The 128,545-nt window shown below is 42.1% G+C and overlaps 11 protein-coding genes across 13 annotated transcripts in view; 8 read left to right on the forward strand and 3 right to left on the reverse strand.

Annotated features, from left to right (window-relative positions):
- Positions 1–4,722: 4,722 nt before the first annotated feature.
- foxn4 (forkhead box N4) lies at positions 4,723–10,965 on the forward strand. The gene is made up of 9 exons (XM_073466730.1): positions 4,723–4,951; positions 7,307–7,473; positions 8,792–8,904; positions 8,999–9,109; positions 9,499–9,626; positions 9,724–9,820; positions 9,918–10,125; positions 10,234–10,626; positions 10,715–10,965. The coding sequence occupies exons 1-9, from the start codon at positions 4,809–4,811 to the stop codon at positions 10,963–10,965; spliced, it is 1,611 nt and encodes a 536-aa protein (XP_073322831.1). The 5' UTR covers positions 4,723–4,808.
- A 697-nt stretch (positions 10,966–11,662) lies between these two features.
- Positions 11,663–34,659, reverse strand: acacb (acetyl-CoA carboxylase beta). 2 transcript variants are annotated; one of them, XM_073466437.1, is made up of 54 exons: positions 34,413–34,659; positions 32,527–33,082; positions 29,365–29,497; positions 29,130–29,268; positions 28,631–28,740; positions 28,456–28,537; positions 28,264–28,362; positions 26,991–27,100; positions 26,775–26,885; positions 26,473–26,682; positions 26,212–26,382; positions 25,934–26,095; positions 25,687–25,850; positions 25,435–25,585; positions 25,222–25,325; positions 24,158–24,239; positions 23,923–24,068; positions 23,688–23,838; positions 23,469–23,603; positions 23,146–23,292; positions 22,878–23,066; positions 22,698–22,798; positions 22,515–22,603; positions 21,881–22,005; positions 21,672–21,785; positions 21,479–21,592; positions 21,299–21,388; positions 20,827–20,945; positions 20,438–20,461; positions 19,754–19,894; positions 19,559–19,655; positions 19,371–19,478; positions 19,194–19,250; positions 18,879–18,920; positions 18,577–18,792; positions 18,277–18,432; positions 17,974–18,177; positions 17,722–17,877; positions 17,418–17,540; positions 17,072–17,341; positions 16,855–16,952; positions 16,587–16,707; positions 16,386–16,496; positions 15,683–15,826; positions 15,472–15,592; positions 15,283–15,379; positions 15,101–15,197; positions 14,877–15,012; positions 14,613–14,790; positions 14,391–14,503; positions 14,126–14,280; positions 13,814–13,984; positions 13,471–13,607; positions 11,663–12,830 (listed from the first exon to the last, which is right to left on the reverse strand). In XM_073466437.1, the coding sequence occupies exons 2-54, from the start codon at positions 33,060–33,062 to the stop codon at positions 12,704–12,706; spliced, it is 7,284 nt and encodes a 2,427-aa protein (XP_073322538.1). In that variant the 5' UTR covers positions 33,063–33,082; positions 34,413–34,659; the 3' UTR covers positions 11,663–12,703. The 2 variants fall into 2 exon arrangements, with proteins under 2 accessions (XP_073322538.1, XP_073322539.1); XM_073466438.1 differs by lacking the exon at positions 20,438–20,461.
- An 818-nt stretch (positions 34,660–35,477) lies between these two features.
- Positions 35,478–50,482, forward strand: pole (polymerase (DNA directed), epsilon). Its single transcript, XM_073467271.1, has 48 exons — positions 35,478–35,714; positions 35,819–35,954; positions 36,046–36,126; positions 36,222–36,266; positions 36,348–36,440; positions 36,835–36,989; positions 37,079–37,223; positions 37,316–37,396; positions 37,483–37,590; positions 37,674–37,784; positions 37,902–37,987; positions 38,159–38,278; positions 38,410–38,542; positions 38,640–38,753; positions 38,859–39,071; positions 39,151–39,258; positions 39,349–39,477; positions 39,556–39,658; positions 39,742–39,888; positions 39,970–40,115; positions 40,210–40,358; positions 40,480–40,572; positions 41,175–41,477; positions 41,570–41,765; positions 41,898–42,112; positions 42,595–42,697; positions 42,784–42,864; positions 42,956–43,078; positions 43,175–43,384; positions 43,505–43,717; positions 43,811–43,954; positions 44,037–44,177; positions 44,282–44,435; positions 44,580–44,686; positions 45,007–45,183; positions 45,273–45,496; positions 45,633–45,853; positions 45,961–46,165; positions 46,275–46,448; positions 46,626–46,751; positions 47,473–47,605; positions 47,914–48,115; positions 48,205–48,336; positions 48,533–48,726; positions 48,862–49,062; positions 49,624–49,749; positions 49,914–50,003; positions 50,104–50,482. Exons 1-48 carry the CDS (start codon positions 35,647–35,649, stop codon positions 50,224–50,226), a joined length of 6,882 nt encoding a protein of 2,293 aa, XP_073323372.1. The 5' UTR covers positions 35,478–35,646; the 3' UTR covers positions 50,227–50,482.
- Positions 50,483–52,753: 2,271 nt separating this feature from the next.
- p2rx2 (purinergic receptor P2X, ligand-gated ion channel, 2) lies at positions 52,754–57,815 on the reverse strand. Its single transcript, XM_073467008.1, has 12 exons — positions 57,652–57,815; positions 56,871–57,006; positions 56,683–56,754; positions 56,526–56,601; positions 56,343–56,439; positions 55,256–55,336; positions 54,995–55,148; positions 54,755–54,885; positions 54,558–54,648; positions 54,407–54,472; positions 54,222–54,299; positions 52,754–52,852 (listed from the first exon to the last, which is right to left on the reverse strand). The coding sequence occupies exons 1-12, from the start codon at positions 57,813–57,815 to the stop codon at positions 52,754–52,756; spliced, it is 1,245 nt and encodes a 414-aa protein (XP_073323109.1).
- A 1,114-nt stretch (positions 57,816–58,929) lies between these two features.
- pes (pescadillo) lies at positions 58,930–66,225 on the forward strand. The gene is made up of 15 exons (XM_073466898.1): positions 58,930–59,082; positions 59,289–59,368; positions 60,136–60,289; positions 60,465–60,574; positions 60,776–60,947; positions 61,064–61,153; positions 61,447–61,563; positions 61,846–61,923; positions 63,147–63,236; positions 63,982–64,112; positions 64,211–64,336; positions 64,763–64,947; positions 65,148–65,314; positions 65,402–65,569; positions 65,823–66,225. The coding sequence occupies exons 1-15, from the start codon at positions 59,059–59,061 to the stop codon at positions 65,892–65,894; spliced, it is 1,764 nt and encodes a 587-aa protein (XP_073322999.1). The 5' UTR covers positions 58,930–59,058; the 3' UTR covers positions 65,895–66,225.
- Positions 66,226–68,354: 2,129 nt separating this feature from the next.
- On the forward strand, positions 68,355–73,105 carry gal3st1a (galactose-3-O-sulfotransferase 1a). Its single transcript, XM_073466774.1, has 3 exons — positions 68,355–68,527; positions 70,849–70,999; positions 71,588–73,105. Exons 2-3 carry the CDS (start codon positions 70,872–70,874, stop codon positions 72,732–72,734), a joined length of 1,275 nt encoding a protein of 424 aa, XP_073322875.1. The 5' UTR covers positions 68,355–68,527; positions 70,849–70,871; the 3' UTR covers positions 72,735–73,105.
- A 2,386-nt stretch (positions 73,106–75,491) lies between these two features.
- On the forward strand, positions 75,492–83,936 carry lztr1 (leucine zipper like post translational regulator 1). Its single transcript, XM_073466361.1, has 19 exons — positions 75,492–76,139; positions 76,236–76,298; positions 76,376–76,432; positions 76,519–76,598; positions 76,698–76,806; positions 77,141–77,224; positions 77,893–77,950; positions 78,064–78,203; positions 78,306–78,507; positions 78,627–78,737; positions 78,873–78,965; positions 79,072–79,167; positions 79,329–79,518; positions 79,607–79,776; positions 79,992–80,275; positions 80,419–80,568; positions 81,242–81,347; positions 81,484–81,564; positions 83,084–83,936. The coding sequence occupies exons 1-19, from the start codon at positions 75,988–75,990 to the stop codon at positions 83,198–83,200; spliced, it is 2,343 nt and encodes a 780-aa protein (XP_073322462.1). The 5' UTR covers positions 75,492–75,987; the 3' UTR covers positions 83,201–83,936.
- Positions 83,937–86,101: 2,165 nt separating this feature from the next.
- Positions 86,102–86,758, forward strand: cldn26 (claudin 26). Its single transcript, XM_073465524.1, has one exon. The coding sequence runs from the start codon at positions 86,102–86,104 to the stop codon at positions 86,756–86,758; it is 657 nt and encodes a 218-aa protein (XP_073321625.1).
- Positions 86,759–94,157: 7,399 nt separating this feature from the next.
- aifm3 (AIF family member 3) lies at positions 94,158–107,170 on the forward strand. The gene is made up of 19 exons (XM_073466866.1): positions 94,158–94,188; positions 97,715–97,928; positions 98,615–98,724; positions 98,814–98,923; positions 99,031–99,075; positions 99,160–99,256; positions 99,767–99,879; positions 100,162–100,248; positions 100,335–100,426; positions 100,527–100,657; positions 102,448–102,563; positions 102,772–102,843; positions 103,225–103,288; positions 103,393–103,469; positions 103,655–103,772; positions 103,868–103,966; positions 104,206–104,281; positions 104,420–104,524; positions 105,987–107,170. The coding sequence occupies exons 1-19, from the start codon at positions 94,158–94,160 to the stop codon at positions 106,027–106,029; spliced, it is 1,800 nt and encodes a 599-aa protein (XP_073322967.1). The 3' UTR covers positions 106,030–107,170.
- Positions 107,171–107,771: 601 nt separating this feature from the next.
- On the reverse strand, positions 107,772–119,677 carry LOC140995345 (uncharacterized). 2 transcript variants are annotated; one of them, XM_073465311.1, is made up of 13 exons: positions 119,503–119,633; positions 118,277–118,388; positions 116,255–116,348; positions 115,411–115,465; positions 112,543–112,683; positions 112,299–112,459; positions 111,865–111,963; positions 110,807–110,952; positions 110,453–110,624; positions 110,230–110,342; positions 109,957–110,044; positions 108,951–109,011; positions 108,803–108,862 (listed from the first exon to the last, which is right to left on the reverse strand). In XM_073465311.1, the coding sequence occupies exons 1-12, from the start codon at positions 119,612–119,614 to the stop codon at positions 108,958–108,960; spliced, it is 1,347 nt and encodes a 448-aa protein (XP_073321412.1). In that variant the 5' UTR covers positions 119,615–119,633; the 3' UTR covers positions 108,803–108,862; positions 108,951–108,957. The 2 variants fall into 2 exon arrangements, with proteins under 2 accessions (XP_073321411.1, XP_073321412.1); XM_073465310.1 differs by having other exon boundaries at positions 107,772–109,011; positions 119,503–119,677.
- Positions 119,678–124,869: 5,192 nt separating this feature from the next.
- Positions 124,870–128,545, forward strand: part of slc2a11b (solute carrier family 2 member 11b) — a 4,945-nt gene continuing 1,269 nt past the window's right edge. Inside the window, exons 1-8 of the mRNA XM_073466663.1 lie at positions 124,870–124,941; positions 125,052–125,150; positions 125,947–126,107; positions 126,188–126,312; positions 126,428–126,557; positions 126,645–126,793; positions 127,098–127,282; positions 127,413–127,523. Of these exons, the coding sequence (XP_073322764.1) occupies positions 124,870–124,941; positions 125,052–125,150; positions 125,947–126,107; positions 126,188–126,312; positions 126,428–126,557; positions 126,645–126,793; positions 127,098–127,282; positions 127,413–127,523 (1,032 nt within the window). The remainder of the gene's footprint in view (positions 124,942–125,051; positions 125,151–125,946; positions 126,108–126,187; positions 126,313–126,427; positions 126,558–126,644; positions 126,794–127,097; positions 127,283–127,412; positions 127,524–128,545) is intronic.

The following is a 128,545-nucleotide window of genomic DNA, read 5'->3' on the forward strand; positions in this document are numbered from 1 at the left end:
CCCCTGTGACTGTTATACTGTTATAAATATACATATTGTGACTATTTCTTATATATGTGGATAGTATAATCTATAAAACAATTAGGTCTATATTGGGCGCCACATGTCCTCTATTGTACTGAGTAGAAATGGCGTGGCTCAAGTGTGAGCTGTACTGCAATCAGTACCAAAAGTCTTTCAAAATAAAACTAAAGCTCTCTACAGAACTATGTATGGTTTGGGTGTTTAGTTCTCTGTGTGTGATTTGGGTGAACAGACCCTTTAATACAGCTGCCTGTTTCTATTGTCACACTATTAAACTACTGTATAGGAAACACATAAGCGAGAGCACGATGTAACCTTAAACGAACACCTCACTGCTGATGTTGTGAAATGTAATCGTCGTTTTGTCACGACTTCCCTCTGCGGAGCTGTAACTACACTGAGACCTGCCGTCAGTCGTCTCTGACTGACTGACTGACCTTTGACAGGGCAACCTGAGGCCTGACAGTCTGGACACTCTGCTCCGTCCGGGTTGAAGCTTCAGTGAGAAAACAAAGTCTTTGGCAGGACACCGATGCTGCGCCTCGGCTAAGCGCGGCTGACAGCAGCTTCCTCTGTGTGGCCGGAGGGTCACTCTGGGTGACGCGTTGTTCTGGGGGGACACTGTGTCTCTGCCTGCAGAGGAGATTAGAGGGGTGAGCTGACCTCGTTCTCAGAGGGGCTGATGTGTTTTGAGTAAACACTTGGTGCAAGACAAAAACACAGGCAACAAACACAGGCCAACCCTCCGGCGGTGATCCCATTGTTTCCCCATTACTCGTGAACAGGCATGAGAAGGAGAGAGCCGTCCCCTCTGTGTTCCTGAACTGCAGGGAGTCCTCGTGCTCTCCCCTGAATGCATCACACAGCCAGGTCGGGCTCCCAGAGCCGCCAACAGGTCATCGCCATTAACTTTGAGACTGAACATGTCACTACCTGGACATAAATGATTTCTCCATATGTGTATGTGGGGCGGCGGTAGAGCGGGTTGTCCTCTAATCACAGGGTTGGTCGTCCTCCTAACCACATGTCAAAGTGTCATAGAGCAAGACACTGACCCCAAACTCGTAATGTTCAGGCCATCAGTGTGTGAGTGTGTGAATGAGAAGGAAATTATACAAAAGCACTGCACCCATTTACCCTTTAATATTCCCATTATGCAGGTATTCATCCGAAGCATGTGCAAATGCACAGGGACAGAATCAATCAGATTAAATACCACTCAGAAGCTCATCATTTTGCTTTCCATCACAAATTATACAAGGTAGCAAAGAGAAAACTCAAGAAAGCTTCCCTGGCAAAGAGAAACAGTAAAATCCTCATCAACATTAACTAACGAAACCTTTAACTGAACATTTGCTCGCAGACATCTCAAACTGCAGCCGCTAAAATGACCTCACACGACTCCACAACTTTTTACTAAAAAAGGCCTGAAAACATTATTTATTTCTGCAAACTGAAATCTATTCTGTCAAGTCAAACAACAATTAAAGAAATAAAACATAATATGGCTCCACACAGCTCGCCTGGTGTTAAAGTCTCCAGCTTGCAGGGGTGCAAATAATGTCCTTTCATAAGTCCCCATCTACATCAGCTGTTCGGGACTATCCTGCAACCTGTTTTGCTGTGAAGCTCCAGAAATGTTTTGTGTATTACCAAACTTTCCATCAGCCTGAGGGTGAACAGCAGTAAGTGTACCGTGACATGACTTGCAGAGGTTGCTGACTGAACTAACTGGTGCATCAGTCGCAGAAAGTTTTTTAATGTGCTGCGTAATCGTATCTACATACTGCAACAAGACAAATCAAGCTGAATAGAAATCCACTAAAAGTCTAAACAAAAACTCACAATAATGTGTTTCCTCGAGGGCTGCAACTAATAATTCTTTTGATTATTGATCAATCTTCTGGTGACTTTCTCCATTAATCACTTAATCATGCATCACCAAAATGCTTGTTTTTTCTAAACAAGTGGTGGAAGAAGAATCAATTACTTAAACTATAACAAGGAACTTTTACTGCAACAGGTTATGAAACAGTCTCAGTTTAATAATGGTGCCTCTGTATGACCTCCTGTACACACACAAGACCATCAGTAAGAACAATGGCTATTTCTGAATGATCATTATCGTTAGCAGAAAACATTTAATATCAGATACTTTAACTGCTTTTAACTTTAACCAAATACTATTTTAACATAATATCTTTACTGTTAAGTTACATATGACATTTGGGTACTTTTTTTTTACTGCATTGCTACAGGGAATGTTTGAATATCAAAATAGTTGCAGAACATTTTTGTGTCAGTCTGCTAATCAGCTCTGGGGAGATGTTTCTGTTTTTTTGTCCAGCCCCTGCAGCTGGACCTCATCCAGATTAATGTATGAATGAACTGTGGATGATGTTAGACTGTGGCATTTAAATGCAGTGGTCATCCTGCTACTTAGATCAGCATCATCATCATCATCATCATCATCACCAGCCTGCTTCCAGATCATAACCCTGCGGGCTTTAGGACCTTCAGGACGTGCTCTCTGAGGATGCTCTTGTTTTTGTCCGTTACGTTCATGCATGTAATCATTGATTGTGCCTATTGTGACAGGCCGATTTACCATCTGTAGGGTCCCATGGGGCTGATACTGCTGTCACTGCAGCCTCCCAACAGACTTGAAGGAATTCCCCTTTAATTTCCGGCTGCAAATTTTTTTAATCTCCAGCACATTTTAAAGTCTGCTATTAAAAAAAAAAAAAGACCACACCTGCTCGTCTCCTTATCTCCTCCAGCACAGACGTTTTCACTCATATCAAGACTCGTTTTTGTTATTCTTGACGTCCCCATTGAAATGTCAGACAGTTTAAAGTGACATACAGGCATATAATTGGGAAGACAATGCAGTTAAATTCAAAATATGGAAATGTTTGGGCTCTGGGTGGATGTAAATGCAAATATTTATTCTTTGAAATTGTGGGGAAAGTCATTAAACAATCAAGTTTTACGCACTCTTCGTCTTTTTTTTCCATGAAAATGTAAATATGAAACACATTTTAGATGCTCACACGTGAGAATAAGTAATTATAAATTCCTTTAATCACATCAAAATGTCAATAAAGAGCCAAGAGAGGCTGTTTCTTTCTTCTTTTCTTAAGATTACTTGAGTGAATTGCGCATATCTCAAGAAAATCTGCAGCTGGAGGTGTTTTGGTTTGTTTTTTTACAACTGACACCGTCATTTCTTATTTCTTTGACTGGTGCACAGTAATGCGTTAAGAACCAGTTCTCCGGGATCGAGTTTGAGCCTTTTTGCCGCCTCCTGCTGCAGCCCACCCGGCCCCCTCCCTGCACCTCCCTACGCGCCTCCCCGGCTCTTTTTCCCACTGCTGAGAGGGAGCAGGACGCGGCCACAGCGGCGGGAAGCAAATTATCTACAAGCACTTCCCTTAAAAAAAAAAAAAAAAAAAAAAAGTTCACACTCACATACACAGATGCCACCACAAGTACCGACTCACACCGTCTTAGACCTGATCGAGGCAGCTTACTGGGAATAACCTGACAGAGAGGATAAAGTGGAGCACACTGGATATTTAATGTTCTTCCTTTTTGGTGTTTTTTTTTCTATCATTCAATTATTTTTTTAACATTTCTAGTCTAAATAACCCTAAACAGGATTCAGGCCCGAACTCTTGAACTCATTTTTTATTAAGACGCACCTGCCTCAGGAGGAAACAAGCGCACAGGACGCGGGGGGAGCTTTCCTTTAAAAAAAAAAACTATCAGCTCATCTATTTCATAATCATCCAGTGAGAGGACTACAGTGTGTGAGTGGAGTATGACCTAACTTTGTTTTTTTTTTATTTAACGCGACAAACTTTGTGTTTGGACGCAGTTGGAGAGGAGCGCACCGTGACGCGTAAAACTGAGAGAAAAGTAATAATCTCGCCATCATCATCATCATCATCATCATCGCTGCTGCTGCTCTCGCCTGTGAGGGGAAGTGTGGCCGCTGTCCGGACTGTTAACAGGCGCTGCGTTAACAGCAGCTGTCAAACTCATGAGACCCTCCTGCCCCTCGGGCGACTGGGAGCTGCTCCGCTGAGGTCTCCACTGCGCATGTCAGGAGCGCTGGACAGCTCCAGAGAGGGAAATTTAAAAACGGTTTTCTGGGGAGAGAAACAAGTGCAACACAGTGAAATACAGTAGAGGGGCTCTCGACCTGCAGACAACACACTTCAATATCATCCAAAACAGGTGAGATATGAATGATTTCTCTGCTTCTGCTTCATTATTGTGTCGGATTGTTGTTTTTTTATGAGAATATTGAGATATTCATGATTTTTCATTTAGACTTTAACCATCATTTCTGTGTGTGCCATGCTCACAGATAAGTCTGGGGGTAGTGAGAGCAAACTGTTATGTAAACATGTGAACTGACTGCTGAAAGAAAACAAGTTTTATTATTACATTTTTGTACATTATTTGTATTCTTATGGAATTAAAGCAGTGAGATATAAAGGGAATTAAAAACAAAGTGAAAGTAATATATTTTTATCTACAACAAAGGCATTCAGATGTTGAATATAATGTCTTAAATGTTTATTCTCACATTGTTTATTCGTGTTTATATAGTTTTCCATGGTGTCTAATGTTCACTGAACCTTACATTTAAGTTTTATGGAGCATTTTTCAGAAATAGCACATGTTGTCCCACCATGTTTATTCGCTACATAAGATGAAGCAATATTATTAATATTGAAGTAACTTCTTTTATCCAGCTTGTTAATTTCAGTTTGATGACAGAAGGAGGTGTTAATTTCATTTATTTTTACTACAAAAGGTACCACATATCCCAGGAAATGATAGAAGGTGGAATTACATCCAGGATGTCAGGAATAATTGAGAATGCTGGGCATCATCCGTCCCCACAGGACTACAGGTAAGACTTGTGATTTAATAAATATATCAGGTGGGACGGTTACAGAAATCTAAAAGCGCTAAACAAACGTGTTAGTTTTTGTTGCACGTTGTCAAAAACGCTCACGATCAAAATCTGAGACGCCTCAATAGATAAAAGGCATATTTTTCTATTAATCAAACCCTTTAAGGTGTTTCCCAAATGGGCCATGGGACAAACTGTCTAAGCCCACTATGTTTAATCTGAAGGTAGATGGACAGCTCTTTTTGTGCATGGGGGGTTTCACGATAAAGGAGAGAAGAAAAAAAAAATCCTGAAGAATAAATGATTTTCAGTCTGAATGGATCTGTCAGAAACCATCAGCTCTGTTTACACTCCCGCTGTCGGCACACGGAGAGCCTGAGCCTCTTGGCCTGCCGGCTCAGGGGGAGACGGGGCGCTCTGGGTCACCAGTATGCACAAGTGGCTCCCAATTAGGAAAGGAGGAAGGGAGAGGGAGGGAGGGAGGTGGGGGAGACAGAGGGGGAGGGTGGAGGAGGTGCAATATTTAGTGTTGTTGAACCTCTGGGAAGGCTTGGAAGATACACGGAGACACCAGCTCAACATGTTTTGCATCAGTGAACAATTTCTATGCTGCCTGGTGGGGCGGGAGGAGGGGAGGTGGTGGGGGGGGACACCACCCAGTGTCTCATCCAGTCTGCAGTTTCCATCAGTGTGAATTGAGTGTGTGGTCAAGCTTGAGTAGATCTGCGAATCAAAAGTGTAAAAGCAAATACTGCACAGCATCACTTCTGAGTGTGTGCACAGCTACTTCATTATACAAAACACAAAGGAGAAAAAAAAAAAAAGTATCTGCAGTTTTAGCTGTGTGGTTCTCTCCTGCAGTGGATTGTTATGCTTGAACGTTATTTTTCTTCATGTTGTCAGAAAAATAAAGAGGTACAGCAAACGTCAAAGCTCCTGCTGAGACATTGTGACTAAAAAAAAAAGGATGATCACTCCAAATCATTTACTGGAGCATGCAAGGCGTTGGAGGACGTGTGCTGCTGATTCCTGGCTGCGATGATGTCACTTATTCAGACGGCAGACACACAACCCTGACCTCAAACTACATTTGCACCCCCTCTGGCCCTGAGGCTCCGTCGATTTCCAACCATTTCGGGGAAGGACGGGAGGGGAAGAGGGGGTGATGGTGGCGGGGGAGGAGGGAGGAGGTTGGGATGGAGGCTGGAAAGGGACAGGGGAAGCAGATGGCATCCTATTTGTCCCTCTTATGTGAGGGCTGTCATTCCAACAGATTAATGCAAGGGTCGGGCAAAGAAAAGAAACGACAGAGACAATCAAGGAAGGGTCTGGGGAAGACAATGGAGCCACGTGCCACTGGGCAGATTTGTCGTTTGGGACACAATAGGTGATCATTTTTCAATAGACAGGGCCAACTGTTGCAGGCAACATGTGCTGCTGTCCCATGTTTCAAACGATCTCATGCGTTGTTTACTTATGATTCAGCCAATGGTTACGGCGAGAGCGTGGTCACCTGACGCAGGGTTGATTTTTTTATTAGTGTGTGTATGAGGAGTAGGAGGAGGAGGAGGGGTGGTGGTGTTCACTCCTACACTGTCCACAGACACACAAAGTAACTGAATAGTGTGTGTTGTCATAGCGACCCCAATTACTAAACCCCTTGCACAGAAAGCATGTGTGTGTGTGTGTGTGTGTGTGTGTGTGTGTGCAGAGAAGACTGGAGAGGATTCAAGAGGATTCCTCCCTTTTCTTTCTTTTCTCTCTTTGAGGCTCGCCACATAAAAGACGTAAATGACTGAAAGCTGATTGGTGCTGACGGTTCGCTGGTTAAACACGAATCCTGCTTCATTTTTTGGGTCGAAACATTTTTTTCCATTCTTTATCTATTAGCATAATATTACATTTTTATTTTTCAAATTTCTATTAATCATCAAAAAAAAAAGCAGACAACTATATAAACTATAAGGAAACAAAGATCACTCCCAGGAGAAGAAACAAAAATCTGAGCAGATGATTTACTCTGAATGGAAAGCTTCTTCATTGTTGATTAAAACCGCCGCTGCTAAATAACACTTGTAGTTAATCTGCTTATGGTAAATCCTGGATGGCACGGCTAATACGCGGCTTCACTGAGCAGCTTTCATCTCTGTGTCCAAACACTCAGACTCATTACAGCCGTGTTGACTTTGAGGGACAAAATGTCCCATCGAGTGTTTACATTTAAATTCCACTTCTGGTCTTCGTGCGTCTGAGCTGACGGCCCTGTTAACCCCCCCTGCCTCCCCACACTCCCCTCCTAACCTCCCCACACTCCCCTCCTAACCTCCCCCATCCTCTTTCTCCCCTCGAAAGGCTTCTGACCACGGACCCCTCCCAGCTGAGGGAGGAGGACCTCCCTGGGGACCTGCAGTCTCTGTCATGGCTCACCTCTGTGGATGTGCCCCGGCTACAGCAGATGGCTGATAGCCGAGGCCACAGCAACGGGCCCTCCCAGGGCAGCCTGTTGGAGCAACAGACAGGTGAGGTGACGGGGAGGGGGACGGAGCAACGTTCAAAAACTGCAGCATCTCTCTGATTGGATGAATCAGCAGTGTAGCACGAAATGAACACAGTTTTATAAGACTATCCTGAAAATTAAAGACCAGTGACAGTACAAGACTGCCGGTTTTTGTCATTGGATATTATTTTTTTTACGGTAAACCTCAGAGATTAATTCAATTTGATAGTTTTGAAGGGGTCAATATTGTGATAGACAGATTAATCAATATATTATAGACATTATAAAATGGTTCTCAAAAGATAAGCCCTCAGATCTTATATTGAAAAGTTTCATTGTTAAAAGAAGAAGATTTAAAGTCTGGATATGGTTATACTTCGCTCTATCATTCTATTTTTAATCCTCAAAGACTCAGACAGCCGGCGGCAGATAAAATGTTTAATAACTTTTGAACTGCTAATCCATATGAAAACTCATGTAACGTGGAGTTTTTCAGCGGTATCACATTCAACTGAATACCTCAAAATTACCAAGTGATGTAGACAAACAGTTTTAAGTTGTTAAAAACCTTTTAGCTCGTACAATTTAAATTCAATAGACACTTTACTTGGTAATTCTGAGGTAATCAGTGTCCTGACTTTTTAAAAGTAAAGTCAACTTTTAAAATTTGCAGTGTAGTGAACGTGATTATGCCAACACGTTCTGCAGCAACAGGCATGGTTGCTGCTTTTGTTGTTCGTGTTCACTGGATGATATATTTGTCTTTCTATTTAAGACTCTTACTTCTTATTTGGACACAACTACATGGTCAGCAAATACACCTATTTGTCACTGAAAAACACCTGAGATGATATTATAATAAATGGTTGTAACTTGCTTAGGAAAGATCAGATGTAAACGAAAAATTCAAATAAAGAAAAAACCTAAGCATCATGAGTTTCTGTCTGAGTTCACAGTAAAAAAACAAACAAACAAAAAAAAACCCTGCTGAATCTTTGACAGCCGTTTTTTTTTTAAAATTCTGGTAAATTCATCCATTCTTCAACAAAGCACATGCAAGCTTGAGACTTTAAATGAGCCAGGCTGAAACTTAAAGTTGTCCTGAATCAAACGATGTATGGCACTTGATGCCGACTGCTAGAACAGAGTAAAAACAACAAAATAAATACAGGAGTCGGGCGCTACGAGCGTCACAAACCAACCACCAGTCAGCCCCATTCTATAGCTTAATTAATAACTATTAATAACTATCTGAACGAGTGGAGAAGAAGATCTGATGCAGAGTTTTGGTAAACTTTCCTTCAATCTAACATCAGTTATCCGGCTGTTCCTCCTCACAGCTCAGCTGAACAACATGACGATGTCGGCTGGTCAAGGCTCCATGCTTCACCTCCAGAGCAACATGCAGCACAGCCCTCTGGGCATCAGCATCGTCAACACCCACAGTGGGAGTGTGAGTCTCAACAGCAATGCAAGAAGAAAAAAACTTCCTGTGTTATGTTTTATGATGCTTATATGAACTGAATATCCATGTATGTGTTTCCCAGATGTCTCCATTCTCCATGAATGGGATGCCCTCTCCAGGATACCAGTGTCCTACCTCAGTCTACCAGCCTGCACCCCAGCAGGTGTACTCACTAACCCAAACTGGACAACAGGTACTAAACTCCAAATTATTAATTAATCAATTAAAATTATAAACAGATTGGAAAGAAAATAGTTTTGACGTTTATGTGTCATGTTGCAGAGTTATCTACTGAAGTTAGCTAGAAAATACCACCCAAAATTGTGGTCTTTTGACCATATTTATCTTGATGGTGTAACGCTCAGAGGCTTTAGTGACGTACTCAGTAAACACCTAGAGTCATGATCTCTCTGGTAATGGAGTAATGTGGGTCATTTCTTCATGATTGAGATTGTTTTTTTTCTTTGGTCCTTTACTATAATTTTCTGTTGTTGCTGATTTGTTGGTTTCCTGTTGCTTCTTGTGTGGATTGCTTACAAGGTCCTCTGCAGTCAATGACATTATTCTTTTAATTTCCTGCAGTGTTCAACCGGTGGGCTTTATAGCAATGTCTCCTTCAACAACCAAAGTCTATTCACACAACCTCGCCTGGCTCCACAAGACCAAGAGCTGCAGCCCAAGTCTTTCCCCAAGCCAATCTATTCCTACAGGTAAGACCTCACCTGTTAAGCTAAAATATAATAATATCTGTCATTTCTTTTGAACTACAGTCAGTTAATGTGTTTTTTCCTGGTGATTTTTTTTTAGCTGTTTGATTGCCATGGCTCTGAAGAACAGCAAAACTGGCAGCCTTCCAGTCAGCGAGATCTATAGCTTTATGAAGGAACACTTTCCTTATTTCAAGGTGCAGTATCTTGTTAATATTACAGAAAAAGGATTTAAAGAGCAGGTGCATGTAGATAAAGAATATGACTGACTGAACTCTACTCCTCTCCCTGCAGACTGCACCTGATGGATGGAAGAACTCAGTCAGACACAACCTGTCCTTAAACAAATGCTTTGAGAAAGTGGAGAACAAGACGAGCAGCTCGTCCCGTAAGGGCTGTCTGTGGGCACTGAACCCTGCGAAAATTGACAAGATGGAGGAAGAGATGCAGAAATGGAAACGCAAGGACCTCCCGGCCATCCGTCGCAGCATGGCTAACCCTGGTCAGAAATGTATTCTGTTAAATGTAAAATGTCTACTGCACAACTAGGCAGTGTATAATCAAAAACTGGCAATGTCTTGAGTCTGATAATCTGTCTTTTCCTCCGCAGATGAGTTGGACAAGCTGATCACAGATCGCCCAGAGAACTGCAGACGTAAGCCTCTAGAGCCCGGGATGACCCGGCTGCCCGGCTGTCCGACTGGCCTCCCGCTGCCCGTTCCAGCTCAGATGCAGCCTCAGCCTATAGTCACGCTGTCCCTGCCCTGTTTGCCCATGCACCAGCACCACCAGCTCCAGGCACAGCTCCAGGCTCAGGCCCGTCTGGCTCCCATGTCCCCTGCCCCGGCACAGACGCCTCCCCTCCACACAGTTCCTGACCTTTCTCACAGTCCACTCACCCAGCACTCTGGCAAGCCACCTGATGATTTCTACAGTGTGCACGGTGACACACACACAGAGGTGGACGCGCTGGACCCTAGCATCATGGACTTTGCCCTTCAAGGTAAATATATATATTTTTAAGGGTCATTTCTGTTTTTGTTTGCTTGATAATTAGGATCAGAGCATTAATCCCTCGATTTTCTGCTTAGGTAATCTGTGGGAGGAAATGAAGGACGACAGCTTTAACCTGGATGCTTTGGGCACCTTCAGTAACTCCCCCCTCCGACTATCAGACTGTGACTTGGGAACAGCCAACCTCCCTCCCGTCTCCGCCGGAGGAAACCTGCCACTGTCGGACGTGCAAGTAACGGGCCTCTACACCTCCTACGCCTCCCAGGATCACCTGTCCTCCCAGTACATGGTCACACAGGCCAACAGCAAGCCCATCGCCCTGTTATAAAGCAGCTGAACCGCCTCTAACAGAGTCAACCTGATTTATTCGACTGTGTGCGTGGACATCTGTGGGCACCGTCTGGGGTCACAGTCTGAATTTCTCGTGTGAGAGTACAAATCACACTGCTTTCCGTCAGCCAGCTGGGAGCTACTTGGAGATTTCAAAATCATTTCAGTCCGCAAGAAAAACTGCTCATTAAGAACTAAAACTGCTGAAAGAAAAAAAGTATGTAAGACTTAAAAATATCTAGCTTTGCCAAGCAAAGACTCAAAGCCTGTATGAGGACAAAGACTCTATGTGGAGATGTAAGAAGTTAGCGTCCGTCCAGTTTTTTCTACTGTTCACTCTGCGTTTTAAAGCCTACCATACTGTAGCTCCCCCGTCTCTTGTCTGTTGTATTGTGCTAGACATTATTGCTGTGATGTTTTATTTATATTTATAAAAAGGCAGCTGGAGAAGGTGATGACTCTATCAATCCTTTGCTGTATATATTTGAATGTTCGCCACAGAAAAGCTTTCTTTCGACTGTATTTACCCACTTCATCCCAAAATGCCGACGTGTGCCAACACTTCCAGATTTTACACATTATTCTTTTACACACTGTGATTAACGTGTCTCAACGTCAGATGTATATTATGTTCATTAACTTGATCATAATAAAAATCAAAAGGGTAAATAAAAGAAGTTTCTTTTGCCAAAAAAAATATCTCAATGACATTTATTCACAGGCAGTCCTTAGGTGGAAGACAAACAAAGGAGTTTTTTATACATTCAAATGATATTTCGTATCTGGTGGTAAGGCAAATTAGGCAATCACTTTGGGGTCCACTTTGGCAATTAATGTCCAACCTGAGTTTAAGAATTACTGCATTATATTGAAGACATACCAACAAACAAGAAAAGAAAAAAATTCAGAAGTATCTCATACAGTGTCACAGTCTCTCCTATCATTCACAACATTGTCTTTGCTCACAAAACAGCACAACATGAACAGAGTGAGGATGAAACGATGGACGACTGAGTCCAGTGTCGACAGTGAAATGACAAAACTGCACTCATATTAGAAAAAAAGCTAAATCTGCTTATGTGCATTTCTGCGTTACAATACTGGTAAACATTTCATAATATTCATCAATGCAGAAATGAAAAATAATTGACTGATTTCACTATTTTTTTGGCTTCGAAATGTCATTATGTTTTTCGTTTTACTTGAAAACTGATCAAAGAATTGATCAGTCGTCTGAGCTACATTCAAAGATGAACACACATTCTTTACTTAATACACTCAACTGAAAATGACAACCAGCACCTGAATGTGAAGCCTTTGACTTCACGAACCTTGCACATCTCTGGCCTCAGTAGACTGCACAGAGCCTGTTAAAGGCTAATTTAACACTGATACACCTTTATGTACATAAATACAGTCAAGTGAAATGTGCACCGTCATTGTTTGTGAACAGGAAAGTTCCCAAACTAAGCAGCTAAAGACAAACTCTGCCTGTGAGTCGACAGTGGGACGGATTATCGCAGCATTTGATGCCAGTGAGTGCAACAGACGGAGCCCTGTAGTGGTGATAACTGAGGCACGACTCACTCTGTGTGTGCTTTAATACAAAGAATTGTCCCAACATTAATTATATAAAAAATAATCATACCATTTTGTTTCTTTAGTACTTAGGTCTTTTGTACAATCAACAAGAACAGAGGTTTTTTGTTTGTTATAATTATATAAACCCCTTCAGCTTAACTTGTGCTGGTGTCGTCCATAGTCGCGAGCAGATGCGAGAGTTTGGACCTCTGGGACGGAGTAATATTCTGGCTCATGTGGATGATGCAGTCCATGGCTAGGTCAGGGTTGGCCTGCACCAGGCTAGAACACAAGAGGATAATTACTATACAAGCTCAGCTATTAAACATACAGGAATAACTTGTTTTAACACATTAAAGACCAGATGCAACATTTGTGTGTTTCTCCCTTTAGAACCTGATGCAACGTGAGCATGTTTTGGATGATGTCAAGACATGTGACTGAAGAAAATTAATTGTGATTTGTTAACGAACACGAGAGCAAATGCAATAATTTCCAATTAAAGCCAAAAGTTTAAGCTCTTAAACGGCTTTCAAGTTTCTATCTGCTCCAGAAGCTGAGAAATAAAGGTTTTAGGGAGCACTGACAAGAAAACTTCAGGCTTTAGGAGGTGTTTTCAAACAACGCCTTAAGTTTGAGAATGCAGTTTAATGTCTGGCCAAGGTCTTAATGGGTTAACTGGGAAAATGCAGTTATAGTTACAGAATGGACTCAACAGCAAAGAATAAACTTGAGAACCTCGTTGAATTATTTGCTCTAAATGCTTCAAGATGGAGATAAATGTTATATGTCCTTTGGCTAATACTCAGGTTTATGTCTAAAACACAGCTCTGCTGATGTTTCAGTTGCTTGTCCTCAGCTAAATGACATGTAGCTTTTTGGCATCGGCAGGATTATGGCAATGAAAGTAAGCCTACATTACCTTCGGATGTGTTTCAAAGTGTTTTCTCTTTTCAAGTATTTGATGTTCTCTCGGATGGCTGATCGAGCGCCGTCCTCCTCAGACAAATGCTTCTCAAGCCACTCCACTACTGCCTGGTTATTATCCCAGAGATAAGCCTGAAGAAGAAGAAGACAAGCACCTTTAAAAATCTAAAAAAGTTGAAAATGCTCATTAAAAACAATCAGAACACTGGATTCATTAGACAAGCAACAACTAAACATTATCTTATATTGGCAAAGTTGGACACATCAGGTGCATCACTTCACAGACATCACTTGTAATGCATTAGCAGAGACATTAGTCCCTGACTGTCGTGACATACCTTGACCGTTCCCTCTGTTTCAACAAACCAGCGCCGCAGCATGGACTGCATGTGTCCGTCACTGAGGTCCTTGTTAGCCTGCAGAATCTCACACTTCACTACCTGCTCCAACAGCAGGCGACGCAGACGCCAGTAGAAGAAGGTCCGCACGTTCTTCCAATCCAAAATATCCTGTCGAGAGTGCCACATTTAATTTACAACAGTCACAAAATATCCTGTCGAGAGTGCCACATTTAATTTAATCAAATTTAATCACATTTTAAATACAGTCTCTACAGTTTGTTTGTGATTGTTTATGAAGTGCTCACTCACAGTGATGACACCCTTCTCCTGCATCCTGCCCGGGGTGTCATGGAGCTCTACAAACTGCACTGCCACCTGGTGGTAGATGGGCAACAGGAACTCTTCCCTTGCTTTTAGCTTTGACTCCAGCTCTCTGCTCTGTTTCTCAGACAGTTCTGGAGAAGCTGATGAAAACAGAAGACTTGCCAGTAAAGGTGTGAACATCCAGGAGTACTGCATTAAGAAATAAATAAATGGAAGTGGTTTCGTGTGTTAAATAAGTAATGGTCTTTACCAAGCTGCTCAACCAGACCAGCATAGACTGAATCCAGTCGTCTCATGGTCTTCAGCAGGTCCTTCCTCCTGAATTTGATCTCCACTGTACCCTCAGCCTCCAGCACACCACCTCTGAACACAGACACAACAACAACAGGGAGGGGGGACAGGCAGAAACATGTTATTCTCACACACGCCTGTTGCTTAGGGTATATCCGCACATGAAGCAATCATCATGTACCTGCTCTCCTTGTCCGCATAGAGCTCCATACACAACGGGTTGATGGTGGGGTCGATCACCACCCACGAGCCTCCTCTCAGCTCAGCGTGTGGTGGGATGTACACCAGCACCGGCTGATGGAAACCGCGCAGGGCGTCCACAATGTAGGCCCCAAACTTCAACACCTGGTCGTACATATCTGGGAGTGAAACGGTTAAATGATTAGAAACATGATTTTTGATTTTTAACGCAGTCTCTCTGCAAAGTTCAGTATTCATCCTATACCCTTCATTCCACCAGAGAAGCCCCTCCAGTTGGCAAACACCATGAGAGGCAGACGTTCACGGTTGAAGTCACAGATCGCCTGAGCGGTTTTAAAGGCTGAATCTGGAAACCACACCTGACCAGCCTGCTGCAGAACCTGACGTCAACACACAAAGTCATGAGAAGAGGTGAAATACTATGATATAATCTGTTTAAATCATAAACATGTGGTCAGATTTACTCACTTTAGATTCTGAATCCAGGTTTGCTGGATCGGCTGGGACCGTCAGCTCAACTGTGCGTGTTTCAACAGCGATGACACCGAGGGGAATTCCTCCCAACCTGTTTTCATACAATTGAATTATCAAATAAAATCACTTCACACACACATTTTCTGAACATGTAAATCAAGTGTAAACAGATTTACCGTGCTCTTCCCGTTACCACTGTCCGAGCCCATGACTCCATGATCTCCATGAAAGAGCCCTGGTCGAAGAATCCACTCTGCCAGGCACCTCTCACAGCTACGGACATAAACGCAGAAAAAAAGAAAATTAACCAAGCTGTATACTGAAATAAGGCACTTTCAGAGTTTAACCCTCCTCTTGGCACTCACTGGGGTGAGGTCTACCCGCCAGCATCCAGCGTGGGTCATATGGTGCTTTTGTTGGAGTATAATCGATCTCTCTGTCCACTGGATCTATAGTTGATATAACAGGCACAGGGGATTGTTTGTTCTGTGAGGAGAAGAAGAAGATGAACTGTAGTTAGTGATCTGATGTGTTGTTCACTTCAAACTACACAAACTCTCACACATTCAGCCAAACCTTTGGCATATAGGAGAGCCACTTGAGGATGGTGAAGACGCCCTCAAAGTCGTCCGGCACAGTGGTGTGCGTGACTCCATTATTGTGCATGATCTGGATCCCTCCCAGCTGGTTATTGGAGGTGTAGACCTCTCTGCCCAAAACCTTCACAGAAACAAAGACTTCAATGCACTGTATGTAATTTCCACCACAAGGGAAATGTACTTCGAGGCAAGTCTGACATAGCCAGGCTTCCTTTGGGTGAAGAAAGTCAAATGTTACAGCGAAAAGCAACACTGTTGTTGGAAATAAGGCAGGAAGGCTGCAGTACATTTTCTCACCACTTGGTGCACACTCGGTGTCTAAGGTTTATTTCTAAGGACACACCTGCACATTCACAGCTGCTTAACTCTAAACTTGAAACCACAAATTAAAATATAAAACTCAAGGACTGTATTTAGGTCAAACACTGTCACATATTGAAGGATAGGCCTTTTTTTAAATACTTTTCTTATTTCTGATTTTGTGCTTTAATATTGAATCAGGATTCCCGCTCTTTTCTAGAGATAATTTTCCAGGACTTTTTCAGTGACGATCTAGCCGGTACGACAGACAGAGATCGTGCCTATACACTAAAATGTTCCTTAATTAATTAATTGATAACCCCAATGCCTTTTTTTCTTGTGAATCTAAATGACTTTAATGCATCATTGAATCAACAAACCTTGTTCAAAGCGCCGGCTCCAGTCAGGATAATGTGAGAGTTCTCCACCTGAATCACCCTCTGACCCAAACGGACCAGGTAGGCTCCGATTCCAATAGCGCGACATGTCACCTGCAGGAGCATAAAGAGTGAATGAGGAAAAATGTCCAGGAGGTTCATGTGGGCTCCTCCTACTCAGAGAAATCAGCTCCACGTTCTCACCATACTGATTGTAATAATCTCCTCGTAGGCCTGAGAGGATTCTCCAGCAATCATGCCAGAACCTCGGAGGTTCTCAACCCCGATACCATCGTCCTTCCCAATGATGTCGGTGATGATGTACCTGAAACAGATGGACGCAGCAATGAAGACCAATAAATCCATACCTATCTAATCTATATCTAATCTTTTTTACCCCACAAACACAAGTTTAGGGTGTCACATATCTAAATTAGCTGAATTTACTTGACTGACTGATGACTGATTATACCTGGACTCTCCACCTTCCTCTACATGGTGACAGTGAACAGCACTGGTGGAGCTGATACGTGTGTAGTCCTGCGGTGTCAGGTAAAGGTACTTGAAACCCTACGGACAAAGAGAAATAACTTATAACATTAAATATCAAACCGCACATTCATATTGCTTCCCCATGGTCCTTTCCTCCACTCGTGTATGATGCAGACATTAGGAGAAGCAAATGTCACCTTGTAGGGGTCAGAGGGGTCGATCCAGGCCACCTGGAACATGTGTTTGATCTCTTCAGCGAGGCCGATGCGCGCTCCACTGTTGGCTGCGATGTAAATGCGGGGGATGCCCTCAGCGCGAGCCAACTCAGACGCCTTGAGGAACAGCTCGTCCTCTTGAGGACCAAAAGAGCCGATCATGTGAGTGATGTCATTACAGATGACGATGATATCTCTGCCCTCTGGGTACTCTGGAGTCTTCATCTTCATCTTGAAGGCAACCATTCCCACCTGGTGAAGAATGGTTATCAGTATCATCACAGTGAGAAAGAATGAAGTGACTTAAATGCTCTAAAAGGTCCCTTACATCATTGTCACCAGGCAGCCGGTTCATCTGCACGAGTCGACCTTGAGGGTCCAGAACCAGCTCGGTGCACATCAGCACGTCTTTAGGGTGTTTATCTCCTGGACCCCACTGCTTAAACAGAGCCTACAGGAAGATTTTCAGTATCAGAGTCAGATATCTTAGGAATCATTAAAAACAAAAAAAACAGAGATGCACCAATCGACTGGAGAGGGATCGGTTGCACCGTTTCTCTTTAAGGAAAGTAAAACAATGTGGTCGAGGGTTATAAATGAAATATAAAATTATCTGAGTGAGTTAGCAGTACCTGTCTAAACATCTCAGGAAAGTCATAGATGTACGTAGTCCCCAGGGTTTGAGCCTGAAAACGCTTGGCCTGCAGCAGGTCTTTGGTCACATACGGAGTGTTGATCAGCATGCCATGCAAGGGACCCTGCTTATCTCCATACGACAGGAACATGATCTGAAAAGGGAGGAATGATGAGCACACAGCATCTTTTGGTTTACATTTAATTGAACAAAATGCATAAATGAGGCGACCTCAGTGCACAGTCCCCACCTGTCCAGAACTTGGGTCAGTGACCTCCTTGTACAGGCTGATGTCCAAGTAATAGCCAGACTCATTAGTGAGAAACAAGCGGACAGGAATGGCGTTCCCATTTGGTGTGAGACGGATGTTGATCTTCAGCTCGGCCTGCAGGACCCTCAGCTTCCAAAGACGGCTGCCGTATCGCATCACCATGGAGCGAACAGACTCCTCTATCTGAAGGGAAGAGGACATAGATGTTAAAAAGACCACTGAGAAATAAGTATATATATTCAGTTCATTATGGACCACAGAAATAATGTGCTGGACACTGACTTTAGACGGGTCCATGATGACAGTGGGGACGAAGTTGAGGAAGATGTGGTTGCAGTCTGTGCGGACACTGGTGTTACTGAAGGCCACCTCCAACTCATCCATGGCCTCCAACAGAAGACGTTCTCCCTCATTTTGAAGATATTCAAAGGAGGCTTCCTGTTTGTGTAGAAAAAGGGATTTAATCACCTAATCAGGGAATCAATGCTTTGGTAAACAGGTAATCTAAAATCGTAACAACTACCAATGATGTCTATGTTTCTAAAGAATCAATAAGGTGTACTTTAACGTTGCTCCGCTTACCTTTGTAATGAGATCTGAGTGGCGGATGATAGCTCGTATGAAGAAGCGGTAGTCTGTGACTTCAGCCCCCTCCTGCACACGAGCAGCACCGAGGTAAAGTTGCATTTTGTGGTTGGCACAGGGGACGGCTGTCAGTTCGAAGTTCCTCATGCGGTTAAGCTCCAGCTGAAACGCTAAAGCCGGCTCCAGATTACGATAAATACGGTCCTCTTGGAACTGAGGAGAGGGACAGATCGGGTCATCTTCTCGACCCCGGAGCAGCACATTAACTAAATAGCAATATACAGTCTAGTAAAACTTACCCCATCTCGAGCTCTGAAAGTGAAGAACTTGGGAAATTCTCTCTGTTCAAAAGAAATATCAGAATAATAATAAGACACTGAGCAAATGTATTATGTACCTGCCAGAAGCACTCAAATTTGCAGCTTTACTGAACAAATTTGTGCAGATATCGTGAATACAATATGAGGATTTGATGGAGAATGAAGGAGGAGAGCTACGCTAAGATCATCTAAGAGTATCTACATTATTATAAGTTCTATTTTTATTAAAAGAGAAGCAAACATTAGTTATAAATGCACCACTTATACAAAATGTTAATTTTGTTGTTGATTTACCTTTTGTGCAATCAAAAATGTGATTCTCCTGATTCCATACTCAAAGAGGACAGCTTTCTGTAAAAAAACAAATAAATAAAACACCTTTTTTAGTTCCATCATGAAAACAGAGACAATATCTCACATTCACAAAAATCACAAGAGTCACGTGTTAAGGAACAAGGTCTGGAAGCTGACCTTCGACTGGGCAAAGGCAGTGAAAGCTGTAACCAAGGCATCGTCGTCTTCTGTGTCTGCTGTCTTTATGGACACGTTAATGATGTGGATTGGGTTCTCCCTCTTATTCTGTAGGAGATGGAAGAGAAATCAGCAGCTGCAAGGAAAAACGGATGACAACAGCCTTTTTCATTTTCAACAGCGCTCACCCTGAAGTTCTCCTCCTCGTAGAGACTGGAGGACTCTGAATACGGAGCCGTCTCCAAGAGCGGTTCTGCGAAGCTGGAGAGAACTTCATCGAAATTCCTGCAAAAGAAAACAGAAAAATATCAACAACTTTGTTCATATATCTTTATCAAAACGAAAACCAGAGGAAAGTCAATTATCAGCAAGTTCAAAGTGACCTTTTGAAGTTGTCAACACACTGGAAAGCCACCATGGCTCCCATACGCTGACAGGGAGGAGACAAGGATCCGTCCAGGAAGAGCTCACTGCTCTGCCGCCTCATTTTACACTGGCCTGATCCACCGACTGGCACAGGAAGCCTGAAAATGGGACAGACACACAGACCATGACAGCAAAGACAGGACCACAGAATGATCACAGAGAAAACACTGAACAGCACGAGTACGAGTACAGTACGACCACCTTAACATCCAATTACAATTACATCCAGTTGATAGGCACATTTCCAGTAACTTAATTGAAAGGGATTACGAATTGTTGTTGTCTGATTGAGAGTTGCAAATCGTGAATTAAGATCTGATGCTGGAGAATACAGGCTCCCCATTCGCTAGCAGTCAATAGAATTGCAGGCATAAAGTTTTTAAGAGGAACATGAATGAAATTAAAGATGAACCTCTTAAAAAAGCTAGGCATTGCTTTACAGGTTGAGAGAAGCAAAGACAAACGAACGTATGGAAAAGCTCGGCTAACAAGTGAATTAAGAAGGACTTGTTAGAGGAGTCCTTAAGCATGTTTCTGGTTTCACAGGACAGAGGAAAACACGATGCTTGTCGACATGCATTGTTGTGAGACATACACAAGATCAGGTGGTTTGGCTGGTTGGGGGAGGAGCTTTACTCTACCTGTTCAGAGTAGGGCTGCTCCCTCTGAAATAAGATGATTGACAGGTGAATATCAGCAGTGGATGATCAGAACTTACCTCTACTTCGAGGCATCACGATTAGAATGAAGCACTTTTAAAAGAAGCTGAGCAAAATTCACATCAATGTCTAGTCGGTAAAATCATTCTGCATTCAGAGTTAGCCTCAAGCATGTCACAGCAGCAGTTTATAGGCCCGCTCGCCACCTGCACCACTGGGTGAAGGTTTTGACGACTTATCTTTATTGATCTATCAAGCCAATATCATGTTTTGGAAGTGGTATTGATTCACCAGCAGCTCAATAAATAGATGTACTTCATCGGTGGCCTGAGAGTCTTTGCAGCACAGTTTAGTGGAAAAAAACACGTTACCTGTTCGGATGTGACGACGGCAGCATGAACTGGAAGTCTACAGCACACGTTCCATCCTGCAGCTGGTGATGCTGGATGCTATTTAGCTCATAGGCGATGTAAGCTCTGCGCACGTACACCTGTAAGTCGTGACAGAACGAGTCATTATCACTATTTAAGTAATAAAAATGCATACGAGAGAAACTACTTAAAGGGATATTATAAAGGATTATATACAGACTCATTCAAAAACAATCCCTCTCAGTCATCAGCTGAAGTGTGTGGTGGTCTCTGTATCTGCATCTCAGATACAATATCCTGAATGTCTGTGTGTATAAACACACCCAAGCAGAGCTACACACACACAGGAAGGGTGGAGTGAAACAGCTGACAGGGTGAAGCGTGCACCCACACCGCTCCCTCGTTCATTCACTCATCCACTCACTCACTCGCTTGTTGAACCAACTGGTGTGTTTACGAAACAGAAACTGACCTCCAAGGCAGCCATGCAGACGACTTGATTGGAGTGATAGAAGAAATTGGGCAAAACATCGAAAATGGACGTTTCGGAGAGAATGAGTTTCTGTGCCGAGAAACAAAAAACAAAAACACGTGTTATTCATTTGTTTTTTCAGCTGCTGATCACAATAAGATTTCTCCACGCGAGGCTGACCTTCAAGTTTTCTGGACAAAACTGGTGGCCGTACATGTCGATGGCCGACAGGAAGATGGACTCCACCTGGTTGTGCCTCAGTTCGTACGATGGTAAATGGGAGGCGATCAAGACCTAAGACACATTTAAACATATAATATTAAAACATTATATTCAGCGTTTTGATTGAGAAGCGGGCAGAATCTGATGTTACCTGTCTGGCTCTCAAGGCCACCTTCGAGTTCTCCATCTTGCTGAGCTGCGTGAGCTCGTTCAGAATGACCATCAGCTCATCTGCTAGCGTGGGATCCCTTCCACACAGCTGATCCTACACAGGGTACAAAGTGTCTTTCACTAAACTCAAGTGTTGGGAGGATTGTTTTTTTTATCCATGACAGTGTTCAGGTTGATTAAACGCCTTACTATGAGCATTGTGACGAGGACGTTCTTTTTGGAGACCTGGGCATGAGAGAAGATATACTCCAGCACAGGACTCATGTCAGGTTTGTGCTTTTCTCTCAGGTTGATTACACACTTGTCATAGTGAGCTGTTTGTGAGAACAAGAGTGAAGTGATGTTAGTTGTGACAAACAATAGTTCAGCAAGGAAGGAATCACACACTGAGAAAGTGAGAGACTCGGATTGGAGTCTGGATTTAAATGTTTCTAGTTTATACATTACAGACAGGCTGTTCAGAAACATTGGCACAAGTGCAGAGTACAAAAGTGCAAACAGTTCAGTCCATGTCGGACTTTCCTCAGTGCAAAAAGAGCACGGTGAAGTCCATCTTTCTTATCTTAATGAAAGATGCATTGCTGTGCACTTTCTGCACAGAGGAAAGTTCAACCTGGAAAAATAAGGCAAGTGCTGCAGCGGGTCAGAATCCTTTTTGCAAGTCTTTCCTGCATGATAACTTTTTCTCTGACAACCACACCAGAGAAGAAGACAAGTTTTAAGGCACAGCTCAACCCTTGCGAACCATAGCTATGAGAAACACCTCACAGCTCAGATTACAGATGATCGAGAGTTTTAATTCAATTTAGCGGATTAATGTCACCTTGTTGAAACTGCATCTCCACCTCCAGGTATCGTTTCAGCAGATCGAGAACGACAGACTTCATGTAACCACGGACTCCACTGCGGTACCTGGACAAGACATGTTCCAACCCGTGTCAATCAATGCAATACCGATATTGTTCTGTATGTTTTGCATTACTGCTGACCCAGACAGGACACTAACCTCTGTACCAGCTGAACAATACTCTGAGTGTTCATGAAGAACACCTCCCTGTCAGCCTTCCTCTGCAGGGTGGCTGCGTGGCTGTCTAGAACATTTGCAATCTGGAATAAAGAAAATCGTATTACACTGACCACAATAAATATCTGTATTCAAAGCAGTATGTCACCGTGCATCTCTCACCCTTTGGCTAGGGAACTGGCAGAGGACAGAGGTGATGTTGCTCGCGTACTGGGCCATGACTTTTCGAATATCCTTCTCGACACCAGGTGGAATCCGACCCGCCACGCTCGTCATGATCTCCTGGAGCTCCAACAGCGGCAGAGAAGGGTCCCGTAACGTCTTCATCAGGGTAGCCACCCACTGTTTCAGCTGCAGACATGAACATGCACGTATAATTAACTGATTATATCATTTAAGAATCTGTAGTGGCAGAAAGCCTGCGATGTACCTTGCTGCTGAAGTAGGGCTCTTCAAGGCAGTAGCCATCCATGACTTTACCCAAGTTTTCCAGCACGCTGTGAAACACCTGGTGAAGTTTTTCTCCAACAATGGGCAGAGGTTGCTGGGGTGGAAGTGTGGCTGTGTTCAGCTCCACCTATGACAGAAGAAAGACAAGAAAGTCTTGTTTTTTTGTATTATAAAACAAGTCCCCATCTACTTCAGTTGTTTAGGAGACTGCTGCAAAACTGTTTTGCTGTGAAGCTCCAGAAATGTTTTGTGGTCTACAAAACCTTCCCTTACTTTGCATTGGCAGAGCAGATAATGACTTACTAGATGTACACTGCTGTGATCATCCAGGTCTATACGTGCCACGACAGTACCAGGCTCCAGAACGGCTCCAGGTCTCTTGACAAAGTGGATACGACCATTCTGCTGCACAGTCAACGTCATCACCATCTTCATCACCTGAGACCGCAGCACAAACAGCCAGTTAATAAAAATCACAGGAAGGAAACGCATGCTTTCAGAGATCCGTTTCAGAACATTCACCTCGATCTCTGCATACGTCTCTCCTGCACAAACGTGATCTCCGTCCTCAATTATGTACTGCAGCAGTTTGCCAGCAGAGGGCGATCTCAGCACCGTGGGATCCGTCTCCTTCTCAAATACACAAGTCTTGTTGCCAACAGTGATGCGGTAGCTGTGGGGATGAAGTAATTCAGAAAGAATTAGTAAACACAAACAAACCAGATGAATCCAGATGTGCAGATTCAAGAGCTCTTGCCTGTCTATTTCCTCCTTCATGTAGGTGGTGTGGCTGCTGCCGTCATAGGACAGCAGGAGGCCGCCGTCATTCAGCCTGTGGACGTCTATCTCGATGTTCGAGCCGTTCATCATGATGACATAAGTCGTTGGGGATTGGCGAGCCACCTGCAGGCAGCAGCAGTGATTATTTATTGATTAGAAAAGGTAATAGGTTGAGTCAAACACTGAACTTGTGAAGGGAATGAAGCAGATACCTTGAGGCAGTACTTGACTCCTTCATAAATCAGGTCCACGTTGACAGAGTTGAGGAGGCTGGCTGCAGGAAGTACTTGGCCTCTAGAGATGCAGCAGATGTTTTTATTTGTCAGTGACTACATTATGGTTACATGTACAACATATTGCATTTGTTGCTTTTATTTAAAAAAAGACAATATTCCTACGAAGCTGTTAGTAAGTGATAAGAAATGTGGGCCTCTGTTTTGCGGCTCTACCCCGGCCTTACAAAGAGCACAGAGCTGACCGTTAACCACTGACAGGCACATTTTTCATTTTAACAAACTGTGGTAAAAACCCCCCACTGAAATGCATTTCCTGAATTAGAGCCAAACCATTTTTTTTGCAATGATCCCTCACAGGTTGTCATGAAATACAGAGACATGTTACTGAGGCAGGATATTTTACAGCTTAACAATACACTTGATTTTAATAATTATGAACTATCCCAGGCATCATTTTCTGCACTATAACCTCTAAAAATAAAAAGAGCTTTCATATTTTTGCATTTTGGGCAACATATACGCAGATACCAATATATCTGTGATATATATCGGGTCATAATAGCAGTAGTATCTATGCTGAATGGGCTGCATACATGTCCAAAGAATGCTCCTTAAACCTGAATAATATATCGGCATATCACACATATCTTAATGAGAAAATAACACATTTGGAATAATTTCTAATGTGGAATATCCAAACAGAATATGCTGTTTAAACGACCTGTATGAAAGTCTGAATGTTGTAATATTCAGTGGAATATAAGGCTATGTTCAGACGGCAGTCAAATCAGATTTGTTTATCAAATCAGACCTGAAAGAGAGAGTGTCTGCACTATAATATGCAAAGTGACCACACATCACCAACCTATCTGCATGGATTGCTGTGATAACGACGTAGGCGTCAGTAACTATGCATGCTCGTGTCGCAGCTTTTCAATATGGAAGCACGAGAAAGGGTGAGCCATAATCAATAATGCTGTCAAGTCGCAGAGCAGACAATTTACTGGTGACATTAATAAGAAGGGACTGTGTCTACTGACCTTTCCAGAGAATGTAGGAAGTCAGACATGCTCTTTCTGAAACTCGCATCAGCAACATGCAAAGCCCCACAAACGATACCCAGCATGGTGTCCGGTCTCTCCGCCTGGAGGGAAGTGCACATGGCGTCATGAATAAAGAAGCTACACACAAATTCAGTAGCCAAAATACCCGTCTGTGCAATGATTTATGTAGCATGGTCTTCAGTCTCCTACCTGCACTTTCTCCGCGATGAGATGATCCAGCCAGCCGGTGTCGATGTCATTGTTCCTGAAGCTTTCTGTCTCAAGTAACTTAATGAGGTATTCAACTGTGGTCCTGAAGTCGCCTCTGATGGACAGCTCCTTCATAGCCACCACCATGTTCCTGAAGCACAGGGAAAACATGACACCTGATAAACACAAATGTCTTCTAAGATGTAATTATTGGCAGGTCAGAGCATTTTAACTAAAAAAAAGAGGGCTTACGAGATGGCTTCTTCACGGTTCTCGCCCCAGGAGAAACAATGTCCAAACTGGGAGTCAGCAAATTCATGCAGGCCACCCGTCGCCCCCACGCTGAAATAACCCCAGACGTTTTTACTGCTGCGGAAGTTCAGCTCCTGCACGGTGCCCGAACTGGGCTTGAACCCCTGTTGAGTGAAGGAGAACGAGTCAGTGGTGCAGATTACAGGTACATCACAAAACTGTGAGCGTTGATGAAACTGAGCTCTACCTCATCAGGGTTCTCACTGGTGATCCGAGCAGCTATGACGTGCCCTCTTGGACTCGGCATGCACTCTGGAGTCTCAAAGTTAATGATGGTGTCACCCCATGGAGATTCTCCATAAAGCAGGCGGATGTCCTTAATTCTATGAAGGGGAATGCCCATCGCAATCTACCAGAGATGAAACAGTTAGTGGAAGGGTTGGATCTCTGGCTTTAGTCTCATTTGCAGGTGAATTACTGACTTGTTCTGTGGTATAATTATTGTTCTTGGTGACAGAAGTTTACCTGAAGCTGGGCAGCTGGCAGGTTCACATCTCCGATCATCTCTGTGCAGGGATGTTCCACCTGCAGGCGAGGATTCAGCTCCAGGAAATTAAAACTTCCGTCTTCAGAGAAGAGATACTCCACAGTACCTGCGCTCACGTAGCCCACCATCTTGGCCAGTCGCACAGCATACTGGGCCAGAAAGGAGGAGACCAAATGTCAAGATTCAACCAGAGTTTATCAGGGTGGGAAAATAAAATACATGCAGCGGCGTAAACTGACCTGTTCCATCTGCTCAAATGTTGAGGGAGCGGCTATGGTGGCGGGAGCCTCCTCTATGATCTTCTGGTGCCTCCTCTGGATGGAGCAGTCTCGTCCAAACAGAGAGATGGCATTTCCATATTCGTCAGCCAGAATCTGAACCTCGAGGTGTCTCGCATGCTGAGCCAGCTGCATGATGAAGATAGGCGAGCCGGGTACCTCGGCCTGAACCTGCACTCAAACAAACAATACAAACCAAGCTGTGAGAATAACATCACATTTCAACTGCATAAAGTCCAAATTAGAAAGAAATCAACACAAACCTGTCGAAAGAAACTTGTAAAATCTTCAGAACTTTCTACTTTACGGATTCCCTTTCCACCTCCACCCTCAGAGGCCTTGATAACAACCGGATAACCAATCCTCTCAGCACCCTGCAAAGGAACATCACATAAAATACAAGTTAGCTACAGATCCTTGCTTGCAGGGAATTATTTTAGGAACAAAGAAGTAACTGTGTAGATATCAAATATTCTTACTGCCAGCCCATCATCTACATCCTGAACGCAGCCCTTTGTGTAGACCTCCGGAGGAACGCTGATTACACGGCCCTGTCTTTGGTCCTCCTCTGCCCAGTCCACTCTCAGACCTGCAGCACCACGAGACACAACGATAGAGCATAAAATCTAGTGCTGCAACGATTAATCGATTAGTTGTCAACTATTAAATGAATCCCCAACTATTTCGATAATCCATTAGAATCATTTTTCAAGGTAAAAAAGGCCAAATTTACTGAATCCAGCTTCTTAAATGTGAATATTTTCCGGTTTCTTTCCTCCTCTATGAGAGTAAACTGAATTTCTTTGGGTTGTGGACAAAACAAGACATTTCATGTTTTGGCTTTGGGAAACACTGATCAACATAAAAAACTAATCAATTAGTCAATAACATAATTGACAGATTAATTGACAATGAAAATAATCATTATTTTGTATTGTTATTATTTCATTTTTAGATCACAATTTTCATGTTCACTGAAGAAACTATTAAAATCATGATGATGTGACCTTTGTTTGTGTCTGTACTGGGGAAGCACATTTTAAGAAATGTCTTTAATTGATAGTCAGCTACCTTAACAATTGATTATTGGTTAATCATTAATAATATATGAAATATGTTGGACTAGAAAACCTGTTTTATCCAGTGACATGTTTCATGCAAAATCAGATTAAGCTACATTAGAAGCTAAAAGCACAGATCAAGTAAACACTAAGTTACCTAAATGATCTCCGGTATGTTGCTAAACAAAAACCAACCCATACTGAGGTTGCTAAATGGCTTGAGTGTAATAATATCAGTTTGTGTAGAACGTCTTTTTGTCTTTCTTTATATAACAAATGACTTGTATTTTAATTAAACACATATTTTCATACCAGTATTTTGTATTTTATTTTTAAGCAGATTCTCAACAGTGATTAATTGATCAGTAATTAATCCTTAACATCCCAAGTGTGAACCAAACAATCATGTTTTCTTACATGTGGAGAACAAGATTTTGTATCTCTGCAGCACCTCTACACATCTTCATTATAACGCTGTTTTGTCACATTTGACTTTTATCTAAAAACAGGGCAGCTTCAGTGATTTGGATATTGCACTTGACCATATTGCAGTTTTGATAACATTCTGATTAAATGTGCACCCCTCATGCACAGATATGGACTTTAAACTGACTCATTCACAGCATCCACAGTACAGTTGGTGCCACTATACACAATGTGGACTGAGACAGTGTGGGATGTAAAGCATCACCTGATCCGCTCCACGGTAACGTGGGAATGTCGGCACTCTGAGCCACAATGGAAGAAGCCACCTTGTCCCCGAGAGCCCACATGGCCTTACACGACGGCCCTGAGAGAGAGAAGAGCAGCCAGTCAATGAGATCTGACACATAAATATATAAATAATAATGTGAATATTCTGCGGTTGCAATCTGGATTTTACCCAAGAAAGATATCTCCGCTTTGTTCAACAAGTCGGGCAGTTTGGGATTTTCTGAGGCATGACCCCATCCAGCCCATACAGCCTGTTAATGAAGGTACACACACATGTAATCATTAATCACAGTTTTCTTATTAACAGAAGGAGCACTGATGTTTAGATAAATGGTGAAGAGTACCTGCACTGGGATCCTTTTAGCAATGTCTACTATCAGCTCCACGTTGGCGTAGTTGTTATTGTTCGGCCCACCGGGTACAGGAACGTAATGGTCGGCCATTTTAATGTATTCTATAAAAGAAAAGAGCAACAAAAAACAGTCAAAAATGTGCAAAAATTTTTCCAATTCTTACATACTGCACCTTTAAAATTTTGTAATTTCCTGGTAAGACAAGCTAAATTAGAGCGAGGCCATATACCATTCTCTATTACTGAAAAAGAAATCGTACTCTACTAGTCTAAAAACCAGCATTTTCTACTTATTTCAAACCTTTTAACTCTTTAGCCGTCTTGTTTCTAGACTGGAACCAACTTATTTTAACTTTGATTTCTTGTTAAGTAAAATAATCCTGCTGAACAACACAGATATTTCACTAGTGTGAAGTCATTTTCCTCTCAAATTCAGTGTGTATTTTAGATTTCCTTTTTTGCAGTGTGGGGAGTAATAAGCTGACAATAACCTGCATTGGCTTTCAAGTCCTCAGGGGTTACCATGACCACGAAGCGGATGGTCCTTTCATTGCGAAACATTTCGTAGGACCAGCGACGGATAGAGCGCATACATTTGACTGCAGCGATACCATTGTTGGCTATCAGCACCTGTAACAGAAGCAGAAAAGCCTTAAGAAAGACAGTAACTGAAAAAAATGCTGCAGTGTCATTAAGAAGCAAAAGGAAGAGATTTCTCATTCTTACTTTTTCTATGACACGGTTGCCACCAAATCTCGTGACAAACTCGGCAGGAGAGGCCACCGTGAAGTCCCTCTGAAGATCCATCTTTCTGTGTTCACGTCCTTTTTTCACCAAGTGAAGACCAGACATGCTAGGCCTGCAGTGGGAAGCTCATGGTTAGCCTTCTTACCTCAATAACACAGCAAAACACGATTACCTGGGTGTGTTCTGTATAGCTGCACTGCAGGCTGTATTTCATCCCTCAAAACATCACAACCAGCAACAGGCTGCAGTGTTTCTCTACAGGCATGGTGGTAAAAACTTCATACAGTAGGGACAGCAGCACGGAAACTCAAAAACCCAAGTCAAAGTTCAGTCTCTTTCCCAAGACTATGGACCAACCCATTAGCGTCTGACCTTATCTTCAAGAATTGCACATAACCGTCGTTCTAGACAGAAAACAGTTCGCAGAAAACTGCAAACTCAACAAAGTACATAAATAAGGCCAAAGCTATCACTCTCTGCATTCCTCTCTATCGGACGTTCATCAGAGCAGAGATAATAAAAGGTAAATGTTGCGTCAGCACGATGCATTCACACAGACTATATGGCACCTTCGCCCAATCAGGCGACAGGGTCGTCTCCAATAACTGATAAAACACACTGTAAGTTCAAAAACATCCGAAATGCATCCGCAAGGCGAGTCAGAGTGAAACCTGGAGCTTCAATATAGCATCCATACACTTTATAACTTATACCGAGATGGAAGAAGTGCTCAGATCTGGTACTTAACCTGCCACAGTGTAGAAATACTCCGCTGCACAGTAACTTAATTTAAACGTAGTGAAGTAACAAGTAGAATATTAGTAGCAAAAAATGGAAATACTCAGCAAGTACCTCAAAATTTTACTGAAGTACAAGACTTGAAAAAATCTACTTAGTTACTTTCAACCACTTTTTAAATGTCAGAGTTTCTGTGATCAACACTGTGAAGTCCAAACTCATTATAATCTTTAATTTGACATTATTTTGAATGACGTGGAAAAAAATCAGAATTCACCTAAATCCTTGATGTTAACTGTGATTTTACACAGATAACTATGTACATGCAGTACTATCAGATTATTATACACAGTAGTCATTGATAAATATTCTTTCCTTACTTAAATGATAAATAATGAAGACCATGAGTGATCAAACGCGCCAAAGTCAACATAATAATCTGGTCACATGAAAGTTTGGTTTGAGACAAGCTCTATTTTTATGCTACAGAAGTGAATAATCTGAATAATCTCAGCTGGTTTTCTGTTCGATTACAGATTCTTGCAAAACCAAAAAAGGGAGGTTATAAATGTACAACTGAGCTTTCACCGACGTGGTAATCTTATTATTTAAATTCCTCTATAATCTAAATACCAGCAGTGTTACAACAATAACTGTGGAGTGTGAAACATTTGGAAACATTGCTGACATTAACAAAACGAACACAACGTGACTGCTTCACGTTTCACCATTTGACACCTTTTGAATAAAAGCTGGAACAACTTTAGATATCTGTACGTACCCTTATCATCAGCCGGCTCATATCACCGTGCTCATTCCAAAGTCCCGTTGCACCACAGCCCACTTCATATAGAAATGATGTCGCAGGCTAAGATATCTCTGAGAAACACCTGTGATATACACTGTGAAGCCGGAGTGCAACTCTGTCAGAGCCACAGACATGAACTTTAAACTTAAGTCGAGAAATCCAGATTGCACTCGACCATTGAGCCACTTTTTTGATAACCTTGCGTGTCATGCACTCTTGATCCACTTTTTGATCTTTTTCCAGGACACGAGGCACAACCGGGCAGGGTTTGATTTATCCAGTCACTGAACAAACAGTGAGTATCTATTCATAAACATGAGTTACGGACTCAGAGGCAAACAACTCATCAGCTTTTTTTTTTACTGCAAGGATAAAGTTATTCTGGTCTGTCTTACACACTTCCCGTCCTCGAGGGTAAACATTGTCGCAGTGTTTTTTTTTATTTCCTCAAACTAACATGTGCCAAGAAAAGCTCTGTTCAGTTACATAACTACAGTATGGCCACATGAGCGATCCTTCCTGTTCACAACCATGTCTGTACAAGTTGCGACCGGTCCAGTATTCATCTTACTTTCATCAAAATGCCTTTTCCCATTATTCCTGCATGTGATATCTGTCCACATAATAAACACTGCAGCAACAGGATCAAATTACAGAGAACGGCATCCAACTTTTAATGGCTCTTACCTTCGGAGATATGGGAACAAACCGTTTCCCTCCATTGTGCAGCCTATATTATTATCCTACGAGGCTGAGCAATGACGCTAAGATCTTAAAATCTAACCAAAACAAAATGTTCCCTTTCAGGACTCTTCCTCCTCTCTCCCCTCCCACACTTGCAGAAAAATAATGTAGGGATCCCTTGTGACAGATCACAGGCAGTTCCTCACAAATAAACGGTGCCAACAGCAGGACAAAAGTCTTCAGTCTCCTTCAGAAACTACTATCCAAGAGAAATCTGCACAGTTTTCAAAAGTGCCTCTTAAAAGATGCTTAAGATTAAGGAGAGGAAAATCTCTTACCTTCCCCCCCTTCATGATGCTTCCCACACGTAGCACAAACAGCTTAATGCATTTGGTCAATCCAGATAAGCATGACAAGTTGAACATGCAGCCGGCTGCACAGAACAACCCCTCTGACCCACGATCATACCATATACCATCGGCGGGTAGGAAAATAACTCTCACTGTGCAGGCTAAAAATAAAAATAAAAGTTAAAAGAGTTAAAAATATAAATGGCAAGTGTTTTTGTTCGCTGTGTTGTGACCTAGACTCTCACCACACAGTTCTCAAAGTCATTTGGTTCAGGCTCTTGTTCCAATAATAGAGCCGGGGTGTTTGGTATGCACAATAACCCAGGTCGACTCGATGCAGTCAGGTGATAACACGCCGCTTGTAAACACAGGACAAGTAGGAGCGTGACAATTTATCGCCAGCATGGCCACACAAAGCAACTAAGTTTATATCTCGAGTCATATTTGGCGTGTGTGGGATGCTTCCATGTCACATGCCGGAGTAACAACTTCCAGAAAAGGCTGGAGTGATGGGAAACATGCCCCGACCGTAGATTAACTGAGATACAAGCGAGGTCTTACTTGATGCCTGAGGAGCTGGACGGTGGCGCTGCAGAGGAGGCCTGCTGTTGAGACGATCTGCTGGTGGAGGTCTGTGGTTGAGATGCACCGCTCGGAGGTTTGCTGACCAGAGGTTCCTCATCTGAAGAGTTATCCTCTGATGCTCCCAGAATGAACTTGAGGCGTTCTCTCGCCTCGGGCCCTGAGCTGAGCATTGGCACTTTGGTTCTGGAGGGTTTCTGAGTGGTAGGCGGCAAAGATGGCTTTTCAGAATTTACCTCAGAGGACGCCTGCAGGGTCTCAGCGTCCACTGAGGCACCGCTGACCTGCAGGCTGTTGTCCTCATTGTGTTTCGAGGTAGTAGGAGCTGCTGACGAGGAATGTTCGCCCGGATGAGGGGATTGTGTAGAGGGAACCTCCTCCTCGGCTGGAGGAGGATCACCACAGCCAGACGGAGATTCCTCTCCTTTCACGGGCATCGCTACTGTCTTGGTATTAATCCTCCACAGCAGCAACAATATCCATAGGATTAATCCCAAACCTGCGAGTGGGAGCATTCACAGACATCCTCCTGGGACTGCAACAACAGAACACAGTGAGCATTATAATCCAGACAAGATGGACATGATGTATTTCCCCTCTGGGCATCAATACAGGATTATCTCACGCTTATGTTAAAAACTGAGTGCCAGTCTGGCAGTCAGCGCTCACATATCGATATCTGTCAACGGTCCATCAGTTGGACTAGAACGAAGAGACTTTTAAATAGAGAAACCTTTATGCTGTGTAGACCTGCTGTCTGTGTACTATTCTAGTCTGCAGACATTTCTCCTGAGCTGATCAGAGGTCAGAAAGCCCTCTCAGGACACAAGCATGCTGGGTAATTTGAGATAAGTCCAGTGGGTTCTCCTCAACTTCAAAAGACAGGAGAGAAAACATGTAGAAAGGTTTATTTTCATTACAGCTCAACCCTGACAGAGCAGAGCTGGTTTTGAATTACATCAAATCAATTAAAATCATATAATGAGCGATCATTTAAATTTACACCATCACACAAACTCTTCTTGACTTTAAGGTCCTTTAAATGATTTAATCTAGGTGTTATGCAGGTTAATATCCCAGCTGAGCTCGGCAGGCTGCGTTTCCCAGCCAGCGTCCAGCGAACAGACTGCCTGTGACAGCTGACACGACAGCCAAGTGTGGCCGCTTCATTTGGGCTAAAGGTCAACACAGAAGGAGTGAAGGCTGAGGAGGAGGAGGGGGCATAAACATCCACACAAACAGCATTAACGAGCACCTGAAGGCAACTGAGTTAACAAATAAAAAAATGACGTGAGACAAATATGGATTCTTCGTGTCAAATACAGAGGACATTAATGATGTTAATACCGAGTCTCATGAGAATACAGAGACATTTGTCCTCTGGAGCCACTTTGACTTTGACACAGAAAAAAGGATGAGGCATCACTTTTCAGACAATCTCTTAACACATTTAGTTTTTTAGATTTTTCTTACTTCATATGTCATTAATTGAAATGACTTTTAAAGTTTCTTTTGGAGGTCATTTGTAGTGTCAGCACTGACATTTCTAAATGAAAAGTTCCCCTAAAGAGCAGAAGTGTGATAAAGTGTGTTGACTCTAGCTTCATGTTGACTCATACAAACTGTCACAGACTGGACGTGTCTTGACAGCTGCGAACTGAACACATTCCTGCTTTCTCACAAAAAAAAACCTTCACACACATGTGACAATAAAAAGACTTTTAAGAGGAAAACTGATGTTCAATTCTTACAATCCTCCACCCCAGAAGCAGCTGTTAAGATCAGCATTAAGTCCACTTGTGTCAATGGTTAAAGTGAACTTGTAAAGTGGTTTCTAACTGTGAAAACATGTCATTTACACTCACCACAGCAGATAAAGGACATCACTGCTCAGTCGTTGTTGTTGCTGCTGCTGCTGCTGCAATACAAACACGAGGCTAACGAGCTAGCAAACAACCAGTCCTCTTATAATCCTTCATAATTTCACTAAACTCCCAGTAAACTTCTTCCTCCGCTGGCTGTTTATCTCTTCAAACTCCACCCAACCGTTTCTGGTCTTTATCTTTAATGATTTTAATGACAGCAGCAGAAAAATGCCAACGCGAGCCTCCCACCAGCTCAGTCCCTGCGCGTCCCCCCAGCAGCCGTCAGATAGTAAACATGTGTAGAGGGGGCGGGGCCACGACAAGCTCCGCCCAGGAAGGAGGGACGCGTCCGAAGATCGTGTATGTACAAGATGAGTCGGTCTGTGGTTAAAAAATCAATTGCATTTTTTTTTTTTTACACTTTCTACTTCAGCTTTATTAGTTACTTTACAAGTTCAGATTTTCTGATATGATTTTCAGGTTCATACTTTTATTTGGGGGTCCTGGTATAATAGGTATACATACTTTAATTTTTTAAATTTTTGATTTTTGCAGTTATTTTGTTTGTTTTGCTCTTGTTTTGGACAAATCTGTTGTCGTGTGATTTACTGAGATGGGTTCAATCATAAAGCCTATAGAGAAAGTATAAAAATAGACAAAGGGGGCAGGATTTAAACATGTTTTTTACTTTTTAAAAATATCTTTAATTTATGCCGTGTGCCAATTTAATTTACTTACTTATACTTACACACGTGAACAAATATTTCAAGTGTTCCCTTTATTATGATACGTTGATTATCCATATATAATAATGTAGTTGCAGAGACACAAAATGAAGGCTAGTTCTTAACAGGTTAATGCATTTTCCTTGCACAAGAGTGTATTTACTGTGTGGTATTAGTACTTATACTCAAGTACAGATGTGAACACTTCCTCCTGAACGCGGTTGTTAACTTCACCCAAACCATGAAGCAGTGAAGACTCTTGGGTTCATCTTGTCCAATCAACGATCTTTGTTGTCCTTCCTGTCAGCGCTGTTCTCGCGGGAACTGCAGCGACGCGCCAAAATAAGAAAACAGCAGCCGTGTGAGTGACAGTGACGGAGGAAACTACAGCACAAAACCGTGAAATAACCTCGAAATCCCTTTTTAAATGCGGCTTCAACGACGGACTCGTAAACACTGAGCGTGGATTCACTTCACTCCGTGTTGTAGCCGGCGGAAAACGATAGAAAATGGTTCTTCAGAACAGCGGAAGGTACCGATCGGACCGAGGACAAAGTGGAGGAGACCAGGACAACCAGTGAGTCACTGTTCCCTTTACTCCACTGGACTGTAGAGACACTTATTTAACAGGTTAGTGAACGACAGATGAATAATGTGGCTGTTATATGTGTTTGACCTCAGGGACGATGGATCCGCCATGTCCGCCCTCAAGCGGCTGGAGCGCAGCCAGTTCACCGACGAGATGGACGCGCGCTTCGGCTTCGACAGGGTGAAGGAGCCGGGGGAGAAGACAGGCTGGCTGATCAACATGCATCCTGTAAGTCCTGCACACTGTCATGAGTGAGGTTGTTTTGAAGGTCTCGGGGAGAAAAGGTGATGATGAGTATGTTGTTTTCTTCTAATTATAGACAGAAATCCTTGATGATGACAAGAGGATGATCAGCGCTGTGGACTATTACTTCATACAGGAGGATGGAAGCAGGTTCAAGGTGTGTTGGAGGAAAAAGTGCTGATTAAAGCTGTGGATAGTAACAACACACTTGGAAAAAATGTCTGTAAAGCCTCATGTGTCTTCTGTCTGCAGGTGGCCCTCCCCTTTAAGCCATATTTTTATATTGCCACTAAAAAGGTGAGTCTCCCACCTGGTTCACATGTCACATAAAACACATGTTTAAAATCTCTTTGCTTTAAAGACACCTTTATTCTCCAGAACTGCGAGAGAGAAGTTATCTCGTACTTGTCGAAGAAGTTTCAAGGAAAGGTGGCAAAGCTGGAAATTATACCGAAAGAGGACCTAGACCTGGTGAGAGCTTGTTTATTTTTAGTTATGTTTGACATAGGGGTGTAACGATACATCGATCGGGGTCGATATATATCGATTTAATGATCAACGATCCGATTGCATCGATGCAAAGTGAAAACATCGATTCTTATTGCCACTATTGTTAAGATACGCCTTTATTTTGAAATTCCCATGGCACATCTGTCGTCAAATATCATATCGTCATCCAAAGAATCGATATAATATCGTATCGTGATGCACTTGTGATTTACACTCCTGGTTTGGCAGCATTCAAGTGTTTCATATTGTGTAACGAGAAGATGAAAGATTTAAACACACCACATTTTTTAAGTTTCTACAACACTCATTGTTCACTCACACAACATGTTGAGCTGTGCTGCCTTGTTCTCCTCAGCCGAACCATCTAGTCGGACTGAAGAGGAGCTACATCAAGCTGTCGTTCAACACCGTGGACGACCTCATGAAGGTCAAGCGGGAGATCTCGCCGGCGGTACGCAAGAACAGAGAGAGGGAGCAGTCCAATGACGCCTACACCGCCATGTTATCAAGGTACCTCCCAAACAACAACGTCGGCCATTTCTGATGAGGTTTATTCAGTTATTTTTAGTTTGATCTGACACCTTTGTTGCTTCTTCCAGCGCCTTATCAGGTGGCAACGTGACCTCAGCAGATGAAGACACGATGTTAAAGAGCATTTCAGACCAGTTAGACAACATAGTGGACATGAGGGAGTATGATGTGCCCTATCATGTGCGGTTGTCCATCGACCTGAAGATCCACGTGGTAAACACAGATTCATGTTAATGATTTAGAAAGTTATTTAAGATACATGAGTGACACAAGCTTTTCTAATCTTCACTGTCTCTGTGTCTCAGGCTCACTGGTATAACGTTCGATACAGAGGCAGCGCTTACCCACCAGAGATCGTACGGAGAGATGATCTCGTGGAGCGACCGGTATGAGCGTTTTATTAATTATGTTACAACACGAGATCTGTCGTTTATCGTGACTCTAATAAAGCATTCGCTCTCGTTCTTTTTAGGACCCCGTTGTTTTGGCTTTTGACATAGAGACGACCAAACTGCCGCTGAAATTCCCAGACGCGGAGAGCGATCAGATTATGATGATGTCCTACATGATCGACGGACAGGTGAGTTGTATTTCCTTCATGTGTATCATTCTGTTTTTAATGTGTGTGTCAGTCTCACCAACTTCTTTGTTTCTGTTTTAAAGGGGTTTCTCATCACAAACAGAGAGATCGTCTCTGAGAACATTGAAGATTTTGAGTACACTCCCAAACCTGAATATGAAGGGCCGTTCACTGTTTTCAACGAGGATGATGAGGTACGTAACTGCACAGAAGATAAATACACTATTGGAGGTATCGTGGTGTATTTGAATGTAATGCTTTGTGGTTGCATCAGTGCTAATAACATGTGGTTAACTTGTCTTTGACTGCAGGCCGGGCTCATTAAGAGGTGGTTCGATCACGTTCAGGAAACCAAGCCGAACATCTTTGTGACCTACAATGGAGATTTCTTTGACTGGTGAGTGTGTCGCTGCTCCTATAACATCATTACATTAAAGGATAAGTCTACCACCTGACTTTCCATCTGCATTGGGAGTGAGAGGATAATGACTGATCTCTTCATTTTTCATTTAATAACTCTTAACTGTGATGTTTACCCATCATCTCTCTCCGTTTCCACTCCCTCAAGGCCTTTTGTGGAGACTCGTGCTGCCCTCCATGGACTCAGCATGCACAGGGAGATTGGTTTCCAGAAGGACAGCCAGGGAGAGTACAAGTCCAGTCAAGCCATCCACATGGACTGCTACAGGTGTGCACACTGCTGAGTGCTCGCATTGTTAAAATGTTTCCATTGTGTTTTACGTAAACGTGCACTCAGGGGGTTAGGGTTAATTCTAGATTAATTAATTTCTGACATCCAGCCGGTTTCTCCTGCGTCAGGTGGGTGAAGAGAGACAGCTACCTGCCGGTGGGAAGTCATAATCTGAAGGCAGCAGCGAAGGCTAAATTAGGCTACGACCCAGTGGAGCTGGACCCAGAGGAGATGTGCCGCATGGCAACCGAGGAGCCACAGGTACAGGAATGATTTTCAGTTTTTACAGCTCAGAAAATAAAGAATTGTTCTGAATGGGCATTTGCAATTTATTTTCCTTTCTCTGCTTTTCTGTTAGACTTTAGCCACCTACTCTGTGTCAGACGCTGTGGCCACATATTACCTGTACCTGAAATATGTTCACCCCTTCATCTTCGCCTTGTGCACCATCATCCCCATGGAGCCTGATGAGGTTTGTCTATTGTGTGTACTTATGAAAGAAAAATCCTTTTTAAAATAAATTACAGCCTTTTGATAATTACTTGTTTCCTTTCTTGCATGGTCCGTCTGTTACCAGGTTCTGCGTAAAGGTTCTGGGACTCTGTGTGAAGCTCTGCTCATGGTGCAGGCCTTCCACGCAAACATCATCTTCCCCAACAAGCAGGAGCAGGTGTTCAACAAACTGACAGACGACGGCCACGTCATGGACTCGGAGACCTACGTGGGCGGCCACGTGGAGGCGCTGGAGTCGGGAGTGTTCCGCAGCGACATCCCCTGCCGTTTCAAAATGGTACGACTTACTGCTGCTTCTTTGCGTCGCCACTTTTTGAATGTTTTAAGCGTGACAGTTTGGTCTGGTGTGTTGACAGAATCCTGCTGCGTTTGACTTCCTGATGCAAAGAGTTGAGAGAACGATGCGTCATGCCATCGAGGAAGAGGAGAAAATCCCTCTGGAGCAAGTCACCAACTTTAACGAGGTGTGTTTTTCCTCCTAATTTGCGTTGTTGTTGTTGTCATCTCAGCATTCTCGGCTTGAAGCCATAAAACGTAGCTTGGTATCTTCTCAGGTTTGCGATGAGATCAAAAATAAGCTGATGTCCCTGAAGGAGGTCCCAAACAGGATCGAATGCCCCCTCATCTACCATCTGGACGTGGGGGCGATGTACCCCAATATCATCCTCACTAACCGCCTGCAGGTAAAAACAAGAACAAAAGAAAAATGCTTGGGATAAAACATAGACAAACATGGAATTGAACACTTCCTTCTTTTACAGCCATCCGCGATGGTCGATGAGGCCACTTGTGCTGCCTGTGACTTTAACAAGCCCGGCGCCACCTGCCAGAGGAGGATGGCCTGGCAGTGGAGAGGGGAAATCAGTAAGTTAATGTTGTATAATTGTGTTCTGATTCTTCCTCATGTGGGGTCGAATACAGTATAAGTTTCTGTCTTTCGTCTGCAGTGCCGGCCAGCCGTAGTGAGTTCCACCGCATCCAGCAGCAACTCGAGTCTGAGAAGTTTCCACCATTTTTCCCCAACGGTCCGCCTCGGGCCTTCCACACTCTCAACAGGGAGGAGCAGGCCAAGCATGAGAAGAAACGTCTGGCAGGTACTCCTTAGATTTTGGTTTCAAGCATTCTGAATGACTGTTTGCCAAAGCATAGTTTCACCTGTCTGTTTTTTGTCTCAGACTACTGTAAGAAGGCCTATAAGAAGACACATGTCACCAGGCTGGAGGAGCGAGTCACCACCATCTGTCAGAGAGAAAACTCCTTCTACGTCGACACTGTGAGAGCGTTCAGAGATCGGCGTTACGAATTTAAAGGACTCCACAAGGTACGTTTTGGTATTCAATTAAATAACAATCATTTCTATATTTTACGCTATGTCCAGTTAGTTGAACTTGCTTTTCTTGCAACCTGTGCGCAAGGTGTGGAAGAAGAAACTGTCGGCAGCTCAGGACAGCGGGGACGCTGTCGAGGTGAAACGCTGCAAAAACATGGAGATCCTGTACGACTCTCTTCAGCTGGCTCACAAGTGTATTCTCAACTCTTTCTACGGCTACGTCATGAGGAAAGGGTACGAGTCATGTCTGGTTTTCACCATTCAAATCATCAGTTAGCATTATTCGTGCACTGTCACATGAGCATTCAAGCCCTTGCTGCTTGTTAAATCTGCTCTGTCTTTGTACCTCCATCAGGGCGCGCTGGTACTCCATGGAGATGGCTGGCATCGTGTGCTTCACCGGAGCCAACATCATCACTCAGGCCAGAGAGCTCATTGAACAAATAGGGTGAGTGTCATGTTGATAATGTGATACTGGATTACAGAAATTAGCTTCTGCTCAGCGCAAGGTTGGCTCCAGCTCAGGAAAAATGGAGCTGGAAGGTTTCCACTGCCTTGTTTAACATTATCAGCAGCAGCAGCAGATTCTTGCCAACATTTGGGCTCCAATCCAGCTCATGCAGTAATGTTTTCATCTTACTTTCTTTTTCTCCTTCAGCAAATAATGTTTTATTGCAGGTTAGAGTGATAGCTTAAGTAACTGAAGCATATTGATTATGAGCAGCTCAACAGCAACCTGTTCTCGCCTGCTGAAATTAGCCCTGTCACCATCACTACTTTTTGGATGATATACGAAATGGATTCAAATATTTAGAATCGATATGTATCGATGTATCGTGTATGTAACACTACTGCCAATCCAGTTTTTGCTGCTTTTTGTTAGGTGTTGTCTGTATATCGATAAGTCGATAATGTATTTATCCTGACATGGTTGAAATGTGCTTGTTCGGTCAGTTTAAGTTGCCCTGGAGAAAAAATGCAATAACCAGAATCCCTCATTTCACACCCATCACTTCTTTCTTCTTCACTCCTACTTGTCCTGGCCCACAGGAGACCTCTCGAGTTGGACACTGATGGCATCTGGTGTGTCCTCCCCAACACTTTTCCTGAGAACTTTGTGGTGAAAACCAGTAATGAGAAGAAGCCCAAGGTGACCATCTCTTACCCGGGGGCAATGCTGAACATCATGGTGAAGGAGGGATTCACCAACGATCAGTACCACGAGCTGGTCGACCCCACGTCCCTTACGTACGTCACCCGGGCAGAGAACAGCATCTTCTTCGAGGTGGACGGACCGTACCTGGCCATGATCCTGCCTGCCTCCAAAGAGGAAGGGAAGAAGCTGAAGAAGAGGTAAAGCAGTGGTGGATTTCAGACGTCTGATTTTTAAAGTGAAGCGTGATTATGATGATGATGACGATTTAAGGTTTCTATGTTCATTTTAGGTACGCTGTGTTTAATGAGGATGGCTCGCTGGCTGAGCTGAAGGGTTTTGAAGTGAAGAGAAGAGGAGAGCTCCAGCTCATTAAGATTTTCCAGTCGTCAGTGTTTGAGGCTTTCCTTAAAGGTACCACTCTGGAGGAGGTGTACGCCTCTGTGGCCAAAGTGGCTGACTACTGGCTGGACGTCCTGTACAGCAAGGTAAGAATCTGTGATGAAACGATGCAAAACAGCATTTTAGTATTACAAGATGTTATATTACAAGCAAAGTCAAAATATTAACTCCAGTCCTTATCACAACAAGCTGATTAATACATGTCCCTGGTTTTCCAGGCTGCCAACATGCCAGATGCGGAGCTGTTCGAGCTGATTTCAGAGAATCGTTCGATGTCCAGAAGGCTGGAGGACTACGGAGAGCAGAAGTCCACTTCCATCAGCACAGCTAAGAGACTGGCTGAGTTCCTGGGAGACCAAATGGTGAAAGATGCCGGTCTGAGCTGTCGCTACGTCATCTCCCGAAAACCTGAGGGTTCACCTGTCACAGAAAGGTGCGATGGCCTGCTGAAAATATACATTTATAACTGTGGGTCAGTGAAGGTGCCAGATCTAACCACTGTAGCTCCACTGACATCACTTCTAAATATTTTAATTAAAGTAAACATCCTTTAACATTGTGTCTATTTTAGGGCTGTAGCTTGTGAATATTTTCATTGATTAAACTGCCAATTATTTTCTGAATTCATCGATTATTGGTTGGTCTAAAAAATGTCCGAAAATATTGAAATATGCCCGTCCCAGTTTCATCCAAAACTGCTCCGTCATTTGTCCAAATGGGGCACAAAATGCACAAATAAACAGCTTGGTTGAGACCCACACTGCCATGATGATAGATGTGATAGATTTTCTGGATCAAATAAAATGATGTCAGAGTTGCTCACCCAATGTTAAATGTTTGTGGAGAGCAGGCACTTTGTGATATCACCAGAAGTAAAAGCCTTGACACTGACCGATTTGTGCTTCTCTCTATCAGAGCCATTCCTCTGGCCATCTTCCAGGCCGAGCCCAGTGTGAAGAAACATTTCCTTCGTAAGTGGCTGAAGATGCCCAGCCTGCATGAACTGGACATCCGCACTGTGAGTTATTAAACAAACACGTTTACACGCTTTGACACGAGCATCTGGTTTTCAGACATTAACACTTCTGTTGTGGGTGTTTTCAGATCCTTGATTGGAGTTATTACATCGAGAGATTGGGCAGCGCCATCCAGAAAATCATCACCATCCCTGCAGCTCTCCAACAGGTACAAATTAAAATTGTTTCATCGGTCTCTCGGTCTAATCTAGGTTGTTGCGGAGATACCAATTTAATTTTTTTAAATTTTTCATCATCAGGTGAAGAATCCAGTACCCAGAGTGAGGCATCCTGACTGGCTTCACAAGAAACTCCTGGAGAAAAATGACATCTACAAGCAGAAGAAGATCAGTGAGCTGTTCACCAGTGAGGGAAAGAAACAGGTTTGTTCATCTCGCAGCAACATTTCCTGTCAAACTATCGACACGGAAAGTTTCCTCTGACAACCACTGTTTCCTAAATGTCCTCTTCTCTCTCAGGTGGCCCGTCAGCCTCTTGAAGCGGGTCAAGCTGCAGACATAGAGGACTTTGGAATGCCACCCAGACCTCTTCAGCCTGCCATCCTCATCACTACCAAACGGAAACGGGCTTCTCAGGGAGAGGACAGCCAGGTGGAGTCTCAGGATGTGGAGCTCACTCAGTCCTGGAGGGAGATCCTGGGACCACCTCCACCTAGTGGAAAGACACGGGTAAGCAAGCAGCAACCAGCACAACGTCTTAACCTACGAATTCTTAGTCTTTGTAGAATATTTTTGAGGCAAAGAGGAGAGAAATAGCTTTCAAATGTATTTGGCTCTGTCTGTATACAGGAGGAGCGTCTTGTGTGGCTGCGCTACCACAAGAAGAAGTGGGAGCTGCAGCTGAGACAAAGGAAGGAGAGAAAGAAGAGGAGGAGGCTGCTGGACGGCGAAGCTCAACCTGTCGGGGGAGGAGTCATCAGAGATGGCCCCATCACCGGCCTGGGAAGCTTCCTCCGGAGAACAGCTCGCAGCATCCTGGACATGCCGTGGCAGATTGTGCAGGTGGGGCAAAATCATCATCATCACTGTCAAGTCAGCAACAAATTACAAAAATGTAAAGAAAATCGTCTCATGTTATGTCCTGTTCCCTCTCAGATTGCAGAGACTAGTCACCCTGGTCTGTACAAGTTGTGGGCTGTGATTGGGAATGACCTCCACTGCATGAAGCTCAACATCCCAAGAGTCTTCTACGTCAATCAGAAGGTCCCGAAGCAGGAGGAGGGAGCCACGTACAAAAAGGTAATGTATCACAGTCACTGTAAAGAGTTTGAACGAACGTGTTGTATTAATAAATTGTAATTACTAAATTGTTTGGCTGCAGGTGAACCGCATGCTGCCTCGCTCCAACATGGTGTACTACCTTTATGAGTACTGTGTACCAGAGGACATGTACCAGGAGCACATCAATGAGATCAACGCTGACCTCTCGGCCCCAGACATCGAAGGGGTCTATGAAACACAGGTATCATTTATATGTTTATAAACCTCACTCATGATGCTCTTTGTGTGTGTACAGTGTGTATGACTTCAGTTTGAATGCAACATTAATGTGACAATGTCTTTCAGGTGCCGTTGCTGTTTCGTGCACTAGTGCAGCTCGGGTGTGTGTGTATGGTCAACAAACATGTTGTGAGGGATCTGGCCGGCAGGGAGGCGGACACGTTTGACCTGGAGCATCTGGAGATGAGGTCTCTGGCCCAGTTCAGCTACCTGGAGCCTGGTAAGACCTGTCCCATACACTGGTCTTCTGAACTGATGTCTTTGTTTTGTTTTGATTAATTTCCTTTTTGCTTGAACCCAGCTTCAGCTTGCATGAACTTTGTTATATCGAACAAGTTTTACATCACGTTTCTCCTCTTTTCAGGGAGTGTTCGACACATGTACCTGTATCATCACAGCCAGGGTCACAAGGCTCTGTTTGGCCTGTTCATCCCCTCTCAGCGCAAAGCCAGCATCTTTGTCCTGGACACAGTAAGAACAATACAACTCTTTTTATTCCGCTGGTATCATGTTGGTGTTTTGACTCATATCTTGCTAAATGAGGCGGCTCTATTGAAAGCCTAACAGTAGAGTTCAAAAGTGCAATTTCACTGATTTGTGAGGGTGAGAACAAAGTGCTGAAAGTTTGGAAAGTGCTTAATTTTAACTGTTGTGTCTTCAAGGTTAGGAATATATTTGTTTGAAACGCTTGATTTTCCTCAATCTGGTGTTTCATCTCCACAGTCACTGATGCATGCCTTCCCAGCTGGCAGAGAACAATCTTTAATGCCGTCTTCATTTCCCCTCTTAAGGTCAGAAGCAACCAGATGCCCAACCTCGGTAACCTCTACACAGCTGAGCGCACTGCTCTCCTGGAGAAGACGACCGAGGAGCTCCTGCCTCCAGAGAAACACAACTTTGAGGTCCGAGCTGAAAACGATGTGAAGGCCATTTACCGCGCACTCCAACGCATACTGCTCAACTACAAGGTAAAACACAGCTGAGGCTACTTAAATGCCTAATTTTTTCTCACACGATTTTTACTAATTAAGTCTGCTTTGTCTGTTGCTGTTCACAGGAGGAGCGCCGCGGGCCCACCCTCATCGCGATGCAGTCCAACTGGGAGTTGCGGCGGTTGGCAGCAGGGATGCCGGTGCTTGAGGAGTTTCCTGTTGTTCCAGTACACGTAATTGATGAGATCAACTATAACGTGCTGGACTGGCAACGCCACGGTGCCAGGCGCATGATCCGCCACTACCTCAACCTGGACAGCTGCCTGTCACAGGCTTTCGACATGGCCAGGTACGACCTGCGCACCTTTAGACCTCTGCCAGCTCTCTGACTGGCTCAATTAGTTGCTGTGGTGTATTTTTGGTTAGTAGTTTTTGTTAACAGCCTTCAGATTTTGCACTGTTAAAACTCTGTCTCTGCCTTTCAGATATTACCACTTACCTGTGGGGAACTTACCTCAGGATGTGTCCATCTTCGGCTCAGACTTGTTCCTGGCAAGACATCTGCGGAAACACAACCACCTCCTGTGGCTTTCACCCACAGCCAGGCCCGACCTCGGAGGAAAAGAGGCTGATGACAGTCGTCTGGTCATGGAGAATGATGAGAGGGGCTCTGTGGAGATGAATGCTCAAGGATGCTATTCCACAGGTACCCAGTCTTAACCTGTGTCCGTTAAAGATCACAGGGCAAATGTACACTTGTGCATGTATTTTTGTATCTGTATTTATGGATGATCCTGCTTCTGTTTCTTTCAGTGTGTGTGGAGTTGGACCTGCAGAGCCTGGCGGTGAACACTATCCTCCAGTCACAGCATGTCAACGACATGGAGGGCGGAGCCAGTCTGGGGGTCAGTTTCGATGTGATCCAGCAGGCCTCGCTGGAAGACATGATGTCAGGAAACCAGGGAGCCAGCACTGTCGCCAGCTATGACGAGACCGCCCTCTGCTCCAATACCTTCAGGTGTGTGAACATCTGTAGTACTCGACTATTTACGCTTCCACAGTGTTTCAGGGAGCTTTTCATGTTTTATTTTTGTGTTTGGCTCACCTAAGTTCTGTTGTGTGAGCAGGATCTTGAAGAGCATGGTGGTCGGATGGGTCAGAGAGATCACACAGTACCACAACGTGTACGCAGACAACCAGGTGATGCACTTCTACCGATGGCTGCGCTCACCCAGCTCCCTGCTCTACGACCCTGCACTGCACCGCACCCTGCACAACATGATGAAGAAGGTGTTTCTACAGTGAGTGAGATGTCCTCCTCTACACTGCAAAAACCATCTGGCCGCTGCATTTAGTCACATATTTAGTCTAAATGATTAGTTTTGATATGCTAATGATGAAATCAGTTTTATTTATCTCACAGCGGTGACATGTGACAGTGTCATCTTTTATTAATCCTTCTCTCATTCTGCTGTCAGGTTGATCTCAGAGTTCAAACGTCTCGGCTCCACTGTGGTGTACGGAAACTTTAACAGGATCATCTTGTGTACGAAAAAGCGGAGGATAGAGGACGCCATCGGCTACGTGGAATACATCACCAACAGGTCAGACATCTTCTCCCTGTAAAGTTATCACCCGATTTATGCAATTTAATGTTAATGTTATTAATAAACACACAATTATGGACAAACATAAATTCATACCTACAGTCATACGTGAGAAATAAAGATGAAAAACAAATGTAAACATTTAAAAAGAAAAACAACTGTATGAACAGACTGCTGAGCCAATGAAAGAGTGTAAGTATCTATTTGTCTGTGGTGTTTTGAAGTTGGAGCCAGAACACTAAGATAATAAGAAAAAAACAACACGATGGCCCATTAGAGCAATTAGATGTTTGTCAGTGATGGCGCTGCGGCGAAAGCTCTAAAAGATAACAGCCAATTAAACTAATGTACTGAAAAAATGAATGTGAGGTTAGAGCCATATGTCAATATTTCTGCTGAGTTTGTGTTTGTATTGTTTTCTATGTATTTGTTGAGTTTTATGTATTTTAAAGGCCCATCTAGGGACTAGCATTGCAAATTAGCTTTGACCATAAATGCTGTGGTGTGCAGCATACGTAATACTACATACTTATACAGATAAACATTAAATAAATAGATAAACATCATGACTGGAAAGATTTAAATATATCAGTCTTTTTTCAAAGATTTTGCTGGTGTAAAAGAAAGGTCATTAGGGAGGAGAGGACACCCTCTGTTATCATATTGTAAGTGGATTCAAAACATAAAAAAATGACGTATCTAACTATTTCTCCTCCAGCATCCACTCCAGAGAGATCTTTCACTCGTTGTCCATCTCCTTCTCCCGATGCTGGGAGTTTCTGCTGTGGATGGATCCGGCCAACTGCGGCGGCGTGAAGGGCAAACTGCCCTCCAGCGTCTTGTACGGAGAGGTAAATCAAACTGCTCTGTGTTAAATTTCTGCCTTTGATAACATTCCCTTATGATTGACACTGTCACAGAGGTATTAATTTAGGTATTTATTTATTATGGAGGTCGTAGTTTGCAGTGGTGTCATATATATAATACACTCCAGCACACTAACACCCTTTAAAACCTCAATAATGAACTAATAAACTGGAATTATTACCTTGCTGGCAGTGAAATAAAAGATAAAATGTATGACAGACGCAAAGGTGTATTGACATTGATTAAAGAAGCAGAACACAGAACTCAAGACTCCTAAATGGTCTTTTTTTAGGAAACAGCCAAACAGAAGAAAAACAAACGAGGGGAGGGAGAAGAGGAGGGCAGTGAGGATGAAGAAGAGGAGGAAGCTGAGGAAGATGATGGTGACGGAGAGACGGACGAGGTGGAGGAGCTGATTGAGAGCAACTGGAACATCATGCAGTATCTGCCCCAAACTGCCTCCTGTCAGAAATACTTCCTCATGATCGTCTCCGGTAAATTCTAATAATCAATACACAGATTTTTTTTTTATCTTTGCTTTTTCTGTCAACCAACTTTCACACACACAAACTTTCCACGCCAGCCTACATTGCAGCGGTCTACCACAGCATGAAACAGGAGCTGAGACGTAACGCTCCTGGGGCAACGCCGGTCAAGAGACGTGGCGGCAGTCAGGCTTCCCAGCAGGCACTGGGGGACTTGAGTGCTCTTCCTGGTAAGATAGTGTTTTGGAAGCTGCTTCAGTTACTAACGACCTCCCTCGTGTGTGTGTTAGGAACTTCACATTGCAGTCATTAGAGTCGCCACAGGCTAGTGTCTGTTACACTTAAACCTATGATGGGGAGCAATTTAATCATATTTATATGGATTTCCTCTCAGATGTGATGTTCTTTTAAAATCCTCTCCCACAGGAATGATCTCCTTCTCCCAAGAATATGTGTCCAGCGAGCTGACGCAGAACTTTTTCACCATCACGCAAAAAATCCAGAAGAAGGTGACGGGTACCAGGAGTGTGACCCAGCCTTCAGAGATGTTCCCCGTCCTGCCTGGATCCCACCTGCCACTCAACAACCCAGCACTGGAGTTTATCAAATATGTCTGCCAGGTAACCACTTACAATGCTCACTCTCTGTATTGTAGGTAGTCATTTTCCTTTTACCACATTGTGCATTTTTGAGAGGTTTGCAGCGGATGCACCGGCAATTTCTCATCTTCACAATTCCATCTTTTGTCTGTTCAGGTCCTTTCGCTGGATGCCAACATAGTAAACCAGGTGAACAAGTTGAAAAGAGACCTCCTGCGTCTCGTGGACGTCGGAGAGTTTTCCGAGGATGCTCAGTTCCGTGACCCGTGTAACTCCTACATCCTGCCAGAGGTCATCTGCCATCACTGCAACTTCTGTCGTGACCTCGACCTCTGCAAGGACCCATCTGTGGCACAAGTGAGAGGAGGAGCATTGATCGGAATCACAACAAAGGCTCATTTATGCTCCGATACGTCCCTTACAAACTATATAATCGTCACTGCCCACATACTTCTAATGCGTCCTTTATGTTGGCTTGGATGTTAAGCAATGCCACCGACAGAGGGTGTGGTTCAAAGTCATATCGTCTCACAAGGACCTCTACTTTTCCTTCGCCACCATCCAACTCAGATTTAATTCCTGTCCTATTTCTTCCCAGCTGTTCGGTAGTATCTGTCTGTCTCTGTGCCCGAGCGAATTAACATCATACAGATGTTTAAAACTCTGACTAGACTATTGACTACACTGCCCCAATCACTACTGGAGGTACTGCTGTGTTGGTCCGTATCAGTAAGCTTTCAGAAAACATGCCAAAATACAGACGAAATGAACGTCGAGCACGTACAGTCAACGCCGCCTCTATCCATATCTAACATTGAGTATAACTGAGCCTTAACACTGTTTTTACTCATGTTTTTACACGTGCTCATGAAATTGCACAAAATTCCAGTCAGATAAACTTTTTTCTCCTCTCCTCAGGATGGATCTGTTTTGCCTCAGTGGTTCTGCTCCAACTGCCAGGCCCAGTATGAGACCGAGTCCATTGAGATGGCTCTAGTGGAAGCACTGCAGAAGAAACTGATGAGCTACACATTGCAGGACCTGGTGAGGAAACACTGGAGATTTTTTTTAACATAACAGTTTGGGGGGGTGTCATGGTGTCCTAGTGGTTAATACATGTATCATAAATTGTAAGGTCTCGGTTGTATGTTTGCTGATCATTTATTGACATTTTGTCCTGAAGCTGACTCACTGCTTGTGATTTTTAGGTGTGTACAAAATGTAAAGGAGTGAAGGAGGCGAACATGCCCCTGTACTGCAGATGTGCCGGAGACTTTGACCTCACGTTCCCAGCCAAGGTTCTTACTCTCAAATACATCATTCAATTTAGTGAAGGAAGCGCATGACCTTCAACATTTTTCTCACGTGTTTTTTTTCCCCCCTTTATTCCCTCTAAAGAGCTTCTCCGAGCAGATCACAGTGTTTCGGAACATCGCGTCTCACTACAGCATGAGCTTCCTGGAGGAGACCATCGACTGGTTGGTTGTTATGAGCCCACACATCAGCCAGAGCGCTCGCTAAATGTTACATCAGCACCGCCTGCATGTACTCCCTCAGCTGCTGCATCTGTGGCGACTACTTTTCAACCTGAGAAAGACTTGATTGCTGTTTGATGGTGCGTCATCAGGACGCTGGTGAGGCCGGTTGGAAGAGGTGATGGCTGTGTGGACTGTAGATATCTTTGTTTTATCGTTTTATCTATTATGTCGTAATAAAATTATGTATGTATGAATTTCAGATATTGAATGTTAATAAAAGATGTTTCCATGTGTTTTAACTGTGAGACTGAACGTCAGTGTTTTGCTCAGTGCTATGGTTGCTATGAAAGAAAGGAGCATAAACATCCTGAGTGGCATCCACTCTGGGGACCTTCATTAATCAGCGGTCACATTTTGTCTGAACTTCCTCCTCACTTAGCTGCTAATGTGTCCGTTGTGGCTCGTGTACAGCGTGTGACCCGATATGCTCTGACTTCACCCCCTTTTGTTCTCACAGTGGAAACACATTAGGCATGTGTGATGATCGTTAACCATCGGGCTTTTCTTTCACGTGGCAATCGTGAAGATAGTTTTGTTTTTGATTGTCATGTTTGAGAGATTATTGGGACTGTCGCAATATCACAATATTCTTGATAACCGTGATATTAAAAAATGAAATGCTGATATCGTGTTAATAATACACACATAATATCATGTGAGTAATCCACTGAAGATTTAAGGCCTGTTCAGTGTAATTGTTTTAATTGTAAAATTTCTTGTACACTTTTTTTTTTTGGCTACAGACTTGTATTTTGAGGGTAATTTATTTGCCAAAAACACAAAATACACAGTTTAAGATAGATTTGATTGCTATAATCGCAATAATATTGTCATCATGAATTTGTTTGCCCACGAGAAACGTGTACACGGTCTTGAGGAGGAAGAAAGTAGTACAAAGCCTTTTGTGGCTCCAAAAGGAAGCTGCATGTAATCTGATAAATTGCCTCCAGTTATTTCGCTCATGTTAAGGTTGCATTGTGGGTAATGTAGGTGCCAAGTTTTGAAAGTGTCTAACATTGCATTCGAACAGTTCGACTAAAATACATGACTTAAAACCAATACAAGCAGAATCAGAGATATCGTCTTTTTTGTTCCACAATGTCTTCTTTCTTTTCAAACCTGGTGCTGACGTTACCCACAATGCAACTTAGCCACTGAGTGACATCACTGGAGGCAATATATCAGATTACATGCAGCTTCCTCTGGAGCCACAAAAGGCTTTACAATACTTTTTTTTCCCACATATACACTACTACTCCTCAAGACTGTAAACACACTTTAAATGTGTTAAATTGGTGGAGTTACCCTTTAAGTCTTCCTCTGATGACAAGTCTTTACATTTGAAGCAGGCTGAGCATCTTCTACACTGATAATAAGAAAAGAGCAGACGTTTCTGGCTGGTTATGAATATTTTTTTACTGTTAAATGTGAGAATGATTTGGTGGTTAGTGATTACTGTGAGCAACACTGGTCTTAACCCGTGCGCCTCCATCACTTTAACCTCATTGCCCCTCAGATGACTCACTTTGCCTGCTGATGGGTGTCTCCTAGACAAGTAATCACATTTCAGACTCTGATCTGAGGGCGCAATTAGATTGTCTCTTTGGAGCTTCTCCCTGACACACACTGTACATGTACGAACGAAGGAATGAGAGCACTTAGAGGGCCGGTGACTAAATTCTTTACATTTTCAAGTGTACGCCTCTCAATACAGTCAGAAAACGCTCTTTAACACAAGCACTACCCATTTGAGATGTGAATTTCCCACTCTTTACGTGTCATAAACACCATTTCCACACAGACATGTCACTGTCCATCGTGCTCCTCCATCCATCATGACAGATATCGATCCATTAGACTTGAGTCTTCAGCCCTTTCTTCACCGCTGACATTTGTATTGCTCTCAGGCATCCAGATGGATTCACACTTCCCCCCAATCTTGTTAGAGAAACCCTTTTATGGGAAATGCCGGTGTTATTTGATTACTGCTCATTGCTCTCCTCGTGCGTCTCCTGGCTGTTTCCTCCTGTAACCTCCAGTTATGTCAGGTTGAAGGGATGAAGGAAATGGATCTGAATATTTAGATCCTTACATGATGTGCACTTTTACGTTAATGTTGCAGATTTATAAGAGCAGAGGCCAATTTTGTACTGCTGTGGTAATGTTCATGTCAGAAACTTGAGTTAATAGAGGATATTTATTACAATACATTGACAGAATGGGCATTGATTGTATGGTTTGTAATCTTTTTCATTACTCAAATATGTTTCTGCTGTGAAACTGACACAATAAACACATTTTCTAAGTGTGTTCTGAAGTCACGTCGAGTGAGAGATTGTACAGTCGGGGTCCATCAAGGTTTGAGACGATATAAAAACAGCGTAGTGACCGCTGGCAGTCCATAACAGACAACCTGAGGAGGCCCTCAGAGTTCCCGTCGTTGCCACAGCCAGCTGACGGAGGACAGTCCACACTCTTGGCCAGCGAAGACTGAGGCAACTGTGGTGACGTCACAGCGGTACGCCTTCTGACAGGTCTGAGTGGTTTGAGCCGAAGCTGTTGATGTAGCTGAGCTCTGTGGACATGGGCACCTTGGGCTCCTTGATAACCTGCAGAGGACAGATATCCTTCAGTTAGTGAGCCGGCATGCACAACAGCCACTGAATGTGTTTAAACTTGATATAAAATCATTCTGCAGAGACAATAAAGACACAGCACAGAGTGGTTTAGTCATTTGGGGCACAGAGAAACAGACTGGTGGGGTTTATTCTACTCTTTTCATATCCTTTTTTGTCTCTTATTATATTGTCTTCTGGTTGTCTTCTTAATGCCGTCACATAAAGCTCTTTGAATGTATTTGTTGTTGAAAGGTGCAGTACAAATAAGCGTGTCCCAGTAAGCCCTGACAGTGTGACAGTGAGCCCTGAAACCAAAGCAGCTAAACTGCATTCAGCCGTCTTTAATTCTACTTTGTGAAAAAGGCCTAAATAAAAACACATTTGGATTGGCCAGTAAAAGCTTTTCCTTAAAAAGACACAACAGCATGATCCATTCAAGGGGCTCTGTTGATCTTCTGTGTTGTGCTGGAAGCTGGTCGTTTATGTTTATTTCATTTCTAAACTAACGTTAGCTGCTGTTGCTCCCTGTCAGCAGAGCGGAGAGAGGCACTGAGACGAGGCACTCAAGAATGTGCACGAAGTCACATCCTTTGGACTGTTGCAGAAAATCTGATCTGACTCCCTCACAATGAAATCCACAATCCAGCTGCATCAAACAACTTCAACAAAATCGTCCACAGGCTTGTAACTGAGAGAGATGAGGAAGGTCTCATTTTTCATGTCATGTTACAATCTGCTCACATGGGCCAACACGATTAATGTAAATTGCTACAAATTCTTACATAGAGCTAAATTATGTGCTTAAACACATCTGTAGATATGCTTTGAAATACATTATTGAGAATGTTTGGAAATCAGCTCATTAGCTTTTCTTTGTGAGATATAAAAACCTGAGGACACATTGTGCTAATTTTCAGGTTCATAATTTTATTTAAGGTTATTACTAGAATAGGTTTACAAGCTTTAGTGCTAAAAAAAAAACGCTCTGTTTTAGCTCCTGTCTCTTTAAGGCTCCTCCTTCTGAATACCCAGTCTCCTCTGATTGGTCAGCTCACACACGTCTGAGCCAGCACCGCTAATAACGACAAGGCAGCTTCGCTAAATTAATTCTCACGTGCCGAACTAGCTGCTACGTAACAATTATGCAAATATGTGATGTCACGAAGTCGCTGAATTAAAGGCGGGACTACTGACGAGGCATTTCAGGAGCAGTGTTTTCTGTGGGAGAGAGGAGCTTCCGTTGGTGTGGACTTTGACCCTTTTTACCTTTCGAGATCTTTTTTACGGTATAAAACAAAAAAACATCTTTTAAAAAAGGACCATATGTGTTGATGTTGAATAAATGATGCCATTTACTCACTTCATCAAACTTTCTCTCACTGTAGACTTCATTCTTGTCAATAAACGTCAGCATGATCCAGTCGCAGATAATGGTGCACTGGAGGGTTGAAATGTAAAGAAAGAAAAACAGTTTTGTGGTGGGGAAAAAGCGATATCTGCCGCTTCAAAGTCTCAAGATAAGACAGGAATGTTGTAATTACTCACAATCCCAACAGAAGTCATAGCAGTCACTGTGCTGATGATGGTCGGGATGGGGCTGAATTTACCAGCCTGAAAAACAAAATGCAAATAAAATAATAACAGTCACCAGAGTGAGCTGAAAGTGAAGTGTAGTGATGACGGAGAATGCACTCACATGTCCGTGAACTATGACGTCCAGACGGATGCCATAGGCTTTGATAAGTGTCCGAGACTCTATCCCATCCTTTCTGTAATATTTGGCAAACCTGGACAATTATACAGAAATCATGAGGGCAGGTAACACGCCAGATTGAAAAACACAAACATTCAAATACTGAACAAAAAACATCAGTGTCAGGTGTTGGAGCTCACCTGTAATAATAACCAGAGTTGGCCTGATCCTTTCGGAGATCAAGACGACGGAAGGCATATGTCGGTTTACAGTTTGAAGGATCAATGTCCAGGTTACACTTCCAGTTGATGAAAACTCCTATAACTCCTCCCTGAAAAGTGAAAAGTAGTTTGTCTACTTCAGTGAAAGTATGAATATAAATCAGAAATCATCATGAATTGAAACATTAGCACACGTTGCAGTGTAGATCTCATACTCACAGTCCTGCAGAGCTCAGTGAAATTCTCCCTCGCGTGATGTGCGATGTAGCCCAGGCGGAAGTTTGGACAGTACGGCTCTTTATCCTCGTGGTAATGACACTTATTGAGATATTTTTGCATGTCACGCTTGTTTGAAGCATCTTTGATGTTTCCCCTGCCAAAGACAAGAACAGGAGCTCCTCTTAATCTCATCTCCTGATGTCCAAAAGCACTGGCTTCAGTGTGTGTGTGTGTGTGTGTGTTTGTGTGTAGGGACTCTACCTCAGCGCTTTAAATTTGGGGAAGTGGATGGAGTTTCTGATGAACACTGTGAAGTTGATGGCCTCCACTAATGCTGGCTCTCTGTTGAAGACACCAAATAATCAGAGCAGTTGTGTTCTGCCTCCGTCAGTTGGTTTCAGACCAAGAAAACAGTAACAGACGTCTTCTGTCGACTCTCCAAATGCCCTCGTTGGCCCTGTTGTTACTCTTTCATTACAACTGTTGTTGTGTCTGCGTTTAACCCTCTGTCACGGGTTGCATGATGGCCAATTCAACACTGATTCTAAAGAAAAATAAATACAATTTTCTGATATCCTTTTCATTAAACTCACAACCACTCAGATGTATCTTGTACTCAGGGATCGCAGGTTGAGACCCACTGATTTATGGTATGCAATCTTTTTTTCTGATATGAAATCACTGTCAATACATTTTTTTGCCCACGGTTTGACAGTTGTCTCCAGTCCTTGCCAAGACACCAGCATAGAAAGTTTCACATGAAGGAAAAATCAAAGACTTAAGACAAACAATATACATTTTTCATATAAAAGGAACAAGAAACAGATGTGAAAACAAGCAAATTACATCAAGACATTGATATTACCAGTGTTCAGTGATGCGACAAGTGGTCAAATGGTCAATTGATTCTATAATCTTCCAATGTCATCTGATATCGATCGCAGGCCCTGTATCGAATCGAATCGAAATTGTATCATGACAGACTGTGATATCAGCAAATATCGTATCGTTGTCCAAAGAATCGATATAATATTGTATTGTGATGAAACTTGCGATTTACATCCGTAGTTGATACCAATCAAGCTTTATCCAAACACCCACCATGCCTGTCTGATGTAAAGATATTTGACTGACTGTACTGATACTGAAATATTATACACGTCTGACCAGTTAGTTAATCAACTGTGACCTGTTTTTTATTTGTATCATATCTGTAGGTTTTATATCCCAGATGTGGAACTCTGTCTTTGTCTCTGTTTTTCTTATTTTGTCTGTGGGTTAGGATATTTAAACCTGACTTGAACTTGACCAACCAACATGGCAGAGAGTTATTTATCATCTACCTTACCGTACTACAGCGTACTCCTCAATAGGACACCAGGTTTGGATCTCACAGGTTTTGAAGGTGTGGTTGTAGTACTGAACACATCTGCCCGTTCTTCTGCCTGCAAAAAAAAAATGGATAGAAAGTGTGACGAAATACAAACCAAACAAGCTTGAAGAAAGACTTTGTGAGGAATAAAAACAGTACCATGGCCATCAAAGTCAACCTCTCCTTTGACGCAGTCAGAGTCTTTTGTACAGTTGGCATTGGCGACTTTGAAATGCTGAAGTGAAATAAGACAGATGTTCAGTCATGAGAGAAAACAGGTGTTTATGTGTCTGCAAAGCTTCGGATGACCTCTCACCTCAGCGCAGGTTCCTTGCCTCTGATCATACGTAACTTCTCGTCTCAATATTGTACTAATCACATCACCGCCCTGTGAGGAAAATGCAACAGAAATGCTATTAGTCCGTCCGGGTTACATAACGATGCTGTCAGATTGTAGGAGGTGAAACATCCTTAATGTTATTGCAGCATTTGTTCTGGACTCACCTCTGATGGTCGAGCGTACTCCACAGTGTCCAAGATTTCATCTCCATGAGCCGCTGTGCCCTTCATGAGTGTGTAAACGGAGCTCTCTGGACGAGTTTCACTCTCTTGGTAGGCTTTCTGACTTATGAAGACATACCTTCGGGTTGATAGAACAGACAGACCCAATATCACATTTTGTGTCATGACGTCAATTTGAATTGGAGGCATCAGATTACCCTGAATCTGTTCATTCCTTTTTGCTGAAGCTGAGAGAAGAAGAAAAGATGATGCACTTCCATCATAAAGCTCGATACATCTAATCTAAGAAATAGTTTAAGATTTGAAACAATATGAATATTAGAAGAATAAGATCTTCAAAGCCTGTAAAAAAACTGCTCTCCTCAGTTCAGGTTACATGCCTAATAATGGACAGACACTCAACCATAAGTCTTGACATCAATGTCTTTCCATCAATTATGCTGTTTATTTGTCTCCAGTTAAGTGCAAATGAGAAGCATTTCCTCTCCACAAAACCGCAATTTATGGGTTTGAGGATTTAAAGCCGCAGTGCATTTTTTATGTTTGTACATCCTTTTGCACACAAAAACATATTGCATCTGGCAAAATAACAATAAATACCTCACTGTAATTGTTAAAAGAAGCTTTAAACTAACACATGATACATCTGATAACAAAATAGCTAGAAAAATAAACAAAGTGACGATACCAAAGCCTTTCAGTGTCATAGATTGTCCCTTTTACCACATACAGTGGGCATGCAAGTACACAAATATGAGCTTACCAGATGAAATAGGTTATCACAAGAAACTGCACGCCTCTGTATATGACGCCAAGCGTTTTGTTTTTAACCACCATCACTTTTGGTGTCTCATAGTCCCAGAAACTAAGAAAATACTCCTTTACAAAGTCACGTAGACCCATGACGAACTGAGATCCTTCACACATATCCGCAGATGTCCTCGCAAAATCCTGTTTTTCTGTTTTTCTGTCTCTTCGTATCTGTCCCACTGTTTTTTCTAACCCTCTGCTCCTGCTCAGCTCCAATCTGCATCTCGCTCGAGCATCCCTGACACCAGCCCGAGAGAGGGGTAGAAGAGAAGGGGGTGGGGCTCAGATGTGGTTGAATCATGCATTTTATTTTATGTCAGTTTATTCTGATGATTGTACAGCTTTGGGGTGTCAACTCACTTTGTAGACATTTTTAAACATTAAGGCTGCGCTTTTTTCTGAAAACACTGGAAATATTTTGATTCTCTTGGGTCGGTGTATCTTTTGGTCATTCAATTTTCTTTTCAGAAACGGATATAGCTAAACAAAAAGTGTTTCAATATCTTTGTTTTGTTTTAAATAAACAAATTCTAATTTAAATACGAGGCGTTTTTCCTTTGTCCTGGTTATTCAGGATCATATTGAACAGGAATACATCAAAAATTATTAATTGTGTGGATGACAGGCCGTGTTTGCCATGTGTAAAATCATACAAGAGTAGGTCAGCACAGTCCTACACATGGCGCTCTTTTAAATTACAACATCCAGTCTCCTGATATGAAAAGACAGGCACTCTAGTGTTTTCATTTTTTGTCATATGAAAAAGAAAAGTGGAATCAAACCATTTCTTAAAATTTGCTCATCCATTTAGGCCATGGGAAAGAAAAAACCCTTGTATTTCAACTGTGTGTTTTGTATTTTGAAATGAAAATCAACATTTTTTTTATTATTATTCTAATACCCTTATCTGCAAAGAAAATTGCATGACCAAAAGATACACTGACCATATTGTCCCTAGATTTGCTGTATTTTCATTTTAAATAATGCAATTACATAAAATAAAAATGAAGGCACTGGTTCAGACAAACTGAATGTAACAGATGGTGGGCACATAAAGCATGTCAAACTTAATAAGATATACTAAAAACTGATGTGTGTGTGTGCACTGATGTACAAGAAAAAGCTAAAGTAAGACTGTAGGCTTCTTGTTTGTTTGCTTTCTTTTTGTACAGGCGGACACGCGGTCAACCCTCGTCTGGGTCCTGATCACTGCTAGCACCGCCTCCTCTGCGCATGTCAAACGACACGTGCATCTGCTGCTGGAGTCGGCTGCGAGCGTTGAGTTCGCCTGTTAACAGCTTAATTTGTAGATAATTACATTTTTCCTGAACTTGCGCGGAGGATCACATATAATTTGTAAATGGGGGGTCTTCAAAAGAAGAAGGTAAGAGCTGACGTCGAGTCGATGTCAGGCTGAGACACGTTAACTCTTATAGCAACACGGTTAGCTAGTTAGCTAACGGAGCTAGCTGAAGTTTGTTTTTTCTGAAATCGGCGTGTTTGAGGTCGAAAAAGCGACTTAACCTGAATGTGGATTGAAGTCGTATTGTTGCTGACAGTGTGGTGTGCTCGTCTGTCTTTGTTTTTCAGTATGAGAGGGGCTCTGCCACCAACTACATCACCAGAAACAAAGCTCGCAAGAAGTTATCGCTCAGCCTCCCGGATTTCAGGTAATGCTGCCACGGTGCTTGTAACAGGATTGTGCCATGTGGATACAGTTGTTATGTGATTTTAAATAAATATACACTCGGGTGACAATTTATGCAACACTTGAGTAATGTATGCTACTTTAGTGAAGGTTGTAATGTCCAGTCATTGTTGAAACTGTTGTGTATGGTCACTTAGGAGCTGTATTTGATGCTGGTGAATTGTGTTACATTATACTGAGTTGTGTTCCCAAGATTTTGTTAATCCCACCCAGTAATGAAATGTAACTAAGTACATTTACTCAAGTACTGTACTGATTTTGAACTACTTTTTTTGCTTTACTTGATTATTTCCATTTTCTGTTCCTTTATACTTCCACTACACATTGGAGGCAAATATTGTACTTTTTACTCCAATGCATCCATTTGATTACTTTAGTTGTTACTTTGCAGATTGCATGCTGCATCAGAGCTTAAGCAGCCATTTTTTAAATTAATTTATCTGCAGTGGGATTAAAAAACAAACACTGATTACGAAAAAATGCTGAATATCGGATCAGATAACTGGCCAGGTGGACACTCAGATGACCCGTAGTATACAGTATATACATATGCTTAAATACATGTGTAGTTTAAGGTTTCATACATAAGTACATGTACATATGTGACTTTCAATTTAACACAACATCTAAACTTTAATCAGGTATCACTTTTGGGTACTTTATACAACACTGATCCCACCTATGTCAGGGTGGACATATAAATAACTCTGATATCTCTCTGATTTTCAGACGACTGTGCATCCTAAAAGGAATCTACCCTCATGAGCCCAAACACAAGAAGAAGGTTAACAAGGGCTCCACCGCCGCGAGGACCTTCTACCTGCTCAAAGACATCCGCTTTCTGCTGCATGAGCCGATCGTTGGCAAGTTCAGAGACTACAAGGTATCACAAGCATATTTTGTCTACGTTTTAACCAAATACAAATGAGTCTGTCTGAATATCATTCTTGATTGAAAATGGTTTGCTTTTTGCCTTTTGTAAATGTCATTTGATATTTTCTGCAGTAATGGTTTTAAAAGATGAACACTGCCTAAATGTCAATGTTTTATGTTTACAGGTATTTGTACGCAAACTGAAGAGGGCTTATGGAAAAACAGAGTGGTCTGCTGTGGAGAGACTTAAGGAGAACAAGCCCACCTATAAATTGGACCACATCATCAAAGAAAGGTGAGACAGTGTTATTCTCCACACTCGACATAGGAGGGCATTGTTGAGCTTAACTGACTTTCGCCATGTCAAGTCAAACTAGAGTGTCAAAAGAAATCACTGAGAATTGAGGGAAATGCATTTTATAAAGGGTTTTTGGAGCTTTCAGAGTATTTACAAACTCAGTTGCATCGCCTAACTGGTATTGTTTTGTTATGGCAGGTACCCCTCCTTCATCGATGCCCTCCGTGATATCGACGATGCCCTCTGCATGTGCTTCCTCTTCTCTACCTTCGCCCGTACAGGAAAATGTCACGTTCAGACGATCCAGCTGTGCAGACGCCTCACTGTGGAGTGGATGAACTTTGTCATTGCATCTCGTGGTCTCAGAAAGGTGACCGTTTACACTATACCACAACTATGTTTGACGTATAAATAAAATGGTGGTCGGAGGGTATATTGATATGTCTTGAGTTCATTCAGTAATGACCCTTATATGATCCTTTCTAGGTTTTCATCTCCATCAAGGGAATATATTACCAAGCTGAGGCGATGGGGCAGCTCATTACATGGCTGGTGCCATATCAGTTCTCTCATGATGTAAGTGAATGATGAAATGCAGTCCACAGTGATTAGACTAATAACAAGCAGTCACTTTTTCAGCATTATGGAATTACACTGAAGGCTGACACAGCTCTGTCAGCATATTGAGCCATTGTAATGTGATGTTTTTTGGGGGTTTTTGTGCGTAAATGACTGTTGAGATTAGTTCACTGACTGCCCAGAGCTGTTTGTGTGTTCCAGGGATTATAAATCACTATAAATGTATGCACTCATGTTATTAATTTTACCATTAGTTAGACTGAGTTAAATTCTGTGTTTTGCTCTTTTAGCACCCAACAGATGTCGACTACAGAGTAATGGCAACTTTCACAGAAATGTACACCACTCTGCTGGGGTTCGTCAACTTCAGACTCTACCATTCCCTCAACCTGCTCTACCCACCAAAGGTATACTGGACTCAGTTTTACAGTTTTATAGTGATGGTTGCATCACATTCATCATGATGTTTCAGATGGCTATGTTGTATTATAAACCAAAATCTTACATTTTCCCAAAATGAATGTATTTTAAAGTTTTTAAAACTGTTATTGTGACAGATTTGGTAAGATTCCAGGTGTGGTGATATGGAGTTATAAACAGTGATGCTGCTTGATTGCAATATGTATTTATGGCTGTTTGGTCATGTGTTTGCACACCTGTACTCTGTTAATATCTTTATTATTTTGCAGCTGGACAGTAAATCAGAGACAGAGCTGAAGGAAGAGGATGAGGAAGACTACGCCATGAATTCAGAAAGCTACTTAGAGGTGAGGTTCTTCATCTTGAAGCATTTTAAATGATTCGGTTAAATCACTCACTCTTACCTCTAATGGTATCTAATCAAACAGTTTTAGTTTTAGCTCTGATTCAAGACATGCTGTATATGACTCTGATGTTTTTCTTATAAGGACATTAATACTCTGTGAATGAGGGTTATAATCTATGTTAACATAAACCAGTTAACAAATGTGAATTTCTGGTCAGTCCTTGAAAATTTAAGTCCATGTACAGACTTGAGACAATTCAGGCCTAAAAAAGCACCGTGTCAAGAAATCATACTAAAAGTATTAACCTGTTTCAACAATCATCAGGTAGTAAACAGTGGAATTACCATGTTCGAGTCCAATAAAAATTAATAAACCAGGTGCGTGAGCTTGCACATGTTGTTTGGCCACCGTAGTGCGAATATTGCTGCTGTTGTACCATATAATTATCCAGCCCATCCTCCTGTATTGTTCCACCTGCTTATTTACCATGCTATAAAAAATAATGACAAACTTACACGCATAACCAACACAGCTGTCAGGATAACATACAGAGTTTAAAAATATGGCCATTACACATATTAAAATCTTCAATAGAACAGGACATCACACGCCCACCCCACCTCACCCCACTGCCCTCGCGGCGTATGTGCAGATTACTGACGTGCAGAACGGCTCACTTTGGGAAAAACTCAATCCCTGCAGCCATAGCTGCCCTAAACAATAGGCCTCACCGACCAGACCCGAGTGTGCATTATACTTGCTGTCTGGCATTTACATGTTTCTATTGTGTGCCGTCATGCATACTGTACAACAGCACACAGGTCTGATATTTATTAATTTAATTGGTTAGTTTATTGACAGACAAGTGCATCCCTGCTGTCTCAATGCACTGACTGTCTGAACTGTGCCTTGTTTTAATGGATCTGGTGGTTTGATTCTGTTCCTGAATAAGATGGGACATCCATTAAACCTGATGCAAAGTAGTGTTTCTACAGACAAAAAGGCGTAATTGTTAGTAGCAAAGGAAAAATGCATTCATTAGAGTGTAAAAATGGTACACGCCATAGATCTTATACCCCTTTTTTTTTTAATGGATAAGATATTAATATGTAGTGTGCCACATATCCTTCTGGGGTTTTATCAGAGATATTATGTAAACTTGTGTTATTGGGAAAGGGTTGTCAGGGATTGTTGATCTAATCCTGTGGTTTTTGGCTGTGCAGAAACTGTCAGCTCTGAGTGCCAGTCTGGCGCGGGTGGTTTCTTCTGCAGAGGAGGAGGAGGCTGAGCTCGACCAGTTTCCTACTGAAGGGGTAAGAAAACCAAATTTCACACACTGTCCTTGAATACACTGAATATAAAATACTGGTATTATGAGATAAATTTAAAGAGACTGTTCAAAACTGGAATATTGCCTTTCTGTAAAAGGTACAAACATTTGTTTTTCTGCCACCGATCCGGTAGGAGAGGTAGCAACAGACATAGTAACAGAGCCGAAATTATGTCTGTGTACAAAGGGTGAGACAGCAGGACAGGACAAACAGTTGCATGCAATGCTGGCAGCATTATAAATCGACAATATATTTAGAAATGTCATCTATGCATGCAGAAAAACAACAGTTGATAGCCTAATTGGTCTCTGAGGGCAGAGGTGAGAGGTCGCATATCTTCTACCTAGAGGAGTAGAGCCATTTCTGAGGTGTGAGACTGGGGGATTGCAGCTTCATGTTTGGTTGCTAGGGGCAACATGTTTCTCACCATGGGAGGCTTGTTTTGTCCAACTGGTTTGAGGTTCTCATCTATTGGCCCTGTTTCACCCCAGACTTTTTCAGGAACCCAGAAACCTTTTTATCAGCTGGTCAGTCTGCTCTGCCATGGCTCAACCACCTGTTGTGTTGAAAGTGATTCATAGCTCCACCTGCTGTTGTGGAGGTCAAATTACAGAGGACATTTGAATTTAAAAGTGCCATGCTTTCTTGTGGCCCATCATTCATGAGGGTTATACAAAACCTGTACAAAAATATCAATAAATGTTTTCCTTGATGCTTTTTTCGTCAGGAGGACATGGAAAAGATGGAGACGAGGGAGAAGGAAGAAAAAGTACTTGAGGCTCAGAAAAAACTGTTCCACGGTCTCAAATTCTTCCTCAACAGAGAAGCGCCCAGAGAGTCGCTGGCTTTTGTCATCAGGTGAGTGAGAGCCGCTGCAGTGAAAGTCACAGGACAAGCAGAAATAAAGAAACGAACAATTATAAACTTAAATCCATTCTCTGTTTTGTGTCTTCCAGGTGTTTTGGTGGCGAGGTGTCCTGGGACAAATCTGTGTGTATTGGCAGCACATACGATATGACAGATGAGACCATCACACATCAAATCGTAGACAGACCCAGCATCGACAAACAGCACATCAACAGGTAAAGAAATGTTTGGTTTTCATTGTATTCAACTTTTTCTTGCCTTTCAGGCATGTAGAATGCACCCTTTTATACCAATTGGATGTACAGTGCATTTCTGAATGCTGTATTCAGGAAGTCTGTGCTGTTTGTTTGTGCTCCTCTCTCCTTTTACATTACCACAAGTCCACAATGCTTCCTTTCAGAGTCATCGCTCTCTGTCTCGCCTTAAAACAACCCTGTTCTTCATCATGTTTGACATGATGCCCTCTTTCTTTATCCCGCTCTGCATTTTTAAAGAGTCGCATCACTTCCATCATGCTGACAAACTCCCTCACAAATACATTTAGCAGAAGAAAAAACAAGCGGTGCTGATTATTTATATCAGAACAGGGCTCATAAGAGGTTTTTTTCATAGCTTTAACTACGATGCTTATTGTTTTTCAGGTACTACATCCAGCCCCAGTGGGTGTATGATTGTGTCAATGCCAAAATCCTCCTGCCTGTGGAGGACTACTTCCTCGGAGTGACTCTGCCCCCCCACCTCTCTCCATTTGTGGAGGAGAAGGACGGAGACTATGTGCCACCCGAAAAACTGAAGATAATGGCCTTACAACGAGGAGAAAAACCTGGTACAAACCTCTCAATATCTCTGACGTCTCATCTTTCATACAGTGGACCACCTTTCACCTTTTTTATCATTTTAATTTATAATTTGGATGTTGATGTATTTGTCTCACGACTTGATTACGCAAGTCGTTATAACTTTCTATAGGCTATGTAAATCCAGAGACTATGGACAAATCATTAACATGTTTTATTCTTGTCAAAGCCCAAGAACAGGAGGATGAGGAAGAAGAGGAAGATGAGGAGGAGGAGGAGGGTGAAGATGAGGAAGAGGAGGAAGATGATGACAACGAAGAGGAAGACGACGACGACGAGGAAAAGGCAGAAGAGACGAATCTTAAAAAGATGGAGAAGCAAAGATCCCAGGGCAAGGTATGAGAGTTTTCAACCCTTTTTCTGTCTTTTCCTGTTCCTACGAACATGTAGAATCCTTCTCAACTCGTATCTCATCTTTTTTAGTCTCTGCAAGTCAAAGTGACACCTGGCAAAATGAAGGTGGAAGACAAAACACGCCTGGACCAGGAGGAGCAAGCAGAGGAGAAGCGTCTCGCCATCATGATGATGAAGAAAAAAGAGAAGTACCTCTACGACAAAATCATGTTCGGAAAGAAGAGAAAAGTCCGAGAGGTATGTTCCGTTTTGTTATTGATTGATTATGGATCCATGGGTAGATAAGACTGTTAGTGCAGCAGTGTGTGCAGATAACATTCATGCATTCTTTAACATAGGATCCTTTTATATTCGGGTTCAGGCATCTTATCTCGGCCTGAGAATGTTCAACAGTATTGTGTAGCCGCTGTGTGTAGAGTTACATTGAAGCCCGGCGATGAACCCCCAGAGTTCACTGACCTCTGAACTCTATTCATTCTCCTTTTTACAGGCTAACAAGCTGGCTGCCAAGAGGAAGGCCCATGACGATGCTGAGAAATCAAAGAAGAAGACCAGAAAATGAAGCATCTGATGATGTATTTGTCAGACTGACTTTATTTAACTCCCTGAGGTAGAGTGTATTACAGGTTGATGTGTCATTAAACCTGTAGGAGTATTAAAGAGCTCTGTGAGTGAGCTACCTGCACCGTGATGTGGGTGCAGTGACCTCTGCATAATTTCAACATGAAATGCAGGATGTGGAACATGCTAACTGTAATTATTGATGTAAAAGTGTTTGCCTTGATGTTGTTTTTATGTACTGTTCTACATTACACAAGATATTTCTTCCTATGTTAAGATCTGTACTTTAAATGGTCTGTATTTTAAAATAAAAACACAACTTATGACTTTCATTATGTGGACTATTCCCCCTTTATACCGCTATCTGTGTGTACTGCGTTCAAAATCCCCATCACTATCTGACTCATGAGTAGTGATCAGACGTCAACTTTATCTCAGCTGCACCCAAGTTTCATGACCGCATCGGAACAAATGTTGGTCAGGGGTCGTAAAGTTTGTGTGATGGCACCCACCTAATTTTGGCCCCCTTGCTCAGACCATGCTCATCTTCAAAGTCGGCCCTCATTTTGATCTCAACTACACACCTGTAAAGTTTTGTGACTGCATCTTGCACAGTTAGGAAATCTGTGTGTACACAAAATACTCAAAACTGCTTCTGTGGTTCCCGCTACATCAGGTGTCTCCAACACCACATTTTGCCATGATGACACACAGACTCTGGAGCAGTGTTGTCAAAAGTGCCCAAAAGTCATACTTGAGTAAAATATATCATGTTCAGACATGCATAGATAAAAGGGGAAAGTAGTAAGTATAGAGTGTAAGAAGTAGCAGAAAATGGAAATACCCAAGAGAAGTACAAGTTCCTCAAAATTGTACTTGATTACCTTCCATCGCTGCTCACTGGGTGAGAACATAACCAGCTGAAACTGTTGCAGCTGGTAGTGAAGATGAGGTTTCTTACTGTTGGTTAGCTGCTTTGTGTTTCCTCATAACTAAGGATTAATTATGCTTCGATCGAGCATTAGTCTCTAAATAGCAGATGAGTTGCCCGCGGGTGTCACTTCCCACAGCTGTGTATGGATCAGAAAAGATGTTCACAGACTAGGAATACAGTAGGCCTGTGTCCCACAAGACCCATGTGTCCACATCTGTGTTGTAGGCAGAGGCTGAGGTCACTACTGTGCTGCTGTTGGCGGGTCGTCTTGACTGATGTGTCCACACATGGGCGGTGGGCGTTGATGACGAAGGAGCCGAAGCCCCTCTGCCCTCCTGAAGATGCTGCTGTGATCGTGGCGGGCCAAAGGCCAGGCCAGTCATGCCCCGCTCTCCTCAATCTCCTCATTCAGTTTGTGGCACTCCCTGCCCCCTCTCACCCTGATCTGCATTCCACGCATGCCCACCCGGTCCGGGTCTCAGCCTGGCACTCTGGGTGCCTGCAGGCAAAGGCGCCTCCCTGCTCAACAAAAGCAGCAGTGTCGCGCCGGAGCATGACGAGTGTGGGATGAGCAGCACGAAATCCAGTGTGCCTTTGCATGAATCGGGGTCACAGTGTGGAGAGAGACAAGAGCTCACACGTACTGTAACTGATGGAGCGTTATGACCACATATTGCTACATCCTGCCTAGCAGAGCCAAATAGACTGTCACCCTTCGTTTGGTTGTTCATTTCATTCTCTATTGAAATGTCTGTGCTTGTCCTGCACAAGAGATTGTATTGAGAATGGCAAGTTTACTGTATATCATCAGCTTACAGGACCCAGAGTTAAAATATTCATAGATTATTCAATGCAAACATTGCAGGAAAAGACTGGGGGGAAGACTGACCATTTATAAATGGAAAAAATATATAATCTCCATAATTCAGACAGTATTGTTGCCTAGAACTCCAGGCTGCTCAGTTTGTAAAGAAAAATTATGTATTTTTTTTGTTTTTAAATCCCTCCGGTGTATATATTCCTCCTACTGCATGTATAGACACTAATGCTACATAAGCATTTCAAACAATACAGACACAGAGACGTCTTGATCAAGTGGTACAATTAGAGCCTTTGTGCTGTTTCTGCATTTGTTCTTTTTATGCTGTTTTCCACCCCTCCTATCAGCTTGCAGCTCAGACTCCAGTGTCTACACTCAATAGCCCTCTGTATGTAGACACAGAATAGGGACTATACAGCCTCTCTCCTCCCTCCCTCCCTCTCCCTTCCCTCCTCTTTTTTTTTTTTTTTTACTCTCACTGACAAGTGCATGTCCCCTGACAGAGACCCTGACGTCACAGGTGGCTAAATGAGCCTCCCTCCAGTGCTTTATTCAGCAAGATCAGCTTTGGAATTGGAAGTTGAGGTGAGTGGGGGGCGTAGGCAGGTGGCCTGAGGCATCAGGTGTAGCTTTGCAAGAGAGAAAGAGGAGAAGAGGAGCAGCAACCAGATGAATGAGCTCCGTAGCACTGGACATGTGATAAGGGGGACTGTGCTGGTTCTGTAACAGCATGTGTTATGTCAAGATCAGACATAAGAAGAGCTGCAGGAGGGAGATCGACTTGTGTTCGTCATCTGGAAGTGGATGCAAAGGAAGAAACACACAATGCTGCTGGACGAGAAACACGTCCATTAGTTTTTCTTTGGATTCATGAATGAAGGTAAGAAATCCTTCTCTTTGTGCTTTATAATAGTGATAATAGTCTTTATCACTAAATGTTAGAAGATTGTTACCAACACCCTCAGCTATGTAATCAAATGTGTTTACTCTGTTAAACAGTGTTCACTCCAGAACAATAAACCTGTGTTTGAGCTCAGTGCAGCCATACAAAAATCAGGGTAATCATTTCCAGGCTAAATGTGAGTTTTGACATTGTCTGTAGGAACTCTGAATGTTTAAAAAGTGAGAATATTTCAGGACAATAGATGAAGCTATACTATTACACATCCCACAAGGTCATACTTTGAGGTTTTATGGTACTGTGGGGGGGAAACTTGAGCAAGTAGTCCTTAAAAGTTCAGGGTTTGGAGGTTACTTACTCTATTTGCAGGCCGAACTATTCCACCTTCTCCTCAAATGTCTCCCGACACAGTGGCTTCTGATGGCAGAGATAAAGCTCTTTCACATGCCACAATAATAGTCCCTTCACAGCGTCCAGACAAAGAGCAGAAATAGCAGTGTTTGGAGCGTAAATGCTCTGATGATGAGACTGAAACTAAAACGTAACTCTGTAATTCATAGGACCGAGACACACACACACACAGTAACTCAAGCCATCATGAAGTCTGACGACATCTATCTCGAGCCTTAACCCAAAGCTGGACTTAATCCAAAAATGAATAATAAATGACAGACTGGACACCAAAAATACACCACACTTAAGACTAGACTGGGATTTAAACCTGGCACGTCATAGTCACAGTGCATCATGGATTCATTTAAGATCCAGTGTGATTCACAAATCTGATCATAGAGATGAGTTGTCAGCAGGTGCTCTTCATTACTGGCAGAACAGTGGTGTCTGCTCTATCCATCTATTATCTCACAAAAAAGCAAAGATTAGAGAAAATTTTAATTAAAAAAATGAATAACAGAATTTTTGTTTTTTCATCATTCATCTCAATACTATTCAGATCTTTCCTGTCATCCGTTGTAGAGGCCCACTAATAAGGTAACAAACCCCCCAAAAAATGTTGTTTTTAAAGATTTTCACTGATTGTAACTCTGTTCCCTGCTGTGAACGTACAGTTTTCATCCCAGTTTACAGTAATCAGAGTCCTCTCATGATGACGTGAGCTCAGGATGTTTTTCACTGATAGAAATTAAAGAAGAGAGAGAAAACGCAAATGATTTGCTGATCGTGCTGAATAAAAGAAATATATAATGAACGTGTTCACTGTAATCTGATTTTCAGACAGATTGTAACATAACTGATTCAAAACAAATATTACCCAAACCTATAACAGTGTTGACCTACATGTCTGCTCAGTACATCTCCTCAGACCCTGTTCTGTATTGGGGTCACATTGGGTCACATAATGCTGCAACCTCCAGGTGGTGAGTGTCACTGGGTTTCTGGTGTAGCTGAGTCAGCAGGTAGCTCGTCTTACTGCAGTCTGCAGGAGGCAAATGCAATATCACTTTCCACAGTAATGCATTATTTATTTTATGGAGCAGCTGAGTAACACAGAGTTCATCATTTCAGGTTGTAAGTATGTCATTTTCTAGCTCACTGTGCAATTTTAACTTCACCCCTGTGTTTAAGCTGTTTATGAAGCGGACAGCCAAGTGAAATGAGGTAGAAACACTGAGAATGTTCCTCCCTGTGGGAGCATCCTTAAATTATGGTCCGCCTGATGACAGCACAGCACAGGAGAAATTACGGTTTTTGGAGCTGCCATTAGTGGATCACTTTAAGACGTTTCTCCCAAATACTAGGGAGCATGACAGCATCTAGTACAAACTGTTAATCCAGTCCTTTCCTCTCGGTCAGAGTGGTATTTTTGAACCAACAACTCAGATTGCTCCAAAGATTTTTTACTACAGATGTCGGACACAACAAAAATATAATAATACGCCAAAATAGGATGCAATCGAATACAGTAGGCCAAACAAACACATAGTACATGTAGTTGATTTGATGCCTCACTGCTACAGTTTTTAAAAAATCAAACATTATAAGGTTTTTCATATGTTTATTAAAGTTTCAGGCTATTGCATTGGATTGCTTCATATCTTATAGATGTATTAATGTCCATGTGCAGTAGAAACCAGAGAATAGAGATTGAAACTCCACCTTAATCTATCTTAAGTAACCATCTAAATAAATCATTCAAGGTGCTGTTATTGTGCCTCTTGTACATTCTGGTACAAAGGGGCTTTCTTGTACCTCTCTTGAGATAAACAAAAGAACCTCTGGGCAGCTAGCAGTCAGAAAATGAATACTCCGATGATAATGATGATCTTGTGTGTTTTTTTAAGGTAATCCTTGATTCTGCGGGACCATGACTGGCAAGAAAGGGAGGCAGTGGAGGTCCATGTGCAAAGGCCTGGTCCTGGGTACCCTCCTGACCAGCTGCATGATCCTGCTTTACTGCCTCTCCACTCCACAGGTCCACTTCAGCCTGCCTGAGTAAGACTCATCACACTGGTGTACACCTGCTCTGTAGAAAACAAAGTAAAACATAACGTATTTAAAGTTCTTAAGTCATTATTGCAATTAAGTCGAGCTTTTACTTCTGTAACTTTTGTGCATCACTATGTAACAGGTGTTATATAAATATATATATTTATATATTTATTATACAATATATAAACTCCAGTCAGTCAGCAGACAAACAGATACTACTACTAGCTGCGTTATTTTAGATCACACTACCTTGTTCGGCATGACCCGCCCTACTCTGCCTCTGATTGGCTACATCCTGCCCGTTAAGTAATGCACATGTGCACTTCTCACCAAAGACTGAACAGAGGCGAGATGTCTCACTCTGTAGCTAAAACAGAGTGTTCAAGACACAGTGTGTAAAGGGATGCTGCAGCAAAGCAAAAACCATATGAGAAAAATAATGTGTTTTTTGAAAATGAAAGTATGTAAACCTATTCTACTAGGACCCCCAAATAAAAGTATGAACCTGAAAATTAGCATAACATGACCTCTTTAAAATAAGGCAAATCCACAGTCTGGACATTTATCATGTGATTGTTTTCCTCTCTGTAGGGTTCCAGTGCCTTACTCTTGTGCCCACCGCCCATCCCAGATCCACCCTAAACCAACCACAAACAGCTCACAACAAAGCACCGACCAGACCTGCACTCCTAAAGTGGATATCATGTTCATGAAGACCCACAAAACAGCCAGCAGCACCTTCCTCAACATCCTTTTCCGCTTTGGAGAGAAGCACCGGCTCAAATTTGCCTTCCCTGACAGCAGAAATGACTTCTTCTATCCCTCCCTCTTCCAGCGCTCTCAGGTTAAAGACTATAGACCTGGAATGTGCTTCAATGTTATCTGTAATCACATGCGCTTCAATGCACCTGAGGTGGCCAAGCTGCTACCTATGGACACCTCCTACATCACTATTCTGAGAGACCCCGCAGAGCTTTTTGAGTCATCCTTCCACTACTTTGGCCGGCTGGTGCCTTTTACCTGGAAGATACCAGGTGATGACAAGCTGACTGAGTTTCTACGTGACCCTCATTACTACTTCGACCCCGGCTTCAACTCTTTCTACCTCAAGAATCTGCTGTTCTTCGACTTTGGACAGGACAACACTCTGGAGCTGGATGATCCGCGGGTGGACGAGGGAATCAAGTTCATTACTGACCGTTTTCAGCTGGTCATGTTGGTGGAGTACTTTGAGGAATCACTCATCCTGCTCAAGGAGGCCCTCTGCTGGGAGATGGACGACTTGCTCTTCTTCAAGCTCAATGCCCGCAAGGGATCCACTGTGTCTAAACTGACCCCTGAGCTGAGGGCCAGGGCTCTTGAGTGGAACGCTATTGACTGGAAGCTATACCAGCATTTCAACAAGACTTTTTGGAGGAAAGTAGATGCGTACGGACGGCGGCGGATGGCTGAGGATGTGGCAGAGCTCAGGAGAAGGAACGCGGAGATGGCATCCATCTGCATTGAGGGGGGTCACGCTGTAGAGGCCGGCAGCATCCAAGAGACGGCCATGCAGCCCTGGCAGCCGATCGGAGAGAAGTCCATCATGGGTTATAACCTGAAGAAGAATGTGGACAAGGCACATCGGAAGTTGTGCCGTAAGATGTTGACGCCGGAGCTTCAGTACTTAACAGAGCTCGGGGTCAACCTGTGGATCACCAGGCTGTGGGGCCACGTCCGAGACATCATCAACTGGTAACTAGACATGTGAGCAACAGGGGCCAATTCAACTCTGACAGACTGTATTAAAAGACGTCTGACTGTGTGGCTGATGGAGTGAAAGGTTCAAGGTTTCTGTCACATTTCAATCCTACGACCTGTCTCATTATTTGTTGAAATATCCACATGACTTGTTTGCATTTTGCGCTGTAATGTATCTGATGGGTGCTTAAGAAAAAAAATACTTTAGACCTCACAATCTACGAATACTGAACAAGTTTACCACGCGAGTATTGTTCTCTATGTGAGCTAATGGTGCAGATGAGTGAACAAGCAAGTTTAGGACTAATTTTATAAGCCCTTTCATGGAAAACAGAAAAGAAATGTTGCCATCCCTGCCAAGTTTTTAAGGTTGTTTGAAGAATAAATGGGACTTAACTTTGAGATAATATCGATGTCTGCCCCCTAAAGTTGAAATATTTAATTTCTTAAAATGTGAATCCTCACTTAGGACTCAAACACACATGTGAATATAGTGAATGTAAGTGTTACGTCCAACTTTTCTGCTATGGAGGACAAAATCAGCCGTTACTTAAAGGTGCACAATGCAACTTTTTTACAGGCCTATAAGCAGAGACGTAGCTCTTGATACTCTTGATACTGTTTGAGTGTTACACCTCCCGAACATGAGATGTACTATAAAGCCATATGTCTACATTTGTATGTGTAAACATTTGAGAAAAGTTTGTGTATTTTGAGTTTTGATGGGGTGAGATAAAAAAAAAAGCCAATTGCCCAGAATATAGGTCTTTTAAAAAAAGTTGCATAGTGCCCCTTTAAAAAGAAACAGGTGAGTAAATACAGACCTTTTCCACATTTTCACTTGTCATACCAGGGAAAGCAAAGGTGCAACTAATAACATTAACGACCGCTCCTCTTCCAACTTCTGCAAATCAAACGTAGTAATTATCTGCTTTTCCTGACAAGACATGTCAAAATGTCTGTCGTGAAAAAGGTCTGATAAATAATGTGCATAACGTGAAATAAATTTAAAAAGCAAGTACAGCACTATGCAATCAAGAGGAAACATAATTTTCTAACTCACACTTTTACAGCATATGATATATGTTTTCTGCTTTTACATTTTCGCTTCTCGGGCCAGTTCTCCTCTCTCTCCTGGTGTCACCATGTTGAGCCTAACAGCTTTCGCCCTCGCCAGGTGTTTTGGCAGGCACACTGATGAACCGGTGGGACTTTGGTGCATAGTGAGCCAAAAATATAATTCATTGTCAGCCATGAAAGGTAAATCCTATTGAGAAAGGCACTATGACAATGATTTACAGTGTTAAACACCAGCTGCATGTGTTTACACAGCCTCATAATCTGATTTAAACATCATGGGAAATATCATTTATTTCTTCATTTGTGTCCATTCACCTTTATATTTATCCATTATGTATTTCTATGCTTTTAACAATTTCTCTATTTATGTTTATATGTAATTGATTCAGTTATTAATTCATTTCTGTGATTTACTGATTTTGTCCTCCATGCACCTCCCTATTTTTTCTTCTTGGAAATGTATGATAATCTTTTTATCCCCACAATAAAGTGAAAGTCATATGTAATATTGCATGTTTTAAATGTTCTGTCTGATTCATAAAATTGACAGCTTCCTCTGTGTCTGAGACTGTTTATTAATTCTTATTATGTATGTTTAGGTAGCAAGACTGTCCCTGGTTTATTGTATATTTTTGAATACTTAAAAAAAAAAATCTAATATAGAAACTGTGGATCAAGACAAACCACCAGTTCACGGGTGAGTAAACCAGTGTTGGCAGGGCCCTGTTGGGAATGAACAAATATAAGAGGATTGTCCTGTTAAAACTAGGTTGGGGTGTTGATAATACAGAAAAAAAGTGGCAAAAACAGATTAACGGGTCAGCAGGTAACAGTTAATCCAGCAGTTGTAATGAGGAAGTCCAAGGAGGGGTGAGTATTTCTTTTAAAAACTGTGTAATCACAACAATTAAACACTGTTTGAATACAAATGTATGTTACATTATTGAATGAAATTTCTGGGTGACATATTATAATTAAAGTTAACTATCCTCTTTACCTGCAAATAGTTAGTATCCTAATCAGAGACAAGCTAAGAATTTTAAAAAGCTCCACATACTTCCACTAATGCACATCTAGATAAAGTAATTATAAGTTGCAGAACAGTTATAAGCCATTATTCAGAATAACTGTGAAAAACCCCTCTGGCTGGTTCATATGCAGCTGAAGTGCACCGGACCAAAAACCATGTAGACCTGACACATTTTTGTTTTTTGTTATTAACTCACAGTCACATTTAAAATTCTGTCTGATGGCTTATTAGAAAATAGAAAAATAACACGACAATTTTACTATGTGATGCAACACAAGACAAGTGAGAGACATGAAAGGAAAGACACTAAGTATGACATAAAAAAAAGACAGTGGAGATTGGAGACAGAAAGACAAGACAGAAGTAGACAATTAAACAAACAAGCAAAAACAAATGGACACATTATTTTATGTGATGAGGGTGTTGAAAGGCTTGTGTGTGTTTGTTTATTTATTTATTTATTTATTTATTTATTTATTTATTTATTTATTTATTTATTTATTCATGCAACCTGAGGTACATGAAGCCCTGAGGCTACACACTCCTTTACAGTAGGTGGCGGCATGCACCTTTACACGTTGTTTTGCCATCCGCCATTAAATTAGAGACGAAGAAGAAGAAGAAGAAGAAGAAGAAGAAGAAGAAGGGGGCGTGGCCGGCTGAACGTGCTCTGTGATGACAGCACTGTTGTTTTGCTAGTGTAACTTTAGTTTTGTTGCTAATACCTGCATAGACATAATCCTTCCCGCGAACTCGTTTACTTACCGCACTCACTAGCTTAACTATTTCGCCGTATAAAGGAGATATTTTAGTGTAACGTTACTAACTATCCGTTAACTTCTCACTCGCTGTAGCTGTTGTTTGCCGTTTAGCAGTGGCTCAAAGCTAGCTAGCTAGCTAGCTATGCGGCTAGCCAGTGTTAGTTTTTAGCATCGCTAGTAGCTAACAGTTAGCCGGGAGATTATAATCCTCTAACTTTAACACAACGGACTTTAGCTTTACCTACATTAGGTATTAGCCGTGTTATAAACGTTTAGTTAGCTCTCACACTGGAGGACTGACTTAACGATGGCGTTAGCTGTGGACGCCCCTGCAGATGAGTGGCCTTGAGGGGATGACTTAGCTGGATGAGTTAGCAAGAATGTCCTGTAAATCAACCAAAGTGGCACCGAGTGTTGATTTCGACCACAGTTGCTCCGACAGCGTGGAATATTTGACCCTAAACTTTGGACCTTTTGAGACTGTCCATCGTTGGAGAAGACTCCCTCCGTGTGATGAGTTTGTCGGTGCAAGGTAACATGTTGACAAATGAGAAGATGCAGCCTTATCTGACTTCACTGCATATTTTACACTCTTTACTCATCCTGAACTTCATTTTCTCTGTTTCAGGCGCAGTAAGCACACTGTTGTGGCATACAGGGATGCCATTTACGTGTTTGGGGGAGACAATGGGTGAGTAGCACTGAATATTTCCTGTTCACTTATTGTACACAACATCACCTGCATGTATGTTTCCTGTCACCCAACAGGAAGAACATGTTGAATGACTTGCTCCGCTTTGACGTGAAGGACTGCTCATGGTGCAGGTATGATTACAGCAATGTGCAATAAATAAGCAAATTAAAGAACTGTAGCCTGTGCGGTGTGATTTATTGGCTTTGTTTCACTTCAGGGCCTTCACCACTGGAACTCCACCTGCTCCCAGATATCACCACTCAGCTGTTGTCTATGGCAGCAGCATGTTTGTTTTTGGTAACTTTTCTAAGCTTGTTATCTTCATTATCAAATATTTATTACACCCATTATAACCTGTGATATCAATGCTTTAATGCTTGATTTAATATTTTTCAGGTGGCTACACTGGTGACATCTACTCCAACTCAAACCTGAAAAACAAAAATGACCTCTTCGAGTACAAGTTTGCAACAGGGCAGTGGACTGAGTGGAAAGTGGATGGGAGGTAATGTATTTTTTAAAGATGTTTTAGTGTTTCTGTGAATGATTTTTGTATGAATTGTTTTAAAGACAGTCTGTGGCTGATTATCTCAGCTTTTTCTTAAAAAAAAACAAAAAAAACAGGCCATTCAAACACTATTTTTGTTTTCACTACTTTGGGGTAGTTTATTTAAAAAGGCACGTACGCAGCAGCATTGAACAGTGTGTTTTGCAGCTGGTAACACAACTAATTTTAGATGTGTTTGGGCATAAAATCGATACATCGAATCTGTAAAAACAGAAAGCTCAGCTGCCACGCTATCAGAAATCACCTCTGCTGTCTGTTGTCTCTGTTTCAGCTTGCCGGTGGCTAGGTCTGCACATGGGGCCACAGTCTATAGTGATAAACTCTGGATATTTGCTGGCTATGATGGAAATGCAAGGTATGTTTGACTTTTTCCGCTTTTGTAACAATGGGCACATTTTTATGCCTCCATGCCCGGTATAGCTGTGGCTGGAGGTTGAAGATGTGTGGGAAGCAACCATGTTTTAAAATTTGCCCTCTAGCTTCTTTGCAACAAATCCATATTTGAAACTTTGTAGTCCTCCAGCAACTTATTTGGTTTGCTGATATTGAGCTTCAGGTGATTGTTTTTGCACTGTGGGACAAAGCTCTCTATCAGTCCTCTGTATTCCTCAGTGCACAACAAAGACACATGCGACGAGGGAGAGAGCCAAGCACATTATGAAGTGTTCAATTATAGGGACACAGAGAACACATTTAAAATGGAGCTCCTCCAGCTACTCACTCTGTTTCTGGATGTGTTCCCTCAGGTCTTGATAGAAAGTGCTTTTAAATGAAAGCTTTGTATCATTCGGTTGTACACAGAATCACCGCAGGCACTCATTGCTCAATTTCTCTCAGTCTGTGAAGCCAACATGTAATCTATACCGCCTCCCTGTCTCTCTGTGTATGCCCTGCCTCTGTTTCGCTAAATAATGAGTTATGAAAGAGCAGTTAGCGAAGCTGTTTCGCCAGTCACCACTTTCAATTCAAGCCGGTTCTGTCTTGTTTACATATAATAACGAGAAATATTTTCATCATGTGCAGGCTGAATGACATGTGGACCATCAGTCTGCAAGATCGAGAACATGCTTGTTGGGAGGAGGCCAGTACAATAAACTTCATTATACTACAACCAGAATAACACTGAGATTAGAACACACACCAACACTGTCCTGCATGTGTTAACGTGTCTGCCTCTGCCTTTGTGTCCATCAGATCGATCAGAGTGGTGAGATCCCTCCATCTTGCTGCAACTTCCCTGTAGCCGTATGCAGGGACAAGATGTTCGTGTTTTCTGGTCAGAGTGGAGCCAAGATCACCAACAACCTCTTCCAGTTTGAGTTCAAGGGGCACATGTGAGTTCAGTTCACCCTTTGCTTGTGCCGACGACTCACCTCAGTTACACATCCTGTAGTTGCCAGCATTACATGGCCCTAATCATAACTTCATCTTCTCAGGTGGACACGCATCCCAACCGAACACTTACTGCGGGGCTCCCCTCCGCCTCCACAGAGACGTTATGGCCACACTATGGTTGCCTTCGACCGCCACCTGTATGTATTTGGAGGTGCTGCTGACAACACGCTGCCCAACGAACTGCACTGCTACGATGTGGATTCTCAGAGCTGGGAGGTGATCCACCCCAGTATGGACAGCGAGGTATGAAAAATAGTGTGTTCTCCTTTTCAGTTTTGAGTTCAGCTTCTCATCACTAAACACATTGCAAGGGACATTCTGCTAATTCTGAAGTTGAATTTCCACTGTCCCTGCCTCCTCAGATGCCCAGTGGGAGACTCTTCCATGCTGCTGCCGTGATTCAAGATGCCATGTACATTTTTGGAGGAACTGTGGACAACAATGTGCGCAGTGGGGAGATGTACAGATTCCAGGTGAGTGTCAAGCACATTATACAAGCACTTGCTCAATTTTCATTTTGCATCATTTGGACACTGTGGTCAAAAGCCTTTATTGTCTCAAGAAAACATAATACACTTAAAAGTTTGAATATAATCTTCCTCTTTTAGTTCTCCTGCTACCCAAAGTGTACTCTCCATGAGGACTATGGCAAACTGTGGGAGAATCGTCAGTTCTGTGATGTGGAGTTTATTCTGGGCGAGGTGGGTTTGATCTTTATGTGCTTCTCAAAACTGATGACAGGCTTTCACGTAATCCAACTCAGGTGATTTTTTCCATCTATTTGACTCCTTGTTTTGTTGTTTACAGAGGGAGGAGAGAGTCTTGGGGCATATTGCCATAGTGACTGCAAGATGTCAGTGGCTTCGGAAGAAAATCCTGCAGGCTTGGGATCGGCAGAGACAGGTTAGAGCCATGCAGCAGTACACCTTATTTCCACTGAGACAATGGAGTATGAAACAACTAACATAATTTTTTTTAAAAACAGTTGTAACAGTAGGAGGTCACTGCTATAGAGGAACCTCAGCTGGAATGTTAAACAAAATTGTTACATAATCTGTGCGCAGAAGGCGAAACAGGAGAGCAGCGAGGAGAGTGATGAAGGGGCAGCTGGAGGCCCGAGGGATATCCCAGCAGGCAACAGGCCATCAGGAACACAGCTGATGCTAGAGGTAGCCATCAGGGAAGCGGAGGCCCAGCCTTTTGAAGTCTTGATGCAGTTCCTCTACACGGACAAGATCCAGTACCCACGCAGAGGTACTTCTGACCTCATAGTTTTACTGTTTGTCGGTTGTGAAATTGCAGAAAGCTGATAATAAGTCATTTTCCTTGCTTTTCTCCGTAGGTCATGTCCAGGATGTTCTTCTAATCATGGATGTATACAAACTGGCGCTTAGTTTTAAGCTTTCCCGCCTGGAGCAGCTGTGTGTGCAGTACATTGAGGCATCTGTCGACCTGCAGAACGTTCTCAGTGTTTGTGAAAATGCCAACAAGCTGCAACTGGACCAGCTCAAGGTATGTCAGGATCACTGTTGGAGAGTCACTTATCACCTGCTGCAAATCTGTTTTTTTACTGCCCTCCTGTGGTTGGTTCAGGATGTCTTCAGTAAGGTAAATGCTCTAGTTAAAGTTGTTCTGCAGCTTTGTGTGTTACATTAAAACCAGAGATGCTGAGGAAAGAGAAATCATTTATTCTGACATTAATGTTAACAAATTATTTCTTTCTCCAGGAACATTGCCTTAATTTTGTGGTGAAGGAGTCGCACTTTAACCAGGTGATCATGACGAAGGAGTTTGAACATCTGTCCACCCCGCTGATTGTTGAGATAGTGAGACGAAAGCAGCAGCCTCCACCCAGAGTTTACTCAGACCAGCCTGTGGACATCGGGACCTCACTGGTCCAGGACATGAAGGCTTACCTGGAGGGAGGCGGGCTGGAGTTCTGCGACATTATCCTGCTGTTAGATGGACACCCACGACCCGCTCATAAAGCCATACTGGCAGCCAGATCCAGGTAGAGACAACACAGGTTTTATGATCTTGAAAACATTTTTGGGAGGTGACCATTTAGTTATTATAGCAATTGGAGACATTTGGTCCATTTCAGCTTATTGGTATGTCTTACACTTTTTAAATGTGCTTTTTTTTACTCTTCAGTTACTTTGAGGCGATGTTTCGCTCCTTCATGCCCGAGGATGGTCAGGTTAATATCTCCATCGGTGAGATGGTTCCAAGTAAGCAGGCCTTTGAGTCCATGCTGCGCTATATCTACTATGGTGACGTCAACATGCCTCCAGAGGATTCGCTGTATCCTTCTCAAGTTCAGACCTGCTTTGTAATTATTCATCAGATTAAGTATTAAGTATTTCACAGGCAGAGCCCCAACTATTGTGACATCTTATCAACATTTTATGCAAATTTAATGAAAAAGAAATTATAAATGAGGCCACCTCCTTTGATGAAGGCAGCCTCTGAAATGGGACACAGCTTCTGCTCTTCTCAACCGTTGAGCCATAAAATACCAAATTTGACTGACAGAGAAGTGGTGATGAGAAAGTTGAAACCACAGTGTGATAAGCTGAGACCCTGTCAATCAAGGCAAACACACTCAATATATACTTAACTTATCTTAAGTCATTTCATTGGGTGAAAAAAAAAAAAATCACTACAGTCATATTTGTAACTGCAGGGTAATGGACTTGCTATACAAGGAACAAAATATAGCTTTTAATTCTTTTAATTTCCTTGACAGAATTGTTTTTTGCTGTCTTGACGTCCAGTGTAATAGTTGCCTATGTGTTACGTTTAATGAGCAAATACCCAACTGTTTAATTCACGATTTCTCATGTCTTTTGTGCAAATTTAAAAGTGATTATAAAGTGGTTATTGTTTTTCAGCAAAATGAAAATCACAGAAGTTTTCATTGGCATGTAGCCAGTGAGCAGTGTTTTTTTGTCACTTCCTTAATCTGTGATGATAGCTATCTGTTCGCTGCACCATATTACTACGGGTTTTCAAACAACAGGCTGCAGGCTTACTGTAAGCAGAATCTGGAGATGAACGTCACTGTGGAGAATGTCTTGCAGGTATTTATGTTTTTACCCAGGGGAGAGAAGTGACCTAATTTGACAGTGTTGGCTCACACTTGAAGACTTTGTTCATGCTGCATGAATCACTTCCACACTCACTTCTCTCCCTCGATATTTTTTCCCCCCCTTTTAGATTCTGGAGGCGGCCGATAAGACCCAGGCTCTGGACATGAAGAAGCACTGCCTGCACATTATTGTCCACCAGTTCATTAAGGTGGGTGGGCTTGTATCCGGAGCCTTTGGGGTTTGCTGCCCACTCACTGCAGCTGAGCTAACCCTCTAGGCATGTCTTCTTTGCGGGAGACTGACACCTTTGGCCTTCTAGTGGATCGCCCTCCATCTCCTGCGTAGAGAGGAGGCTGTTTACAGGCCGGCCGGCTGTACAAGCACCTCATCACATAACGATGAGGGTCAAAGTGCCACTCTGATTATTGTTTGTTATTCAAAGAAACAGCGAAGCGCTCAATTCTCACCCTCCTCCACTGGAGTGTTGTTAGTGTTTTTGTTTAGCTTCTTTCTGTTTATCCTCATTTTTCATGCATGAGCAATCAAGGGCTGCTTATTCCTCATTTTACTCTGTTTGACTCGTTGGCTGTGTTCAGAATCGCATACTAATGTACTATCACAACAAATTGAGTATGTAATGTGATTCAGCTGTATTTCTGTGTATGTTAGAGGAGCCCATATATAATACTACATTAGCAAGAACTTCTGAGTAGGCAGGATGAGCTTACACACACACAGCTGCCGCAAAATGCATCACGTCTCTTCAGACTGTCTGATGGTGGACTTTTGTTCAATATTTAATCACTAACTTCACTTGTGATCATTTTTCAGTCAAGAAATCAGCTGCGTAGATTATTGGGGCAGATGACAATACCGATATAAGGGTCTTATCAAAGAATGGGAGAAAGGTGGTGGTCTCGTACGTAATGGAGGCCGACACCTATATATCTGTGAAAGGCAAATATCGGCCAATAATATGTAGTGTAGATTTTGTATATTGACAGTTTTAAAATGATGGCAAATTGAAAATGTGCTCATTTTCATTTTCAGAGTTTAGTAGCTTCACAAGTGCCTGCAAGTTGCGCTACCTAGCCAGCCAGCTAACAACCTTTGTGGCTGCCTCACAGACCCTCTTGTCCCACGCAGCGGATGACTTTAGCAAAGTTTCTATCGACTTGCTCATATATTTTAAGGTTAAAAAGTTACATATTGTTGCTTTAACTTTCTTCGTCCTATATCAACATTAAAAAGACGACTTGAGACTGCTTCACACGTTGAGTCGGCTCGTTGGCAACCACCTTGCTTTGCCGTCTACTCCTTTATCTACTCAATTGAACACTTCACAATAAAATTCCACTTCCTGTTCGTTTGTGACGAGACTAGGCTACAGAAGCTGCACAGGATCCACATAAGGCAAAATATACAGGAAGTCACATCAACTGTCAATCTATATTTCTCAACATTGCAATAAAATGTAAGTGATTTACATTTGTTATAAACATTGGCATTCGACTGTTGTTGTGATCTCTACAGTCGTATGAAGCAGAGAAGCTGTATTACTTGTGTACTTCAGTGTGAACAGTCATCGTAATTACATACTATCAGCGTCCAATACATACTGGTTGTTTATGCAGTTGGCAGTATGTTAGTATGCGATTCTGAACACAGCCATTGTCTTCAAATTATGGCTCATTTCTTTCATTTTTTGCTCTCCTCCCCTCCCAAAGGTCTCCAAGCTCCCCAACCTGCGGTCTCTCAGCCAGCTGCTGCTTTTGGACATCATTGAGTCTCTAGCTACACACATATCAGACAAACAGTGTGCCGAGATGGGCTCCGACATTTAGGATGACGCCGAGAGCCGAGGGCTCTTTTCTCCTCTCTCGCAGAAGCCATACATCTCCGCTCCACCTACTTCTAGTCATTCCTTCGTCCCCAACACGCAGTACTTTTTCTTTACGTTGGACCCGGCATGTCTCGACCCGCTTTTTTATCCATGCAGTATCAAAATTGTTCTCATCTCTCACTCTGCAAGTGAAATCGGTGAAGATTCAAGCTCAGTTATAATGTTAAACGGTCCAAAAAATCCCTTTTTATGTTTAGTTTGTCTTTTATTTATTTGGAGAACACAGAAGGAAAATGCCTGTAAGGTTTTATTCTGCTCAGTATTGACTTGGACAGTAAAGAAATGTTCATGTGTCGCCCTCAGCTGTATTTTTTTTTTTTTTAAGTCGTCTGCTCAGATTCTTAAATTACGCTATAAGATTGATTATTTATACCTGTATTCATCACTTGTATTATTCTCAGCTCTGACACAGTTAACATGCCTGGATTATATGTACAAGGAATCAGAATCATTATATGACAAATAATCAGAATGTATGTCCGTCTTCAAGCTCTTTGTCTTGTTTAAATGTTACAAATCTTTGTAATACTAATCACCTCTTACCATTACTAACAGACAAGGTCTCTATCCGTACAATATAGCAATGTGTATTTAGTGACATCAGTATGCTGTTATTAAATATGTACCCACGTGGGTTTCATGTATTTAAAGCCTTAATAAATCTTATACAAAATGTGTCATGCTGCACTGAGTCTCTGTCTCTGATCCACCGAGCAGTCTGAACTCTTGTGCTCCTCATGAAGTCTCACACAAAAGATTCTCACTTTCTCACAACTCCCAATGTGGCTTTTAAGCTGTCTAGTTGAGCAAACCACCTTATTCTGTAATTAAAGATTTGGCACAACAATCGTTTGGCAGCTATCCATAAACGGTTCAGTGTGCCAAAAGTCTGGAGAGCTTTCCTATAAAGGATTTTTTTGACTGATAGTGGACCCTCCTGTGGGCATCAGACCTAACTTACCTTTAAATACTACACACACAGCCAAACATGAGGCAGACACACAGCTGCTTGACCCGGCTTTATGACATGTTTTTCAGCTTGGACTTCTCAATGTAAGCAAATTAAGCATACGTGTCTAAAAAGAGTATTCACATCAGTGTACCAGCATAAATTTGAACTTCTCCCACAGACCCTTTGCCATAAACTAAAGCCATTGTAACCTATACACCACGTGAGAGAAGCTGAAGGTTAAAATCTTGACCTTTCATCAAATTAGCCGCACGTCCTTCAGAGGTTTCAGTTTCCACAGATCTATAGATGATAAGGTCAGACAATGCTCCTCAGTTTGAGGGAGTGGATTCCTTCAGCTTGTGTGATGTTTTGCACCTTCAAAGATTTTTATTTACTGAAGCGAGCGAGATTAAATTATAATAGGTTGGATCCTTGATATGAATTTTAATGTTTTACAAAATTCCAGCCCTAAACAATCAGACATATAACTTAAAGGATAAGATTACCCAAATATGAACATTCTGGCATTTAGTCCCATAATGATGGAAAGTCGGGTTAAGTTTCGTAGTCCACAAAACATTTCTGGAGCTTCACATTCTCCTAAACAACTGAAGTAGATGGAGACTTGTTAAACCACAAAATGGCTCCATTGTCCAGTGTGATCCAATTTTTCAAAAGCCCAGAGATCCCAAATTGTTGCTGCTAAGCTAAAAGCATAAATAAAGTCTTTTCAAATCAATTTGTTGATTAGGAAAATGCTGCAACGCTGCTTTTTTTTTTGCTGTGAAGCTCCAGAAAAGTTCTGTGGACTACGAAACTTCAACCCAATTTCCATGGGGCTAAGCAGAGAAATGGGGATGGAGAGTAAAAGTGAGAGATTTTAATTTTTAACTTAGAGGTCTAGTGTTTAAGATTTAGTGGCATCAAACGTTGTGCTTGCAGATTACAACCAACTAAATACCCCGTTCCATGAGGTTGCCACTAAAACAGCGAACGCAAATGGCCGTCTCTTAACACTTGTACACTGTGAAGATCCAGAAACGTGTTGTGGACTAAGAGACTTCACCCGACCTTCCATCTGCATGAGGGAGAGCAGATGCATGAATTTTTTGTTTTTGGGTGAACTGCTCCTTTATATAAGATGGACAGAGTGTAAGAAAGTGCTGCATTTTATGAATGAGTGAGGCGTTACTTCGTGCATTTTGTCATTGGGATTGAGAAATGAAAGGCTGACCTAAATGCTGAGGCGCTACATTGAAGTTTCTGTTAGCTGCCAGTTGTACCGCAGGATCTGTGAAAACCCTCAGTGGAATTCACAAAGTGTTGGACTCTTTTGGACTCTGTTGTAAGTACCGTTGCAGGGAGCACAAAGTGCTATTCATGGTCCAGATACTTGAGACACTTGGCAAATCAAAAGCTCCTCGTTCGATTTCCTCAGGGTGTAAATGTCTTAACTGAAATTCATCTGAAATAACAACAACTTTAAAAAAAGATGGACTAAATTTTACAGCCCCAAAGAAACAGGCCGTTATAATCATGTTTGTAGCTTTTTAATTCCTCTTCTGTTTTTGTGTGCACCCCCTCATGTGCAGCTTGCTCATGTTTCATTCATTTGAGTCCACTTGTGTGCGCACACTGCCCAGAATCCCGTTGGACGTATCCGGTTTCATGTAAAAAACAGAGTTCATTGTTCGCTGTGATGATATTGAACACTGAAACAAAACTACGTCTGTTGTCGTGCAGCAGTCACGGATTATCTCCCACTTCTCAGGTGCAGGAGTGGGCCGGCCCAAGTTGGTCCTGCTACCTCAGCAGGTGGGTCGAGCTACAGAGCCATTCTGGATCTGGGACCTGACTGAGACAGGAGTCACAGCACAGCAGAGGACCAAGATGGTTTTTCTAACACCTAAAATCATGCAAAGAACCGCACTCTTTGTGACGTTTGGGGGTTATGTCACGTCTCTGATCACGACCTTTCTCCCATTCTGGAAGACGATGAACTCTGACCTGAACGAAGCCGAGAACTGGTTCTCTGGACTGTGGCACATGTGCCTCTACACAGAGGAGGTGGGAATTCAGTGTAAAGCCTACGACTCCATCATGGCACTGCCGATGGACCTGCAGATCTCCAGGGTGCTCATGTCAGTGTCTATAGGCACAGGAGGCTTAGCTCTGCTGGCTGTCCTCCCAGGACTGGAGGGGGTGGATGTGTGCGTGGGGCATCCTGGCCTGAAGAGACATCTCCTCATCATCGGCGGGGTGCTGTCCTGGGTGTCAGGGCTCACCACTCTGGCCCCCATCTCTATCGTGGCCTACACAACTCTGGTGGAGTTCTGGGACGAGGGTTTTCCGGATGTGATGCCACGCTGGGAGTATGGGGAGGCGATGTTCTCTGGATGGTTTGGAGGTTTGGCTCTGGTCATCGGAGGGACTCTCTTCTTCATCGCCGTGTGCATGGGAGACTTCGACCAGAGGCCACCAAGCGTGCCGAACAGCCCGCAGGTGAAGCAGAGGACGAAGCACTACCTGAAGACAGAGGTGTTATAGAACAGATGGAGGCCTGAAATACTCCTGTGACTCTATTTCTGTGACAAGAATATAACTTCTGACTGAAATTATATGAATGCAGTTCATCTTTTTAAGTCAAACTGTGACTGAAAGTATCAAACACCTTCCTGTAGTCTCTGTTTATCGTTAACAGAGAGGTTATTTTTAACACAATTTCTGTTTTCTTCTGAGAACAGCTTGTTTATTCACTTATGGAAAAGATGAATGTTTCTTTTGTATTAGTTTGTATTATTACCTCATTAATATGTTTGAATTTCTTCTCCAAAACTACGTAGTGCCCCTTTAAAGACTGTTTTTTGTGTCTATACAAACTAAATAAACAAACTCTCTTTGTTTTCATGACTGAATAAACTGAATAAACACACTGAACTGTTTTACTTTGTTTATATGTGGCGGACCCTGCCACCTTTCTAGCTTCAAACAGTGTTTTCTTCTAAGAACAGCTTGTTTATTCACCCATGGAGCAAATATATATTTCTGAGTTTGTGTTATTACCTCATTAATATTGTAAATATTAAAACTCTGAGTTTGAATTTTTCTCCCAAACTACATAGTGCCCCTACCTGCTAAATACTGCTGAACGGTTTTGTTGTGTTCTTTTTATACAATGAAATTAAATTGTCTATTCTGCTCTAAAGCACATACAGATAAGATAAATATCTAATCTCCAGCCTGATGCATGGATCGGTATTTTACTAAAAGGAACCCTGAACAAGCGCCCGGACGTTTGTGTTGCACAGGGTCTCCGAGCCCGCGGGCAGGTCAGGAGTGAATAGTTGCATTCCAGCGCTGCAGCTCCTCTGTGTTAGATTTCGTCTCGGGGAGGGACTTGGCACCATCAGATCCTCTTAGTCCTTAATACACTATTTGGCTTCGGCGCACTGCGTGTACATTGTGATGATTAGAACTGATTTGGACATTTTTTTCTTCTTGATGTCACCACAAATGAGGAAATGATACAGAATAAATTACTGAGATCAGTTTGTATCACATCAGACTGCGTGTGGATTGTGTTTATTATGCGTATTTGCTTAACAGACACTCTGTTTAGATCTAATTAACCATCAGGGTTGAATCCAGCCTAATAACGGCTGACAGTAATATGTTGGCACACTGATGTGATAGTTTAGCCTATGAATTATTCATTCACGCCGCTCGCCTCTCTTAATCTGGGTTTTTGGATGCTGCAGCTCTCTGGCCCCTGCAGAAAAGAGTCCCCCCTCCTCCTCCTTGTACTTTAATTAAACTGAGTGATGTATCAGTGATGTAAGGCAGGACCTCCCCACCCCTCGAGAGCCTGATCGGTCATCATGTGCACTCAGACATGCTTTTACATGTGCTTGAACACACGCAGAGAGTAACACAAACACAGTGACACGTGTCAGCTGTCAGCTCACTGTAGGAACACAGAGGAAATCTCCTGTGAAGCATTCTGGGAAACAATGTGAAGATTGTCAACGCTGCATCCTGAGCATCATCCTGTCATCATTTTCATTGAAATGGATCTGAGACTCTCAGGTGAATGACCTTGTGCCAGCAGTTTCTAACCACAGTGGGAGCAAAAAGGAGTGGAAATACGTTGGGAGCTCATTTCTATAAGACTCGATATATACCTTTTTTAATCCTGCTCCACCCAACCCCCCCTGACTGAAACTGGGATTTACTGCACCAACTGCACTTTCACTCTTTCCCCCTCTCTGCTGCACACACTGAAAGAAGTGCAGCTCACACATACTGCCAGAGCTGTTTTAGTGTATTTAGTGCAAGAGTTATGTTTTTATATGTCTCCTGGTTGTCAGAATAAATACAAGAAATGTCAGCTGAGCTTTAACATCAGCTGATACTCACTGCTGCAGCACAGACATCCGGCACAGTGTGATAAGTGGGCAGTGCAGTGGAGAGGGCAGCAAGTGTTTGATCAGGCTTAACTGGCAAGTCAGGTCTTTGACATCTGAAGGCGAGGCTGAAAGGGTCTGAACAGAAAAGCAAGCAGCCTGTAGGAGGGAGTGTGTGTGAGTGTGTGTGTTTGGGAAAGAGAGAGGAGGGGTGGGAGGACGAGAGCAGGAGGGAACGGTGAGAATTCATGCTGTGTTAGCATCCCCTAAGCAACTCCATCAATACTGCATACAGCTGAGAAACTGGCAGAGGTCCTCCGTGCTGCATTTGCAGGCTCGGCCAGTGAACGAGAGCAACTCCCACGACCGGTCGGCTCAGTCTGCTGCTCCTGCTGCTGCTGCTGCTGCTGCTGCTGCTGGAAAGGGGGGCTCTGTGAGGGGCACACACACACACACACACACACACACACACTTAAACACACAATCACTAGAGCCTCTGCTGCATCAAGAGGCAGAAGAAGAGGAGAGCGGAGGAGGGCACAGAGGGACACACAGACTGGGAATACTCCAGTGGACGGAGCCAATCCCAGCAGAGGGACAGGGATTGTTGAGGAGACTCATGTGCTAATATGCTCCCGTGCTCCGCAGGGGGAAGCTGAGCACCAGGGAGTTTTGACAGGATCTCAGTGCACCTGCTCCATGCACACTGGTAAGCTGATTTATTCCTCTTTTTTTTTTTTTACAGTTACAGGGGAATGTAGCTCTGTTTTATTAGGCTCCCATTATGATGTGTTGATGTGATGCTCTGTGTGCTCTTCAGAAATCTCATTATTTCTCTGTTGGCACATGGAGTACTTGTGTGGAAGTTATTTGCTCTCTGGTCCAGATCCTCCCTGGAGAACAATGTGCTGTGCTGCTTGTATCAAATCAAATCACAACACCTGAAACGCAGAGCTGCGGCGCAAACACACGTAAAACTATAAAAGCAGATTAAACACTCATGTAAAGGGGCAACTTTTTAACAGTTAGTACATCTTCATCATCTGTTTGTGTTGGTTTTGATGGTCCCTTATGTGTGTTTGTGTGTGTGTATTTGTTTGTGTGTGTGTGCATGCTGAGACTCTGGTCAATAGCAGAGTTGTTATATGGAAGCACAGCTCCTCTGTGGGGGTGTACAGCCCTCTGTAGACCACAATTTTACTTTTCCATGACATCACGGAGAGGTTATCGCTCAAAGCAGCAGCAGAATGACCTGATAGAAGCCTGTGGTGCCATTGTTAATCAACTTCACATAGACTGGGAAGTTTAGATCGACTTTTTACAGGAAGAAATGGACAAAATAATGGAAGATTTTCCTCTTTTGAGCGCCACAGTAAACAATGCTGAATTTCTTTTTGAGAGCCACGTGGCATCAATGTATTACCCTAAAAACTAAATGTTTGTTTGACCTCTGTAGCCTGTTATTATGGGTCAAACTTCAGACATTGTTTTCCATGTTTTTTTTAGTTTAAACACAGACAACATGCACACAAGCTGTCAGCTCTTCCAATCTCACTTCAAACGCAGTCATAACCACTTTTATCTACGAGCAGACGTTCGTACAAACTTGGTCAACCCGAACAGTGTGAATGAACTCGCTCACAATGTCTGATTGTGTCACGTACTAGAGCTTCTTAATGAGGATTGTGGTCAACTGTAATCCACTTCTTTATTCCTTTATAGTTAAGACACGTAGGCAATGGAGTAAATAGAAGTCAGTCAAAAAGCCTCTTGGGGTTTTGAAGGGACATCTGGTTGACTGAAGTTGATGAACTTGCGTAAATCTAACTTCAGTCATGGCCTGAAACACTTCTCTCTACTTCCTCCTCAAAAATAAGAAACGCAGAAATGCTTTCAAGATAAAAGATGAAAACTGTTTCACCCACTTGTCCCTCACATCGAGCTCTTCCTTGAGCCGATGGTAAACAAAATAACTAACCGCTAAGAGCCTGGTGAGAGAGCAACTTACGCAACCAGGGGGACGATTCCTCGGACTTATCTTGTTATTTCACAAACCAGGAGAACGTGCAAACTCATGCAGAGGTGTGGTGCGGTTGGATTGTTGTGGGCTCTTGTCCCTTTTATCAGCTGAGGATCAGAGAGCTCCTAATCGTTAACTACAGGCTAACATACCTGCCAAGCAAGTGTGTGAATAAAACAGACGCCTCAAGTTTGTTTAGCTTGAGGTCAATTAGCCGCTGAGCGAGAAGCTCTTCTTTTATTCAGGTGCTGCTTGAAAGTAAAGTAACAATTTAAAGTTTTTTCTACATGTGGATGATACAGCATCTGTTCTCCTGCACGCTGATGTTTATTGGTGATGATCGAGTTTGTTGATGCCGGTGAGGAGGGGGCTCTTTCTAGAAATGCAAAGTCCTTTTTTGAGGAGCAATAACATCACCGCTTGCTGTCACAGAATCGCTGTTTTTTCAAGTGGAGTTTTGAATGATGTACGGTCAGAGCACAAGCACTTTGTTGCTCAACATTCCTGCTTTTTTTTTTTCCACTCACAGTCAGTTTATCGTTCAGCCGCCTCACCACCAACCAGGAGCTGCATTTTGCTAATTCTCCCCTCCGACATTCCAGTAACAGGTTTTACATTTGTAGGGAAAGTGAGTGAAACTGACAGCTTGTTTGCAGGCAGGATTATTAGCACTGCTTGGGGACAGGCCCAACAGTGAGCGAGTGGGATCTGCGTCATATGTTGTGAGGACCAAATCTGCTTAACCTACTTTATGTTTTCTTGCACAAAATATCTTGGGCCTGCTGGAACTCCAGGATGGCAGCCCAGCAGCACGGTCCAATTTGTTGTTCATCAAAATTTCAGAGGTGACAAATTATTCAACGGCCACCATGCGAGAGACAAGACCTCATACATGGCATCTCTCTGTGGGAAGTGATTTGATTTTGTTGAGAGACACGCTTCACATCGAAGGCTCTGTTGTGTTGTCACGACTGTTAAACTGAACGCAGGATAATATAAATGTTTGGCACGGACGCATAGCGCAGGAATACAGACCAAAACCAAAAAACCGCAACAACTTTTACAGTGGAATAGTAAAGAAAAGTACCAACACAATAACGGAAAAATACTCCAATACAAGTACAGATCTGCATTTGCATTGCTACCTAGCTAAAAATACAGTATTAATTATTGAAGCTGTCAAAAGCTTAATTACTGGATATGCAGATGAATATATGATCAATATAACATTATTAGATTGTTAGTATCTGAAGCTGGTTTAACGTCTTTATACAATCAAGCAGTTTGGTCCGGTGGTTCCTAATCTAGAGGTCGGACCCCCTCAAAGGGTCACGAGATCAATCTGATGGGTTGTGACGTGTTTAGTGGAGGCGGAAAGAAGAAAAGAAACCTGCCACATAAATCTGTATTCATTGTTTGGATTCTTCTCTTGTTGGGTCATTTTACCTCTTTGGCCAGAAAAGAAATTGACAAGTTCAGCAAGAAAACCACTCACAACTCACAGAATGGCACTCAGTAGAGTGCATACCTCCACCAAGGCCAAACAGTCCCCTTTTGTTACTCACTGATAGACACCAGCCACTTAAATACACCTGATTTTTTTCTCACAATGTTAAAGAAAGTTAAAAAAAAACATCCCTTTATCTGGATCAGCACCAAAAGATAATGGAGTTTATTCTGAAAATCCTCCATCCAAGTTTCGTGGAACCGCTGACAAAACAACGAACCAACGAAATGAAAACATATATTTTGTCATAGTTTTTCAAAGATCTATTTGTAGCTCGTCATCGTCTCATCTCATGACAAAAAAGTTGTTGACGAACATTTTTGTCATAGTTTTTCGGTAATGAAATTAACAAACCAACCAACAAACCAACGGGTGAAACATAACCTCCTTGGTGAAGGTAATAACAATCATTGATAAATGGTAAATTAATAGTTAATTAAACTTCAGTTAAACTAGTTCTTCCTTAGTTTATAAACAATTTACTGTATAAAGTTACAACTGATGTTTACAATACTTAAATGTTAATAAATACTGTGTAGTTCATCTATAAACATCTGGATGACGATTATAAAGTTTCAACTGATGTTTATGAATCTTTACAATTGTTTAACAAATTATTAAAGCATTTCATTGTATGTAAAAGTGGAATAACTATAAACTTAAGTTTAATTGACTATAAATGTATTAATGATGGTTATTATAAAGTGTTACCAACAACTCATAGACATCTGAAATGTGAACTACAAGGTGCCAAAACCAACAGAATTCACTTATTTATTCATCAAGCAATTCATCATTTGCTTTTTCAATATGCTGTCAAATCAATGAGGGGAGTAGATCAATATTTTCCTCTGAAACATGCTGGCACAGAAGCATAAACTCTAATAAACACTAATATATTCACACAAAGTACAAGTAGGCTGCCTCAAAGTTATTACTCAGTAACTTAGTTACTGTCACCCCCTGCAAACAAATACATAGTTCAGACACAACAACCCATCTCGGCTGCAGACTTGTGGCCAGTCAGAGCAGATCTTTCCATTTCTCATTTGTTTCTGAGGAACTTTTTCTAAAGCAGCGCTCCTTTTCAACGCTGCACACTTTTCCTTTTTTTTTCTGAAGTTCAAGGACATTAAGATGTGCTCAGAATATCAAGCAGTCCTTTTGGTTGTACCTCAAAAGGATAATTGGGTGATGGATCGCACCATGTCGGCTGGGTTCACCTGCCACCCCGCGTCTTTGCTCAGAGTCATAGCAGCCAGCGAGTAACTAAGTACTGTATGTGTGGGTGAAATACCAGAGCTGGCAGAAATGTGAGGGCAACGTGGCAACAAAAAAAAAACAAGGGACGGGGGGGGGGTGGATTTTGAAACTCAAGGGGCCCCTGCTTCCCTTTAAAGCGCAGTGTGACGAGAAAGTTAATAGGTGTCGGAGCTGCTGTTAATATTTAACGGTGTCCATGCAATATGCATGAACAAAGGTAACAGTGTGTGTGGAAACGTTCCTAATTAACACAATTGCTTCCTTTTTACAAGCACTAGCATGTCATATAGACACACACAGAAAAAATAATCTGGCTGGCTTCCCTTGGCTGTCTAATCCACACTTCAGAGGAACATCAGAGACTTTGTGACGAATAAAAGGGCCAAATGTTTTGTCAGTTATCAAGAAAAAGTTGTAAATGAAAAACAAAACATTCTTTAAACATCTTCAGAGTCTCCAGAGCATCTTTAAAACTGCCTGAGCAACAACAGACAAGTTGTTTATCTCAAAAAACATGCTTGACAGATCTGTCTGATCCATGTGCTTCTGCTGATGTCCACACAGATTATGTGGAGGAGCTGATGTGTGCGATGGCCAGCCCGGACCTGCAGGTTCTCACACACACGCTTCTGTGTTATCGTTACCTCCCGACCAAGCAGCCCAACCCGAGGATCTGACCGCACCTCCCGCACCTCCCTCTCCCCCCCTCTCCCTCCCTCTCTCCCCTGGTCGTCCCTCAATCTTGGGCCCATCATGGGAGGATGCTTCTCCAAACCCAAACCAGGTAACCGACACGTGTCCTTAACTCAGTCAACATTGAATCATTGCCCAGCTCTTATTTGCAGTGTTGTGTGCGGCAAGTAATTCACATAATGTTTTGTCTCGCTGGACGCTGCAGTGTGATGAATATTTAATGTTAAAGGTGCACTATGCAACTTTTTTTTTACAGGCCTATGAACATGAAAAGAGACATAGCTCTTGATACGCGGAAGAGCAATTTGCAACAGCTAACATGAGCTTTATACCGTTTTTCCAACAAAATTAGCGGGTCTACACAGGTTTTTTAAACCCAGGTACACCCGAGCCATTCGGTCCAATAACATTTGGGAAGTCTAGAAGCCGCATGATTAAATTATCTTATTGATAACGGGTCATCATGTTGCGCGGTGGAAATTAACATGTTTACCTGGGTCTTACATTTAGATCAAAGCTGAGCTGAGCTGAGGTGATAGAAACCTGTGTCTAATGCAGAGTCATTGACCCGGCTTTTCAAAATGTCTGCTGTTAATGTGATTTAAAGACAAGTTTGATACTGTGGCAGTGGATGTATTAGCTGTAAACATGAGGTACTGGAAAATATAGATATGATACAGTGATGATAGAAACTACTTTATTGTTAATACAAGGAGGACACTCTCTCCATCATTCATTGTTACAGCGTCAGTGAATCTATACATGTGTTTAAATATCGCACTGTTTCCATGGAGAGACGGGTTATTTTTTTCCAGGACAGTTTGAGTCACTTCCATTGCTACCTACAGCTACAGCCTCCAAATCCTGTTATACGTGTCCTCTCATATCCAGCCTCCTCTGTTTCCACTATAGTGTTTAGTGGAGGAGGAATGTTAATGTTCTCTGTGGCATCTTCGGTCAAGAGGATTTCATACTGAGACATGAACATCCAAATATGTGATGTTGTGTGTATCCATTTTAGTGTTTGCATGGCAAGCAAGTAAGCTGTATCGCATGAGAAACACATCTGCAGCTTTTCTTTTGCGCATCTCATGGAGGTGAAGTGAGGAAGGAGGCTGGTTCTCTGTGAATAATGGCTGAACGGAGGCTGCTGTCAGACTTCTGAGGACTAATTAGTCAGTGTCAGTCACAGTTTGACCTTCAGCTGCTAATAATCGATAACTCAAACTTAGCGAAATGTATCAAATATTCTCCAAACCCAAACAAATCACCAGAACAAATGTTGGCGGTGTATGTTTGTTTCTTTAAAACTTTATGTATCTTTATGTTCAATTTTCAATGTAGTGTTGCAACAATGCTGTGCTTATGTCCTGGTTAGGTTTAGGCACAAAAAACACTTGGTTTAGGTGACAGCGCCTCGTTTTTAACTAAATAAGGAAGGAATTAGGGATGCGGTCGTTTAAGGACGTTTTATTACAGGACACAGTGTTGGAGGTGGAGCCCCGTTATTCCCATGAAAACTGCTCAGTGGTGTTTTGAAGCCAAAAAAGTTCGACTTCCTGGCTATGAAAATACCTGGATCACCGACCGAGCCGGCTAACTTCCGGTTTAGCTCCCGGCTAACTTGAAGGGGAATAAAATAATTTAATCCTGCAGCTTTTCTAGACTTTCCAAATGTTGTTGGACCAAATGGCTCAAATTATGACAGTGAAAGGAATCAGTTTGTGGGGGTTGTGATGCTCAAAATGATGTTTTAAAGACGCTTCTTTCACAATGGGTCTATTGTTGTTTTTCCTCTGTTACAACTGTTTCTGGTGCAAACGTGACGCTTCAGATAAAAATCACAGACGGGCTGCCTTGCCTTACGATTCATCACGTCATTCTTGATTTGTTCCTCACTCATTTCTTAATAAACTAATCATTAGCTGATCTTTAAAACTGGATAAGGAGTTACTCATTAACTAATGGTTATCTAGCAGTTAGTTCCTCATTCGTTCCTCATAACTATTCATTTTCGCTTTGTGTCCCTTGCTGCAGTGTTAAAACACATTATTTATGTGTGATTGATAATTTAGGCAAGGAGGGACATGGCAGAGCAGCTCAGGGCTTCATGATTCTGATCACTGTTCACTTTAGTGGTATCCAGCCCAAAAAATCCTCCATAATCCACGACAAAGAAGTCCAGGTCCCGGTCTGAAGTGATTCAAAACATAGTCTGAGGGCATTAATATCTTTTATCAGCCCATTCTGAGACCCAAAGTTGAAGTGTGAAGTACAAGTAAAGATAACTCCCACTGAATATTGAGTTAATTTATAGTTATACACTTACTGTAAGTGTCAGTGGGAGTAAACTGGCACCATGACAGGATCCACAGGGGAGAGAGCTGGAGGAGCATGTAGACAAAACACACTGATGGTTTCATCTGCGTCAACATATGAAGAAATACAGAAAGGTTACCAACACTGTGAAACTATATATATATATATATATACACAAACACTCTGCGTATGTCTAAACACTTACAGGATCAAAATAAAATCATTACTGAAGATATCTTAACCAGTTTAACTTTGTATTGATGAACAAATGAAGCATCAGTGTGGTGATTATTTAGCGGCAGACATCCAGAGATTCTCTCTTCAGCTGTGGAAAAGCTTTCTCTTTCTTTTTTCTCCTGCGATTGCACTCACTATTATGATTTTCCATTGATTTTAATTAAGACTTGCTCAGCGGGAGAAAATTCCAGCCAGATTACTGTGTAAGAACTGAAATGATCAGCACATTTTTCCAGCCGAACAGATAAAGCCTGCTGCAGTGCAAAAAAAAAAAAAAAAAAGGAGTTACACAACCATTTTCTAAATGTTCAGAAGTGTAAACCCGACAGCAGCGCATCACATGTCATAACTTCTTACCAAAAGAAATATAAAAATAATCCACTCCCAGTTTTTTGTGTCTTTAGAAAACCAGCAATTCTGGTTAAAGCTTAGAAACTAAAATGGAAATCTCATTATATAAGGCATTGTTATCCTGTCAAAGTCATATTTTCCAGCTTAGTAAGTTAATTTAGATGTAGACAGAGTCTTTTTTTTGGTCTTTTTTGTGGATTTTCCATATTACAACACCGGTAAATCTGGTATGAGTGGCAGGAAGGTTTAGGTGCTTGAATAATGACCGAATTCCAGCTGTTTAGGAGATGTGTGTGCTGTGTTTTGTAAGTATTTTGGTAGTAGAGGTAGAAAGGAAAAGAAAAGAAGAAGAAGAAGAGGAGGAGTTTGCCCTTTCACACTTCTCCCTTCAGCTGCTTTCATTTGTTTCAGTTGTGGAGATGTCAGATTCAATTTGTCCAAAAGCTGTGAACGTCTCTCCGGCTGAAAGGCAAATTAATCTTCCAAAGCAACGGAGGAGGGTAGTAATAAAAAAGAAAACAGAGGACAGATACACAGGATTAATAGTGCAATCCACTGGTGATTGGTGGCTTTTACAATCTGCCAACATTACTTTAAACAGATTTATATTTGAAGGTTTTACAGCCTCAGTTTACTGCCGTGTGTGATCGTGTGTTCAGTCATGCATTCACAGATATTTTTCTAAAGTGGGACGTGTCTCTGTCGTGCAGTTGAAGTTAAAGTGGAACTCTCTCTCCTGGAAAAAGAAAAAGAGATGGACGGGCTGTCACCTAACGGCAAAGCGAGTCCCTTTGCTGACTGCAGACCGAACGGGGCCCTGGGTCACGGCTCTGACGACGACTCCACCCAGCTCCCCCTCTACCACAAATCACGGGACTATGTGGAGGCCTCCGTCTGTCACGTTAAGGATCTGGAAAATGGACAGTAAGAAAATGAACAATATATTTTTTTTTTTCACACACATGCAGAGGTCCATATACGTTATTTACTATATATCACACAAAGTTGATCAAACTGCAAAAAAAACAAACACATCCGGGTGAAAAGGAGCTAGAGGATCCAATAGGATGTAAGTTCCCGTTTACAGGGACACAAAGAAAGACAAAATGACTTTTTCTTTAATTTACAGTGGCCCTGAGGGCAGAAAGTGCAACAGAAATGTTGTGACACTGCTGATGTCTGACTCTCACTCCTCTGCCACGTCTTGCCTCTCCTGGCCCGCCGGTCGTGTCCTCTCATCCTCTGAGTCATAGGCCTGTTTTGTGCTGCTGTAAATCACCTCTGTACTGCATCTCCTGTCTTTAGTCTGGGAGGCTGTGGTGTTGGCGGACTGCCTGAAGCTAATGCAACCATTTAGCTACACGGCTTACTGAGCTACTGGCGAACGGCAGATACTTAGCTAACTTAAAATTCTGGCCATTTCTTACAAATTATACCTTTAATGGACACCAATAACCAAATTACATGTCTAAAAATATGTGAACTGTCGCTTACAGAGTGTAACTTAGATGTTTCTACTGTATTACAGGTGAGTTGTTTTGATTTTTTCATGAAACAAGTTATAAATGCACACAAACACACACCTCTTTTTGTTTCTGTTTGTTTGACAGGATGCGAGAGGTCGACTTGGGAAGTGGCCGAGCTTTGTTGATCAAAGAGCACGGGGAGTTTTCAGCCATGGCCCACAAGTGTCCACACTACGGAGCACCGCTGGTCAAAGGTGAGGGAGAGATTTTCCAGGCACGATGTTATAATACAGCATATATAGTATCGTTCACTAGACTTTCTTATCATTCTCTGTTGTTCCAGGTGTGTTGTCAAAGGGACACGTGCGCTGTCCCTGGCACGGTGCGTGTTTCAACATTGCAACAGGAGACATCGAGGACTTCCCCGGGCTGGACAGCCTGCCAACCTTCCAGGTGACCTTCCCCAGCTGGTTGCTGTCTCTTAAACACATTCCCTTGCCTTATCATGTCTCTAAGCACCGTCAAAAAGTGTACACATCGCTCATGTCTGTTTGCTTCAGGTCAGAGTTGAAAAGGACAAGGTGATCATTCGTGCAAACAAGCAGGTAACAAGAACGAGAGTGTGGATGATTTATGCAGGAAACGACACCGACCGCCTGATTGATCGGCGGCCTTTTTTTTTCTTCCAGGCTCTTCAGTCACAGAAAAGGTCAAAGCCCATGGCCCGATGCTCAGCAGTCATTAACTCCAGCACAGGATTCAGCCATGTTCTCATCATTGGCTCAGGTCAGTGTGTTTTTTGTCCCAGAACAAAAAAACTCCTTTTATTGGTTGATTATAGCCTGATTGACCCACATGGACCAATGAGGTCACACTACAGACTGACAGCACTCATGAATCAAACAATACAAATAGACAGTTCATAACATCATATGCCAGAGAAACATTTCATATAAATATACACACACACAAGCCATGACTGTACTGTAAGTACTGTATTTAAATACAATTTTGAGGTACTCAACTTGAGTATTTCCATTTTCTGCTACTTCATACTTCCACTCTACTACATTCGGAGGTAAATACTGCACTTTTACTGCACTACATTTATTTGATAGCTTGAATTACTCGTTACTTTGCAGATTATTTTATATTGGATTTGGCTTTAATTGAATTGAAGGGGACTGTTGGGCTCTACCGAGTGCCTTTCTAGTTTTGTAAATGTCATTGCACTGCACATACCACTTCTGAAGCAACAGAGACCCAGTTGTCTTTTATTGTGAATGTCTCCACCAGGTCCAGCAGCTCTGGTGTGTGCAGAAACGCTGAGGCAGGAGGGCTTCACCGACCGCATCGTCATGTGCACCATGGACAGACATCCTCCGTATGACAGGCCTAAACTGAGTAAGGTTTGTACACAGACCCTGGCCACAAAAAACTGAGACAGAAACTGACTTTGCCAAGAAAGTTACATAACACACACTGCAGAGGTGCTGCTTTGATCAGCGGTGCTAAAACAGGAGCTCTCTGGTGAACAGCTTCGCCTCACAGCAACAAAGATGTAAAGAAAGTGACAGATTTCACTGAGTCCTGGCTGCTTACAGTTGTACGAACTCTTGGTTTTGGAAAGATTAATTTTGGATTCTTGCATTTGATTTTGTTCTCTGATGCACTAACCTGTTGACCTTTAGTCCTTAGAAAGCACCGCGGAGCAACTGAGATTGCGCTCCATGGAGTTCCTGCAGGACCATGACATTGAACTGCTCACAGAGAAAGAGGTGAGAGCAGGTGACCTCAGAATCTGACGTGAAGACTGATTTGATAATGGCTGATAATGACTTAATCTGTATGATGTTTGCTTCAGGTTGTGGCGATAGACGTGAAAACACGATCTGTGACCTTCGAGGACGGCTTGAGGATGGAATACAGGAAGCTCTTTATTGCTACAGGAAGCAAGTGAGCAAATAAAAAAATACTTTTATCACACAGGATAATTAAGCAGCTGGGATGATCAATTAATAAACATTTGCTTGCTTCCATTTCCTGCTTGAAAAAGACCCAAACCAATGACCTACAAAGGCAAAGAAGTCAGGAACGTGTTTCACCTCCAGACGCCTGAGGACGCTAACAGCGTCGCGAGGCTGGCCAACAACAAAAACGCTGTGATTGTGGGAACATCATTCGTTGGTGAGAAAAAGACACATTTATTTAATACGTGTGCTGATTAAGGGCTGAATTTCAAATTCAGATTGGACTGACTGCAGTGGATTCAGATCACCTGTGTGCAGGGTGTGGAGACTGACTCCTAATTAATGAGTGGAAGCAGCCCGGGGCGATCCCCTTCCAGCCAGTCAGGGTGTGGCGACGCCCTTTTGTGAAGGCTTGAGAGAGGTGGGGAAAGACACCCAGGTTGGACTCTCATTCTGAATCTGTCCCCGACACACTGCAGACCTCATCCCAGTAGATTGCCAGCCAGACACTCTGGTCCCTACTGAGATTTCTTTGCTGCCTCATTTCATTCCCGTTGAGGGAAACTGTGTTTATTCTTCAGCCCAGCTGAGCGACCACAAAGGTCACCAGTCAGCGAGGCTACCTGCATCAGGGCCGGCCTAATTTGTGCAAGTGCTGCTTGTCTTCCAAATAGCCGGACGCCTGCAGGTTTTCTTTTGTTTGTTTATCTTCACTGAACCCCTTGAAACCCAAGCCCCTATACACCTTCAGTTTTCACATTTTATTTAACTGAGAGCTTGTAAAAGCACATTTAAGGTCGATTATCCCCTGAAGAGGCATTTTTTCATTATCCAAGTAGTAGGTTTGTAAGTATTTTACAGCTCTGCTGAAGCCCGATAACGACCCACTCATTTGAATCAGGTGTGTTGTACCAGGGAAACATCTAAGACCTTGTCCACATGTACACGGGTATTTATTAAAACAAAGCTTTTTCTTTGTGTTTGGGCCTTCTGTACACTTTATGCTGTTTCAGATCTCTGAAAACGGAGCTTTTGGAAAACTTCTACCAGGGTGAAAATATAAACACCATCTTCAGTGTTTAGGTGTAGACAGGAAGACAGGAGATTCTTGGCTTGTCTCCTTTTGTTTGGCAGGCTTCTGATTGGCGAGTGTGGCCTTACAGTAGAGGTTATATCGCCACCTGTTGCTTTGGCGTGCGCTTGACAGCAGACAGATTTCTTTGAAATACCGTTGGTGTGAATGAGAATTTTTTTTGGAAACCTGAGGAGGAAAAAATTGTGCTTTTAAAAATACCCGTGTACATGTGGACAAGATCTAAAACATGCAGGGCATGAGGCCCCAGGACCAGAATTGACACTGCAAAAAATTAGTTTCAGTAATTAGAAATTTTATTAATTTTACTCCCAAAGGAACAGTTCACCCAAAAATTAAAATTAAGTTGTCATCTTCTCTTCAAGCAATGTGGCTGCAGACTGCAATCAACACAACACCCCCTCTGAAAATGCATAAAACAAGACCATCTCTAGATCCTGTGTTTGGCTCGAGAGAAAAATGGAGGTGCAACATGGCCGACTCCACGGAAGAGGACGCAGGCTATGTTGCAAATTTCATACTTGTCTTTTTTACTTTCATCAGCACTCCAGCTGCCCTGACAAAGTACATACTGTTGCATGCAGTATGCATACTACTGAAACATACTACTTCGTCATAACAAAGCACCTTGAACTTTGATCGTCTTGCTGTTATCAGTCATCGTGGCTTCTCTAATCGGTCATCTGTCTGTGACGTGTCTTCTTCTGTGCAGAGGATTGTGGCTCAGAGAAGCCAGAAAAACATCTTGGCTTGTATACTGAAAAATGGGACCAGATGACTAAATCTTTTCCTCGCATAGTAAATAGTCTAAGACAACAAAAACACAAGATTTGTGTGATGTGACCCCGTCTGTATTATTATGCATTAACTGTAACATATATTAACTGCATGCTGTTTATGTGTCGTGTTGGCAGGCATGGAGGTGGCTGCAGCTCTAACCGACAAGGCTCACTCGGTGTCTGTCATCGGGATCGAGACGGTCCCCTTTAAACAAGCTCTCGGGGAGAAAGTAGGGAAAGCCATAATGAAGGTAGGAGACGCACTCCTGGGAAATCAAGCTTTTCGAAAACACGTGGCACCTCCCAGAATTAAAAATCCTACTTGTTAAAATGCCAGTCAGGCTCTTCTGGTCAATACCCCGGTAACCACAAGAGAGTGATCGTACATCTTCTCATTATCCAGAAGACACATGCAAATGTTTTTCCACACGGTTACTGAGTCTGTTTCTGTCTTTGCAGCTGTTTGAGGCAAACAGGGTGAAGTTCTACATGCTGAACGAGGTGTCAGAGATGATTGGCCATCATGGACAGGTATTCAGAAAGTGAGAGAAACAGCATGACATGATGCTCAGCAGCACTTCCCCCCCTTTGTTTAATGCACAATGAAGATGAGTCACAAAAGACACACAAAGCAACATTATGTAACTTACCTTAAAATAGCAGCTTCAAAATCATGTTGGTGGTACAGTGTCTTGTAATAAGGTGATTGGTGTCTCTGTCTCAGCCCCTCACTTTGTTTTGAAATCCTTCAAGGTGTCAAGGTTGTAATGTAAGTGTAGGAGAGGTGACAGAAAAACATGCTCCTCCAAAGTGTCTTCATCGTCTCACAGAATGAATAGAAAGCTGTTCGTGTATATAATCATGCATCTCTATCACACACAGCCTGGACATTTTGTTTTTCCTGTCACACAGCTGAAAGAGGTGGTGCTGAAGAGCGGGAAAGTCCTGCGGGCGGACGTGTGTGTCATCGGAGCAGGTAATGGTCAAAGATGACGTAAAATTTACTTTCCTTCACACGTCAGGTGATGAAACTCCCTTTTTGAAGAGTTTGAAATCTGAAAAGTGTCTCCTCTCCTGCAGGAAGTGTTCCTGCAACGGGCTTCCTGAAACAGAGCGGCATCCACATGGACTCCAAGGGCTTCATCACCGTCAACAAGGTAGTTAACAGTCACCTGCCCTGAAACAGTGACTCTTCTCTTGAATCAACACTTTAATCAGACTGAGTTAATTAATTCACAATGTCTCAACATGACAGAGAAACTTTGTATTAAATGGGACCCTTTACATTGAACTTATGTAAAAAGATAAAATGGAAAACATAATCCTCTAAACTTTCTCCCAGATGATGCAGACGAACGCTGACGGAGTCTTCGCCGGAGGAGACGTTGTTATTTTTCCTTTCCCGCCACGAAACAACAAGAAGGTGAACATCCCTCACTGGCAAATGGCTCATGTGCACGGTGAGTCTGTTACAGCTGCATTTACTGTGATTAGGATTTATGTTGCTTTAAAGAAAAGCATCTAACGTTTTTTCTGTTTACAACCTTACTGACAGGGAGGGTGGCAGCTCTCAGCATGATGGGCAGAACCACTGAGATCAAAACTGTGCCTTACTTCTGGTCAGCCATGTTTGGGAAGACCATACGCTATGCAGGTAGGTTCACACCTTTAATCTATTTTATCTATTAGGTTTAATAAGTGTTTGCTTTAGCTTGACATTTTATCAGCTGTAGTGAGATTCAGAGACTGTCAAGTGGAGCTACTATACTGCCATCTAGCTGTAAACATTCAAAAAATAAAGACTTGAGACTGAATCCAGCCTAAACTGGATTGTTTTTCTTTTTGCGGTTGACAAAAACAAACATTCATGTTTCTTATTTTCTATTTGTGAAGGTTATGGTGATGGATTTGATGATGTCATTATACAAGGAGATCTGGATGAACTGAGATTTGTGGCGTTTTACACAAGGTACGTTTTTTTTCTTAAATAAACTGGACAATAAATGTATCTTCTCTGGATTTCTGCACTTACTTTAGTCTTAAATTGTGCCTCCTGGTCTGATTCAACATTAGTTTCTCATTGTTTCTTCCTCTGGTCCATCTATAGGAGCGAGGAGGTGGTTGCTGTTGCCAGCATGAACTATGATCCCATTGTATCCCGAGTGGCAGAGGTCTTAGGATCCGGAAAGACGATTAAGAAGCGAGATGTGGAGTAAGTCTCCTTCCCCAGACTTAAATCTGGTCACGGTTACAATAGCTGTTATGTTCTTTAGGTTCGTCAGGTTTTTACTGTGAAGAAAAACATGACAAATTAGTTATTATCACTCTGACAGAAAACACATCGAGTCATGGAGCTTGTGACTTCAGTCACACGGAAAGTATTAAACGAGCCTGTTGAAAGTACATGACAGAGAACTGCAGACACAATAACAACAGATGTTATTTTGTTATTTTGCTTAATTAATTCAGCAATTACATAATGATTTCTGTCGATCATCCCTGGAAAATTTTACTTTTATAAAGTAAAAATTTAAACATAGCTGTTAGACAGATTGACAAGGTCAAGAAATAACAATGAAGTTACATACTTTTATAACTTGTCATTTATGACACAATATAATGTTGTCGTTAGCAGATATTTAAAAAAAACAGTAAAACTATATAATGCCATTAATTAATACACGGTAAATGTATAGTTCATTAAACTTTAGTTACAAGTTTGACTGTTAAATGAAGCAATTGTAAATGTTCATAAACACAAGCTGCATCTTTATAATGGACATCCAGATAATGTTTACAGATACACAGTATTTATTAGTCAAGTATTATAAACATCAGTTGCAACTTTACAAGAAACAAGTGCTTAATAAATGGATTATAAAGCACAGTGATTATTGACTAACACTATAAATTTACCATTTATTAATTATGGTATTATAAAGTGTTAATAAATTAATTGATTGTATTTGATTACACACACAAACAAAAGCTTTCAATGTGTAATAAAACCTTTATTAACTGTTTATACACACGAGGAAATCATTCACAGGCAGTTTAGAAGTCATAATAATAAAATAAATAATAAAAATCGTGAAGAAATTAATCAAAACACAATTATTTCCTAGAATTTCAGATTTTATGTCACAGATGCCTCAGTACACATTAAAAACAAACTACATTATAATATGTTTTATTGTGCTGGAAACTGTAAATAGTGTTTACTCAATAAATAAATGGAAAACTGGGAGGGAGGATTAATATAAAGCGTAGGTGGAAATGATTTTCTTTGCGTGTTCATCTGACTCGCTGTGCAACAAATAAAAGTATTTTTGTTGCACTTGCAGGAACATTCAAAAATAATCAGCACTACTTCATTTGCAAACCATGAGACCTTCAAAATAAAGTGCTTCTTTAATATCTTTGCATGTATTTCTGTCTGTTTTACTCAGATTTGACTGTCGTGTTCCTCATGTCTCTCATGTCTTTCACTTCTCATAATGCAAACTCAAAAATTTGAAGGATGTTAGCACGGCTTGGCAAGTACGCACAAATACGAGCTTCTTTTTTCTATTTTTCCATTTCACTCATGTTGACCGTGTGAGGCAGCTGTGTGAGCCATCGACTTTACGAACGTGTGAATGTGTCTCACGTCCGTTTTTTTGTCTCATTCGCAGGACTGGAGACATTTCTTGGCTGATTGACAAAGGCTCTCAATGACTTCACATCTGAAGGTCACAAGGACAGACCCACAGTCCACCTCAATATGGACACTTATGGTGCTGAGACACTGAGCAGCTATCCCGGTCTGGACACACACACATAGACACAAACTGGGGAGAGGACTGTTGGAGACACACTTCCCTGAGGACGACACTGGAGCTCGCTTTTGTTCTTGAGAGACACTTTAACGTGAGACTGAATCACTGTGTTGGCGTGTTGTCATGTTTCACAACAAAGCAATATATTGGATTCAGCCTCTGCGCTGCTGCAAGATGTATCTACCTGTACACTTTGTTTATAAGAAGAAGCCAGGAATGGGCATTGGCATTTTGTACAAAAATAACAATGTATATAGCTATAATCCTGAATGCACTGTAACAGAATAAGAACATACAATTTGAACTGAATTTTTTCTAAGTTTTAAAATAACGGATTCGCTTGTGTGCTCGCGTACAGGCCTTTAGATCTGCATGGTTTTAATTTACTATAAGAGGAGTTTAAAACCCCCTAAACTGAGTTTTCTCTTTAGATGCATCAGCAAATAAAGCTTAAATCTGCTAAAAAACAAACAAACTGCAGGATCACATGCAGCAGAACCCTGAATGCAGCTTTAACACACACACACACACACACACGTGCAGCTTTAATTCGTACTAATAAATGACCATTTCTAGTGTTACAACATACCTCTTTTTTATTGGTTGCCTTGCTAGTAGATTGCACAAATTAAATTCTAATCAGACTTTGATCACACACACTAGTGCTTGCACAATAGCTTCATGTATTTTCTAACGAATAGATATCAACCCCCTTTTAGTAGCTTAAGGTTTTATTTTTGATAGCCGTCACCTCCATCGGGATATTCTTTGTTACTAACTCAGGGAACTGAGGTTTGTGGCCTGGTCTTAACTGGGGTTACTGGTCCTTTTGCAAGCAGAAATGAAATTGTTGCTTTAGTATTTTTTTTTTCTCCCCCCAGTTATTGTAATTACACTCGTTCTCTCATTTTTCATTCAGAACTGCTTGTAAGGGGTTTATAAAGTAGATGCTTGATCACGTCCTGGTGTGCTGATGATCCCAAAATACCTGACAGTCCACACATTGTTTTAAAAAAAAAAAAAGCATTGTTGTTCCTACAGAGAAGCCTGGAACGGCATTTTTATAACTTAACTTTGAAATAAAAGTCTTCCAACAATAAGTTCACATTCAACGTTTCTTTCTCCGTGACTCCACCTGTTGTTTAAGTGTGCACTTTATTAAAGGAGACACATCATTTTCAGGTTCATAATTTTATTTTGGGTTACTGGTAGAATAGGTTTACATGCTTTAGTGCTTCAGTTGTGTCATACTGTCTTCTCCCCTCCTGTCTCTTTAAGGCCCCCCCCCCCAAATATCCAGTACCCTCTGATTGGTCGGCTCACACACGCCTGAGCCGCCAACAACAACAACAACAACAACAACAACAGAGCAGCTTTGCTAAATTAATTCTCATGTGCCGAACTAGCTGCTAGGTATAAATTATGCCAATATGTGATGTCACCAAGTCACTGAATTAAAGGCGGGACTACTGACGAGGCGTTTCAGGAGCAGTGTTTTCTGCGGGAGAGAGGAGCTTCTCTTGGTGCAGACTTTAGGCTTTTTTAACTTTCAAGACCTTTTAATAATCACAAGAACATGTATACAAACTGAAAAGGCATAATAGATCTCCTTTAACCAGGACAAAAGAAGAAAAAAAGAAGTCAGTAGAAAATGTTTAATCATTTTTGAGGAAGAGACAGAGCATAGTTTGAGTTTCATTCTTTGAGTCGGGGTTACTAAAAAATCATTTCTAGACAAAAGGGTTGAGTCTCAATAAAGACAATAACTGGAAACATTACACAGAATAGATAAATTCACATACAATGTATAAATGAAATATCTCGTAAAACAAAGCTTTTCCCTAAAGAGGAGGGAGCTAACACACACACAATACACACTGACAGTGTTCACAATGATATTGCAAACAGCCCGAAGAAGGTTTTCTACAATATTTGGACAAAAAAGCACCTCAGAGACTAATAAATATGTCCACAAACACTGGAGTGAAGGCAGTATATGGTGATTAGGTCGTAAAAACTAGGTTCTACGGACAACATGAAGAAGTTCAGTGCTCATTAACAACTATCTCAGTGCAGTGACAGACTTCACTGCTCACCGGGTTCACTATACTGTTGTATTTAAATCACAGCGTTTTCTGTAAAATACTATCACCTGACTTATATATGAACATATCTGATGGCTCTACACATCACACAACAAAAACACATGTTCAAGAGAAGGACAGAGACTCTTTGGAAGGAGGAGAAAAGCTGGCAGCTCTGAGCTGTATGAAAATATTCGTCCGACTATAATGCCCGAGTGTCGTATTGGTTATTGCCATATTGCAAACGGTAAGAATGCAAACACGAGACATTCTGGTGTCTTCTGAAGACAACGTGTCAGACTTCAGGACGCTGCAGGATCATGAGGACTACATGAGGGCGAAGATTTACAGAGGACATCGTAGAAAACTGGCAGAAAACAGCTCGTTATTATATATAGTTTATAGAGATTAAGAAAAAAGTCCAGTTGTAAACACTTCTAGCATAAATCAGTTCACATTATGAAATGACTACAATCACAGTTATTATTAAAGGCACTTTTTTCAATTTTGGATCTTAATCTTTAATCTTTAAAGATCTTGAGATGAAAAACACTGGTAGTGATCCGTGCTACACCGGCCCGACTGAGAGGAGAAGAACCTGATTGTTTGGTGGACAATCATCTGTTTAGAAAAGTCCAGCTGGTTCCACTAAAAAACACACAAAAATGATGCCGCTTTTCACAAAAAATCTTGAAGCAATGTGCCGACACGCACGTAGAACCTGTCTTCAGCTTACCCGGTGGTCAGAGGTCATATTCTGCTGCACACTGCTGGAGGTACCATTCATACAACTTCCCCTGTGGAGGAAAAATGTAACTGTGTGAGATTCATAATTCTGATGAGTTTCATTTAAATGTGCACTGAAGTTTAATTATTTATATTTTCATGAAGTAAAACCACATCTTTGATGCTGGTCATGGTCTAGGAAAATGTTGTATAACCAGTGATGGAATGTAAGTACAATTTTGAGGTACTTCGCTTGAGTATTTTCATTTTCTACTACGTTATACTTCCACTCCACTCCTCCTATATTCATTTGATAACTTTAGTTACTAGCAGTTTGTAGGTAATACATGATTGATTGATTTACAGCACTGGGCTGCTACCATTTGCATCTAACTTCCAGGAACTATTGAAAGGCTCGACGCTCGGCCATTGCTTTAATAAAAAGATCCACTGGGGTGAACCGAGATGACGCCACTCTCTCTAGTCAAGGGCTCTGGTTAGTCGTTACTTTGCAGATTCAGATTATTCAGTGATGACAGGCTATTACTCGTGACCTGTAACCAATCAGCCCAGTGTTGTTTGGGCGGGACATTGAGTGAAACCACAGTGGTATTTTATTGGTAATCAGACACAAAAAGGCAGAAACTGAATATCGGAAATTGCTAAATATCGGCCCCAATAATCAGCCAGGTTGATAATCTGTCTATCACTATTATGGTTGGCTTTTTTGTTCTTTTCTATTTGCCATTTGATGTATTTTCATTCCATAATAACCTCTCTATATAGTAGTTTTTACTGCTAATGAGTCTCTATGCAGAAAATGGTGCGGCATGTCATCCAGCGTTACCCTTTGTTGTGTTAGCAGTTAGCTGTGGGCCATGAATCCAAAACAATGGATTGAAAAACTCTACAAAGCTCTGTGGAGTTGCAGAGGAAGTATTTTTTCTACTGCATTACACATAGTAATTACACATAGTACTACTGCAGCTTTAACTAATGTACTGGAAGTGGCGTACCTTCTTAGTTCTGACGATATCCTGGATATAATCGCTGTACTCTGCCATCGCCCTCTTCTCCTTCTTCGTCAGAGTCTTATTCCCTCGGCTGAGAAAAAACAATATCACAACACTCAACAACCATTCACAGCGTGTGTGAGAGTGTATGTATTTGTGTGAGAGAGAGGGTGTATATGTTGGACTCTGGATGCTGGAACCAGTACGTTTTTTTGGCATTTTGCTTTAAAGGATGTGGATGTGGATGTGTTGGGATTGTATATTTTTAACACTCACCCTGCAAAATATTTGGCCAGGAAAAGCAGGAGGTAGCAAAAAGCTCCAAAAAAGATCACAAACACAACTTGTCCATCTTCTGGTATCCAGTCCCACAAATACATCACTATTCCCTGTGAGACACACACGTTGAACAGACAGAACAAAGTGTGCACTTTGAAAAAAACAGAAAAATACAGAATGAAATGAGATTTTCTTCCTCTGCGTGACTCCCGGGACTTACTGCGCAGATGGAGACAGTCCGAGCCGTCCCTTCGCCCAACAGCTCATCTAGTTGCTCTTTGGAGAGGGTGTTCACAATGAAACTGAGGATGAAGAGGGCAGGCAGGACAATACCCAGAGCGCCGCACATGAACGAGTGGAAACGGTTGCTTTTGTTGTAGCTCACATCCGCCCTGCATGCACAAAGAAGATATCTGGTTTTAATATCATATTTTCCACAGCGGGTAATATCTGGCGACTCTTATCTCCTCCGTACACACATGATACGGGTTATTTGCTCAAAGGTGCCACCTGTCATTTTGCATCAGGGTAAATTAGCTTCAGCAATAAATGAAACAGAGTAACACGAGCTCACCGGTCCTTCTCCAGTCTGCTGCTGATGGTGGAACAAATGAGGTCAGAGTCCTTCTCCAGCTGATCCAAAGTCTTCTGAACGGCCTGGTTGATGGTCTTCTCGATGGTCTGACACACCCCATCGATCTGGTTCACACACCGGCTCGGCTAAACGAGACGAAGTGCATCAATTTTTGGAATAACTGTGCAAACACCAGTGCATCTTAAAGAGGGATGGTCTGGAAACTTCCACAACAAATCCTGAGGGTGTTTTTTGACTGACGGCAGGAAGCGAAGCTGCACTAGCTCAGCGAATAATAAATTGGAGGTCAGGAGGGAGGGATGCACAAATCTACCGTGCGGAGTAGAGCTTTGCGGTTGTAGATCACAAGATGGTGCAGCAATAACTCAAGACTGGGGCAGCCGGTGTCAAAGGTGGCTGATCAAATGCGATGGTTTACAGCCCCTCTTCCCCCCCAAACAGTAGATAACTCTCTCAGTCATCATATTGCAAAACAAATCATCCTGTTCTAGCCATCAAAACCCCAGCAGGAAACCTGAAGTGGGGAATTTACATTCAAGGACAATCAATGACTGTTCAGCCCCAAGGATAGCAGAGAGCTTTAAATCCAGACTTCAGATCAGAGCTGGAGCGCTTAAAGGAAAACACAAGAATCTGCGTTTAGATTGGTTCACTACAAACCTCGCTTCCACTTTGCAGTTTTGTCTGCCACCAGGCACTAAAATCTCCCAGGAAAATTAAGGCCGTCAGCCAGGCACCATTTCAATCTGCTTTCATGTCTCCATTACAGACTAAATGAATGAATAAACTCTTGTTATTTCCTGTGTTGTTGGTGGTTGCTACTCAGGAAAACAGAGATGATTCAGTTGTGATTTGCGACAGCAGTGGCAATAATTATACCAGCTGGAAACACCAGGGGAGGAAAAGTTGTCTGTTCCCACCTTATGGCTGAATGTCCACCCTCTCTGGACTTGCTGACTGAGCGCTGACGGGCTTCAGTCATACGTACCTATGCCTAAATCTCATCCCGGTTAACTGAGCCAGACAAGCAGTCTCACCTTCGATGGGTTGGGGATGTATATTGTCGGCATCTCAAAACCACACTTGTTGAGACCTGGACGGCGACACAGTTCCTGAACTATCTGCATCATCACCCTCTGCAGAAGTAAAGAAACATAAGTGATTTATTTCAACTTTAACTTTTAGGATGAAAAAAGCCCAATATTAAAGAGGAATTCTGGTATTTTTTAAACATGGGCCCTATATTCACATGTTTTGTCAGACACATAGAACAACAACTTCAACCTGTCAGTGGCAAAAATGAAATAATTTCAGTGGATGTAACTTTGACCGTCAGAGTTGCCCCAAAGGATTAAATTGCAGTTTTGCAGCTGTGTCATCGCTGCCAGATTAACTAGATTTACTACACCAAAACATGTTATTACAGGACCCATGTTTAAATATAACAGTATTCACCTTTAAGCAGACTAACCTGTCTGTCTGTTTCACTCCCAGCCTCATCTGCCTTGCTGAGGTAGAACAACAGCTTGTCTCCACATTTCTCACTCAGACTCTCCACGATGTTGAGTGTGCGTTTGCAGAGTGCCTGACCCATCGGGTCGAAAAACACAAACACCAGGTCGGCCTGCTCTCCTGCAAAAAATGAATGAAACATCAGTTAGGAGGGCGCGACAGCTTTAGAGCAGGTGGTTAAACTTGGAGCTGCAAAGACGTACCCAACCAGGTGATGGCGCTGTTGACATTAAAAGGGTAGACCATGTCTCCGTCCACCAAACCGGGCGTGTCCACAAATGTCACCAGGCTGAACTTCTTCTGCTTGGAGGTGGAGATCTCAGCAGACAGATAGTCGGTAACACCTGGAAGAAACAAACAAACGTGTGTGTGCAGGTGCTACAGATGTGATAAATAAAGGGTTGACTCCCCCGCAGGAAGCTGTCACCTCTAATGACTCTATTATTATGTACAACTGGGAGCCGCAGTGCAATCAATACTTGGAATATCGAGAACTCTGTCAACTTTTTTTTTATGCTTGCGAGGTTGCATTTCCAAGAAGAGTGTAACTGAATCACAAAAAAATGTACAGGATGATCTGCGTCAAAGAAATCCTGCGGCCACACCCTCATCGACAAAACTTCCATTCAGACACGTGAAAACACTTGTTAAGGTCGGTCCTTCTCTGAGCTTTCTGGTTGTCATGGTTACACACAACAGCTCTTCAACTGGCAGCTTTAGCATGCAGCGTGGGACATAAAGCTAGCCAGTGAAGAACGACTGTGAGGCAACGCACTGCGAGGGGGTTACGATACTCCGACACAACCGCCACACACGACTCTGAGCTTCAGAACAGGATCGCTATTTAGACCCACTACTCACGAAATAGACCCCACCCACATCCACCACCCCCATCCTCCCTCCACACACACACACACACACACGCTGGCTCGGGATGACACTGAGCTGTTTCATAGGAAGAGGCAGGTGTTAACAGCCAGCACAAATCACATCCTTGTGCTGCAGCGAGCACGACCACTGCTGCTGTGGCACATTAGCATTCCCTTATGCTTCTCTTACATCAGCAATGCATCTTCCTCCGATCACGCGTCTTTCCCACGGTCTTGCAATAATCGTTGCACCACAGGTGACAGGAAAGCATTGTCAAGATGCTTCACATAAATCACTACACGGGCTGCCGGTCTGTACTTAACCCAGTCAGGACTGTATACAACATACACATGCATGCAAAGAAAAACAGCAGTTAGCTCATTTGAAAATAAGTGAATAAAACAGCCCTGATACAGACATATTCACAGTCCTCCGGGTCTCCTGAAAGGTGACGAGGAAACGTGAGCGATATCGCCAATGGGTGCTAAGTTCCTCAAGTGACTGTAACTGAGAAGGCTACACTGGAGATCCTGTGAACGCTGAAAAGGGCAAAGGCTCTAATAATGCTGCATCGACTGCAGGACTAAAAAAGAACTTGTTGGTCAAAACGAGGAAACAACACAGCCTAAAATCTTATGACGACTCATTTGACCTATGGAAAAAAACAGTCACAATTCCCACGCAGCATGTCGTCAAACTCTTGACAACAGGTTGATAACACAGACAGAGTTAAACATGCTTTATGTAAGTCTCAAACAAGATTAAAAAATGCTCTCCTGGTGTCTCCCAAAGGAGACCAAACTGTATAATCAGCAGCTACTCCCACATAAGGATATATGGTGCTGTTTTCTGATGAGTCATCCTCATGAGTCGCTGTGACAGGTAAACAAATGCCTGGTATAGAGTATTTCCTGAGGGCAGGCGGTGAAATAAAACGGCTCCTTGTATTCCAGCAGCAGATCGTTGGTGTTGCAGGCCTGCAGAGCTCTTTGCTGCTCCAGTCTGGGGCTGTGCCGTCTCTAATGGCTGTGACATTTCTCAGCAGCTCCTCCACTGCACTGCTGTCGATGGGGCGTGTGACTCACACGCCATACCGTGAGCGCTCCGGTCCGCACCCAGTGAACCCTCACTCAGTGCACGCTCACTGTCAACGCACACACATACATTACTGCCCTCCTCTCCCCTCCCCCCCTCTTCTACGCTGATGCTCCCACTCAGACAGCAGGCACACCCAGACTTTCTGCATGACCACCTCAACATCCAGAGGCTTCAGATGAGCTGAGACCAAATGTGCTGCTGATTGCGTCTCTTTTCTGTGAGAGTAATCTCATCTCACATATCTCAGATGCACAGTGTAACAAGGGGGGGGGGGGGGGGGGACGGGACGGTAGTCTGGTCTGATTTATAAAGAAAAAAGAAAAGAAGCTGTGACTCAGTGTTGAGTCATCAAGGTGAAGCACCTGAAGTCAACATCAAATCACAAAAGATAAGCCTGACCTGTCAGAACAAGAACCATTCAATAACTTGCACAATTTCTGTTTTCCAGAACAGAAAAACTCAACTTTTTGTTTTGGAAACTTGAGTCTGTGACGTTCACTTCGATTAACTTTAAGAGTTTCCAGCAGTCGGAAATAAAACCTCAAATCTCAAAGGAGCTGATCCCTGCCTGCAGCTCATGATTACATTCATCTCCTAATGCAGCCTCTCCCTGATTTTCCAGCAAATTTGAGTTAAAACACTTTACCCCTTCACAAAATCAATAAAAACACAATCTTCTGCATTTCTCCATTGCGCACACTTCAAAGGTGATTTTATTCATTTGAAATTTTAGGCATTATGGTAAAAGTTAATGAAAATGTGCACAAAGACTGCAGTGCTGATTTTATCATCCTACAGAGGGAAGAATATTTTAAGCAGTTTCAGTATCAAACATGCAGAAAACTCTTCTATTGTGTGAGATGCTTAGAAATGTTTCCATAATGTGACGCATCACAATACAGTGCAAACTCTGCATGCAGAAACCACATCTACAAATAATGACTCATTTAGGAAGATAAGAATGTAATACTTTAAATAAATAATCACAGAAGAGAGGAACAATGTTTCAATGTCAGCACATTTTCAGTACAAACATGTTAAATGCTTTCAACAGGACACTTTTCAGAGAGCCATTACGAGTTACTGATGAAGAGGAGGCTTACCTTTGAACTCGAGGAGTGGTCGAAAGTGAGGGTAGAGATGTAACGTTGCATTTCCCTGCGAAAGAGTTAAAAAATGACAGTGTGAGAAATAACCTGACGAGACAAAGATGAATCTGCAGTTTGCTACAACAGAGTCCTCTCTCTTCTCGGCACTTCGTACCCAAGTCTTACACCAGCAGCTGTGCTGCGGCTCAGTACGCTCGTGCTAAGCTTTTCCTGTACACAGTAGATAATCCCTCCATTCTGCAGTCCAGCGCTGCAAATATATTATTCATCTTCATCACCTTCACCACAGCAGGATATGAACAGAGAGGCAGAGGAAAAGGATGAAGGAAGATGGAGAGACAGGTGTCTCCCGAGCCTGTTTATATGCTGCAAAGATGCCTCTGCGCGTGTGTGTGTGTGTGTGTGTGTGTGTGTGTGTGTGTGTGTGTGTGTGTGTGCGTGTGTGCGTGTGTGCGTGTGTGTGTGTGTGTCTATACAACAAGGCCCCTCATTGGAGCAGCATGCAGAATGAGAAATCGCCACTGACTGAGGGAGTGCCCTCCAATACGAGCTGACATCGAACACGTCGTCTTCGTCAACCTCTACGACGGGCTGCAGCTTCAGGTCCCGTTACTTCACTTAAAGGAGACATTTTCTAAGACGTGGCCAGAATCTTTGTTTAAAAACATTCAACAGAAGAAGCAAAAGTGTTGCTGTTATGTCAAACACGTAGTTAGCTGTAATACCACTTTGCACCGACAGGAGGCGATACTGTGACGGCCCCTGTGGTGTCAGCTTGAAGTTATAACGGTACGTCAGCTGGACGTAGTTATCACGATTCTCTTTTGAAGCATCTTACCGTCAGTGATTCCCTTTTGCGACCACTTGTGATGAACGTGAAACCCTGCGTTTCAATGGCAACGCCTGCTTTCTGTATGTGCTCTTCAGCGTACCTACGATGAAAACAACAGGCATAACAAACAGGTTATACTAGTAACTCTACAATTATTTCAACTAGGGCTGCACAATTAATTGAAATATAATCAAAACACACTATGGCTAAGTGCAATAACCAAACTGCAAGAAGCAGAAATCTTTTGATAACGTCAAAATGTGTGATAAACAATATTTTAATGAAGTACTGTGGTGCTGCAGAGATCTCCTGGCCTGTAAATCTTGTTCTCCAGATGCAAGAAAACACACATCATCATTATTTTACTAGTTTTTCTAGTGATAGAATAGTAATAGTGTTTCATTGTGATGCAAAAATGATCATTCCCACTAATCGTGAATCATATCGCAATCACAATATCTCAAAATAACTGCAATATGATTTTTAACCATTTTACGCAGCCCTCACTTTCACAATTTATCTCGATATCACGATATTGTCCCGCCCGAATATTGTGATAGACAATCTTATCATTGCTCAAACTGTGCTGGGTGATTTACTCTGAGGTGAGATAGCAAATTTGCGCTGTTGCCCTGTTTTGTTAACACCTGCTAATGGCAAAGACGACATGTAGCCTCACTCACATCCCTCGGCTCATTTCCCTGCTTCAAATCTGAAATAATGCCAAATTGGGGAGCTGCCGTTCTTAGAAAATAATTCCTCCATGTCTGTATGCTAAAGCGCTGAGTGCATGCTGCTACATCAGGCCGATTAACGTGTAGTAACCTCCTCCTTTTTCAAAATAAAAGCCTGAAGATGCTGCAACAGCTGATATTCAATATTGTGAAAGAATATTCGATGAGATCTAATATCGGCCAATGCCTTTCAGCTAATCACGTTTTAATTAATAAACTAGCCTGGTGCCTGCCTGAGGATTGGTAGAAGGCGGGATGTGAGCCTCAGGATGTCAGATAATAAACGGCACACTGTCAAATAGGATTAAACTGTTTAAAATGTACAGACAGCTACATAAAACATAAGCTCTCATCTTGTCTGAGCTGATTTATCTGATTCCAATGTTGTTTATCATAACAGTGAAGACGATCGCTTCCTCTCAAGTGCTGCCGTACACAAAATGCTCAAGTCAACGAGTACAGAGAGTCTAACTTATCCGATATTTCCATTTCTGTTTACTCTCACCTCACACAGCCTCGCACATCACCACCTTCCTGCTGAAAACACCTTCAGCCTCGGGGCTAACAGCGACTGTTAGACAGCTGAGCTCCTCATGAAGGAGGTTTCAAAACACATTGCTGAACCAGCTGAGTGACAATTCAATAATAACAGAGTTTTTTACGACCTTTCAAACAGAACAGAGGGGATATGTAATCAATAACCAGCCAAACCAAAAGTCAATCAACCATTTAGATGATATATCATTTGGTAAGTGCTTAAATTTTCTGCTTCCTGAATCTCAAAAGTGAACAACTGCTGCTTTTTTATCAAGTTTTAAACAATTCATCCAACAAAAAGGCTGTTTTAAAGGTAACTCCTAGTGATGGACATTTTTATATTTTAATGATCACAAGATTAACTGATAAAGAAAACAACAGCTGCAGCCAACTGAGCTGTTTACAACAGGATCCCTATCCCAAAACATCTGGGGTTGTTTTAGGCCACCGTGGAAACGTTGCTAACAATTAGCAATAATTGAGATTGATTGACAGAAATGTTGTTTGCGTGATGTTACGATTATGTCTGAGTGATTTGATACATTCAATAAGCCAAAAATAGTCCGTTTCATATCATTTTTTGTGTGTCTTTTCCTAAAAGACTGTTTTATATTATATCACAACACATATAGTTATGAAAAGATCAATGTGATGGAGGATTGCTATCAGGGACGGCCCCTGAATGCTCAAATACAGGGACCAGGTTTAAAAAAAATCAGAATTTCTCCCTTAACAAGTAAAAAAAACGACGTATTACCAGTTAATGAATGAACTCTTCCCTGCAGAGTGGTTACCCATTATCATCACAATGATCTTCTTTCTCGGAGGCAGCAGCCGAACTCCAAGACTGCTGGCAATCTTCACCAGGCCTGAAAACACACACACACACACACACACACACACAGTTAGCAGGTACGTATTAATCATCACCATGTAATGCTTGAAATCAGCTGTGAAATAAAATACAAATATACGACCAAAACTGCTAAAATCAACTTAACACAACAGCAGGTGTGGCGTCCAAAGAAACATGAATAGAGAACTGATTTTCTATTTAATGCATTTTCTAGTATTATTTCTAATATTTAATTTGTGCAGGGACGGTGAGGACAGAGTTCAACCACCACCGAGGAGCCTCTGAGCAGCAGTGTTTGTAATCAGCGATGTGACCTCTTTCATGAATAAAGGTTAAATAAAAATCTAGAGGGGAGAAAGGCTAAATTGTTAAACTATTTCATAAGTAATTTTATATATTTTCCAATGAGCTTAATTAAAAAAAAGGGTGTATTTTTGTATTTTGCTCACATTTTAAAGGGCAGGTAAGGCACTTCTTGTGCCAGCTGACCATAAGTGGAGCTCAGGAGTGAAAGCTTGAATTTACAACCCAGTGTTTTTGACATGAATGCACCATTATTATTATTACTACTGAAGTGAAGCAGCTCTTGTGTTTAACCAGAATTAACTAACATACTGTGACAACAGAGACAAGTGAACATGTTAAAGAGCCACTCCTTGAAGTGCAAAGTCTTCACCTCCACACACACACACACACACACAGTGATCCAGTGAACTTTAACAGGATTATTGTTGAAGTCACCACATTAATCAGAGAAAACCCATAAAAACCTTGCAGACATGTGTCCAGCCTCATGTCTGCAGCAGCAGCCCTCCTGTTGGTTGCACATTGCACGAGTGTCTGTGTGTTTGTGTGTCTGTAAACGTGCAGATAAAGTGAGATAAAGGCGCTGCAGCCCTGCAGAGGAGCCACACCAGCTCTCAATGTCATGAGTGACACTGACAGACAGCTGCTGCAGACCTCCACCTCCACCTCCTCCTCCTCCTCCACACACTCAACCAGCTTCAAATCAGGCTTCAGTCCACCACAAACTTCAGCCCGACTCAACCGCAAACTTACATAAGACCACAACTACGCTGTGGTGTGACGCTGACACCGATCGATCCGCTGATCTATCGATTATTTACCGTTCTCGCTGTCCACGTACAGACCGTGGCACTCCTTCAGGATCCTCTCGCTCGGGGTGGTGATCGCAGACTCCAGCGGGTTGGCCACCGAGCGGGGCTTTCTGCCCGACATGACGACCTGCAGCAGCAGCAGCAGCAGCAGCAGCCAGCAGCCACGACCAGCCGCCTCTCTGCTGTTTCCGACAGCGGCGGGGGAAGACTTTCAGTGTTGCACAAGGACGCTCCCGTGCGGATGAAGCGCCCCCCTGCGGCCAGACACGCGCATCACACCATCACAGCAGGGACAGACCACGGATGTATTATATAATATAATAATAATAATAATAATAATAATAATAATAATAATAATAATAATAATAATAATAGTCTTATAATAGATCCATGGGACAGACTCACTTCACAGACATCAACACAACCTTAATACAACAATGTGCTGCTGTATTAGATGTGTTTAAGATGCGTGAAAAAATATATCAAAATATATATAAAATATATATCTTGTATTTAAAATATTTCCACCATGTTTTCTGAAGTGTTGTCTTGTGAAATGTGTTTTCTAAATTGTTGTTGTATTTTTGTGAAATGTCATATGAAATGTTGTGTTTCTAAAGTGTTATATACGTTTATATATATTATATTTAAAATATTTTCGTATTCGTATATTTCGTATTAAGTGTTGTGTTTTCTGAAATGTCATGTTACTGAAATGTGTTTTCTAAATTGTTGTTATAAATGTTATTGTGTTTTGTAAAAATGTTGTTGTGTTTTGTGAAATGTTGTGTTTTGTAAATTGTTGTTGTATTTTGTGAAATGTTGTGTTTCAAAAGTGTTATATACATATATATCATATTTAAAATATGTTTTCTAAAGTGTTATATATGTTTATATATATTATATTTAAAATATTTTCACATTGGTTTCTAAAGTGTTGTGTTTTCTGAAATGTCATGTTACTGAAATGTGTTTTCTAAATTGTTGTTATAAATGTTATTGTGTTTTGTAAAATGTTATTGTGTTATTTGAAATGTTGTGTTTTGTAAAATGTTGTTGTGTTTTGTGAAATGTTGTGTTTTGTAAATTGTTGTTGTATTTTGTGAAATGTTGTGTTTCAAAAGTGTTATATACATATATATCATATTTAAAATGTGTTTTCTAAAGTGTTATATATACGTTTATATATATTATATTTAAAATATTTTCACCATGGTTTCTAAAGTGTTGTGTTTTCTGAAATGTCATGTTACTGAAATGTGTTTTCTAAATTGTTGTTATAAATGTTATTGTGTTTTGTAAAATGTTATTGTGTTATTTGAAATGTTGTGTTTTGTAAAATGTTGTTGTGTTTTGTGAAATGTTGTGTTTTGTAAATTGTTGTTGTATTTTGTGAAATGTTGTGTTTCAAAAGTGTTATATACATATATATCATATTTAAAATGTGTTTTCTAAAGTGTTATATATACGTTTATATATATTATATTTAAAATATTTTCACATTGGTTTCTAAAGTGTTGTGTTTTCTGAAATGTCATGTTACTGAAATGTGTTTTCTAAATTGTTGTTATAAATGTTATTGTGTTTTGTAAAATGTTATTGTGTTATTTGAAATGTTGTGTTTTGTAAAATGTTGTTGTGTTTTGTGAAATGTTGTGTTTTGTAAATTGTTGTTGTATTTTGTGAAATGTTGTGTTTCAAAAGTGTTATATACATATATATCATATTTAAAATGTGTTTTCTAAAGTGTTATATATACGTTTATATATATTATATTTAAAATATTTTCACCATGTTTTCTGAAGTGTTGTGTTTTGTGAAAAGTGTTTCTTAAAAATTGTTGTTGTGTTTTGTGAAATGTTGTGTTTCTGAAGTGTTGTGTTTTGTTATGTAGTTTGACTGAGTGACTTCCAGCTGCTTCTGGTCACGAGTGTGTCTTTCGTCTCCTGTCTGTGGAGCAGCAGCACTCAGGGCCGTCTGAAGATGATATCATCACTGTCGGCTGTCTGCTGGTTGCAAGAAGAAACAAAAACAATAAAGTGTTGGTTCTGTTGTGGGGTTGGATTTTCACTTTAGTGCTCGAATGCTCAGACGGTAGTGTGCACAAATTCTCAGAGGCTCTTTCAGGATTAAAAGTTTTCCGCCAGTAAACTATTTAACTGTTTGGGTCATGTGTGCTGAGCCTGACCTTGAAAAGCCCCATAAGACTATTATCAACATATCAGCAGCAACCCAGAGAAAAAAAGAGTTGTTCAATTCAATCAGTTATTCAACCCACGTCTAAGAGTTACACATCTTTTTAAAAATGTCTTCCTACATCTTTTTTCTACTGACTTAAAACATGTTGATGCCCTCTGATGTGTATGGAGCCCGTCTCGTTGTTCACAATGTAGCATTATCAGGTGAAAAAGTATTGTGCATGTCCTGGAAGCATCGATGGAGAGTTTAGCACCATCGCTGCATTGCATACTGCTGTTCTCATCATACTACCGTCAACGACAACATAATTAATGAATCCAAATGTCATTATTTTGGGATTATAATCCTACATGACAGCTGCCTTGTGCACTGGCCTCTGCTGGTCGACTGTGTCCTACTGTGTTCGCAGGTTTGCACCAGAAAACTTGGTTCAAAAACCAAAATGAGAACTCTCAGTATTTAGAAAAATGCAAAATCTTTACAAAAAGAAAATACTTTCACGTCATCTGTCTGAAGTCTGAGTCGAGTCTCAAGTCATGAATACCAAGTCAAGTCGAGTCTTTCATCGGTGTTACTCAAGCAAGTCTGAAGTCCTCATATCTGCAACTTACCCGAGTCAAGTCATGCGACTCGAGGTCCCCCACCTCTGCTAATCTGTGACCTTAAACTGGAGAAAACATGATGCAGGGCCACATAGGCTGCTGTTCATGATAGAAAATCACCTGGCTTATACAACAACTATACTTGGTGTTTCGTCACGTAATAAAACAATCTTATTTTTTGCCAGGGATTGGCACTGTTTGACCATAAATGCATCAGGACTTTCTGAGTTGTTGCCCTCACCCCCCAATTCAGCCGGTGTCTGCTCTTTTGCCCCCCTGCTCCATCATGTTGATTTGTCCAACAAGGATACAATATTTTTTCTGTATTTAGGTCAGCGATCCCTCCCTCACCCGAGAACAAAACCCAGCACAATGCAGGAATGTGCTTTAGGGAGTTAATGAGACTCCCCCCTCCTCCACCACCTCCTGGAGCTGAGATCATATGCTGCACCTTCGAAAAGGGCTGCCATTATGTAAGAGCCTCGACTGAAGTGGAACATCCATTTTTAATGGTTCATTCAGGCGTCACTTCACGGCAGCTTCCCAAATGAATTTCGATTATGAATCTTCGCAAAGAAAGAAAGAGGTAAGTTCATACGGACCCTTTTTTACAAACCATTTAACACCTGAGAGAACTACAAATTAAATTAGTACTTACACGTTATTCTGTTTTGAACTTCTTTGGCCAGTTTACTGTGAATGTGAGTCCTCGTTTAATTACCAGGAGGAACACCGACAAGTGCTGATGGTGTCTGCCTGGAAGTTTCTTTTTTGAGGTTCATTTATTTGTCAATTTATTGATATTTTTACTCAAATTAATGGTGAACAAATGAAGTGGATACAAAAAAATGTAAGCGATGTTGTCTAAAATTTGCATTAAATCGACATTATGTAACTTTTTTTTACCTTAAAATAACAGCTTCAAAATCCTCTTGAAGTTTTCAACACATAACACTGTAATGACGTCATGAGTTTTGTTTGTAGTCAGCACCTACATTACTTCTGACAAATTGTTACAGACCTGGGATTTGTATTTACGACAGTGGGAGGTGCCAAATCGTACAAAATGCCAAATTCTACATAATGTTGCTTTAAAATTTTAACTACAATCAACAAAACCGTTAAGATATTTTCTGCCTGGGACTTGGAGTTTGCAGACAGGAACCTAAGAGCATTGAAAAATGTTCTGGTTCAGCTGAAGGAAGCTTTTTGCCCTGCAGGATTTTATAACCTCAATGTAACTTATAAATGGAGTTAACGCTGCATGAATCACAAGGTTTCAGCAGGAGGTTCGGCTGGGAGCCATCACATAACAAAGACAAAGTGGTTTTAAAGCAGACCCTAAAGAAAGCACGTACAAGGAGAATAAAATAGGGCCGAGTGTACAAACTGGCAACCCAGAACTTATTCTTATTAATGGCTCAAAGGATTTTTTTAAAGCATAATTAATGACTCAACAATGAATTCCAACTTATGAACCCCTTAATACATAAAGTCTTGAATCTGAGCCTTTTCAGATCAATATTGTACTTACTTGCACTTTCCAGATGACAATGATAATGTGAAAAAAGATATCCGAACATTTTTACATCGTTCTCCATAACAAGATATTCAACACTTCTGTGGTTAGCTTATCTTTCCTTCACTATCTGTCTTTGGCCTTTACTGCTGTTTGGAAACTGATGCTCTCTTTTTCATCACATTCACACAGCATATCACCAGACTAACCGCTAACTGCTGTTAACTGCTGCTGGCTAGTAAGCTTGGTTAACTGTGCAGCTAGCGGTTGTATGCTGATTGTGAGCTCGGAGCACCGAGGGATTATTGGTGTTTTTTTTACTATCGGACTATCATTCCTGTCACTTCCTTACATTCTGTTTAGTTAATATTTGAATGTTTTAAACTAAAATTCTTACATATTGCACCTTTAAGGGCCTTGCTCAAGTGGTTGTAATGGGGGTTGAGCAAGCGCTGCCTTTCATAAATACATTTAAACCAGCAAACCCTCCGATCACAAGCTCACTTCTCTAACCCTCAGGCTACCACTGCACTTCACTGCCCCGGGCGAAGTGCAGTGTGAAAAGCCCTCATCAGTCCTCTGACTCTCTGAGAATAGTCTTTGTGTGAAGACAGAGTGAGATTATTCACATTTTATTTCTCAAGAGCTATTATTAAATTCCTTTAAAGTCTTCATATGAGTCTGTATGGATGGACATGGAGGTTTTTCGAGTTCTCTTATTTTATGTTTGCTGTGAAATACACTCAATATTACAACAATATTTTCCTGGAAAGATGCTTTTCCCCTCTAGTGTTTCAAGGACGGGAAGAAACAAGTAAAAAAGCTGATGCAGTATGCTGTGAAATCTTGACAAACACGGTTTAACGTTGTCAATTCTCTTCACCCCACGGTCACCTTATGACAGACAACAGCTCATTTGTACCATCGAGGCCATAAACTCCTGTCAGAACTAGTGTCCGGTCGCTCTGCTCCTCCGAGAGCAAACTCTTTACAGGAGGATACTCGACAAACAACATAACCACTGGATGAGACTTTGAGCAAAACACCAGCGACAAAATGCCAAAAACATTCATGGATGAATATGAACCTCTGCTTTTTAAAGAAATCGAAGATTCAAAGAAGACAAAGGTATGAAGATAAAGAGCTTCGAACAAACAACTGGAACTGTAGGCGTGGGACACAACTTCCTCTTTATAATTATATGTCAATGTTTGTTTGTTGTTCTTTTATTGTTGCAGTTTCCCAACATATCTCTTCTGCTGGCTGTGTGTGCTGCGTGTATAGGAGGAACCTTTCAGTATGGATATAATATATCAGTCATCAATGCACCCACAGAGGTAAGAACCCTTTTGTTTGTCACTTAATTATAACCAGTAATATGTTAATATGTCTTATGCTTAAACAAACTAAATAAACAAACTGTCCTCATTTTCATGACTGAAGAAACAAACTGACCTTAAACACAATTTCATATCGTTTGACTTTGTTTATATGTGGCGGACCCAGCCAGCTTTCTAGCTTCTAACAGTGTTCTGGGACCTTATTTTCCTCTGAGAACAACTTGATTATTCACTTATGGAAAAAATAAATATTTCTGAGTTTGTATTATTAACTTGTGCATATTTTAAATATTAAAATCCTGAGTTGGAATATTTCTGCTCACAAATTACATGGTGTCCCTTTTACAAGTATGAATACAGTTAAAAAAACAACTTTAGACAAATGGTTATATTTATTTACCTTCCTCAAGACAACCAGTTTCCTTCATTTGTTTTTTAAAGTTCAGATCAACTTGAAGTTTGTAAGTATGATCAGGAAAATTAAAAGTTAAAGTATTCTTGTGACTTTTTCTTAGAATTCAGACTTCAAACTTTAAATTCTCAGATTAAAGACAGAAATTTGAGATTAAAGTCCAATTTCTGAGAGAGAAAAAATCAGAACCCTCCCAAATGTTTTTTCTATTTGTGGTGTGCTCCAACAGTATTTGTGAGTAAATGTACTTATTCACATTTTATCTAGTCTATCTTGTCATTAGTTATTAGTTATTGGGTGTAACTCACAGATTTCCGTCACTCAGAGATTTTTATTTTCACCTGCTGAATGTGCAAGTCATATTTCTTTGTCTGTCTCCAGTATGTGCATAACTTCATCAACCAAACCTGGAAGGAGCGTTTCCAAACAGACATATCAGAAGATGTCCTCACCCTGCTTTGGTCCACCATTGTGTCTGGTTACACCGTTGGAGGATTCATCGGAGCATCGATCGGTGGGGTATTATCCGTGAAGATGGGGAGGTATGGACAGAAAAGACTTTGACAAAATGATCTTATTTTCCATGTTGTAGTTGAGTCTTAAAGCTGTGTTGCATTTGCAGGAAAATGACCTTGTTGGCCAACAACATATTTGCATTAACAGCTGCTCTGCTGTTGGGTCTGAGTTACCCAGCAGGACTGTTTGAGTTACTCATCATCGGGCGTCTTTTCACTGGAATAAATGCAGGTGAATAATTTAGACATACGTTTCAGTAAAACACATCTTTATATTGAACTCATCTTAATTAGTTTTAACATCAAACCCACTAAAATGTGGCTTCAATCATGTTTTCTTCTCACAGGCGTTGCCATTTGTGTTCAACCGCAGTATTTGGGGGAAATAGCTCCGACTTCGCTCCGTGGTGCCATGGGAACGGGAACCTCTATTTTCATCACTGGCGGGATCTTGTTTGGACAAGTGGTTGGACTCAAGTAACTTTCTTTGAAATACTTGATTTTTAGCATCGCACAATATGAGCCTCTCTTCAGGATATGTGTTTGATCTCTGTGTGTTTTCAGAGAGCTCCTGGGAAGAGAAGAGTACTGGCCCATCCTGCTCGCCACCACATGCATCCCGGCGTTCCTGCAGCTCCTCATCCTGCCCTGGTTCCCAGAGAGTCCACGTTACCTGCTCATTGACAAGAGAGATGATGAGGGATGTAAGAAAGGTACAGTTAACTCTGCTGCTGCAGCTGCTGCTTCCATTTTTTTGGCCTGCAAAGATTGATTTCAAACACATGACAGCGTAGTATAAAAGGTTCGATGACTCCCTGGAATCACAAGACTTAAAAGTTGTGAGTTCAAACATGTGATCACAATTAATGCCTTTCACATCATGTGAAAAGGAACTGATTTGATGCAGGAGACCTTTTGATAGGATTCCTTAAAACAGAGCCCGATCAGATGAGAAGAACAGTGCACGTGGAGAAAAAGTACAATCAGCTCTTCTGCCATGTGCTTCCCTGTGTGCAGCCCTGAAGCAACTGCATGGCGCTAACTGTGACCAAGAATGGGAGGATATCAACCAGGAGAGGAATAATCTAGCAGGTCTCAAGGCCAAGACACCCTGGGAGCTCTTACGTGATCGCAGTGTCCGCTGGCAGCTTCTCACCATCGTGCTGCTCAACGCCGCACAACAGCTGAACGGCATCAACGCTGTATGTACACGATGATTTGTCTTCCTGCTGGATCTCACAGGGTTGAATCTGTTCCTCAGTTTCCTCACCAAAGATTTGATAAGGATGTTGTTGTTGTTTTACTTTTGTCTTCTGTCTGTGTTTCTTTTAGATTTACTTCTATGCAGATTACTTGTTCAAACAAGCTGGTATTCCCAGTGATAAAATACCATATGTGACCGTCGGCACCGGTGCCTGTGAATGCATCACGGCTTTAACGTGTGTAAGTATTAGTTTTGTGTTACTTTGTCTGTGAGCCTTACTTAGAGTTCTGGTGATAAATGGCTCTTAGTAGAGTGTATACCTCTGCCCAGGCCTCACAGTCCCCTTTAATTTAATCAGGCCTCATCCAGTATCAGACCTGATAGCCCAGCATCGACATGTACTCATTTACAGACACCAGCCACCTAACTGCGCCTGATTTTGCTCAGACTGTGACTTTAATGACTCTGTAAGGACACTCCCACTCAGAGTTCCAGTTTCCACCAAAATCAGCGGGTCTACACAGGTTTTTTAAACGCTGGTACATCCGCTAAAAATCGCGTATTGACCCCATTCCCACTTCCTGCAGGCATGTCAGCCCGTCTGTGATTTCTATCTGAAGCGTTACGTTGTACATCACTGAGGTCACGTTTCACATGACAAATCAGAAACAGTTGTTACAGAAGAGGTAACAACAATAGACCCATTGTGAAAGAAACATCCGTAAAACAGTGGATAAATTCTTGTGAGCGTCACATCCACCACGAAATGACTCCGTCATAATTTGAGCCGTTCATTTTAGCCAGGTGCTAAACCGGAAGTTTGCCGGCCCGGTCGGCGATCCAGGTGTTTTCATAGCCAGGAAGTCAAACTTTTATGGCTTCAAAACACCACTGAACAGCTTTCATAGGAATGAACGGGGCTCCACATCCAACGCTGTGTCCAGAAATGAAACGTCCTTGAATAGACCACATCCCAAATTCCTTCCTTTCCGTGTCATCACTTCCCGCGGTGGAATTTAACGTGTTCACCCGGGTCTTACGTTTAAAACCCGTGTCTACTGCAGAGTCAGTTGACCTGGGTGTAAATGCAGAGTTCACACATTCCCATTGAACACAAAAGCCCGATCTTAACAGGTCCAAGTGGGATGTTTGACCAGTGGAAAAGGGGTAATAGTTAGAACTAAAGAAGCCTCTTGGATGAGAGATAAGACATAAACTCAGATACTGTGGGGCATGAGGATTTGAGGGAACAAAACTGATG

This window comes from Pagrus major, chromosome 5 (genome assembly GCF_040436345.1).
Source record: "Pagrus major chromosome 5, Pma_NU_1.0".
NCBI lineage: Eukaryota > Metazoa > Chordata > Actinopteri > Spariformes > Sparidae > Pagrus > Pagrus major.

Bases quoted from the DNA above. Each gene is read 5' to 3' on its own strand.
- LOC140995345 (XM_073465310.1), bottom strand. From the start codon at position 119,614: ATGTCGGGCAGAAAGCCCCGCTCGGTGGCCAACCCGCTGGAGTCTGCG. The intron at 118,389-119,502 runs GTAAATAATCGA...GTGTGTTTTCAG, and splicing joins GTACGTGGACAGCGAGAACG to GCCTGGTGAAGATTGCCAGC. The intron at 116,349-118,276 runs GTAATACGTCGT...TTTTCATCGTAG, and splicing joins AAGAGTTCATTCATTAACTG to GTACGCTGAAGAGCACATAC.
- pes (XM_073466898.1), top strand. From the start codon at position 59,059: ATGGGGGGTCTTCAAAAGAAGAAG. The intron at 61,154-61,446 runs GTAAGTGAATGA...TTGCTCTTTTAG, and splicing joins CATATCAGTTCTCTCATGAT to CACCCAACAGATGTCGACTA. The intron at 61,564-61,845 runs GTATACTGGACT...ATTATTTTGCAG, and splicing joins ACCTGCTCTACCCACCAAAG to CTGGACAGTAAATCAGAGAC.
- foxn4 (XM_073466730.1), top strand. From the start codon at position 4,809: ATGACAGAAGGAGGTGTTAATTTCATTTATTTTTACTACAAAAGGTAC. The intron at 8,905-8,998 runs GTGAGTCTCAAC...TGTGTTTCCCAG, and splicing joins TCAACACCCACAGTGGGAGT to ATGTCTCCATTCTCCATGAA. The intron at 9,110-9,498 runs GTACTAAACTCC...AATTTCCTGCAG, and splicing joins TAACCCAAACTGGACAACAG to TGTTCAACCGGTGGGCTTTA.
- pole (XM_073467271.1), top strand. From the start codon at position 35,647: ATGGTTCTTCAGAACAGCGGAAGGTACCGATCGGACCGAGGACAAAGT. The intron at 45,497-45,632 runs GTACGACCTGCG...TCTGCCTTTCAG, and splicing joins CAGGCTTTCGACATGGCCAG to ATATTACCACTTACCTGTGG. The intron at 46,449-46,625 runs GTGAGTGAGATG...TTCTGCTGTCAG, and splicing joins ATGAAGAAGGTGTTTCTACA to GTTGATCTCAGAGTTCAAAC.
- aifm3 (XM_073466866.1), top strand. From the start codon at position 94,158: ATGGGAGGATGCTTCTCCAAACCCAAACCAG. The intron at 99,880-100,161 runs GTTTGTACACAG...GTTGACCTTTAG, and splicing joins ACAGGCCTAAACTGAGTAAG to TCCTTAGAAAGCACCGCGGA. The intron at 103,470-103,654 runs GTAGTTAACAGT...ACTTTCTCCCAG, and splicing joins GCTTCATCACCGTCAACAAG to ATGATGCAGACGAACGCTGA.
- cldn26 (XM_073465524.1), top strand. From the start codon at position 86,102: ATGGTTTTTCTAACACCTAAAATCATGCAAAGAACCGCACTCTTTGTG.
- lztr1 (XM_073466361.1), top strand. From the start codon at position 75,988: ATGTCCTGTAAATCAACCAAAGTGGCACCGAGTGTTGATTTCGACCAC. The intron at 76,299-76,375 runs GTGAGTAGCACT...GTCACCCAACAG, and splicing joins GTGTTTGGGGGAGACAATGG to GAAGAACATGTTGAATGACT. The intron at 76,599-76,697 runs GTAACTTTTCTA...AATATTTTTCAG, and splicing joins CAGCAGCATGTTTGTTTTTG to GTGGCTACACTGGTGACATC.
- gal3st1a (XM_073466774.1), top strand. From the start codon at position 70,872: ATGACTGGCAAGAAAGGGAGGCAGTGGAGGTCCATGTGCAAAGGCCTG. The intron at 71,000-71,587 runs GTAAGACTCATC...TCCTCTCTGTAG, and splicing joins GTCCACTTCAGCCTGCCTGA to GGTTCCAGTGCCTTACTCTT.
- p2rx2 (XM_073467008.1), bottom strand. From the start codon at position 57,815: ATGTGTGAAGGATCTCAGTTCGTCATGGGTCTACGTGACTTTGTAAAG. The intron at 55,149-55,255 runs GTAGAGTCCCTA...TGTCTTTGGCAG, and splicing joins CCCAAATTTAAAGCGCTGAG to GGGAAACATCAAAGATGCTT. The intron at 54,473-54,557 runs GTGAGTGCATTC...TTTGTTTTTCAG, and splicing joins ACGTCATAGTTCACGGACAT to GCTGGTAAATTCAGCCCCAT.
- acacb (XM_073466437.1), bottom strand. From the start codon at position 33,062: ATGCTCCCACTCGCAGGTTTGGGATTAATCCTATGGATATTGTTGCTG. The intron at 28,538-28,630 runs GTACTCTTCACC...CTTCATTAACAG, and splicing joins CTAAAAGGATCCCAGTGCAG to GCTGTATGGGCTGGATGGGG. The intron at 20,946-21,298 runs GTCAGTTTCTGT...CACGACTTACAG, and splicing joins TCTGCATGGCTGCCTTGGAG to GTGTACGTGCGCAGAGCTTA.